This window comes from Balearica regulorum, chromosome 12 (assembly GCF_011004875.1).
Source record: "Balearica regulorum gibbericeps isolate bBalReg1 chromosome 12, bBalReg1.pri, whole genome shotgun sequence".
In the NCBI taxonomy this organism is placed as follows: domain Eukaryota; kingdom Metazoa; phylum Chordata; class Aves; order Gruiformes; family Gruidae; genus Balearica; species Balearica regulorum.
The window spans coordinates 5,080,510-5,224,688 of record NC_046195.1 but is presented as its reverse complement, the minus strand read 5'-3'; the positions used below and the strand labels follow the sequence as shown (position 1 = coordinate 5,224,688).

General features: G+C 37.2%; 1 protein-coding gene across 5 annotated transcripts; it reads right to left on the bottom strand.

Moving 5' to 3' along the window:
* Positions 1–43,354: 43,354 nt before the first annotated feature.
* On the bottom strand, positions 43,355–141,534 carry VPS13C (vacuolar protein sorting 13 homolog C). Of its 5 annotated transcripts, XM_075765045.1 has the most exons (85): positions 141,306–141,527; positions 139,540–139,583; positions 135,898–135,940; positions 135,040–135,135; positions 134,163–134,264; positions 131,680–131,742; positions 129,483–129,548; positions 127,182–127,291; positions 126,262–126,321; positions 125,591–125,650; positions 124,776–124,856; positions 121,760–121,817; positions 121,302–121,429; positions 120,322–120,428; positions 119,493–119,664; positions 118,980–119,042; positions 117,667–117,802; positions 116,982–117,076; positions 114,931–115,073; positions 113,315–113,507; positions 113,042–113,156; positions 112,578–112,714; positions 111,737–111,863; positions 110,980–111,097; positions 110,475–110,604; positions 110,011–110,089; positions 108,898–109,037; positions 108,134–108,287; positions 107,636–107,712; positions 107,422–107,481; positions 105,884–106,037; positions 104,505–104,621; positions 103,016–103,119; positions 102,539–102,706; positions 101,453–101,757; positions 100,987–101,134; positions 100,004–100,112; positions 99,433–99,566; positions 97,271–97,427; positions 96,456–96,535; positions 95,522–95,581; positions 94,161–94,326; positions 92,876–92,989; positions 92,211–92,314; positions 91,584–91,751; positions 90,807–91,111; positions 90,289–90,433; positions 88,982–89,138; positions 87,970–88,100; positions 86,755–86,924; positions 84,912–85,150; positions 83,555–83,784; positions 82,697–82,789; positions 81,920–82,285; positions 80,576–80,665; positions 79,997–80,152; positions 78,664–78,928; positions 77,657–77,817; positions 77,029–77,150; positions 76,496–76,790; positions 74,747–75,136; positions 73,619–73,723; positions 72,885–73,049; positions 72,394–72,522; positions 70,698–70,831; positions 70,186–70,312; positions 68,519–68,754; positions 68,029–68,179; positions 67,419–67,559; positions 66,248–66,329; positions 66,071–66,140; positions 65,045–65,156; positions 63,914–64,027; positions 62,264–62,400; positions 61,929–62,010; positions 61,369–61,482; positions 61,039–61,114; positions 60,215–60,378; positions 58,889–58,934; positions 57,732–57,855; positions 56,904–57,018; positions 49,744–49,835; positions 48,407–48,530; positions 48,071–48,154; positions 43,874–45,072 (listed from the first exon to the last, which is right to left on the bottom strand). In XM_075765045.1, the coding sequence occupies exons 1-85, from the start codon at positions 141,403–141,405 to the stop codon at positions 44,968–44,970; spliced, it is 11,289 nt and encodes a 3,762-aa protein (XP_075621160.1). In that variant the 5' UTR covers positions 141,406–141,527; the 3' UTR covers positions 43,874–44,967. The 5 variants fall into 5 exon arrangements, 4 of the variants coding, with proteins under 4 accessions (XP_075621157.1, XP_075621158.1, XP_075621159.1 ...); XM_075765042.1 differs by lacking the exon at positions 129,483–129,548 and having other exon boundaries at positions 43,355–45,072; XM_075765043.1 differs by lacking the exons at positions 129,483–129,548; positions 131,680–131,742 and having other exon boundaries at positions 43,355–45,072; positions 141,306–141,534.
* Positions 141,535–144,179: the final 2,645 nt, after the last annotated feature.

Here is a 144,179-nt window from a genome sequence, read left to right as displayed (position 1 = left end):
CCTGTGATTCTCCCTTCTGCAAAATAGAAAGAAGGGCTGGGTCAGGGGGAACTCTATGAAAACCAGTTGTTGAGTTGTGTTTTTTTTAAAAAACTCAGAGTTCTTCAGCTATTAGTGGCTGATCACTTGAAGGAAGTATGCAGCTATTTTCAATAATGATTGACTTTTAAATATTTATGATGGATGAAGTATGTATCTGGAAATGGTTGGGGGGACTGCTGTTTGTCATGTGCTTCTCACCAGGACTCTACTGAAAATGAGATATTATCACAACAGGTTTTAATTCCAAGATAAAATATTGTAAGAAATTGTAGAGACAGAAACACTGGAGGTGGGGGGGGAATCTAAGTAGTTAAAAGCTGATTCAAGACTATTGTCAGAATATTTTGAAATGAGTCTTTCCCCCCCGCCCCAAAACCAATTTTCTGATGACTTGGTATTTAAAGTACTCTTGACTCTTGAATCACAACTTTTCAAATGCATTTTAGCATTCAGTAGGAATTTGCATCAACTGGGTTCTACCTGAAGTGTTTCAGGCAAGGGTAAACAAAAACTGGGTGATATTAGTAACTGCTATGATACCTGCAATGAAACAATGGCCAGATCGCCTCTGATTAAATTGTTCAAGCTAGTCATTGCCTATCCAGACTGATACCATTGGTATGGACCTTGCTAGAGAGCAGGGTTTGGGGATCTGGAATTTTCGGTCTTCCTTCTTCAGCAAGGAGGATAGGGGAGGGGAAGATCCCAAGCAGACCAACTCCACGTTCTTCCTCTCCATTCCCTTTTCCCCCAAGGTAGGATGGTAGCAGAGGTAAAAATAGTCTCCTTATCTTCTCTACTTCTGAGCTACCATAAGGAAAAATATGCACTGAAATTCTTTGGTCTTCCATCCAGCATTTTAGAGAAGTTTATACCGCCACAACATTGTGGGGTTTTTGGCGGGTTTTTTTTTTAGGATAGTTGGTGGCTTAAAAAAGGATGCCCTGGGAAGATCCTGTCACCTGGTAGATTTGGGCATGGGAAGAGGTCATAGCTTCCCCAAGGGACCATACTGTAAAATGAGATAGGCCCTCATAGTTACCACAGTTCAGAGCTCGGTGTGTGCCTCCTGCTGGCAGAGAGGCATAGTGTGTCTGGTTCTAAACAGCAGCACTAGACAAATTAAAAAAACAAACCAAAACAGAACAACAAACCCAAACCCCACCAAAAAAACAACAAAACACACACACACACACACACACCCTCCCCAAACACCCCAAAAAATAGAAAAAGCCGACTGCTCACCGAGACCTAGACATTTAAACCTGAAGATGAGAATTAACAGTGATGCATCAGCAATGGAAAACACTGTTGGGTGCTATGGCATTGTATCCCTGCTAGGTAAAGCACTTGAAATATGCTGCAGTCTTTACATCAAATGATACTGTGGTGGACAAGTATATTGCAGATATTATAGTAACGTACATTATTGATCCATAGCAAAAACTTTGTGAGTGGAATTTAAATTCCAAGATGGTGTGACCATATCTTTTTTATTTTAGGCATCTTCACCAGAGCTGAAATTGTTTATCATATACTTCAGCTTAAGGCAAAATTTTAGACCTGAGCTAGGATCCATTAAAACACGTTCCTAAGGCAGGTCTGGACACAACAAGGAATAATACGCCACTGCAATCAGAGTATTTCTCCATTCACAATGACAACTACTAAAATCCCTCAGACATTCATCAGCTCCTGGTGCTTACTTTTTGAAAAGTCTCGATAATTACTTCCTGCACTTGGCAACATTCAGAAATTATTTTCAGCTGCCACAAGAAATATTTAGGATGAAAATATTCTCCCATCGGTACCTTTCTGTGTGGTATTGAGACTGGGAATGTATTTATATTTAGGTTTCACCCAAGAGAAAAAGATTCTTGTATTATTCAGTACTACACTTAGAGAGGAAAAAACCTCTAGGCCACAATATGTAGTTAATATTCAGAATTAAGTCAGTTTATTATGCATCAACTGGTAGGTCAAACTTAGCTTTGTGTGCTGTAATTTATAATACAGCTTTATGCCCAAAGCAATATGGAAGCCCTGAAGCAACGCTGTGAATTATTACAACTGAATCTGAACACTACCTACCAAAATGTATATGATTTCTTATATATCTATTGCACGCAGGCTACAAACATGATGTCAGATAGCTCTATGTTGCAAGGACATCTAAATAAAATATCAGTTTCATGACCAGTGTCAGCATTTGGCAGTCTACTTCCTGCAGTCTTAGTCTAGCTGCTTCAGCTGATTTAACTAATTCAGTAAAAGTAATATAAGGAGCTTTATAACTTTCTAAGAAGTAAGAGATTTTTCTCCCCTAACAGCATAGCAATAAAACTACACAGCAATTTGGTAACATTACAGTTCTGCCCAGGCTCAGACTTTATATTTCCATTTTATATTTAGGGATCTGCATGGGCAAGGCACGAAGCTATATGGTCCTGGAAATCCTCAGGAGCTAAAGCTGAGCTACCCTACTCCCTTCTGCTTTCACACTTTGGCTCCCTCCTGCTCCAGAGTGAAGGGACATCCCACTGTCCACCGGCAAAGCCAGGCTGCCTTTGCAGTGCCATCACTTTATCATTCAGGAGCAAATCCTCCAAAGGAGGGCACTGGAAATGGACATCACTGAAGCAGTCAAACGAGTTACAGTCTTCAAATGCTGGGGAAATGAACTCCTTCCCTCATGTTTATCCAGGCAATAATCTAGAGACAGGATAAGACAACTCTGTAAAACATACAGCACCTTTGCCACCCCTGAAAACTGAACATGTTTTTATCTCGATCATTTTAAAAGATAAGTGAGCTTAAGATCTGGGATCATTAGGCCAAACGTGTGTCAAACGTATCCCTCTGAAGGGTATTTTCAGCCATGATGAGTGGCATGAGAGGAGATAGAACAAGTTTTCTACGTTAAAACCAGTAGCGTTACTCTTCCTAACTCTCCTTCTGTCACTCAGATATCTACACACAACAGGCGCATTAGCAGTAAGTTTGCAGCTCAGGCTTGGTAGCCACTTTTGTACACTCCCGCTAATAGTCTTCAAGTAACATGCGGCCCTGTGAAGAAATCAATTTTAAAAATAACAAAACTCTGTAATCAAACCCCATCGACACTGGCTAATTAATTCTGAGTATTTTGATGCTGCTTCTCACCATAGCGTAGCACATCTCTCTGAACTCACAAGGAGCCTTATTTATACATTCCTTGGAGCAGTTTTTCACTGGTGTATCCCTATCACTACATTATAATGGATTTATACATCCTCCTGATTTACACCTCTTTGAGAGATCAGAACTAGTCCCAAGAGGTTTAAGCCTCACCTAAATTAGTTCCCAACGTGAAAGAATCTGCAAACAAACTAATTAGAGATTAATTGGCTAATACATATAGATAAGTTAATTAGGGATTAATTAGTGTTTATATAGCATGGTCCTTAGAAGATGTAAATTGCTCTTAAAGTACTAAGTATGATATGTCAATTTCTCTGGCTGGCTGGCAGTTCTTAGTTGCTGTACATACAAGTGTACTTGCTGTAGTATCTACCAGCTTAGACATCTCCACACAATTCCTTCTGTATAGTATGTCACTATGAATTTGACCTTCTCATCTGGCAAAAGAATTAACTGGAGAAAACAACAACAACAAAAATCAAATCATGGTGCACTATTGAAATGCATACACCTCCAGAGAGGAAAAGAAATGTCCTCTTCTGTCATGCAGAAATGGTGATGGAAACCTGGGAAGCCATGCTGAGCTCTACGTTGGGTTGTTTCACAAATCCCCATGTGACCCTGGCAAACAAGGTCTCTCCAGAATTTGGACCCAGATGCTTCTTCATATGCTCTTCTCCTTTAACCTTCCTGAGATATAGGCAGGATTCACAGGAGCATACATAAGCAAGAATGTGCCAGTACTACCTAGGAACATGAACTGCCTTCCTATTCTACCTATCTGTAACTTCCCACCTGGTTTCAACTGAAAAGAATTTTATTTTCCTGGATCAACCTAACTCCATCCAAGAGCTGCTGTAAATCCTCAAAGACTGTATTCTATGGGCTATGGAAAATGTCAACTTCAAACGTCCTGTATGCTAATTTGCACTGTAAACTTGGTACTTGTTACATATATTAACAATACAGGCTGAGCACAAAGCTAGTGAAAGTTAACGAACTAATGCAAGATTCATACACAATTGAAATTTAGGATAACTGCTCAATTTTACAGAGTACTCTGCTGATATACACATGGGTAGGGCCTCAGCGACAGAACAAAGCCCCAAGTTACAGGTCAGTAAAACTCGGCAGACTCCAGACACACAAACCCTGTAGAAACATTCATCAAAGTTGATATTTGAAGACCACAGAGGATAGAATCGGGACTAATCTGCTGAGAAAAAGGAAGAAACTTGTGGTAAATTTGTGCCCTGGGAAGAAAAACTTCAGCATCTTAGCTTTAATCGGTATTGGCAGAGTCAGTAACCCCAAAATGAACAGGACTTCAAAGTGAATATTTGAGCGGAAAGACAATTATTGCAGGACTAAACATTAGCCAGGAAAGGCTTTTCTTGCACAAGAATCCACATAGCACCAGCTGAATGAGATGTATACAAAATCCCCTGTTGTTTCCAGCTACATGCACACATCCCACATACTAGCAAAGTAATCAGAAAAAACCTTTCATATAACTCACGTAAATCGAGCTCCTCAGTCACGCATCTGAACCTTCTTCTGGCTATAATGCAGAGCTTCTGCCACAGCGTGCTGCTTGTAAGCACCTCTGGGAATGATGAATTGGACCAATAATTCTTTTCAGGTGGTTTCAGCTTAGCAGATTTAAATGGCATTTTATTCTCTTGGCAAATAATGGGACTTGTTATGATACTACCCACAAGACAACCTGGACAACTACAACAATGACGCCCCCCCCCTTTTTTTTTTCCCTTAAGGTTTGACTGCACAACCCAAACACTATTGTTAGCAGGCATATCCACAAACTATGAAGAGGGTTTTTTTTAATGCAATATGCAAAATTCTCTATTTATCTCTGTCTTTGGTCTTTATAAGAAGTGTTCTACCTTATATTGCCATACTGGGACAGATAACAGACACTTGAAAACAAAACCTCCATAATAAAAATATTTAAAGGCATATTCAGCTAACAAACTTCTTCAAGACAGCACAATAAAACTATTTAGCTCAAGTGTGTTGAATCTTCAAAGATGTACTAACAAAAATAAAAGAATTGAGAACAGTCCTGCACTCTTTTGGTTAACACCTCACATGTGATTTAAACCACACAGGATTTCAAATGCAGAAAGTAACACAAATGAATACCAGGACAGTAACATCATCTCTAATACCACTTACATACATACTGCATAACTGCACTTACCAGCTGCTTAACACTAAGCCTCAGTTGTTCTCTGCTGATATGCAGAATACATCATTCACATGAGTTTTAATTCAGTTTCAATTTACCTCCGACAATTTTTTTTTTAAACTTACAAACATCTGACCTGCTTAATCATGAAACTGATCCAGTAGAAAATTGGATGTAGAATTGAAACTTCACTCCATTTACAAATTTCTTGCTATGTAGTTTGCAAGCTTTATACTTTCTCTGCTGTGGTGTATCTGCCACATTTAAAAAGCAGTTGACATATATTTCAGAGCAACAGCATTTGTTCATCTGTCTACAAAGCCTCTACTCATCTTGTCATTCATCACCCATAAGTCGTCGTCTTCTTTTTCCACCTGTACTACTGTCCCTACACTTTGCTGACAAAAGATATCAGCAACAAGGGGCTGCCTGACTACGGAACATGATTAGCTTCAAACATAGGTAATGACAAATCGTGCTCAGCGCTATTTCTGTAACTGGGGTTAGTATTCAGCCCCATAATCGCATTAATTGTGAGTTCAAGACAACTTGCATTTGCCTATATGCACGAAAGAGAACCATGGTTATGAACTAGGCACATCTGTGGAACAGTAAGAATGTTGGGAGGTGTGCAAGATGGTGTGGTATGTGCAGGACAGAGAGGGTCAGAGTGTACCAGTGTAGAGACTGCTGGAGTTGACCATTACTACTTTTGCTTGTACAATCAGAGCAGGTCTAACTTCAGGCAGAAGGTGACAGAGTCTCAGAAGAGGAGGCAAAAGACTCACTGCTCAGGCACTGAGATTTAACCATTTTGCAAAGGTTAACTAAAAGGCAGTAGCTGAATACAAAGTTTTCAGAGTGCATACTTTAAAGGGCCTGATTTCCTCCTAGCCTCCCTTTCCTCCCTTCCCCCTTTCTCTTTCCACATAGAAAGCACTGTAGTTACATACAATAAAAAGCCTGTGCTATTTCTAGTCAAGGTCAGTAAAACCGTTTTTGTATTTTTGCCTTGAAAGAAAAATAAAAAATCATTATTACCCTAACTTGGATGGTCTTTTTCAACACAAAGCCATGACTGTTAATCACCTTCCCATTCATAGGTGCAACTCCATCAGCCGAGACATAAAATCTTCCTTATGAAAGAATGTATTGCCCTGGCAAGGCTGTGGTTGGTGTATGTGCATTACTGTTACCTTGGCACATGCAAAAAGTATTCCTAGATCATCCTGATTTTTTTTTTTTTTTAAAATTTCATTTGATTGTAAAATTCTTCAAATCATGTTCCCCATCTGGACTCTTCCAGGCTTTTCCAGGACATTTGTAAATGTTTTCATTTCCCTTCAGTAAGTACAGCCATCTTTTCAAGTGTAGCCTTTTCCCTGCAAGCAGGCACCACTTGCAGAGCTTTCATATCCAGAGAATGTAACATGCAGTAGAAAATGTGCAAAGCTAGTGCAGGATGAGCAAAAGCTCTTAAGTGTATGTTGCTCATTAATTAGTCAACAGAGTCTCCAGCTGCCTCTCATTCAAGGCTGTTTTCCTTTGCTTTTCTTTTTTTTTTTTTTTTTTTTCCCCCTTCCCTCCTCCCTGCCACCCCCGGGGAAACCAGCTCCATACATGCAGCTTGCTTTAAAGAAATTTCTGCTGTGTCTCTGATATCACCTATATTAAGTGCTCCAAATAAAACCAGGGAGCACATTTTAGTAACATTATGCTGACTCCTTTTCCTTGGAATCCTTTATAATGTTTTTACCCTTTCTTTTTTTACTGTTAAATTTACTGGTATTGCACAGGGGTGTACTTTAGTATGGACAAAACATTATAAATCTCCTAACATCTACCTGTGTAAGAAAGACTATGTGACGCACATGAGCAGAAAACAGAATCCAGGCGCTATATATAATAAAATCATATTATCCAACTAGAAACATGGGGAATCAGTATTGTCAATTGTTTTACAAGAGAGTTCAAAGGCATCAGTGCTAATGTGATCAGCTCTAGCAGTCCTAGATGGTATGCAAAAAATCTTAACAGCTTCTGACCCCCAAACCTCACCAGAGGTGCTAGTGTATAGATAAAGTGCACACATGTGGAAAGAGAGTTTTTCCAGAGCCAGGAAATTATTTGTGATGCTGCCTGGAAAAGGAACTTGTATCCCCTGGAATATAGTCTAGGGCTGTAACTTCAGTTTACATCAGTGATGTGTAACAATTGCTAACACTTCCCAAAAGCAAGCAAGACCTGAAAGAATGCCATTCTCCGAGCATAAAGGCTTGTGTATTCACGTGCATACATCCAGATGTAGAAATATACATTGCACAGTAAAAGCTTTCCTCCTTGTTTTAAGTAAAAGCTAAGGTTACTTTAACGGTAGCTGAAGGTTGACATCTTTACAGATTATTCCATTTACCTTGTGTCTCAGTTTATACAACATAGCAGTTAGAAAATAATTTGAAAGTTCACATAGAACATTCTGCTGGGATGTCAGATGTTACAACGTGAGGGAAGTTTAATCACGCTGCTTTAAAACCTAGCTCTGATAAAGGCCTAGCCAGCCTGTAAGTGTCCCATTCAGAAATGCTATTGGATTGTTTATGTCTTCTTTCACCAAATTTGTATGAAGGACAATCTTGAGCCATCTGGTGCCTATTTAATTTTTAACCACCTCTCACTTGGAATATTTCTTTCTTTATACTTATTTTGTCTTAACAAATTGGCCATAAGCTAAACTGCACCATCTGTGACTTCCAGTAAATACAACTGTTGCTAATGAAATTACCCAGCTTCATCATTTTGATTTAAATGCATTGCCTGCTTTTTCTATGACCTTTCATTGCTTGCCATCAAATCACAGCTTTCACACATTTAGATACACACTCATGTAGGTCAGGCTTCAGGAATAAATCTTATCTGTGAATCTGAAGAAGCCTGGCCAAACTTGCTCAGCAGGCTGGCATGAGCTACCACAGCCAGGGCCATGCTAAGAAATCATTATGGCATTTGTGACCATCCAGCTCAGGGGCTGAACTCAGCATGTTCCGTGCTTCAGGGCAGATCCCCCGCCATGTGACCAATTGGTCACTGTTTCTTGTTCTCTTGCCTCCCATTTGTTTGACTGACTGAATTAATGATTCTGGATGCACTAGCCCAGTCTTTTGGCTACCCTGTCTCTTATTCAATCACAGGACAAATCTGACCAGATTGAACTGGAAGAAGGGACCGGGACTCTTCTGTAAAGAAAAGTAGCAGGAAACTAAGGGACTCGATGGAAGAGTAGAGGTGGAGGCAAGGTATATCATCACACCAATTACTGATATAGTATTTTATGTATAAAAGTAACCTGGTATCATTAATTTGACTCTAGAGGACTCCATTCCCTTGCCCTCCTGTTAAGCGGGTAGGTGCCAGGCATTTAGTAGCATGCAAAAAACTGCACCTCAATTTACATCAGAAGGAAAAGACACAGGTGCAATTTCTTTCATCAGAATGTGATTTACTCAAGTAGGTATTCATCCAGTAAACATAGGTGATTTCAGTCGCCATTTACAAGGCCTCTGCAATATTTTTACTTGGAGCATGGCATGTCTGATACCAACAAAATCTCAAGCAGAGAGATGTAGCCCTAGTGAGCTGGAAAAATGAGAAGCATCTATTTCACAGGTACAAGCACCTATTTCGGAGGTCCCTTAGGTACTCTGCTAGGGCTTTGGTACAATATGGATTCCAAAGTACCATGTCCTGGTGAGGCATGGCTGAAGACAGACTTCCCAACCTCACATCCAGAGATGCCAACAATATTATGAAATTAGTTACTGAAAACACCAGCAGGTCAAGTGTAAGAACAGATTTGAGTACAGCATACACCCAATGTACCCTTTTTCCTTATAAAAACAGTAACATGTACCGCACAAGTAATGTTCCATTATTTTAGTGTGGCAAGACCACAAACAGGTGAAACACGAATGCTGGAAGGAGTAAGGAATGAGCAGCCAGGTTCCTAGGTCACATAAATTGGCTTGCTGTCTAGCCACATATTTGCACCGGTTTGTTTCCCTCCATCACAGATGAGGAACCCATAACCCAGGTGCATTCTGCATTCTGAAATAAATCCTTATTTCCAGTTACTCAGAACTGTGGTGAAGAATAAATCAATTTAACAATTAAAAATCAAAATATGAAACTGAATAGCTCAGATTAACTTCCTTTAAATAAGAAAGGGGAAAAGCCAACAGAAACTTGCAAGGCTCAAAACAGAGTTCATATGTAATCGTTTCTCAGAAATCTAACAACTAGTCAGCATTAGAAACATGATGTGATAAAGACACCAATCTCCTCTGTACATTTATGCTCCCCATAGCAGATGCTACTCAGGATTATAACAACGGGCCAATGCAGGCATGGAGACAGCTTTCGATATACAAATCCCTTTCCCCAAACCGTCCACTGCATCCTTTCTAAATGGACAAACTTCTGTTTGATTCCTATGCGATGCCTACTCAGCATGTCCTTCTAGCTGGAGTCATTAATTTAGCGAGGTCACAATCCACTCTTGATCAAGCTGATGACAGGTTACATCACCATGTAAGTGCTACAATTGATGAGGCAGGCTAGAGAACTGATGAGTTAGTAGGTGGGTTATGTTTATACAGAGATATGTTCGTATCCAGATGGAAAAGGCAAACAGAATAAGAGCAGATGGCAGTTACACTGGCATTTTTGATAAAATTTCGGAAGTCGGTACATTTTGTCAGAAAAAGGCAAGGCTTTTGTAAATATACTCGACACTTTCTTCCTGTCAAGGAAGGGGAATCGCCTTTGCAAATACGCTTAATAGTTTTATTTAAACTTCCCAGAGGCCTGGCAGTGTCAGCCAGTCTTTGCTGCTCCTTTTTCCTATTTTCAGCACAAAATACATTGTTCTATTGCTCCCAGAACTGCTGTCAGTGCAAACTACAGGTGAACACACTGTTTATTTGCTTACTCCACTAGCACAATCCCAGTAGATGCTCATAAAAAGTGAAAAAGCTTAATAATTCATTAACCAAAAAGCACTTTTTAGTGTAGATTTGATACAGTACATTACGGAGACCAATGAAGGGAAGGCATTCATACTTTTGGAACTTGGGCCTTGGATGACTATCAGTAACACTGGAAAGAAATGGTAATTTTTAAGTATACTGTGAAGAAAACGTACGTCTGGAATTAGGGATTTTGGCAGTGCAATAATCTTCATGATGTCTGGCAACATGAAAGTTTCTGTAGTATCAAGCTGATACACAGAAACAAGACTATAAAAGGAAGTAGTATGAACAGCATTGTTCATTCCAGAAGCGGGCAGAAACTTTAGAGTACAGCCCACAGAGACTGTTAAAGTCTCCAAAATACAAGATGCTATATGGCTACCCGTAGATAAGCTGACTTCCTACATATTTAAAGCAAGTAAGAACTAAGCTAAAACCCCCATGTGTAAACTCCAGCCAAAGCCCCATACAAATCAAATGTACTCAGCTTTAACAAGAGATAAGATATTAAAAAAAAACCAAACCAACAAAAAAACCCCAAAACCAAAAAACCCTCACAAACAAGACACCCGCCCCCCCCCGCCCAGACACTACACATCCCCAAAATGGTACCAGCGCCCAATGCTTAGCGCAAACATCAAGAAAAGTAGTTCCTCAAGCTTCCTTCCACAACTCTTCTACATATAATCACAAAAAGCCAAGCCAGAATTATGCACAAGACTTTATAAAGGGAAATGATACATTTTTAGATGGGAAGAAATACAGCAAAAGGAATGTACTGCCTCAATCGACTTGCTACGGACAGACACAAAGACAACTTAAACCCTTAACAGTTTCGGTTACACATGTTCTAATCTATGTCAGTATGTCAACAACTGATAACAGAAAATCACAATCCATTTTGGTATTTTCCTGTTTGATGGGACTGGGCTTAATGTAAGAGACAAGGTTCTGCAAAGCCCTTCCCAGAGTCAAGGCATACACGCAGATAAACCTGCCTGATACCAATTACCCTGCCGTCAGGTATGTTTCACAACATACTCGTGTTGTATGGCTAGAACAGGATGACATTCGAACTCACACAGCTCATGGGTATTACAGCTAAACAGATTTCTTCAGAACTATGGGGTTTTTTTAATATTAAAAAAAATACCCATCTTGTTCAGTAACTCCCTAAGAGATTCAAAGCTGTCTTATTCTGCAGCCACAAGAGTGATATGCATCCAGCTGAACAATCAAATACTGTGTAATCAATTGTATTTTATCTGCACATTTAAGTCTCGAAGGGTTTATCATCATGCCCAAAGGAAAAAAAAAACCTCTCCAAAAACTACCTCCAGTAAATTAGAATGATCCAAGAAGAATCAGAAACTCAAATATCCCAAAAGCAATAAGAAACAGCTATTTTTATGGCAAAAGTTACTTGATGAAAATCATTATGCAACTGTTATCACAGTTTATCAACCTCTGATGTTGTGTATGCCTTTGTATGTTCAGACAAGGAAAGACGACAGGCAGGCTAATTGGAGAGAACTGGATCTAGAAGAATAATCTCGGATAGGAAACGTTTTGTGTGCTTTGTAACACACACTTCTCCGTTGTCAACAGTATCATTTCACATATATCAGGATAACAGGGTGACTGGGCTATCTAGCCAGCCAGCACAGCTTCTCAGAGAAATATTAACTCGTTCTACAGGTGCAGTCAAGATAGAGCTATGCACATGTTTTACTGCAAGTAGGAGAAGGCAAGGTTGAATCTTGGTTGAATTCAGATCCAGGGAAAGTTCTGTGTAATATTTCTCAGTGAAAAACAAGCTTAAGAAAAAAGTTTAGGGGAGGATTAAACTTCTGTTTTGTTATTTGAGGTATTCCTTGGGGGGGGGGGGGGGGGGGGGGGAAGAAAGCAAAACAACTAAAGGTAGTTGAAGTCTGCCACACAGAGGTTTCTATGGAAGACAAGTTCATTTCTGGTTTTCATAGCGCACAGAAGACCAAATATTGGTTTGGCATTACTAAGATGACAGTTTTTAAACAGATGTTGTATTACATCTCCTGTCCTTTTCTATAACCTCCACCCTGATAATAACATGATAATAACATGTGTAGATTACCTCTAGAAACATACTTGTTCAAGGCAACACAGACTCCAGGTCTAAGTTTAAGAAGTAGCTTTGCTAGTACCTTTCCCCTTTAACTTTCACTCCTGCTAAAAGTACTTAATTAGAGAAACTGAAATCTTCCTAACAGCCATTGTCACTACTTAATGAAAGCTTAAAATGGTACAACAGTGCCAGAGCTGGCATTTAAAAGGGCAAGCTCTCTGACCTTCAATTCAGAAGGAAAATCTTTCTCTCAAAAAACTCAGAACATGCTTTGTTCCATTAACATCAATTATTTTTAATAATTCACAACACAAATTTTAAAAGTTTGGTACCCTGGTTTTATTAGCCTCCTTCTAATTCCCATTTATATTTATAAGCATTTTACATCTTACGTTCCTTCTAATGTTGAAGGTTTTCTTCTTCATTCTTACTGCACAATCTTATGTCAGTGTATTCCTACAGTATAGATGCAATACAAAAGAGGTTTAAATTCACACCGCAAAGTTAAACTACTAAAACAAATCCATTTTGATTCAAATGTCAACTCAGCATTTTGCAATTAACTCAGTCCTCTATACTCTGGTTTTTAGCTGCACCCTCAAAAGACAAAGTTGGCTCAGTTTGTCATTGCAGATCTCCCAAATATATTGTTATGATTATGTGTTAACTCCAGATAGTTCATGATACTTTTAACATAAGTTAGCAAAATCCTGGGAGAACAGGCAATTTCATGGACATCAAGTTGAGAAGCATCAGATTAGCTTAGTTGCAATAAACCTAGGTGCATCTCAAGGGGGAGTTCCACGTGTAAGCCTTAATTATGAGTTTCTCTTTATCCTAACTGCTGTCCATAACAATGTGGTTTCTGAAATAAAGCTGTATTAAACAACTGTGTCAACAAAAAGGGTAGGCTTTCTTCTTCTGGGAGGCACAAATATCTGATTGGCAATTTAGCTCAGCAGATGAGCAGAAAACCCCCACACTTTTTCTGTTCTGCCCATGAACCTGATCTTACGAAGAATGTGAATGAATTCCAAACCAATTTTATTTAGGATAATCACTTTTTCACACTATGAAACCATTCCAGTTCTTTTGCTGCACGAAGAACGCATGACAAACTCATCACATGCTCTTCACAAGGTATATGGATGCATCCACCCCCTTTGTGAAGGGTTACAAGTGAGATTTCCCAATGTACTTTCCTATGGAACAGGTGATCTCAAGAAGGAAGGGTTGCTCCACAGCACAGGGTGTTCTGAAGAGGAACTCTACCTCTGGCAACATACACATAGACAAGATTATGACACGCCTAAACTTTTAGTTATTCTCTCTAGGCTAGGAATTTCTTGCTAGAAATCCTTTCTACGCTAATCGCTTCCTTTACAAATAAGATTGCAAATTAACTGCATACCCTTAAACTCCCACCTTCAAAGAATGAATTGAAAAGAGCAAGAAGAGGGAGCACATGCCTGCTAAAAAAAGGAAGAGAAATGAAAGATGGAACAACTGTCATCTTACACACAAGGTTCTACAAATGAATAAGAGCAGTGTGGAAAGTAAAATAGAAGGGGAACACTCCTGATCGGATTTCTATCGCTGTATCTACTCTCCACAGTGAAATGCCTGTATTTCACTGTGAAATAAAGAGAAGCATCAAAGCAAATAACCTCCAACCCTTCCCAGAAAACAGCCTTTCCAAATCTTGCCTGGATATTTTTGTTACCACTGCCACTGCTTCTAGCGGCTTAGGAAGTGACCACCAGTGCCACAGAAACTTGAATCAACCCTCAGCTTTCAAAACTAGTTACAAGAAATCATATTTTGTTTCATTAGGAGACACCCTTTCAAGCCAAGTGATAAAGCTCCACTGAAGAATTGCTGAGTGTCTCAGTGCATTCTGTCTGTACAAGTGATTTAGTAAATAAAAATCATTTCATCCCTTTCCGAGTCATCAGCTCTGTACTTCATCTAACTTTTCTTTATCTGGGCATTCACAGTTATATCAAAGAAGTTCTATTATCTGCTTTGTTCCCTGAGACTGGGCATTTCTTTGAGCTCAGAAAAGTCCCAACAAATGCAAAACCAGTAGCTTTGAAGACGCTTAGCAAATCCACTGCCCATGTTGTCTATGTCCTCCATTTCTGCCAGCTAAAATGCAGAACGAGCATTATCAGTCCCTCTTTGTTTCAAACATTATTATATAAGTCATAGCTCTTCACAACAACAACAACAACAACAACAAAACAACTAAGGGATACTTACGAAGAATATCTTCTCCTTTTGTCAGTATTTACAGACGCTGCAAGAAATGAGACTCACTATCTGAAGTGTATCATAAAGAATATACACATACATACATCTTGCCACCAGCTTTCAAATGAAGCTCGCTGTTGATATACATTTGACTATTAGAAATACCAGTGATAACAAATTTTACTAAATAAATAGCCCTATTATCTGTTGAAATGTTTAACTTCAGAAATATTAAGGGATAGTATTAAGGAATATCCTTAATGCTAAGGAAATCTCAAGTTCTGTAGTGGTCTAAGGACAGTTACCTCAAAATCTAAGATATCCATGATATGTTAAAGGAAGGAATCAGGCCCTCAGAATTTGATGTCCTGATATTTTAACTTCCTGAGAAAAGCAAAAGCTATTTTTGAGCTGTGGTCCTAAAAAGAAAACAAACTATGGGCTGGATGAAATTTAATGTGGAAATTAATTGATAGTGCTTGCTGAGTAAGAGAAATGTTTTAAATGTTGTTCTAACTCTCACTTTCAGTGGTTTTGCAACCTTTCCATAAGTTGATTCTACAAGTAAAAACCATACTGCCCAAAGGGCACAAAGTTCAGGGAGAGTGCTAAAAAATGACATGGCTTTTTCAGCCACCTTTGTCCTTCCTAGGAAAAAATTCTGTGTTTATGTTTAAAAAATTATTTCTAATTGTAAATTATTTCAAATGAGCATATTAAAAACCTCTGTTGAATTAAATGACAGGCACTTGCATTTCAACAGCTGAGCCTGAAAACACAACTTTGTACATGCAGTGGAAACATTTAAACATTTACTTCAGTTTTCCTTACTCAGTTATTTCTAAAACATCAAGATTTTTTAATTATTATTTTAATACCTAGTCATCATTTATGACTCCTCCATTTATGATTCTGCAGTATAACAGTACAGAGAAAATGAACTTTGTCTTCCTAGAAAAAGTAGCAGAGCTCAAATAACATGCAAGATGTTCTCTTATGAACAGCTGCCTTTCACATTTAAGTAATCGGTAGAAGTGTACAGGTGCTTGCATACGTAAGACAAGCATATTACTACAAGGAAATTAAATCCAGGTCATTACTGGAAACATAACAGACTTATTTCAATAGAGCTTCAGAAAGAGGGAAGGAGTACACCATGTCACCTAACAGTATCAACTAAAACGTCTACCGCTCTTGTGTATTATCTTTGACTCTGCAATTTAACATGTTTATCAAATATAAGCAAATTTGTTCCTCCTGTCATGTACATATGTGTAATTAATCCTCTTTACTTTGTGTCTTCCAAGGATTAACAGATATGGAATGATTTCCAGATCTTTTGCTTAGAACCTAAAGGCAAATTCACCTTTTCTTGCCCAGTTTTCTCTGCAAAAGATGGGGTTTTTTTTCCTCCAGAGAAATTAATAAACAACCTGCAGTTATATCCCAAATATATTTGCATAACCCCTCTCAGTTTTAAAACTGTTTCACATTCCTGGTAAATATTTCTGCCTTCAAAGAGGAGCAGATCTGCAGGTAGAATATACTTACAACTATCTATCTATTAGTTTAAGGTGGCTGATCTACAGATACTTCTTCAGGAACAATTTTTCCTTTTCTAAAGTTACTGTCTTTTAGGTCTTCAAATTGCACACGATACTCCTATGTTGGGAATACATATTTTTACTTGTGATAGAGCATTAGATCTAGTAAAACACTGTTCCTACGTAGAAAAAAAAAATCCCATAACAAAATCAGAAATGTGTCTGGTGATGTTTTAGAGCATAATTTACTCATTATTTTGCGTAGAACATGCTGGAAGACAGTTTGATGTTTAAGTGGGACTTGACTCAGCTTTAAGAAAAATAAGCTTACAGCACTTCATCAAGTCCTTTTCGGGATTAGTTTGTATCAAATATATCCTTATTTGCATTTCAAGTTACCTAAAAGGAACTGCTCTCAGTGTTTCAAAGTGGATAAAGCCAGACATTTGGTTCTGAATCGAGGCATGTGATTGAGAGGGGGGAAAAATTCCATGTAAAAAAAGAAAGACACGGAGTCACAACAACAACAGAAATTTGCTGTGCTACAAGTTACTCTTTTATACCATGGCATGATTCTGAACTGAAGGAGGTGATAACATGGGAAGACAGGGAAGTCTCCATGGGACTTAAACCTAAAAATGAGATCAAAAGAGCATCAGGTCCACAAAACTAAGTGCTTGTAGTCGAGGAATGATAAAAATTAAAACGCCTGTGCAACTTCAGCAAGTGTGCATATCATCTGACTGTCTCTAAATTGTATCACAGGAGCCCTGTTTCACACAAGGGAGTGAAAGGACAGTGCCCAGGAAATATGCTGAATAGCCAGAAGAAGAAAGCTAGTGCCTGTGGTGTCCCCTTGCCCTGTCTTCCTTTCTGAGGGAATCTGGAAAGCTTGAGGAGAAAGCTATCATAAGCAAAAGAACAGACTTCACGTCATGCTTTCTAATCTGGATTCTTCTGCTGGCTCTGTCCCCAGGAATCCGTGATGCTGTGCAAATTACATAAGGCAGCAGCTCTGTGGTTTCTGTTTATTCTTCATTTATGGGGGTCCAGCTTCAGTCATTTGATAGCAGAATTTGAGCACTGTTAATCACTATTGGAGTTGTTGCTAAGGTTAAAAAATTGCAACATCGGTAAATGAGGTTCTAGAAACGTCATCATTTAGTAGAGTGTGTATCAGACTTTCATCTGCCCCAGCTGTCCATTTGTAAACTGGAAGGAACACTTCTACCTTGTCTACAAGTGGCATTCCAAAAATAAATTCTTAAACGTGAATGATGAGTGTCCTTACGGAAATCAGTATTTCCATATTCAGCACAGTGTGAAGTACTGCACAGTAAATAGGACATGAGCCATAGCCCATGCAACAAGGATAAAATGAAACACTGAAAACCTGCTCATTTGTTGAGTACTGAGTATCCTGCATAACGAATGAAATGAGGTCCTGCAGAAAAGGTATGGAATTACAGAATTAAAAATCACCTCATAAGTGCATCTGCACATAAGACGACCAACCTGAGGTTGCCTGGGAACATCTTAATTTGGACACTTTCTAATTTTTTTTTTTTCTAATTTGCCTTTGCAATATTAGAGATGGAATTAACTCCACTGGTTTACAGGAAGTGCAACACACCGCTGAAAATCTGCAGTTTGCAGAATGTGTGCCCACTCACTGGTTAACTCCGATAGCCTGATACCACTCCATAAATGAGCTGAGTCCACGGAACCAGAGCAAGCTGACCAGATCCACACCCACCGAGCACTCAAAAAGTGAGTATCCAAGAAGTGAATGGACCGTTTCTATCTATTCAGCACTGCTGCACAAAAAGTTTAGTTTCAAAAGAATTTATCTAGAAAAAGGGAAGTGGATCTGGCAAGAGTTTGACATTGCTTAAGGCATGCACAGGTGGATGGAACTGCAGGCCAGGTCAAAGGAAAGAAGAGATTTATGTTATGTGCAAAGAAAAGGGCAGAAGAAAAATAGCCGATCAGGCCGGGCTGCACTGAAGTGAATGAAACAGCTGTTCATACAGGGAAGGAATGGTCAGGTAAGACAGGTTGGAAATAATAATCATAGGGCCATCTGCTGCCCTGGGACTTTGCACCCTCAAGGTATGAAACAAATTTTGTCTTCTAGGAGCTCAAGCAGTGTAGCTGTTACAAGCCTGTCAAGTAAACAACGTCTGAACAGGGCATCAAAGCTATGAGAGTTTCATGCAAAAGTTGTTCAACTAGTTTAACTTGCAACATTAAGTCAAAAGAAAACAGTGTCCCTTTAACGAGATTTTCTATTTTAACCAAATGCTCTGTGAACACAAAAGAAATACACTATATGAAGTGCCACTACCATTTCCAGCTAACACAGAAGAATTAACAGCCATTTATTTTGTCATTTCTGAAAAAAGATCATTTCCCATATTGACTCTAACTTTCATTTTTACCAGGACTTTTTTTTTTTGAATGATTTTGACAAAACGTTTGAAATAGCTGGAAACTGTGGTGCAGGTATTTCCTTGACCTCTGTCAGTTTGTTACAGGCTTCAGAATGCAGTACAGAAGCTATGCCATAAGATAAAACCATTTTCTGGATAAATTATTGCTTCTATCCAAATTATACAAATGTTTGCTACTGTCTTGAGAAGAAGGAGAATGCATCCTTCCATCTGTGGAAAATTCTGTAGCTCTGTAAGCTGTTCTTGAGACTGCTGTGCATACCCACTTCACCGGTAAGTAGGCCACTGCAGGAAACATACAGGAGAGACTCCAGACCTGTCTTGATATCTTGGATGGGTTGTAACCTGGCCAACTGGTCTTCTGCAATAAAGCCTCTCCCAGGCTGGATGCCACAGAAGCCAATTGTAGCCCCCTCTCTTGCTTAAGTGGTATACCAAAGCATCAGGAGGCTGAGTGACAGCTGACAGCCCGAGTGTCTACAATTCCTAGTTTTACCTCTTTCTCATACTCTAATCAACTGGAGAGGTAAAGAACATATCCTGCATCAGACTGAAATAGTAAATGGAAGAGAAAGATAGAGACGTAACTTGGTACCAACTTGGAGAGACAACAACCAAATGTATTGTCAGGGAAACGTCTCGCTTGCATACCATTACTTTCAAATCTGGATATAGTGCTATTTTTTGGCTTTTGGATGCTATTACTACCATTATTAAAATAAGCCTGCTTTTGTCTGTTATTCCTCAAAACAAGCTGGGAGGGTATTTTAACATGGTACACAGGTGATCATATTAGTTCAGACGCCTTGCAGGTTAACGTATGTGACCAGTATGCCATGCCTTGCACCTTTTAACTACAACGCAAAGGTGCATTATACGTTATTGTTGAAATTTTAAAGCAGAAGTTCTTTGTGCCACTGCTACCCTGATGACTGCCAACTTGCTCAGACAGCACTGACCCAGGTAGCGACCCAACATTTTCTGCCAAGGAGATATCTAATTTGTAACCCAGAAAGGTATTTAAGGAGTCTAACTTCAGCCAAGGGTGGCTCATCTACACACCACCACTTTTGTAATTGGTCCAGTTTCCTTCTGAGGCCAGTGGGTTACAATAGATACAGTTGGTCCAATTCAGTAGGACCAAGAAGCTGAAATCATACCTAGTTCTTCCCTGACTATCAACATCCACCTGCAAAGAGCCTGCTCCTCTTCACAGCCGCTCCTTCTGCCCCAAGCCCATCAGTAGGCTGTGGGTCACTAGGCAGTCCTACCTCCCCAGGCTCAGAGCCTGTAGAACACACCACGCTCCAGCTCCAAAGCCCTCCTGCAAGGATCCCATAGGTCCTGCCCAAGTTGGTTGGTACTGAAGGACAACACATCCTTGAGGAACAGCTGCTTTCCTTCTTTGCATCACTATCAGCTGGATCTCTTCATCAGCTATAAAAGAAACCTAAGGAGACAGCTTCTTGAGCCTAAACAGACTTTGTGAATACCTCTGTAAATATCTTTGCATTGGCTCAATCAAAACCATATTTGTTAGCCTGCAGAACACACTGCGACACGCGCACCCATCCTCCAACTTCCCTGGAAAGAAGCTGTTAACTGGTATGCTTTAAGAGAATAGACTCCAGCGTGGGGGCTTTTAAAAGAAACACAGGCAGAGATGACCTTGCATTCGGATTCCCTGCTGTTTGCAGCCATCACTTAGAAATGGCACTTCTAAAGTTATGTAGCATCGTGGCACATTAAGTGCAGCTGAAGAGGAAAGATCATTTAATTTAGTTTATTTACTTAAGTTGACCTGCTGAGGGATGCAGTGGGAAAAATGAAAGAAGGAAATGGCAATGACCTTGCATTAATGAAGATCACACTCTACTGGAAAAACAGCCAACATTAGTAGGGGCTTTGCTCTAAGGAAACCTGCAGCTGCTGAGTCTCACCAAAACAAATGACTATCACTATGCCCATTTGTGAAAATAAGCCAAATTTTAGACAAAAGAATGAAAGCAGTTGGGACAGAGAGATTTATGATAATAGTCATATATGCCCAAGTTAAGACGACATGTCACCTCAGTATCTCACTTAGCAACCACCACTAAAATAGTGCGAAACACAGCCCAGAGGAAAAATTCCGCAGTTATTGTGATTAAGAGGTGGATGTCATATGACTCAACATAGCAGAATCCAACACAACAGCCCAGGTTAGGAAGTCAGTGTTCGTTTGGGTATTTTTGGGGAGGGGGAGTTGAGTTTTGGTCTGGGTTTTTCTGGTCAACGCCACTGGACAACACCTGCTCATTGAGCTTTCCAGATAAGAAACTCTCACTCAGATGATCTATGCCAGTCAGCTGACGTAGGGGTAGATAAAATATCCCAAGTCAGAACTAACTATGCAAATGACACTCCAATGAGGCCGTGCATTCCTTATGTAAGTGTGCAGTCTCATTGACTGGGAAATCCATTTCAGGGTCACTAGGAAAATTCCCTGTTTCGGATAGTCACAAACAATTAAAGTTTATAATAAGCCCAAACACAATGTATATAAATGTTTTAGCATTAACATGGCAAAACCCTTGGAAACCATGCTCCTTGAGTAACATCAAATTTTGGACAGCCTTCAAGCTAGAGGCTAAGCCAAAGGCCAATAAATTTGCTGTGGGCATTATTTAATACAGATTTACAGCTTTTCTTAAAAACAGTATAGCAGATGTTTAATTTATTGCATCTGAAAATTCAGAATATATCTGGGAGAAAATTGTACCGTAAGGATTACAAAATAGCGACTGAAGTCACCAAGAGTATTTTTACCTAAGATTCTCAATCATGAAGCATAAAGCTTGGATAAGCTGTTTCCCTTTTCTATGCAATTTAATATACTGTCATCATACAGTAATGAAAAGGCTTCTGGGTATTCTACATGAAGAGACAACTGGTGAGATGAGAAATTAAAAGTTTTAAAACTCCTCATAAATCCTGTATATTTCCACTTGCTAACAGTATTTCTGGAGACAAACCAATGATAACTCTTGCTCAGAAAGTTAGGCTGCTTCCAAGTTAAAAATTCAAAGCCACATAAGTCAATTTTTTTTCCATTTTAGTCCATTTTTACACCACTGGTCTCTCACATTAAAGAACAGCATTTAAGATATGAATCCACTTCGAATCTGAGCCAAATTAATACTTTTAGGAACTGTAATTATTAGAATTGTTAAAATAACTGGTCAAACGTGGACTGAAACTTCTTCGGTTTTGATATCTGACCATATTTCCATTCACTTTTAAAATATAAATACAGATTTATATAGAGAACTGTTGGTTTAACAAACACCACAGAAATCCAAGTAATACATTGCTAGATGGTAACAATATTCATGTATCAGAGTGAGCTTTAGATGTCAGTCTCAGATCTTTTCATAATAAAACATCCTACAGGCAGTTTGCCCATGAAGAGATTCCTGTAGTCAGGCCACAAGAATTTTTATTGAAATTAATTGTAAAAGAAAGAAGTAACAATATGGAGGGTTGATTCATCTCAGCTCTGAATTTCTATTCTGGACTAGTTACCTTCCCCAAGAGTGGTGATGTTTGAGGACTTGTTAAAAATTACTTTCTTGGTTATTTCTCATTCGTATCTTTTGCAACTACAATAGTGACAACAGTTGACACACCTTACAAATACTTCTGAACTCACAGGCTCAGGCCACCTCCTGTATCTTGTCATTTCAGTATACCAGACAAATACACCCTCTCCATGTGTTCGCATGACCCAAGTACACAGTAACTTCTACTTGGGACAGTGTTTCTGTCAGTAGGAAAAGAGAACCCTCCCCAGGGCTCCTAGCAACACCTCCTGGATCAGTGGTATTACTGCAGCAAATGCATCCTTGCAGCTGTCTGCCATATGGCAGGAAATAGTAAGGAGCAACTATGACAGTTTAGAGAAAAAGTACATCTCTAAATTCAAAACAGCAAAGGATAAGACTTTCATATGACACGCTTTACTTGTGACATGCAATTTCATGGTGCAGGTTAATTCTAATGTCCATGAGAAAGCAGCAAGTGGCATCACCTCATTCTTTGGCTTTTAGTTTAATTAAATCACTGGTTCATCCGTGTTTGAATTGTAACATCCCTCATGGAGGGCCAAGTCCACTTCAATATCCTTACCAGGCTAGCGCAGTTCCTCAGGAACTTTGCTGCTTGGCTTTTAAGATTGGCACAACTATGAGAAAAATTAGGCTTTAGGACACAGTGCTCTCTTCCCTCATCCACCTCCAGAAACCATTTTTTCTCCCTCCAGTTGTGCAATCGAAGGAAGAGATGGCTTTCAAGTGGTGTTTGGAAGAACACGGTATTAACAGTCACTAATAAATACTTCATTTACCCTATCTTATTGTCTTCAAACATTATCTCGCTGGTCATAATAATTCATTGAACATATTTTAATGTAAAAAGAGTATACAGGGCCATAGCACCACTATTTGTACCTGTTGAAAGTGCATGCAGTCCTTACCGAACTGGACCCCTTTGCTCAAGGAAGTAGGATGGTATACCTTATTTATAAACAAAAGAGATCATATCAATGAAATGTCTGACAGCATTGCTAATTTCTCTTGCTCATCGACAACACAGAGACCACATTTTACTTCAGTCCTCACCTGGGGAGAGAAAAAAAGGGAAAGCCTCACGACACATACATCAGATCTGCGCAAAGTGGCCTTCCCCTTGTGTTCTACGTCCCTGATTCTTTTCAGAAACGGGAACATTTTGTAAAGCTGCATGGAGCGTGAATGCAAGGACATGTCTATTCCTTCCACTGACCTCTCTGTATCCAAGTCTGCTTCCTTCATATACGTGCAGAGAGATAGAATTGAGTTTAGCCTCCAAACTAGGTTTAAAAGATTAGCTTGTGTGTGAGCACCAAGACACCAGGACAATGATTTTTCCCAGCCTTTCTTGATTTTTCATGTAACTCCTATCAGCAGTAATTGAGAGCGCATGCATGCACGCTGACAAGATGCTAAACCACTATGTGGCTAGTTAAAATTTAATCTTGGTGTTGCCTGGTACATAAGATGGTATCATTTATTCCCAGTAAGACCACAAATAGATTATCAGCTCTCCGCCGCAGTAACATATTTGCTCTCACATTTTTAATACCTATCTTTATGAAGTTATTCTCATAAGTGTCCTCACCAAGGAGCTTTGCATAAAGTTTTGCATCACCTAATTTATGGGATATTGGCTGTGAAATACGTCAATCCCTTCAATATCTTTTGGTAGGGGATGGGCGTTTCTTGTTCTTGTTTTTAACTGTCTCTAGTCATCATGACAAATCCATACCATTCAGTACCCCTGTGGGGTAATGACTTCCACTGGGGCTGGATTAAAGTGGGGTGACTGGAACAGTATCTTTGCCACAGGTTCTTGTCACAGCAACAGTAAATTAAAAAAAAAAAAAAAAAAATCAATTCTCATTTAGTAAAGGAGCGGTCACCAACGTCTCCCTGCTAGACTCTGAAAACACATAGCATCAGGTTGCTCGCTTTCTCACTAGCATCTAAACTACAGCATAACCAGGACAGCTGAAAACAGCCCTTGTCAGCATAACAGATACTTAGCATCTGACATATTACTATAAAACTCTATTAATGAAATCACTTTTAAACAGAAGAGGTAGAAGCATGTTTACACTACATCTTCAGCAGCCTTCTTGGTGTGTATAGTAACAAGCAGAAAAGGAGCAGAGAGGACAACTGATGACAGTAACTGCTACAGCCATCTGAGTTTGATTTGCTGCTGAAAAAAAACCCCAAACTTCAGCCTTGTTTTTTCAGTAGGTGGCCAAACATGAATTACGGCAGCTACGACCACATGGCAAGTCAGCAGGGCTCAGAGTCATTGGGGTCATAGGATTGCATAACACCTTCACTACGTGCATCAATTCTGCATACACACAAATAGCTTCTCAAGAGGCTGGAATATGAGTTAAGTAATAGATTATCACAAGTACAAATCATACTGTTTCCAAGTTATTCACCTCCGTCATCCTATCAATCTAATTTAAATATATATTTCAAATATGTATTTTTGTTTTAATCAGAAATCAGACATGTCTCTTGCCACTTCCCATGTCAGAGTGTGCAAACTACTCCTAAAAATCATCTATGGCAAGTTTCCTGCAAGAAACTGTGTGCTGGACAGGCAATCGGGTGTGTTGTGACTGCAGCTGATTAGTCTTCACCCTACTGCCATCTTGCATTCCTCCATCCAGTCAACAATTATCTTTTGTCTTACCTTACAGATCAGTTAACAGACATTTAGCATTGGTGTTCTTCAGGCTTGGTTTACAGCGACTTTGAACTTATTGGAATTGTCAATGCTGTTGAATATGATATTTATGGCAAGCTTATGCAAAAAAATAACAACTCATGGCAAGTTCTGCCTGTCTTATTATTTACACTAATGCATATTCATCTCAACTTATACAGGAATGCATCAATTTGCAGGGGCAAAATTTGTATTTCTTTCCACAAAAGGTGTAACATATTGCAAATTTTCACACTGCAAAATGCAGTATTTTTGGGGGGGTAGAAACCTCATGGTTTGGCTTCCCTGGTGTGTTTGTATCTACTAAAATACTTTCAGTTCATTGACTAGATACTTAAGTTTCCAGACATAAATTTTTGGCTCTTTTCTTGAGCTTATTGCTTTAATTAATTTTGAGGGTCTTACAGTCTGTTCCCATTAGGAGAGAACAAGAGCAAATCTGCTACTTCTCTAATATGTGACATCACTTACAAATAATATATATACAGTTCCCCTGGTCCTAATCATGGCTGATTAGGAAAACAGTTCATCACATACCAGAGAGTACCTTTGTTCACAAACCAAAACATTTTAACTGGTCTCACTTAGGGTATGCTTCCAGATACCACCTTCATAGCCATACCATCTTAAGGGGTTCCAGCTGGCTGCTTGCTTCTGCCCTCAGGCTGCCCATTTGGTTGTGCTGATACAACGGTCTGCAAGACCAGACTGTGAATCAGGTAAGAAAACTGATCCAGGTTAAAAAGCACTTATTTCTTTCTAATATCTACTTACTTCCTTCACAAGCATAGCTGCATGAACAGTGGTGCTCCCATGACCAAACAAATTAACGTGGGAAAACATTCAGCTAGCATCAGCAGCAGGATGATTACTTACTGAAGCATCACAGTGTTAACTCACGCAGCCCTTCACATAGTGACTGGCACATTTGGTAATTGCCAGGTATCTGCTATCAATTCAAACTTTACTACAATGGTACCAGGAGGTTTTTTTAGTGTATTACTGCTTCTGACAACTAGCAAAATAGCTAGTGGATATTGGTGAATCTGAGAATGAAACAATGTCCAAGGAGGACAGTAGGAAGTAGAGAAGTGGCAAAAACTATGAATAGAAAGCAGAAGAAATGTGCAGCAGAAGCAGCCTGTGAGGACCAACAAGAAAGAGGTTTCTTTATAGTTGAAGTACAAAGCACATGCTGACCCAACTCATAATGATCTACTACTGACACTAATGCTGCTGTGAATTTTGAAATTCAGGTTCTGGAAGGCCTCAGCTGTAATACCACAATCAGAATCCAGTTTAAACAAAACTTACGACTTCTCTCTCTACCATGAAAACAACACTATTAAGTGCAGTTTCAGATTTCAGACTTGGATCAGCTTACGGTAGCTAAAATGCCAGGGGACAGCATGGTGAAAAAAGGTGTTTCCATTTAGTTCAACAACCTTCAAGGGCTTCAGCAGCATTGGGAGATGTTCAAGCTTAGTCAGCCATTGAGCATACAGGTACATAATTAATGAGATCGTTTCAGAAACTGCATTGAATCTAGAGTACCCCTTTTCACTTTTATCCAAACCCAAGACTATTTTTCACATCAAGCTGTAAATATATTGAGTCGAAGCCCAACATGTCACAAACGTGGAACCTGACATTTTAATGGCTCCCATACAGGTAGTTTGGAGGTACTCAAACCCAGTGAAAATTCTGACCATTTGCTTTTCTCAGCTCCAATATAGCAGAAAATTCAAAAGTTCTTTCTGAAACAGTTTAAGAAACCTTCTATGAAATTTAAGTTTTGCATTTGCTTTACTGTTTAGCTAAACACTTCAGCAATGTTTCCGAGGTGACTTGTAATGATTTGTACAGTGATGAATGTATACTCAGACCTAACCTGCTGCAGCATCACCGTTCTGATGTGCTTGGTGTACATGCAGGACTTGCTGTCTTCCTGGAAAGATTTCTCTCTCTTTTTTTTTTTTTTAAACTATCAGTATATCTTGATCACCACAAACAAAGCAATTACTCACAAAGAACAGTGCTTTTAAAGTTCACCTCCACTTTAATGAAATCTCCAGGCCACTGCAGTACTCCTATTATACAAAATTCGGCTGCCACCACCATAACAAAGAATTGTTTATAAGCCATTCTCACAGAACTGGCTCTTGGGAATTCTTTATGGTTTTCAAAAGCTCAAATTCACGAGTCCAGTCAGTATGTAGTCCTGCTTTCACAGATTTGCTATAAAATTAACTATTCATTTCACCAAGATCAAATTGTTACAGTCTACTAATTGGGCTTCATGAAATAAACATGAATATTCAAAAAAAAACCCAAACCAAAACCAGAACTTAATTCCTTAATCCTTGTAAATGGCACTTTATTGCTAGCTCCCCTCTCCTGAGGCTAACGCAGGATCCAGCCTGGAAGATATTTTCTACAAACAGATTGCTCCACAGAGAACATTGTCTCCCTAAGACAGCTTGTACTCTTACTGTTTATACTCAACGCAAATGTGGACCTTTACCAAATAGGACTGTATTTCACATCACTTCACATTAAATTACCACAAATATTTCTTAAACGAGCTTTGTAGTGCTTTGCCTGAATTCAAAGTATCAGCTAACTGCACCATACTCATAGAATAATGGAGGATAAGGGATTTTACTGTAGCAAATTCAGTACAAACCAATCTCCTCTAAAGGTCCATGTAAGGCACACAGCATCTCAAGGTTTTCAGCAAGTGAGCTTGCATGAAGCTATTGTTTCTGCTGTAGCACGATGAAGGATGAATTAAGTATGCTTTGATATGAAGAGGGTCTATTAGCCATCTTCTCCAGATAAACTCCAGAACAGCCAAGCTAAAATATTTTTTCTAGAGAATTTTGCTATGAATTCACTAATGGAAAAAGTAAAAGGAGAAAAAGTAGCGCTCAACTTAAAAAACAAAAACCAAACCCAAAAACCAACCAACCAACCCCCAACAGCCTCTTCAATAAAGTTAAATTTATATAAGAAGCTTAGTTGTGTTCCTCAGCTTGAAAGCTACTGGGTGTCCCTCTCTCTGACATTACTACTGGACAACAAACTGCAGAAATTATTTACTGGGCTAATAAGCAGTAAGAAAACAGGCCTCAGAGTCAAAAAGAGGGACATTTAAATATGGTCTACTTTGTATTTGCCAAGAAAAGAAATGCAGAATGGCCATGTAAATATAAATAGAGTACACCAATAATACAGCAGTCCTAAAGAGTTTCTAGGAATTAATTCTCTAGAATTAAGATGGGAGCATTTACTGAATCTTAATTTAAAAACACAGCAGGTGGCAGTGGCACCGACAGGTAGTATTGAGAAAATTAGTATTAGCAAGAAAGCCGGAAAACTCTCCTTCAATCCAACATTTACCTAACCAGAATGTGGGCTATAAAGTTATATATCTGTTCTTTGTTAGTGAGAATTCAAGTAAGGGCATTTAAATAAAGAAGTTCACTGACAAAAAAAAAGGTGTTGTTCATTTTAAAGTGGATACTTGTTAGGAAACAGATGGTCTTCAAAAAAGGTCACAAACTATATATATGTTGCTCGATGACCAAATGGAAGGTCTTGATGATCAAATTGATTTTTTTTTTTTAATAGATACATACAGTTACAGTAACATCCCAGACATATGCACACAAAAACCTTTTGTTGGACCTTTTTCAGGTGTTCCATGACCATTCACTGATTTAACCAGCGTGTTCACCCACACACTTGAAATATCACAAGCGTCACCTAGCAATGCTCCGTTCCACCCCTGAAGGTCCTATCATCGAATCAGTACAACGTTTGATAAGGCCGGCAGCCTCTACACAGATCAGTACAGCATTATCGATGACAAATGCCTCCTGCAGCATTCATTAATGCAATGGACACAAATAGGCCTCAACATAAGAAAGCAAGATGTCCTCTCCAAACAATTGTCAATTCCTATATCTGGTTTTCACATGTTTTTTGGCCAGTGGGCTCCGGAGCAGTTCCTAAACTCCATCTTCGACAGCTATGCCTTTGCATTTACCCTGTTAGCTCTATGAAATTATACAGACTCAACTATTTTCATATGCATTGTATTACTATCAGCTCTGTACGCTATAAAATGCGTGTCATGCCCTTTGAAACTTCAGCATGCAATCTCTTCCCCCCGAGACTCTGACTTCCTATGCACTAAAACTGGTCACTGGATTTAGCCAGCGTATGACTTGAGGTCCCATATTAAAACAACTGACATAAGTCACTTGCAGAGGAGGACAATCTTAACTTTTCAAAATATTCATTTAGACTGGCAGGCCAAAACTATAAAATCACACAACTGTGTGTTAACATCCTCTCATAGTCACAGAAATCTTTAGTATATCAACTAGATGTTTGGAGAATAGTGCGGGAAATGACAGGTTATAACAGCCTTTAACTAAAGTCTGTACGCATTGTCATAACAATGCCAGTAGAAGTTCTACTTCATCTTTCCAGACTGTCCGCTAGCAGAGGAAGAGTTCCTGTAATGGCAGATAAGCAAGAGAGGAATGAAGGAGAAGCAGCTGAAATGGGACCACTGCAAACAACCTTAAGGAACAGTCTCCATTTTTCATTACAGTCTGTAAACAATGTTTTCCATGAAAAGAAACAGCTGTATGTTAAGCACAATCATTATCCATCTCTTACTGCTTCAAGGCTAGGTGGTTGATGGGGGTTTCTTGTTTCGGTTTGGGGTTGGTTTTTTTGTTAGCATGCGTGTGCGTGTTTCAGAAAAAAACCCTACAAAACTGACATATTATATTGGTACCAGTGATCTTGATCTAATTATTAGGCAGGAAAAGGAAAAAAAGCAAGATGAACAACCTTTTCAGATGAGAAATGGAAGCTTCCAGGTATTGGCACACCTCTTATTTAGTTCTATAAACTTAGAAACCCGGGTTTTAGAAATTCTAGAGAACACCTAATCTCAAACATCAATGTAAAACTACCTATGTGCTTGTTCCTCTGCATAGTTGCTTCCTTCAAATACACAGAATTTACATTCTAAGGAACTTCTTATCAGAATCACTGTGGCAAAAATAACTACTCAGCAGTTGCTTCGCTATGGTACTTAAATTTTAAATAAAGATAGACCAGAAGGAAAGACAACTGTGTGCTTTCTCGATGTTGCTGGATCTCCTTAAACAAGCCACTGCCAAGATATTGTGGTCTGGAGTAGACTACGAATAGAATACAAGGATCTTGGGGGGGGGTGTGTGTGTGTGTGTGTGTGTGTGTGGAATTTAACACCAAACCAAGGAAAACTTGTTTTTAAAGTAATTGTATCATCAGGTATCACTAATAGTATCAGCCCCTCCATAGGCTCATTTGGGGTGAGAAAGTTTTCATTTCTTGCAAGGCAGTTAGAATTTTGTATCACAATTTCTTTCTTAGAACTGCCAGTGCTGATACTTCCTAGATTCTAAACCACTGAAAAACACCTTTCTATGTGGTCAACAAGAAAAATAAACACTGTGTACAAAATTAGCTTCGGCCCAAAGGAGAACTGAACCCAGGACTAATTGTTCAGACTTTGCTGCACACATAACCTGTTCGGACAAACAAACAATGGCAACTGTCAGCTACCATCGATCATTTACGTTATGTTTAGAGTGAATCTTAAATCATTGTCTCTTTGGAAAGAGAGAGAAAATTGAGATGAATACTGAACTGTCAAAAGCAGAAAGCTTTGTAATTGAGGGTCTTTCATGAAAACTTCTGAACTTAAGTCAACCAGTGACTATGCAAGCTATTGAGCTTTTAAACTTTTAAACTTCATGACAACTCACTAATGAGCACGTATCTGTAGAAACCCTACACAAGACAAATGCTAAGCTTCATCACCAACTAGAAATAAAAGTCAGAGCAAAAGTCAATTTTCTTGCAGCATATATGAAATAAATGCCTAAGAAAGTGAATTTCAGCAAGTACAATCAGAGATATTATAAACGGCACTCACTGTTTCAGAACTGACAATAGTGAAAATAGAAAGAAGTAAAAAACACAGATTGGCTAATTTTTCTTTTTAAAAGTTTAAGGCTTTTTAAAGCTTTGTGGAAAAATCTTTGAGGAGTTCACTTATTATCATTGAGCTACGATTTTAACTAACTCAGTGTAGACTTCAGAATGCACAAAGTAAATACTTCTGAATTTAAATATAATCTAAAAATATTCACCACTTTTATTTACAATCCTTCTAAAGTTCTTAGGAAAATTCTCTAGATAAGCATTACATCTTTTGTAAAAAGGAATGGCTAGCCATCTGAATTTCTTCTGTAGATTAGAACTCTGGTTTAATTCTCAGACTGTTATAGAAATATCTCACAAAGAAGAAAACAAGGTTTAAGGAGTTTGCTGTCCCTACAGATGGCCAATTCAAATGCTCAAACACCCACACAGGAGAAATATAGCTGCAGCCTCTCTAGAATACTGATATCTTGAAGAGAAGTCAGCATTGCCTTGTGTTCTCCATTCCACAGTATCATGAGAAGACTGATGTACTCAGCAGACACTTTTCTCCTAAGGCTTAATAGGACAATGTAACAGGACCAAGTGGAATTTAAAATCCAGCTTAGATTCACTGCTGTGAGAATATCTGATTTCCTGTTCCACTAATATTTTTTTCACTTTTTCCTTCATCACCCATTAGGACAAAACCACTATGTTTTAAAGGTTTCATGATACAATCAAAGAAAGAAAAAAGCTTCAGCAGCATATGGTTACCTGGAATTTGGGAGACTGGTGCTCTAAGCACCATGTTGTTATTCTTAGCTCAGGAGAGAAGAGGGAGAGAGCAGTCTCTTGTTTAGATTTCAGTTTTTAACTCAATCTAAGCAATCCTCCTTCAAGTCAGGATGCTTTTAATTGATCTCGTTCCCTCCCATTAACAAAATATTCCATTTATGAAATAACTCTTTCCTAAACTTTTTCGCATGACATTATTCAGAAGGCTAACAAGCCAATGCGTTTGTGTGCTCTATCAGAGAGTTTTGGCTCAATGCATTCACTCAATTTTGCAAGAAATTCTTAAGTCTTAAACACGTGATTTCACTAGGATTGAAAGCACTAACGTTGCAAAAAATGGTATTTCCAAGATGTGTGTGCTGCTGTAATAGGGAACTAGATCTCATCAAGCAATGAGTAGATCTGGATAGCAAAGAATCTGTCTTTAAACCAATTTCTTGTAAAAAAAATAATAATGACATCATAAGTGATTTTTAAGATTTCACTGAATCCATATATTTTGATTAAAATATTGTTCAGCAATTATTATTTTCCAGCACCCCCCAAGAACTCTCCAAGTAATTGTTACGCAAGTGAAAGGCAAGGCGTAGAAAGAGATAGAGTTTATTTGGCATGCTTCAGATTACAAGCATCAGCCAAAATGAATGTGTGTAAAGGGATTAATATTTTCTGATGTTTATAAAACATCAAAGGGCCGCCAAATAACTATCATACTTTGTTATTGACATACTTGCACTGTCAGTGTACAGAATCACTTGAACAGAGATTTAACTTCAGTTAAAGGTATTTGCATAATTACATTTGATTACTTGACAATTTTAAACATCAAATATCAGTCAGTTACAAAAACGCTGCAATCCTATTTGCCAGATGGGAAACCGGAGTGTTTAAGGGTGAAGCTTTAAAAAACACGTAAGACCTCTGCTGCAAGACACACCAGAAGTCTGGGACAGTGGTAGTAACCACAACAATACCAAACTAGCATTGCAATTCCCAGCTCATCCTTTCTCAGTGAAAAGCAAATGCCTCTCAACCAGTTGTGAAAGGAAATTTTAAATTATTTTGATCAGTGGCTACAGTATTGCTTATAAAGTGGCTAAGATACCTTTAAATGACCATCACATCCATACATTTTGTTGCAGAAGTCTGCTACCCTTGCAGCATTCCCATCTTCCAAATGGCAAGTGGTTTTTATGCTCCACAACAGACAATTGTTGTCAGCGCTTCTCCGGAGATCTCAGCTAACTCATCTTGTATGTCACTTAGCTTGTACAAGCTGATAGGATTGTAAAAGAGATAAAACTCTCTTAATTTCATATTCTAACACTATCACTATATTCTAATACAGACCATATAAACAAAGTAGTATTCATTAGCATATAGCACCTTCATCACTCACACAAATGATCTTTTAACATTTAAAAGTTTTGACATACAAGTAATTTCCCCTACGATCCGCACTTGCAACACTGACTGTAACTGTATTGAAGAAATGCAAGACTATATTGGGCTTTAGTATTTTGCTCTGCCGCCCCCCCCCCGCCCCCCCCCCCCAAAGAGTGAATGCTAAAAGCAGGGTTTGTAATCATCTTAATTATACAGGTTTTTCCCAAATGGAAATGCATTCCCCCTGAAGACTCTATTTCCAAGCCCTTGTCACCTGTAATAGAACAGGCCTGGTGGAACAGTTGAATAATATATTACACATGCATTTACTTATGCTATGATCTCCACCTGGATACTTAAAAAGCAGCCTGTTTTCTTAAGAAATACTGATAGTAGAAACATTCATTTGTGTTGAAAGGGCAACACTGCTATTCTGCCCTGTATTGTTTTGTAACTCATGAACTGAATCTATTTCAGGTTCCAGTGAAAATGCACAATAAGTCTCTTGACTGAACTGCTAGAAATTCAGGTGGCCCCAGTTCAGGCACATGCTATACTCTCACACCATTTTCCTTGTATACTTATAAACTTGAAACATTAAGAGGTCTTTCTTCCCAGAAGTCCTTCGAAAGCGCTATTATCTCGTGGCAAGTGGATAGCTGCCCTGATCCCAAACGTGTAGGTATGCTCACACCTTTGATGGACTTCATCCTGCAAAGCTTTTATTTCAATTTATCTTCACTAGGTACGCTGGTGACTGGATCCTAAATCATGCCCTATTTATTGCACACTGGTATTTGTTTGACTAATGTCATTGGAAGCATTTGGAGGTTTAACTGCCTACTTGTTGCTCATCTGGCATAGGCCTTTGAGAATGTCACACTTGTGTATCTGTTGGTGGACTAACCAACTACCCGCCTGCAAACGGCCACTCTGCTAGAGTTTCACACTCCTTTCTTCGCTTCTTGCCTCTGGTTTTGGGGCATTTTGTTGACTCCACTCTGCTGATGGGAGCATTATTCATCTGCCCCAGAAACAGGTCACAGACCTCAGCACATAGAAAAGAACAGAGGCAATGAGGCCAGCTGAACAGGAACACCTCACATCAGAAAACACTGTAACACTTCAAACCCAGAGTATTTCAGCTTCCAGCTGGAATATTTTTTTAAAATTTCTTTTCTAGTACTCAATTCTTCAATGACAACAAAAATGGAAACACTGTGGACAGCTGTCATTTTTCAATGAAAAGCTTAGTTCAAATGAAACTCCACATCTTTAGCATGCAGCTTCAACTGAAAAATTTCAACTGATTCTTCAGCACTGCTAACTTTTGGGATGAAGCTGAGCCAACCTAGCAGCTTGCCATCATCCAAAGGGAACATTTACTCGTCTCCTTTCCCTTTCCTTCCCCTCTCTAGGCACTCAACTGACTGCTAACATGGCAGAAAATTAGTCCAGCATAGGAAGAGTGAAATATGTTTACACTAAACTAATCCACTCTGGATAATTTTGTTGATTGTATTTAGGTGTTGGTATCACAGTACTTAAAATAAAGGCAGGGAGTAATATTTAACACGTTTATTTCTCACCCTTCCATTGTTTGTTTGATCTTAAATTTATTAAGGCAATTGGTAGTGCTTTAGTTTCTTCCCAACACTAAATGGCGCCGCTCATTTGAATTTACAAGCAGTCTGTATTTGAACAAACATCATCTACGTTTCCTACAGGTTAAGAGAAGCTGAAGAACAGCTAAAGCACAAAAGTCTTCTATAGCTGTCCTCTGATTAATCAAATATAGGCTGTGTCAAGCATACTAATGTCTACTGGACTGTAACCATGCAGTGGTATACACTATACACATATACCGTGTAATGATACCTGAATTTTGATGCAACTTTTGCCAAGGTGAGAAATCATAGAATGGTTTGGGTTGGAAGGGACCTCAAAGATCATCTAGTTCCAACCCCCTTGCTGCGGGCAGGGACACCCTCCACTAGACCACATTGCCCAAAGCCTCATCCAGCCTGGTCTTAAACACTTCCAGGGATGGGGCCTCCACAACCTCTCTGGGCAACCTGATCCAGTACCTCACCACCCTCACAGTAAAGAATTTCTTTCTAACATCTAACCTAAATCGACCCTCCTTCAGCTTGAACCCATTACCCCTTGTCCTGTCCCTACACTCCCTGATAAACAGTCCCTCACCATCTTTCCTGTCGCCCCCCTTCAGATACCGGTAAGCTGCAATTAGATCTCCCCAGAGCCCCCTTTTCTCCAGGCTGAACAACCCCAACTCTCACAGCCTGTCCTCATAGGAGAGGTGCTCCAGCCCTCTGATCAGCTTCGTGGCCCTCCTCTGGACTCGCTCCGACAGCTCCATGTCTCTCCTGTACTGGGGCCCCCAGAGCTGGACGCAGTACTCCAGGTGGGGTCTGACAAGAGCGGAGTAGAGGGGCAGGATCACCTCCCTCGACCTGCTGGTCACACTCTTCTTTTGATGCAGCCCAGGACACGGTTGGCTTTCTGGGCTGCAAGCGCGCACTGCCGGCTCATGTTGAGCTTCTCATCAATCCATACCCCCAAGACCTTCTCCTCGGGGCTGCTTTCAATCCATTCCTCGCCCAGCCTATAGCTGTGCTTGGGATTGTGCCGACCCACGTGCAGGACCTTGCACTTGGCCTTGTTGAACTTCACGTGGTTCGCACGGGCCCACCTCTCCAGCCTGTCAAGGTCCCTCTGGATGGCATCCCTTCCCTCCAGCGTGTCAACCACACCACACAGCTTGGTGTCGTCGGCAAACTTGCTGAGGGTGCGCTCGATCCCACTGTCCATGTCGCTGACCAAGATGTTTAACAGTGCTGGTCCCAGTACCGACCCCTGAGGGATGCCACAATGTAAGGCTGCCTTTATTCTGCTGAACCAAAACAGAGGAAAGCAATCATTTGGTGCATAAATGCTTTGGTTGCTGTGAATGATCACAAGAGGAAGAATGTTGTCAATGTGTTGTTTGCGGTAACCAAAATCCTGAAGTATATGGATAATTGATCAGTTTCCCTAAATGATGTAGCAGGATAGATAAATTGGGTATACTTTGTGCTTAAGAACAGAAATAACCTTTAAAAACGACAAGTTCTCATTCTGATGTATATAAGCATGACATGTCAGAAAAGGAAGCACAAAGCCAAGAGCTACTTAGGCTAAGTGTGATTTGCTGCTACAAATTATTTGGTGGCAATCTTACTACTACTTCCAACCGCTCAGTCCCACCACTGACAGGTTTCATTGGTGTTAAGCCACATGAGTTTCCTGATCTGATTTAGAGTTTGGTTTGATGGAAAGTCAGATTTACTCAACTGAGGGCATGAAACAGAAACAGGACTGAGTGGCTTGGACTGCCTTTGAACTGCACAAACCGATATGGTTGCTAAATGCTTCATATTGTCACACAACAGCCTGTTCCATGTGCCACGGCCCACAGAAGGACCGGAAGAAAGAGTAAGGCAGACCCATGATGAGTATCAGTGCCTCCTTATCAGAATTGCAGCACTGATAAGACTGCCTGCCTAACTGGCTTTAATACACTTTAGCTACATTGTTTAATGCTTACTATTTGCAAACATGGCCCAGAACGTGCTTTCAGCTAAGTTATGTATTTCCCAGGTCTACAAGTTAGCTTAAGTCCTGAAATTAGGGAGGGCTCCTACATATGCCTCCATGTAGGAAGGCATACAAGAGAATAGATGGTTAGCTCTGAAAATCAAGTTTTGTACTCACAAAAAAACCCCAAACCCAATCATCTTAGTAGCCCCTGTGAGTACTTCCCCATTCTCAAAGACACGCGCATGGAATTCTGAAGACTTGAAACACATAACCTGCAACATCAAGAATGCATGCCCTGTGTACGGAGACAATTTATATTTAAAATTGCAAATGTGCAAACAGAAAAGAAACAACTATTAGAGGCAGAACATGTTGTGAGACATCTACAGAGGAAACTTGATGAAATCCTCCATGTAGTCTTATCTAAGACAAAAATTAGTGTCATCTCAGTCTAAGAAAACTTCTAAATAACTTCTTAAAAGTCAAATATAAATGTTATGACACTTAAGTTTTATTAGGGTTTTAAACCTTGTGACTACAGACCACAGGGAGCAAGTACTAGAATCAGAACATGATTCTTGAGTTTCCTGGCCTATCCATTCCACTTTTTATTCCCTATTATTCCTTTGTTCTAAGCTCCTAAATCCTTCAAATACCACTAGGTTAGTCAGGCAGGTGACACAGAAGTGACTAGAGAGCAGTGAGAGGCCATTCAGAATCTGTTCCTCAGCATATGTAAAGTGTGTGTCAGTGCCATCACAGCCAGCTCAGTTTGCCCTTTGTGCCAATGGAAGCCATGAAATTTCGCCTGAAAAAGGCTAAGACACAATGTCTAGCAGAATTCCAAGAATAAAAAAGCCAAATTTAGGAATTAAAAAGCAATCCATCTGTTACTTGCTGGCTACCCAGGATATACTATCAGGGACACAAAGTCACAAGGTCTTGTCTTCTGGATATGATGAGATTAGCTAGGCAGAGACTAGAAAAGGAGCAAGGCAATAATCTTGTTGCAAGTGGTGGCAATAAGCAAGCACATTCTCTCCCCTCTTCCCTTTCTTCTCCTCAATTCTCAACCTCTGCCTGCAAGCCTGAGACGCTACAGGGTTAGGAAACTGTGAGGGATGGCAGGAGGAACTGAGCAATCCTCAGAAGCTAGCACAGAGAGCACTCTATGCCTGAGAATACTAGAGGTAACCTGGTTTAAAACGTTTAAAAGAAGATTGTCTTTTCTCCCATATGCTCTCTCAGTAAGATTTTCTCCCATTAAATATTTTTTTCCCAGTAAAAATATATGGCCAAATTATTATTTTTTAAGCATTTACATAGCCTTACCTACTTCCTGGTTTAGGTATTTCTTTCCATAGAAGTGGCAAGAGAATCTTTAGAAAGTAGGAACTGGAAAGGATCCTAAAAGCAGAGAAAGAAAAGGACACTTGCAACTAACAATACAGACACAAAAGGAGCAAATGGGCTAACAGATCTTCAATTCTTGCATGTTGCAAAGGAACGTATGTGATATTCTGCACAGTCCTGGAACCTCACAAGTGTAAGAATGGCTCCTACAACTGAACTATAGAAGGTGAGTGAAGACGAGTTCTCTTTAGCAGCAACTCATAGTGGCAGGCTCTGAAGTACAATGTGGCAATCACAACCCAAATACAGAATAGTATTGCTTATTTTTAAATTTTTGCTTTGTTTGCAAGTATTAGTCTTAGGTAGTTTTTAATTACTATTTGAAATAGGTGTAATATCTACCATAATCTCACCTGTTTAGAAAAATTAGATTTTTTTATTAACTTTAGCTAAACAGTGCAAAGAAAAAGTATGCAATCCTGTTAAATAGTCCTGAGGTGGCTTCTTGGGCTGCCTTAGATCTCTCTGAATTTACTAGATACATAGAAGAAAAACAGGACATACCTTATATGACACTGTCTGTTACACAGCCATGTTCAGATCAACTTCTGCAATTCAATAATAGCATTAGCAGAATGAGCACTTGAGTAAAAACCACATGGAAAGGCTTCTACTCTAAAACATTACCTGCTAAAGAAATTTGTACACACAGAAATCTGCATCAATTCCTATAACACTATGTGCAAGTAAGAAATAACATGCAGTATATTTTTTCAACACTTCTAGAACTCCAGACTTGGATCTACAGTTTGTAAAGCTTCTGACAGCCTCTGATTTATAGCTCTATGCTCTGCATTGACTGTGTCAACTAGATGATTTTAACAGTATGGTATCCAGGCAGGACGAGGGTGGGCAGGAAAGCTGTAAGACAACAGCAGTAAACTATAAAGATTCATTCCCCCACCTTGTGGGTAACTACTGAAACAACAATTTATAGTGGCATTTCATCATTTGTAACCTAGACACACGTTCATCTATCACATTTCACACACAGATTTTTGCTATACCACAGTGAGTCAAACTTAAAAAAATCTTGGCAATTAACTCAAAACTGATTTAAGTAATATGCTCTATTTTATTTTTAATATTCCACAAAAACTTAGAGAATATCTACTCTTTTGATGCTTATCAGCATCAGTAATCAATTATTCAAGGTTGGTGTGCTTTGTTAAAGCGTGAAGAATGTCTTAAGTGTACAGAAAAAAAAAGTTAGCTAACTGGGATTTAAATTTAAAAGAAAAGTTTCTCCAGGACTGTTCCTGTGACAAGCCTACTGATACTATTCTAATTTAAAAACAATTGTACAATTGCTCCCCAATATCTTTGTCAGAATGTCATTATAGTAAACTTTCATTTTCTCTTGTTATTTGATTATATACCTTTCAAGACAGGATGAGGTCTAAAGCTGGGTTGCTTAAGTATAAGTTACTGATCTAAGCACTGATGGTGCTTTTACTGGTAATCAACCTGCAACAATCCTACGGGATCAGTTGCATAAGTCTTTGGACTCCTGAAGAACATCTTAGCCCAATATCATAGCTCTTTAAAAGCTAACAGTAAATTTCTTTCCAGCAGGGAAATGGAAAGCACGGTCAGAGGTGAAGACAACAATAAACACAAGAGGAAGCTTTATAAGCACAATATAGTCCTCATACATCACCTAAGTCAAGGGCAGATTCAGGGCCACATTTATCAGAGCAGAGACTAGGACCTGCACAGCTCAGTGATTTACCTATAAAGCTTTGATAATATATGAGAAGAATTTATGGCATACTTGATGGGGAAATGTTTCAAACCCCTAGAAGTACACTACATTATACAGTGAAAAAGCAGCTTCCCTATTTTTTAAGTCTCTGTTTTGGACAAGCATTTTTCAGAATTATACATCCTTACTGTGCTTACCTTTGATAAACAGCAGAGTCTAGAAACAATGTGGACACACACACAAGATGAACACTGGAATTTGAGTGTTGTCATATTACCAGTAACAAGGATGTTCAGAGTTACATCTGCTGACTCCAGTAAGTGTCTGCGAATTGCTCTCGGCCTCCCTAACAAAATCCAAACAAAAATTTCTTTTCCTTGTTAAAATTCAACACAGTTATTGTTTTCAAGTAGCACGGTTTGTCTTCATAACTAGATGAGGTACTTTTCCAGTTACTGATGCAAAAGGCATTTGTAGCAGGATTTCAATGTATCAGATTAGCTTTTTTACCAATTTTTTTACCTCTAACGAGTTAGCCATTTCACAGATTTATCACCATCCTGCCTTCACTTTCCTTCGCTCCCAACCTACCATGCCAATATTACAGGGTTCCTCCCACCTCCCTCACCTCTCAGCTCCTATACAATCTGAAGACTAGATCAGGACAGACAATGAACATTCTTATGCTAAAATAACTAACAAATAATAAAAAATAATTTCAATGTAGAAGTTTACTTGCTGAGCTGAAGGAAAAGTGAGGATACAATGAACTGAGTCAAGTTTTAAATTCACACGTTCCTTTTGACAGGTCAACTCTTTCCTTTTTATAGCTATTTCTCCTTTCATACTTAAGCTTTTCTCTTTTGGACAAGTCAGGTGACTAGATTAAGCTACCGTCTTAGTTGCTGACAAACATCTTGAAAACTCCAAAACAGGAGCAAATTGCAACACAGAAATAATAAATGCTAGTCTGGAGATCTGTGTATTTGCATCATTGTTACTTAGTGATTATGCAAATGAGATCCATAATCCAAGGAAGGGAATTGCATTAGGATCAGTAGTAAGCTGAACAATATTCATATATTTGGAACAAATTTTATTTTACATTGAGATGTCTAATGATTTTTTTCCTTCAATCTGCCCTTCATGTACTGTGTGGCATCATCTGTTTAACCGATAACTGCCCTCTCCCTCAAAAGCATACCTTTGTCCAGGAAGTTTTAATAGAAAGACTAAAGCTTTGATTTTTCCAGTCGAACCTGAAGTTGTATATGTTGATTCTCAAATCCCTCCACTGTTTCTTATATTAAGATTTCTCTTGAAGTGGTCAGTCCACTGGCATCTACTTCAAATTAAGTCTTCACACTCACGTTTGAACAAATGTGACTTTATAAGCTGTTGAAAGAATTATTTTGTCAAACAGATGCTAGCTACTTTGAAAAGGTTTCACAAGTCAGTTTTCACTTTTGAAATTAAATGCTTTTTATTTTTAAATATTCTGATTGACCCAAGATCCCCTTACATAAGTAATCCTTGTTGTCAACCAAAGACCAAGATTAGGATATACCTAGTGTAATTGCTGTGTTACTCAACTACAACAAAAGCATATTTACTGCCAGGAATGAAATAAAAATACTGATGCCTGGGTCATTAGGCTGAATTACTTATTTTTTCCCCTCCTTCAACTTCACAATTAATCTCCTCTGAAACTACTGAATCTCTTACTACCAAAACACTCCCTATTCAGCATCTATAATAAACAAAAAATTCTGCCAGACTCTGCAAGCGTTGAGAAAATGGTTAAACATGATGGTGAATAGTATAAAGTTGCAAGGACCAAACACCCATCCAGGCCTTGTTTTTTTTTTAAAAAAAAAAAAAAAAAAAAAAAAATTGCTTCTGAAGTGCAAGAGAAACCTGTGATGAGCCAGAAAGCAATGGAATAACTGAAGCAAAGCAAAGACCCAGGCCCAACCTAAATGCTTGGAGTTCTAATTAACAAGCTAGTATTTCATGTCTTTTATTCAGTAAAACTTGGCTTTTGAGACAGCAAAAACTTCTGGGAGGTCATTGTAAGGAAAGGTCTAGGAAGATCTCAACAATTCAGCCAACTTGTACGCTCAGCAATACTGAGGCTCTAGAGCTTCATAGAAACATAAAATCTTAAGGGTATGGGGAAATCAATTCGTTGCCAGACAGTTTAAAAAAAAAAAAAAAGCAGCACCTGTGTGAAATTCATCACTAAAGATTGTCTGAAAACGCACCCTACCCCAACAACGCCTCATTCCTACAGATCACCTAAACAGGATTTAGTTCTGCAGTTGTTCTTATGCTGGACATACTTAGGGACTAGACAAGAGACCTTCCTTGTCTCTTAACTCCCTCAGCCAGCACTTCAAGAAGATGCACTAGCTTAAGGAAAAGGGCAGAAAGGGAACAGGAAAAGAAGGTTGTCAAAGCCAGAGAGCAAAGCCTAGGTACAGCCAATGGCATTTGCAGCTGGAGAGAGTGCAGCGATGAAAAAGGCTGAATAAAAACAAATCAGAAGACAGAAGAACTCATGGTAAAACGGCATGGAACACCTGACGAAAGCACAGGACAAACATCGGAAACCTACTGGTCCTGAACACCTATCTTCATTTAAGCAAGAAATAGAACTCCTTCGCAAATGATCTCTCCCACATCCTCTTGAGAGCTTGATCCAAGTGGTAAAGAAGGTCATTCATTACTTCTTCAGCGCGAAGTTTTAGTGCCATCTACCAGTTCTAATTCAGCTAGCAACCCAAACTGCAAAGACATGCATTTCAAAAGAAAAAAATTGTTCTGTAGAAATCTACTGCCTCTTCAGACTATTTTAAATAGGAAGCTATTTCATTATACCTAATCACATATAAAGTGAGAACATAAAATATCTACCATTTACAATTCAAGCCAGAAAGTTTACAAATAAGAATGAGGAAGTACAGAACTGAATCAAGCAGAAGACTGGAGTCAGAAATGTGCTGTCAGAACTGTTTTAAGCTCCAACTCTCCACCTCAAAAAAAGGCCCATGATAGCATCTAAACATGCACTGAGAGTGCACTGAAGTGAAATCTATTTCCAACCATGAATTTAGAGGCAGCACACACACAACTATCCGCACACACACAACTATCCCTTACATGCCAGACACAAAGCTGAAGGAACGCTGGGCTGTAGAAAGCGCTTCTGCAGTATGCTAGTACTCCAATAATTTTTTCCATATAATGCCACTGACATGTGGCAAACCAACAGCATATAAAGTATCTTAGAAGCAACAACATTTAAAAATCATAGCACAAATAATTGCATATAAAAATTTATTTTTTTTTTAAACATGGGCTTGAAATACATACAACTTAGCTAATTTAGTTGATGCTTGAGCAGAGCTTTCTAGAAAACAGGTGATATCACAGAATTATTGCTTCCATCATAGCAAACCAGATTAATAGCCATGAGCATACAATAGCAATAAAATCACATCTGCAGATGCTGTCTGAAAGTTCTGTGCTCGGCAGCTTACTTTCAAATATCTTAAGCTTTGTAATTTTGGTGAGATCATAGGTACAGGTTAAGAGTACATTTATAGAATCCACCACTTCTTAAGTATAAAGAGAGTTTAAAAATCCAGGCCCAGTTCTCACGGTTGCTCCACTTACTCAACAGATCTATGCAAAAATATTCCATTTTTATTCATTAAGTTTGTATCTATAGCTATTATCTAGTAGATAAAATAAAAAAACAGAAATCATTTTTTCCAGGTGAAATAAGTTGGAAAGAGCAAATTTTCACAAGTAAGTATTTGCAAGGACACTTTACATCTTATTTGAGAGCCAAAGACTGAGAGCAAGAGCTCTTAGTTTACTAATCACTAAACTAAAATCTGTTTGCTCATATAGTCCAAAACCCAGACAGTTACTTATGTGTAAGCCTAGTGTTAAGAATGGAACTTGTCTCAATGAAGTTTGTGGGATTATTCATACCATTAAGAACCAGCCATATACTTTAAATGTGCTTAAACATCTTTCTAATCGGAATGCTAACCATCTTCAGGAAGAGAAATTGCAACAAAAATACTATATCATAAGTGACATTTGGCTTAATGAGATGGCACTCTTCCAGTGGAGTAACTACACACTGAAATATGGAAAGCTAATTACTGTGATTTAAACTTTTGACGTACAATGCTGTCTAAAACCAGAGTGCTGTTCCTCCTGGAGAAGTCTTTAAGCTACAGCGATATAACTAAAACCACATACATACGCATGGCAGGTGAATATTTTCCATTTTTCAAGTGCAGATTTTCATTTACAGTCTAAGTGACAACATTTCAAAGTAAGCATTTCTAGACAACAATAGCCTATTTCTTCTGTACCTATTCATTCTTTTGTTGCTCCAGTGCGGTATTTGCTAATACTAAAAAGACAGGGATGAAATTATAGTAGCTAAATTGTGTACACTTCTTTCTTAATTTAAAGAGAATGTTGCCTAAAATAGAAGGAGCTTTTAATTAGTTTCAATAAGTAACATAAGTACTTTATTTTGCAAAACACTGGAACCTCAACTACTACAACCTGTATGTAAACCATAAGCTTAGAGTGCAAATTGGATAACCACTTTATTTTAGAATCCATTTACAGGAACTCTTGACATGAAAAAGGGCAGAAAACTTCAGAGTGGGAAAACATTGTAGCAAAGGTGGTCATTTTTAAACTTAAATGCATATTTTAGAATAACGAAATCCATATTTTTAGAAAGAGACATAGCTTCTTAACATAAAGTGTTCATGGCTTCTAACTTTGAAGGAAGACTTGAGATATTTTATCTTTACTTTCTGCACAATGTTTCCATGTTGCTTCTAATCAATTTTAGGGATAAAATTGCATACCAAAGGTCAAACCCGACAAATCCTGCCATTATCGAGATAGCATTTGTGGTTTCTTCAACTGCAACGATGCTTGCTTCACCAACTTTTGTTGTTTTCTTGTTGCCTGGGCTTCCTGAATGGCACAACAAATCCTCTGTAAAGTAACATATTTAAAACAAGAAAATTAAAGCATGCAATCTGCAATTTTCTTCTGTAAGATGCTACTAAAAATAGCTAAGTCAACAAACATTAAAACCTACATATGCACTGGCTAGTTTATGAGCCTTAAGTTAGATACATAGCTTCTGATTCACATGCATAATATTCTATGCAGAAAAAGCTTCAGTGATATTGTCAATCTACACCAATTTTTCAAGCAGTAACATTAATGATGTTATTCACACTTAACTAGATAAACCTTCCTCAGGCAGCACCCCAATACAAATGATCTAATTTTAAACAGATAAGCAAGTGGCATTTCCAATACTATACACTCTGGAAGCTTTCAAAGTCAGGCCATTTAAGGATCCAGCATTAAACTCATGTCCAGTCAGCCTACACAACTGGGAACTACAGCCTGTACAATTAACACATACACTGTAAAACTGCAGTTAGCATTTAAATAGCCATTTCACATAAGTAATATTCACTAACACATATGTAAGGATGCATTCCTTCTGTCTTTGCTGAGCTTTCAATATTATGAGATCAAAGGTCTCTTAAAGAATACTGATCAAGTACTGCAACATACTAGATCCATTAATCGGTACCTGTCAGCTCTTGACATCCTCTGTTCCTGCTGCTACATGTTATTTTTAGCAAAAGTTTCAATGCCATAAGAATAAGATCTTTTGAGGAAAATTTAGTACCAGATCAAATTAAGCATTTTTTTCCCCCTCTTCTAAACTGGATAGAAAAGTATTGAGAGCCTATAACTACTAGATTCAGTCTGAGGTAAAGAGCCTCAGAAGAGGACTATGTTCAGGCCAAACAACCAAGAGGTTTGCATTATCATTATCTGGAAGGATAAGAGAATCATTCACAATTAATAAAAGAAGATATAAGTGACAGCAGGCACTTTTGAAAATATTTACAATGAAAAGCACTCTCAAATTTGGATAGTTAGTTGAAATCCACAAGAGGATAAATTAAAATAGAACCTAACAATAATTCTAAAGTTAGAAACAACTTAACTGAACAAAGCCGTGCACTAAACTAGCCATTTTTATTTAAGTCCTGAACCCAAACAATCTAATAGTTAAAAAAACCCCATGTCTCAACTGTCTTACATTAAACATATTGTACGCTATGCATAGAATGTGTATACATAACATTAACATAGTGATATATCTCTAGTCTGAGAAAATTAATGTCAACGTAATTGCCCAGGGAAAAAACAAAACAAAACGTACGGGGGTAGCTTGGATGGTCAGTCTGATTTTACCCAAGTCATTCCAGCATTCAGTGAAAACTCAAGTGTTTGAAATGCTTGTGAGGGCTTTTTTATCCATTATTTCAGTAAATGTAAAACTCGCTTATACAGCAACGAATATTAAGATAAAGAATAAGTTAAGCTACATGGGCAAAAACCCTCGCATCAGGTATTCTTGAAGTATTTCACACATTTATGGATTTCTGATAACTCATGGAGGCTGGGGAAAGATTCAGAGGACTAAAGGAGGACAAACCTAAAACACTTGTTTGTTTTTTAGGGGAGACAGAAAGAACAAGCAAGTTACGGATAACCTTAACCTGATCTTAAAGACATTTGTTTCATGCACATGCAAAGGGCACCACAGAAGTCTTTAGAGAAGTTACAATTACTTGTGAAGCATAGTTTTTTTGTGTCTTCCTATCAAATTGGTATATTTTTACAAGTGCGATCTATACAGAGAAGGGAGAGGCAAAATGAAGAGTAATACTAATAAACTCAAGAAACAGACATCCACGGAAGGTAAATGGGTAGTGTTGCACTTCCGAACAAAGAAACATATTTTCAATGCATATATACCAACATAAACACCAGTAAAGGAACACATATAGTTAGGCAACAACAGAAAAAAGAATCAAACACAAAGAAATATTCTTCTAGCATGGCCTGTATGTTTTGTACAATGTTCCAGCTTCAGTCATGACACTAAAATACAGATGAACTAAAAGGATTTAAATTAGTCAACCAAAAATGCAATTTGGAAGACATGCTGTAAGAAAAAGCTGAAGGAACTTTTTCTTTAGACAAGAGACAGTAAAGAAATAATACAGATTCTTCCAGTAGATAAAAAAAGTGCCTCAAAATTATACCAATTTTTTTTTCCTTCCCAGTCTAAGCCATTCTTTTAGAAAGCTTGATCGATTTAATAGAAGCAATTTGGCCTCTGATTCTAGCTGCTGACTTGCCATTTACTGGAGCTACAATTTCAAGTGTGCTTCCAAGATGCTGTGGATCTAATTGGTTTCACTTTTGCTATCAGTGAGAACTCCTCCTCTCATCTTCTGATACAAAACTACAGTAAGATGCATGGTTTCCTAGGTAAATTTTTCTATTCTTGAAGTACTCTGGAATTCATACAAAATTGTTAGTTCAGCTTATATGAGTTAGCTATGAGACCCGACCAGGCACAGAACAAAAGCTCCCAAAATAGATCAGCCTCTCCAGCATCAATGTGAACAAACATTAAGAGATAAATGGATGAAAACCCAGGTGCAGCGAGGATGAGAGGGGAGAGGAATCTAAGGAAACCTTTTCACACAAGTACTCTTACTGGGTTAGTACAGTGATCTCGAGATAATGAAGAGGTAGCAGAATTCAGAGGTATGTTGAATCCTGGAGACTATAATGAACTTAATTCAAATACCTGAAGTACTAGGTTATTTTCCTTTAATGAGTTTTAATACACAAAACATAAGTCTATGCAACTTCAACCTTAAATTATTGTTGCATATGCTCTCTTGAATGCTTTAGACTCTCTTGTCTCATTGTTCTCCTGGTTAAACTCATTTTTCATCATGAAAGTATGGTAAACTGTGCTCAGGCACAGCAGTCTATTCTATAACGGGTCTCTGAACATTACCATCTTTTTTTACATCCTGAGTTTCAACAACTGTTTTACAATATCATAAGGAAAGATGATGAAAGAAAAAAAAATATATACCCTTGCTGTAGTTTCATCCTGAAGCTGAACTGTCTTTACACATTCATGACCTGTACTGTCCTTCCTTTGGAACATCCTTTGATCCTGTTGCAGAGAGGAACAAAAATGTACTTCAGGTGACTCACAAAACAAGAATACAGAATCTGATACTTAAATGGCCTGAATGTCAACTTCAGATTAGATTTCCATGTGGCCTCTGTCCAACCCAATTCATACTTTCAAGAAATCTTAAGTAAATCCTGTCTCACAGTCCCACAGTTAGAACCACAAATAAGTTAAGAACATGTTAGGACCTCTAAACAGGGTCAATAAAAATTTTTTTCATGCTTTTCTTACCAAAACGGATATTTTTAAAATATTTGCTTCGCAGGAGGGACAGCATTTAAAGTCTTCAAATAAGTAATCCCATTCTGTTGTTAAATGGCCTAAGATTTCCACTTCTTTTACATATATCACTCTCCTGTTGAGAGGAAAAAAAGTTAATACTCAATTTCTCCCTAGGACTAGAACTTTGCCAGAAAAACAAAACAAAATGAAGAAAAGATATTTGTTTGAGAAGGCATTTTCTGTGTGGATTAAAAGTATTCACTCAGTCACAGTGGAACCACTTAATGTATACTCCGAGATAATCACTTTGTTCTTAAGACTCATAGAAGATCTTTGATATCGCATAATATATGTGGGTCAACTTAATTGAAACCCACCCAGCCCTACAAATACAAACATTTTACTGGAACTGCATACTAGCGGGTCATCAGTTAATTCAAACCAGTTCCTCAGAGCCAGCCTCTGCCAGACAATTACAGACAAATAGTCAAACAATTACTACTAGACTGACAGATGATCAGTTGCTACTGTTTGCAGTTGCTAGCTAGCACACTAAGAAAAAACAGGTAGTAGTTTTGAATGGAGTTAAACTATAACTTTTATGCATGTGGAGAGAATTGGGATCAGGAGAGAAGCACACATTTATCTGAACCTGCAAACAACTAAATCACCTAACTATCATTAAAGGACTCTGTCAGTATCTTGAAAAAGCTTGTTCAGCTGCAGCACGGATTTTGAGCTGTGCTAGTTGTTATAAAACAAACACTGAGGGATGCCTCCCACAGTCTCATTACGGATGAGCCTCACACATTCAGGCAAGGTGGAAACTGGTGACATTTGGGATGTGGAGATCGTAATACATGGGTTCCTTTTCATTATCTTAATGTATTTAGAAATTTTTCAGTTCCTAAACCGTGTATCCAAGACTAGTAACATCTTGCATTCTAAGAATTGTCTGATGAGTTTAATATCAATTTTCATATTCGTACAAAGCCTTAAGACTCCATTTAAAGTAGTCTTTAGTTAACGACATTGTAAACATGTGCATTATCAAAATGTTGGTTTGTCTGCGAACACTTATCACAAGCTAATTTGAAAAATTCAAAACAAAGAGGTAAAAAAGAATATTCCCCTCCAGTGTGATGAAAGGGCCACTGACCTCAGACTAAACCGTCTTCCTACATTAGTATTTAGAATTGACATCATTACCATATCCATTTTCTTCTTGATTTTTTTTTTATAATTGATTTTGTTTCCTTTATGGAAAATGTAATAAGGAAAGTATGTATGCAGAGAATAGCAATCAGTTCTGAAACCCAGACAAGCCCTTAGCAAGCCTTCAATACCTATTGGTAACAAGAAGGTTTGCTCTTCTGCCTCTTGGAAGTGCACAGTGGTATCGATATCTCTCATTTTCCAGCTTTCTGATGTGCAATTTCTGAAACAGAAATAGAAAATAATTTGGGGACTGTAAAAAGAAAACTCAAAGTGGTGTTTACAATTCAAAAGCCTTTTAAAAAGTTACCTCATTGAACTGGTTCTTTAAAGGCAGGGTCTCTCAGTGTTCTCACTCCTGAAGCTGAGTCACTGAAAGGTCTGACCCGTTCCACTCAAAAGGTGGAACACTGATGCTGCAGAATCAGACTATCTCTTCAGCTTTAATTTCCTTTCTGTGCTAACCATTGTTTAGTAATGTTCATTCTGTTACACCCCATGCTGCACACTTGAGTCAAGAGTGAAAATCCTGCAACAGTACCTTTAAAGGCAGCAGCACATGACCCAGACCCTTAGAAATTAACCATCAAGTTACAGATACTCAATGCAGCTCAAGGTCAGGCTTCTGAAGCATTGAACAGATATGCCTTTTCAACATCCAAAATAAGAAGCTATATGAAAGTGTAGATCAAATTACTTATCACGTTTCTCTTAGACAACTACAATTCAAGTGATAAACTATGAATACAGAGATTAAAAAAAGTTTTGAAATAAAGTCCTGAAGTGCTTCCTATCTTTTTTTTCAGTTCTTAATTCATTTTTTTTAATACATATTTTTCAGATTTCCGATTCTGTACATGCCGTTGAACTGAAGTACAACATTTTCTACAGCATATCACCAGGTTTACAATATTCCATCAACTCCAAAGAGCAGCACAGAAGACAGTCTCACAGTCATCCCTAGATCAAGCTCACAGTAACACTGGCTTAAAGGCAACAAGATTCCCAGAGCGACACATCACCGCTTTTGTGGGAAATGGATACACATCAAAACATCAAGTACAAAAAGATAGAATTGTGAAGTCAATAATGTACTACCAATGGGAACCCAACCTCAAACTGGATATGAGAATGAATCTGTGCCAACTACGGGTTCTCCAGCTATAAATTTGTCAGAAAGCAGTTTCTGTCCACCCTACTCTGCCACCTGCTTGATGAACTAATATAAGACATTAACTATGTGTTACAGTAAATGTACTGGGGTTACTAGGTTGAATGAATTTTATTTTTCAGGACAGAAGTGGTCTGCTAAATTAAATTCATGTTTTCTGTTATAAATCCTGTACATATTTAATAGCTGTTAGGTTGATCGAATTTACATTCCAACTGCAATTGTCATGTACGTGGTAAATATGTAATTGTTACTAAAAACCTTATCTGTACACAGGTTGTATTAAACCAGAAATCATGAGTTCTCTGGGTAGCAAACCTACCATAGTAACAGTGCCATAACACACACTTCTTACCTAAAACCAGAAGAACACTGCAATGGGAAGCCCCTAAAATACCCATGCCTGCCATTCTCTTCGGGGAAGCCGTACATTGTTAAAGATGAAAACTCTTAGCATGAAAAAACTGGAACAAGGAACACATACATCAAGTTTAAAACTAGCTCTGCATTTATCTTGGACTGCAAAGCTAAGTATAGTTGTAATATACAATACATAGGTTCTTATACTTCAATCATCTCATGTTTCTGAACCTGCAAATCAAAGTCTCACTGGTGTTGGAATTCTGCCAAGTTATTTATAAGCAACTAGACCAGGTTTAGAAGCCAGCAATACTGGTAATAGTAGAGCAGTTGGATTAGATAGTCTCAAGCCGGGAAACAAGTATTGGAAAGAGGATGTGCATACCCAGGACTTTGCCCTAAGACTCACTCACATCAGTGAAAGCATCTGGATTCTTTTTAGACTCAAGAAGCTTCCAAAACACAGTGCTCCAGCACAGTAGTCACAAAAGCCTGGCCAGACCACTTAACCTAGTTACGTTCTCCGACAACCACGAGCTCTTTAAATCTACAAGTTGCGCTCATCATCATTAGAGGATTTTACAGAAACTCCAATTACTACAGTCTTCCTAGGTCACAAAATAAAACTTACCATTTATTGCTAAGATCAAGAGCTTTCAACTACCACCACAGAGAAGTCAACTGAGATGCTGAAATTTACCCTATGGTACATGCCTCTCAAACATTTACTCTACCCTTTACCACTAAGAAAGATAAATCAGTGCAAAACGTCTTTACAAAATACACATTCCACTTGTAAATAATGTTTACTTAGTAAAAACGAAGACAGTTACATAGGCATAATGTCAATGCATGTTAGCTTTGTGCTCTCTAAGCCAGTACGACTGCCTTCTTTCATCATACAGTCTGTCTTAATGGAAAATGTGCAGCTCCTGTGTAGGAATACAAGGAAACATAAGGAAGGACAAAGGCCACACATGCTCTGCCTGGATGCAGAATGCATGCACCTCAGATCAATGTTTAGCAAGTACCTGAAACTGGATGTCCCAAAATTGGTTTGATGCTCTTCATAGCAAAATAACATGACCTTCATTTTACAGTTAATTTTACAGCTGCTACTGTGGAATTCAGCCTCTGTATAACAGTAAATTTCTCAAGTTGTTTCTGACAAACTAGTGAGAACAAATTAAGGAGAGAAGACTAAAAATTCAGTAAGTTTTGAGTTATTCCTTGTAAAGATACATTTCCTTCTGTATTTCCATAGCTGGATCTATAAAACTGGTAAGATGACAACAGAAGCTAAACTTGACTCCACATTTATCTGTCTATGGCTAACCATGCAGGCTAAGAATTCTACCTAGTTTAAGCAACCACAATGGAAAGATCTTTTGTCAACTCAGAATCAATTAACAGATGCTCCAACATTTATTTATATTTGCATTTTATTTTCATATATTTAAAAGTTCAACAAATGTCTTAAAGCATCATCATGCATTGCAACTGACCCCAAAAAAACCTTTAAGCTCTGAAGTGGATTAATATTCAAGAGTTTAAATCAACAGCATAATGTTTTCCTGGATTTGATCCCTAGTGATGTGACATTTTGGAAAAAGTTTTAATTCAGCATTTTCCAGCAACCAAAAATATAGAGTTCACATCTTCTATAAAAAAATATCACTTTTTCACCATCTTCGAAATTTCTGAAACTGTAAAACATGCATGAAAGGAAGAAAAATGCCAGAAAGACTGCTTATCTCAAAGTCTCTTCCAAACATCAGAAGAAAGATGGCAGCACAGGACTAAAATCAAAATATGAACTCACATATTATACCTGAACCATAGCTATTTTAAAAACAAGTAAAAATTAAAGAAATACAAAACCCAGAACCATTTAAGAATGCAATTCAATGGCTGCAATCCATATTCTGAATCCTTTTGTTGGCTATACAGAAATGAGACATGCCACATATTTAAAACCGATTTACGCATAAACCTGTTTCGCTATTTAAACTCAAAGCTTTGGAGAGAAAGCCTGTTACTCATAACTTCAGAAGCAATCCCAATAGTATTTTTAGATTTTACATGCAATATGTTACTAACACAAGAGTTCCCACTGAGCTCTGTGCTCAAGAGAGAGAATATTTCTCAGAGCTATTCTCAATATACCCGATGATAGACGTCAGCACAATGGTGGTGGCATTATGTAAAAAGGGGGTTGCACTTGATGCAAATTACTCCATGATCTGCACGCTCTGAAAATTCAGGTATCTTTATCAACGGCTTTTATTTTTATGAGAATACTAGAGCACTTAAAAGAACTTCAACTCATTCTTATTTTACATGGAAATTAAAGAATCAGTGCAAATTTACACAGCAGAACGGTGACTCAACCAGAAATAAAATCTGCACTTTCTTGAAACCTAGCATAGTATTCTCTCTGCCACACACTGTCTCACCACCATCTCAATTATTCATAAAGTGTTTTGCATTCTTTATAAAGCTCCACACTTTAACTGGGAAATGAAACAAAGTAACACCATAGACAATGAATAATGTATGGATGGCATCATGTCAAACCCTAAGTGCTGGGGTTAGAAGACAGTCTCCTCACCAGAGCAGGCAGCAATACCTGCATATGAAAAGGCAAAGACTAACAGAGCCAAAGGCATTCATTGGTGGTGCTAGTAAATCTCATCAACTACAAACACTCCTCATACAAAGATTAAAAGTCACAAGAACTTATTCCTTAGAAAACCATTCTCCTAGAGTTGCCCTATTTGTTCTTTGATTTCTCCAGCTATACATACTGTGCATTTATGTCCGACAAAACTCGTTCTGTACTACTAAGCCTCACTGCATGAGCTAGAGACATCACCTGCAAGATGTCAAATCTGACTTCCCAGGTTTTGAATTGACTGAGCAGATACCTATATAACCCGTATACATTAAATCCAGCACTTCTGGGAAAATGCACCATGTAAACAAAGTTCACACAAGTGAACTTATCTACTCCATGTGGCTACTGACCTCGTTCTGCACAAAAACAAGTTTTGAATGGAAAAAGGTAACTTGGCTTTTTAGACCTACATATATGCTCCTCCTAAGCTGATCTCCAATGTCTACTAATGTCTGTATTTCACCATGCAAGTGAGTATTTACGTGAAACATTTTACTTGTCAAACCACTGGATAGTATGGTGGTATCCATTCCTTAAGGTAACCTTACAAAGTTTCGACTTTGTAAGCCTACATTTATTTTAAAGGTACATACACATTAAAGTTAGTTAAAACAGATAAGGGGGGGGGATTCTGGTTAAACTACTTGTAACATTGGGTCAAAACTGGATCAAAAAATAAACAGCACTAATAAGTATAAATTGAGTTATTTGCAATTAAATTTGTAAAGACATATAAAATGGACTTTTTGACCTATCTTCCTTGTTAAATATCCTATATCCTGTACAGACACTGCTTATAATTTACATTAGAAAACAAAATCTTCCCAACACTAACCTCTAACATAATAATCAAAACCAATTCATTAAAAACAAACGAAAAAAACCCCACCCAACCCCCCCAAAAAACTGTACTCAATTATCTGACTTCTGAAAGGGAGAAATTGTATTTAGTGAACTATACAGAGGATTCATTCTTGGTTAGTGTACAATTCCAATCTATAACATTTAGATCGAAGAAAAATACAAATATTAGATGTGCAGCAACTGCATAGTATCCAGTTTTCTGTTAATTGTGCTACCTTTTCCTTTTTGATAGATGGAAAAAAAACTACAAAAAATAAAATTTAAAAAATCTCCCTACATGAAGAAATTTGGTTTGCTTAGTATATCACAATGACTTAATGCCACTTATTTAGTAAAATAAAAATTCACTAGATATTTTTAAACAATTTTAAATTAAATAAGCTGACTATTGACCACTAAATAATCAAAAGGCATTAGCAGCAGAGAGATGTGCCTGCTCAACATTTTTCTCATGTATGATAGGCAAACAATTTGCTCTGAGAACAGCCTGTTAATTTACAAGATGTATTAGAAATTAAATTTATGGCATCACTTAATTTAGAAATATTTTTTTTTAATATATATATATATGTATGTAAATTCATTTTAACAGCTGAAAGTTTACATGTAAGTATGTTGAACAGCAAAGCCCCAGAAGATTCTGTGAATGAAACTAGAGCCAGAGCTGGCTATATTCTTTAATTGATAAAATTTCATAAAGAAGTAGTAATAGTAGTAACTTGAAGTGATGGTGGTTCATCAGATGTATAAATGACGGGCCTATGGCGTATTACAGAAATAACAAATACAAGTTTTCTTAACATTTATATGGAAACAGTATTTCTATATCATCAAATTATAAGCTTTTTCACAGAAGAAAATTCCATTCGATATAACTATTTTAACTTTTGCACAAGTATCAAAATGTTGCTTTCTCCCTTCATCCATAGCCCTAGCTCTAAGAAAATGCTAATAAATTAATGAACTCAGTGTCTACCCTACCATGATTTTTTTTTTTTGACAATGTCTTCTGTTGTTGTCATTCATAAGGAGCTAATAAGCATTGTAAGAAAAACAAATGTACAGGAAATAAACCCTCCCTGTCTCTCTCATTTTACTCACTCATCTCATCTTCAATAAAGATGGTTATTCAAGTTTGTTTGTTTTCTTAGCCTGGACAACATGAAACACTGTTTTATTCAATTGCTACACAGAAAAGATATGAATGAAGGGGAGAGGCCATGTTAAATGTAATCATGCCCCTAATCTAAATACTTAAGGCAGATAAAAGACCATGACAGAAATAGAGAAGAAATATGGAAAATGTTTACTCCGTTATTCCAGTTCTTGCTGCGTATGCCAGGAGAGAAAGAGAAAGAGAAACATTAGAAATAGAATAGGAAATAAGAATTAAAAGAACATCTAGAAGGAAGTAGCAAATATGCAAGTTTTGGTCTTAAAATGTTAATGTAGGCAGTTATTCTACTCTAACTTTATAGTAACAAACCAAGTATTTTAAAGTAGGTTTTAAGAATGTGAAGGCTGAAATACAAATTAGCTGGATTCTGATCATCTAGGGCTTGAGAACAACTGCTATTCATCCTCCATATGTTACGCACATCCAGATGTGGAAGCAGGCTAAATGTCCTCACAATGCCTGTAGCTAGGACATATTGCTATTAAGAACAACATAAGGAAATACCAAAAGGTGGTATTTTGAGAATTCATGCAGGTTTTTTTCAAATGCTGATACCACCAAAAAGAAAACAAAAAAAAGAAAAAAGAAAAAAAGGAATTTCAGTAGTTGTATTCTATGTCAAACAATTCAAGCTCTATTCAACCTATTTAAAAATCGCTTACTTTGTAAACCAGCCTCAGCTTTGTTATTAAGCGAAACATTAGAACTGAGTATCAAAATGTTTTTCTTTTTTCCACATATTCAAATCTTAATCTTACTAATTCTTAGTCCTATTACCTCTTTCCAGAGCATGAGATAAGCAATTACAGAACATAACAAGCAGAACATCATTTAACAGTAATGCTGCAGTTTTCTTGTCACGTTCAACTCACTACAAGCACTGAGTCCTCTTTGCTCTACAGGCTTGCCTCATGAAATAGGCTGGGACAAATTATTACTACAGATAACCGCCACAGATCCCTGACAGGTTTTTTGTAACATAGTTCTTTATGGAACCCTGTAGGTTAGAGAATTTAAACTGTATTTACAATGCAAGTCATACCTCAAATAAATCATAACCCTCAGCTTCCACCCTATCGTATGGCCGGATGATGCCATCTTCGCGAATGAAACGTGGAGGACGGAGATTAGATACTTCTTCAGTGGATTCTGCCACCCTGCCATAGACAGTGGAACAGTATTCTGGTAAGATTACCACAGTACTGAGTTTCACTAATAGATCTTTAAAAAGTCACCCTTTCACTTGCCACATATCCCACTTAGACTTCCGGGGCATCCTACAGATGTAAATAGAAAAGGCACACTGCTAGTAATAAATCCAAAGTAACATTAGCCAACTAGACAGCTCCAGAATAACTTGGACAAGTTTACTCCCAAACGTGGATAATTTACTAAAGGTTTATTAACACGCTTTCCAAAGGTCCCCTTAAAACACAAGAAGCCTCTGATGTGCACTGCTAACTGAATTTCACAGTGGCAAGTTTTTCTCTGAAAATTTCAATGGTTTATTTTTTACAGTAAGTTCAAATAACATTTAGATGTTTGCATTCAGCAGTACACAAAGCTACCTCAAAAGTAAAATTTACACGTGATCTTTTAATTACTTTCTGATCAGGGTAGGGAATGAAAGAAGAAAATGGACTAGTTATCATCTGCCTGAAATACAACACTGCAAGATGTGTTCTGAAGCAGCAATTTCCAGAGATCATCAGAAAAACCATTCATTACGGGCTACTGGCCATCTCTCCAGCCCATATATCCTACTGCATATTGTATTTAACACAAGTAATTGTGTGTCACTACTGGACTACTTTACCACCTGGTATCTAATACACGGAGAGTACTTCAAAACTTCCTCTTGACATTTTACCTTTGAATTCCCTGGAAGGTACTGCTTGCCATATCTACGATGCCACCTGTTGGGCGGGCTACCACTCCTACAAGCCCCTTTCCAATTCCTTTAAAGAATCCAGCTGCACCTTCTTTTTTAGCCCCTTTAAAAGAAAAGGAACAGAAGAAGAAATAGTTTTAATGACCTACTTGAAGACATTAACCACAGAATTAAATCAGTACTGCTTCAGGCTGCACTAGAACTGTTTAGTATTGGAAAAGGCTCACAGCAACTGATTAGATACAATCCACTTATAAAAAGGTTCTCTGTGAAAAGTCACACATTGCTTCCTTGTCTGTTCAGACATGTTGCTGTTCACTTAACACCTAACCAGCCTCCAAAGCCAGCATAACCGAGACGTTAACTAGATTCTCCTTCTCACACTTTGTCTGGACTGTAGGCCAATGTATCAGTTTTTATAGGTTGACAGTAATAACAGCATAATCTGGAGACTCAAAGATGCACAGATATAATGCAAGTTAACTATTTCTATCTCAAAATTTTATGTTTCTGGTGATATACAACTATGGAAGAGCCAAGCACATGTGTTCATCCACCAGTGCGAGAAGGACTACACCTCAGAGTATCTAACTTATATATAACCTATCAAATACAACAAAATAACAGTAACTCCCAACATTTAAATCACTTTGACATTTAAATCATTTTGACAGTAATTTTAATAAGAAGCACTTTATCTTTGATTTTTTCATCATCTAGCATACTGATAAAGTGACAGTCTTCACAAAAACAAATACTGATGTCAGGCATAAAAGCAAATTTGCTTATTAAGATTTCACCAACCTCTGGAGTCTCAAAACCGATTTCAATTGGTGCTTTTTAATTTATTATTTTTAGTATCTTTATTCTGGCTTTAAACAGTAAAGTGAGTTCTACAGCAGGCCTAATAAATATGTCACGAAGACAACTGTACCTTAACTCATTCAAAGGCTCAAAAGGTGGTAAGCCACTAACAGCTATAAATATATTTGAGTAAATCATCATATAATATCACATTCGATTTAGAAATATAATCTTGCTACACTTCAGCATCATCACGCTTAATTTCTAAAAATTACAAAATAAATTGTAAAGTATTGGGAAACGATTTAAGCAAGTACAATCTTAGTGCTTACCTTCTACAGGTTTAGTGATTATGCCCGTCACACCTCCAACAACACCCTAAAACGAAGAAGAGAATTAAGGTCCTACTTAGAAACAGGAACTGGGCTACCAGTTGTCTCTCATTCTTCATTTTAAAATGTTACAATGGGGTTCAATATCAGAAACATTGTTTGGCTGGGGACTTTGGGGGTTTTGGTGGGGTTTTTGTTTGTTTGTTTTAGGTTTTTTACTTTAAATTTTTAAGAAAATTACGACTGAGAAAAAGAGAGTGAAACTAAAGTGGCTGAAGAAATATTTATGCTAGCAAGAAAGACTAACAAATCTTTTGTACAGTCATCAGTCTTGTAACAATTAAAGTCGCTATTTCACTTTCAATACTAACAGAAAGCTGCCAGAATTCCCCATCATGAGTGAGTGATACCAAACATTCAAGATAAATTAACATCACATAACTCTCTGGAAGGCTTTAAAGGGTAAGTAGTTTAATGACAGTAAGGCAGAAGAATAAAAATCCACTGTGGGAACTTCCAAATTTTCAGCAAACGGTATGAGAAACAATTCCACAGTGTTTATTATTTATGGTTACTTAGAAGTACGTTGACTTTTTATGTTGAATAGAAAGTGATGGAATTTATTAGAAGACTTTATTTGCATTCAGGTAATACAGAATGCTCTGTAGTTGTTTACATGAGGTTTGTCTCGTATTTAACATTTTAACTAGAAACAGACGTGCTCTTTCAGCAATCAGAAAAGGTTCCCAATTTTAGCTTATAAAAAAATACAGTGGCTGCACAGCTTCTGTTTCAGAAAAATCCCTCCAATCTAACGTAGGTACTTACTCTTACACACATTCGACTTGTCTTGTTCACATTCTTTTAAGTCAAGAAGACCTAGCAGTTTTTAATAAGACCTCAGCACATAGAAAGCCATTTCTACTATGCAGCACATGCCCAGAGCTCATAATTCACAGCCAACTGACTTTAATGACAGAATTGACTGAAAGGTAAAATAAGGGCGCAGTTACTTTAATTAGATAACACATTTGTTGAACACTAGTAACTATTCGTTTATTTATATAACTCACAGGAGAAATTGGTGTTACTTCCTACACTTTTCCTTTCCGAAATCCTACCTTCAATTCCTCAAGTTGGCAGAAACCACAACCTCAAACACTAAAGCTGATACCCTACACTGAGATTCCTATAAACCAACTGCCTGTTTGTCTCTTCTGTTTAGTTCACAAACTGATAAAGACGACATTATCAAACTTTCTTGCATGTAATTTTCAAGCATGGATTAAGAGTTGACACATCATACCCTCAACTTCAAATTCATACCCGTAACAAGCCCTTTCCACCTTTGGCCAGGCTGTCACTAAAGTCTCTTGGCTGCCGACCCATTTCCTCTCTCCTTTTCTGCTGAAATTCTTTATCCATAGTAATAGCAGCCAAGCCTTTTCCAACAGAACCAGTGATCCTAGACACCACCCCTGCTGCACCACCTGATGGAACAGGGCAGAAAGCAAAAGTTACTGTTCTTTCACAATTTAACAGCAGACAACACACAAGCAGACACAAAGTTCCTAGCAATTTCCCTTTGCATTCAGTTTAGATGTTACAAATTTACAGAGAGTGACTACCACATATTGTCCATGAGAAGACTCCAGAATCTGGCCTGAAATCCATAAACAGAGCAAAAGCTAACTCTTAAATTACTTCAGTACATGTTATGTAGCATATTGGATGGAATCACATTTTCTCCATTAACCATAACACATAGGTAAATAAAAATCTAAGGTAACTGTAACAGTAGCAGGTCCTAAGAACACTTCTCAGGCTTCTCCAAACATTTTAGGGCCATTAGAATTATTTTCCTTATTCATCCGCAAGATGTTCAAAGGCAGTTATATATGCAATGTTTCTCAGTTTGCCTGCTCAGTCTAGAAAACAGACATTTAAATGCTGTTAAGTAAGTTAAGTGTGAATGATCTGTATCACGAATACTGGCAATACTATCTGACAAACTTAGACACTCGTCAAAAAATTACCATGTAGATATTTTTAAAATGTAACTTTCCCTTCAAAATAAGAAAAAAAAAAAAATCTAAAAGCAATCCATGAATTAACCTAATTATTCAAAACAATAACAATATGATACATACCCACCGTGTGTCCAAGAAGACTCTTAACACCAATTACAAAGCCTTCAGCAAATTCTTCAGGTCCCTGAACGGCACCCTAAAAATGAAGCTTAGCATGAATAGCAGAAACCTACAAATTTATATGTCTGTTTCAAGAAAAAACAGCAATTCCTTTACACTGATGAAAGTAAGTCTATTTGAATATGTTATTTCTTTAAAGTTAAAACAAAAAAATTACTGCTTTAACTGTTCAGCATGTAGAATAAATATAGTGACAACAAAACTACGGCCCTACTAGTATATTCCATCAGCCTACTATTCACATACACTTGAAGAATCAGGAAGTCATACCTGGAATGGCTCATAGAAGAAAGCTTCAACTCCCTCAGACAAGCCTCTGATTAAGCCGAATGGATTTCCAAGAACATCTAACCCAAGTACAAGAACATACATCTGCTTCAGGAGCTAAATAATGAGGGGAGAAAAAAAGGCAAAAACAAGAGTAGTGTTACTAGCTGTTGTTACACATAGCTCCATGTTAGAACCCAAGGCGGGTCAATTTTTTCATTCACTACCTAAGTAAGGTGTTGGAGTACTCAACTAAGTATTTCTACTGGAATGAAGACAGGCTTAGGCAAAAGATACAGTATATGTATGGATAACTATTAGAATACTTTGGTGAAGAAAAAAATAAATAAAAACAACAGAAGCAATCACTTAAATTGCTTAAACACATTTTCAGGACACTTTTGTATTTACATGTTCGTAATGTGCCACCAGATTCCTGCTTCAATATCATGAAGTAAAAAATTAGTTGCTTTTAGAGGTATTCACCTTTCCTTTCCTATTTTCTGCATTCTTTAAGATACTTACTCAAAATTTTACACATAAAGTTGACTAAACAAGCTTACTTGTTCACTGTAATGTCTAACAACTCTCTTCATCAGTTGGTCTCTCTTGTAGAACTGGTATTTAATTTCAAAGAAAGCAAGTCTGAAAGACAAGTAATCACACGTTAGATATAGATACTCCTCCTCCTCCTAATTAGTTGCCTTTTTTTCCTTCAGATAATCCTGAAGCCCTATTCTCTTAAAACAGAGCCCAAACCCCATCTTTCCTCCATTTCTCCCTTTCCTCAAAGGCTGTACACATTTATACTAGTCAAAGTTTATCATGGAACCAATTATTAAATGTATAGTAGCTTCATTTAAAAATATATATAAAAAAAAAATCTTTATTAACTTACTTGAAAATGAGATCATCCACATCTGTTAGTGTAGCTCCAATACTTTTCAACAGCAAATTCAGAGAATGGATGGCTATCATATCTTCCCCCTTATCTGATGCTTCTCCACCAGAAGCCAGAGACAAACTCAAATGCAACTGTCAAGAAAGAATTAATAAAATAAGACAAATCAAGATAAAAAAGACACACACAACAGACAGGTTGTGTGGTGCACATGTAAACAAACCAGTGGTGAAACAGCGGTAAGTGTATTTTTACTCATATTTTGAGGAAACGTACAATTTCAACAAATGTGCTTGAACCCACAATGGTATTACTTTGATAACAGATGTATTTATCTATATTTCCATACAGCGAAGTGTCAAACTGCCCTAGAAGTTTAACTTTTGTTATGTTTACATCTGTAAACTTCTTTGCAAACAATGAGAGAAATAACTTGTTAAATAGGTGGATCTTAATTCCTAGCACAAGTGAAATTTTAGGAATTCTGATTTACTTAACTAACTTGCATATATTTTTGCATGTAGTTACTCTTTTGGGGAAACACATGAACTTTAGAGAACTGTCTTTAGCACTGTAAAATGGGACTGTTTATCGTGTCGATAAGACACTTTTAGAAAAAGTGGGCAACAGAAAATTTTTTTCCTTTTCCCTTGCTCCTCACCATAACAGATTTTGTTCCCTTCTACTCCCTTAAAATAGGGCATAGCACTTAACTTGTATGATTTAACTTTTTCAAGACTCCCCATTTTAATTTTTTGCAAAAGGCTACCCAGCCATTTTTACAGTCTAGAATACTGGGACGGATCACTGAAGTAAGGGGCAAAAAACAGGAGGAGAGAAAAAGAAGTCCCTCCCTGTACTTACAGGCAGCACATCATCGTTTCAAATAAAGATGCAAAAAAGACTTAAAATTAGAACTGTTTTGTCAACAAGTTTAACCAGACTAGCTAGAGGATAATGTTGAAATATCACAATATTGTCTTCTTCCTCTAGTGTTTTCCCTGGCTTCACATTCATATAAGTTTATAAGTTCAATCATATTAGAAAAAGAAAATAATCCAAGAATCTAAGTGTACCCTAACAGATATCTAGTGAAATAAGTAAGAAGTTGGAAAAAAGTGCCAGAATTTAATCAACTCTATTAGAGTTTATGTCTGTCTTTTATACCTTCAGTCAAAAGAAAAAGTATTTTTTTTTCCTTTCAATTCAAGCCTTAGGGGAGCATTCTGTAGATTCAGAATAATGTATAATTACTGATAATCTTTCTTCCCTTTGAAGAAAAATCTCAGCAAAAAAGAGAGCCATGAAGACAAGCCTATGAAATTGTATTCTATTACAATTTATCATACGTTACTTTGATACCTTCAGGCCAGCATTTTATCTAGCTTTCCTCATTACTTTACCCATTGACTCTTCCCACTTAGCAATGGTTAAGGGTCTGTTTGTACTCATGGGGCAACTAAGAAAGTTTTCCAAAGTGTTAAGTTCTAGAGAACATTAAAAAACAAAAAACAAAAAAAACATTAGGAAGACAAAATAAAGACCTTGATTACCCAGAAGGTTGACTTCAGGGTGTATTTACTATAAGGAATTAAGAGACCATAGATATCAAGTGTTTGATTAACCAAAAGTATCTCTATTACATACCTTAATTGGAGAAATATGGAAATGCTCAAAGAAGCTGAGCATTGACAGGTCTGTTAGGGAAGACTCCATTAGCTCAGTGTGAAGTGCATCTACATCTTGCTGAATTAATTTAGACTGTTTTATTAAAAAAATAAATAAAGACAAAATAGAACAGAAGTTTATCTCATCAATATAAAAAATAGTATAATTATATATATGTAATATAATTAATAATATTCTAAATATATGTAAAAATATACATACATATAAACAAACAGCAAAAAATAATCATAACCAGATGTAATGAAACAGTTAACTAATTCAATAGCCAACACCTCCAAAACTAGAAATAGACTAATTACTTTTGTATATCAGATTATAACTGTACAAATACCTTTCTTTAAACCAGGATTTTTAAAAACAACAACAACAACAAAACCAACAACATAACCAGCAAAAGAAACCCCATAAACAAACAAAAAAAAAATACCCAACAATTTGAGTGACTTTTCCAATTTATGCTGTATCTCTTGATATCCCCTTAATTTCCTCAATCACTTAAGGTATCACTTCTAAATTAATTTAGAAATATTAGTAAAATAACTAACTTCCTGAAGTTCTTTGCATTTTTGTTTTTCCTTACAAAGTTAGAATTTTTATACAGTGCATCTGACGATATAATTTCTAAGGAAAAAAATTGCAAGAACAATTCTCCTACGCACACTAGAACCAAATAAGACAATTTAGAGCCATGAAAATCTGTTCCTTCTGCTCTCTAAAGAAAAAAGACACTGTGGACTAACTAACAATTAGAAGCCCATTCTATAAACCCTAACCTTATTTCATCTACTAACCTTAACACTTTGTAGGCACAGTTGAAAAAACTGTGTCATCAATTAATGAAACATTCAAAGAGCAGAGAACCGTTACACGTACCCAAGTATCAGTTACTCAAACTTGTCAATTAGTAATGCTCACAGCCAATGTTTAACAGAAATCCCAATGGTTCACTAAAAATTATCCTACCGTGTCCCTTTATTCACTGTTGTCAAATGCAATATTCACTCATTTAAACTGAAATACTCAGAAAATCACAACACTGCTACCATAAAGGCCCTGTTCTGGCAAAAATCAGTTTCTCTGGTACATTACCCTTTGTCTTTCAGCTTCTGGGTCTGTAGATGGAGTGAAAAGTTCACTAAGTGCTCCTAAAAATCCTTGATCGATTTTCAGTGCCATTTCCTGGATAAGAACCATGAAGTATCTAAAATGGGGAAAACAAAAAGGGTATACTCGCTAAAGTTTATCTGAAATATTACATGTTTATACTAAGTAATTGAAGGTTTGTTATACAACGTTGCATATTAAGACTTACAATGTACAATATCAACTACCTATTTATAGTTAGAAGGGCTTACTAGCCTCACAAAGCTATACCTTACCGTATATTATTCATATCTTAACACTTTCAAAGTTTACCTAAAAACATTAACCATCACCAAACACTAATATTAATACCAACTATTAACCATACCAAATATATTCAAACATTATGACTCTATGTGCTCACCTAAACACCATATTTCCTTCTCTTATGCAACCGCCTCTCTCCAAAAGTCATATTACTAAACATTTATCTTAGTAAAATACAACATCCTCAAATATTGCATCCACACTAGTTGGGTACAGACTTGCAGAAGAAACCATCAGTATAACATTTATGTCTCATTTTTACTTAATATGTCTGTGTCTTGAGTTTTTGTACATATTTTGAATATACATGCACATGTTTTGAACATACATTTCACACTGTATTGGGCTACATTAGACTGTATGAGCTATGTGCTGTTAGAACACCAAATAAACCTGGCACTGTGCAGCAAACAGGCAGACATGCAAGTGATACTGTAGTACAAGAGGGAAACAATTCTGATTACTAAAGAATTTGCATACCAGTCCCTTCATGTGGTCAGTCCTTACTTTCTAAAAGTAAGTTTCTTTTAGAATGATGTTTTCTCACTGGAGATGTTTAAAAACTCATTCCAAAGTCAAGAGCTGTTTAAAAACTCAATCCAAAGTCAAGAGCTGTTTGGATAGGAGAACGTGAACTTTAAAACAAGGTTCACTTCTAAAATGCATTACATCTCTAAAATTATATTACAACACTGTTAAACTCACTTGAATTGCAGTACTTTGCTGTATTCATTGAATCTAGTGATGATGCTGATGTCAATGAAGGGTTTTGGTTCTAAACAGAAAAAAAAATAATCTAAGTATATATACATAAAAAATAAATTGCCAAATTACTACTTTCAAGGCTGACTAAATCTGATATTACTAAAGGCTTTCTCTTACCTGAATCCAAAGCAATTGACTTGGGCGGGGCTACAGGGTGAAATACAACGGGAAACATTGATCCTGGTAATTGATTATCAACCTGAAAAATTATTGCATTATTACAGGGATATTTTAATGACACAATAATCAAAGACCATTTCCATTTTAGAAGGTTTGAGAAATCGTTTATAGATTGTGTTCAAGAAGAATGTCATTCTTATATTGGAGAAGGAAAAAAGAGGAAAAGAATTACTCTGATATTCTTTTGGAATGTTACCTATTTAGTTATAAAAGGTCAGATGGTTGGAAATGTTGCACAAGGAATGCTTACATAGGTTCACGTTCACAAAGATTCATTTAGAGGGTCTACAGCTGATGGCATACATGGACTGTAATAATGAAAACTACCTTCAGGCAAAAATAAAAACAAAAGGCAAAAGATAAATGGAAAGAGAGCTCTTCCCTGCCAGCTGGTCAGAAAAAGCATCAACAAGGTCCTCAGTGAGTGACCTCCCCGGACTGCCGGGGAACTCCAAAGTGCACCAAGTGGAGATGAAGACGTTTTCTCACCATTATTTTCCTGTAATACTAAACACCTCTCTCTAATACCTACTCAAGCATTGTACTGGTTAATTTAGCAATACTATTTGTACTGACTGCAGTATGCTAATCAGGTGCAAGTGTTGCACATCAATTCACTGTTAAGCTTACGTGCAGATTTATTATTGCATACTATTTCTGAGTATTTAAATGTCCATTACTACCTTCCATTAGACAGGTAGTCTTTGTACTAAAGATGTCTGAACCTCTAGATAACATTCTTTGGAATAATATGTTACATGACTATATACAAACTACAGTAAACAAATTTTGAAAAAGATTGAGGTTTTTGTTTGTTTGTTTTAAAACACCAAAACACCGCTCTCTAGAAATAAACTTTCCATCTTAGCACCCTGCTTTACATTAACCCACAGTTTTGCAGAATTTTTCCCATCCTACTTGCAAAATCCTGGTATGGCAGTTCTGCAGTACTTTCCTATCAATGCAGCATTCATAGCGCTTCCGCTACTCTGATATAGTGAGCAGAGCACCACATATGTAAGATTTGGAGATACTTCTTCATATAAATGAATAATATAAAAGCCTTAAAGTGTCCATTTAGTTTATAGAACATGATGAAAGATGGTACCTGCAGCCAATACAATTGAGCCCGTAAGCTTCTTTGGTGAGGCGACTGTTTGAATTCAACCTGAATTCCTGATAGGAAGTTGCGTCGGATGCTGCACCTGACTGGGAGACGCATTTCCATTGGAACCTTACTAAAATTCACCTGGAAATATAAGAAAGCAGACCTAACATACAGTTTAATTACAGAAATAATACAATGTTATGTTACTAGTAAACAGATTAGCAAGTAAAACCTGCATCAAGTCACGGGAACTGCAGCTTACTAAGAAGCTAAAACCAAGATTTCTGCAAAGAATTTAAGTTACAGCAATGAGAATACAGGTTCATAACTAACATGCAGATACCAAGCAATCTTTTCCACCACACAAAAGCAAAAGTCCTTGAGATTCTTACTTCATAATACAAGTCTGGAAAATACCTCAATACTGCCTCAATATTACCTCAATACAAAGATATTCTACAGTATAAAATGTGATGCTATTTCAAAATAGCTTGCTTTTTGTTTGTGTTTCTCTTAACAAAGCATCTATCCTTATTTAGCAAAACAGAAGTCTGTATTAACTGTTGCACATGTTCTGCAATCATTTAAACACTGAAACCTCAAAACACACCTCAGTATTGCTGTCAAGTTTATGCCAACCTGGATCTTGGAAAGCACTCTTACAAAGATACTTTTGATAGGATTGTTCCAACAGGTTTATTTGCTTTTGATTAAAGGGTTTCCATTTTTGCCTTGGTTTCAGTTCCCAAACAACACCAGAACTGCAAGACAAATAACAAGGTTCACAATTTAAAAGTACCTAAACCTTTCTAATGCATGCAAACCACCTAAAAAGATACTATCCTAATTTTTCAGGCTCAAATAAACTATTTACTTTTTTTTTTTTTTTAAATAGAAGGTAAGAAAGGAAGCAGTTAAATCCTATTTATTCAAATTGCACAATAGGAATAATGGAAGAACTTAATTTTACTTTAAAAAGTTTCATCTATATTAATCTCATTTGAAAGATGTTCCCTTCAACTCAACTGTATTGCTAAAATTATAATATGCTGTCAAATTTTGATTATTCAAAGGAATATTTAGGCTTCCATGTGCAATACCTAGTAATTCCTATATAAGAAATTTCCTTTTTATTTTCATTGTTAACAAGAGAAAGTCCAAGACTATGGATTGACAAATTGATTTCTTGATCAGGTTGCTCCAGCTCCTCTGCTTGTCGTGCTTTAGAAACTAATGCAACATCATCTGTGAAAAGTAGCACTCGTTGGCGTCCATCCAGGAAAGACACCCAGTGTATCTGAGTATTTGCATTGTAAGGGAATTGGCCACATTCATCCTGTATTGGAAAGAAAAAATGTATATAAGTATATTACAGGAGTAAATCCATGATGTCACTGTATGTTTATAAGCAAGCAAGTTTACTGGCACACATACAAACCAGAACTCAGAATTTTTCTTGTTCAGTTTACTGCATCATGTCAATTTGGTGGCACCTTGTATCCCAACACTGGAAAGAAGTTGGGGGTTGGGATTTTTTTTCCCCCCCTTTTGAAAAGTAGGTGTTCCAGCAATATTTGTGGATGAGAATAATATTGGAAATTATTAGGAAACAATGGCCTTCACAGCAAAGGAAAAGACTTAGAATCGTAGGTGATGGGGGAAGAAGGCATTAAATCATACACCACAAAACAGTAAAACCAGACAATCATTACGATCTCTGCTCTTCAAATGCAGATATTCCTTATTTGCTAATTCGTGAGGCAAAACTGAGATAGTTAAAGCCCTTCTCAAAAGCCCAACATAATCATGACTGTAACCATAACGATTATACTAAGAAAATTGGTTACAAACTAAAAACATTTTTAAATGTAAGAAATTTGACCCAAGAAAGTGCTTATACAGTAAAGCACACTGTAACTGGTTAACTGTCAGAGTTTAGCTGTGAGAAACTAAATCTATTCCCAGTGTAACTGAAACACAAACTTGCTTTCCTGTCCCTACTTTTAGCTGCTAATATTTTCAGTTTTCTTAACTCTGTGCCTAGTCAACAGAAGAACCAAGCCATCTCTGAAGAATTTGGAATTTAGTAAAAGGTGCAAGAGGGCTGCTGTTTAGAGACAGACGCATAGGACTTCATGTAGCATACATTCCAGTTAAGTGAGAAAAGCTTTCCTCCATCAGCGCATGCTTCCTCATTCTTTAACAAAATACTTGCCCAGTCTTATCCTAGATATACCTCTGCTTCTAGTTAGTTTCCCTCTTTCCCCCACTCATGTCCCATTTTGATCATTGTTGTTTTGCCCCCACTTTACACATTTTTCTATTTTAATATTGCATGAGTTACAAACACTGAAATAGCTCTTAGTGAGCAGCAACTCAGAATTTTCTGCTCCGTGCAAGCATTTCCCATAGGAAGCAAGAGTCACAACAGTCAAGGGGTTTTCTCCACCTTTAGGGAGATACGTCAGCCAAATGCAGCACTACTAGAAAATTGGTGAATTATTCATCCTCTGTACTACTTAGATACATCCACAGCTCATCCACTTCATCCTCCTTCTTTCATACCCAAGACAGACATGGAGGTTGGAGTTTGTGTCCAGTCCTCCAATTATATTCAACGAAACAGCTAAAATCTTGCTACTTGAGATTAGGCTCAAAAGTCTCTTACAGGACAAGACAGATGCAAAGTTACTGAAGCAGCAGATAATTTTATTCTTGTTATAGTCCTAGACTGCTCAACATTTACTTCTCCCCTTCCAAAATTTACCTTAAGTAGATCATGTTCACCAAAATTTTGGGAGTAGCCCCAAGTCAATTTTCTTGTTTTAGTTGGATCTGTCCATGCAAACAGGCATACTTCCTTTGGTTTCAACTCCATTTCCTCTTGTAATCCACTGCAGGTTAAAAGAAAAGGAGTAAAATTACAGCATTCACTGGTTAAGATCACTGACTGAAGTGGTGCAAGCAGATCATGGTGCTATATACTCCATCCCTGCAGCCTCCTGGGGTGAGGCACGAAGGGCCTAGGCTATCGACAACAAACAAGTCCAGCTGTAGCTAGGCTCTTGACTCACTGAAATCTATACTACCACTTTATTTTCTCCACTTTCTCAAACCTTGACTGCTTAAAAGCAGACAAAATACTTCGTTAAAAGAATATGATAAAGGAAAGGTTTTTTTCTATTTCTCAAGGTACCACAATGGTAGAAGAGAACTACTTTCTTCACAAAGGATACTCCCTGGTTAAACCACCAATGGTGAATTATTTCTTTCACATACCTCTGTTTATATCTGAGAGAGTCCCATGAAGTATGGTTAACAATAAGAGCTGGAGCAGCTCCCTCGTGGTAATCCGAGAAGCTTATAAGAGTAGAATACTCAGAAACATTCACATCTACCAGTAAGCCCCCATTCTGGAGAGAAAGTTAACAGAAAATTCCATATTTGTTCTACACATAAATTCAAGTTAGACCAGACTAAATTGTTATTTTTAGGTGAGTCTTTCACCGGCCTCTTACAAATGAAAAAAGGAAATGTACTCTACGTTATCTAGTAACAGTAAGCTCAAACACATTGGTCATTGGCTTAAGACAGACATCAGTAGCATTCACAATCTATTTGTTGATTTAACTTAATTAAAAAGTTATATTCAATTTATAACATTTTTAAGAATTACTTTATTTGGCTAAGTTCAGTAAAAAGTATAGGCAAGCATTCCCTCCACTTTCTGTTAAAAAACTTAAAGTTATATTTAAAACTTGCAATTTCCTGCATACTCCTTAAAAATCTGAAAGGCTACTCTAAATAAACATACTAAAGTTTTTAAAGGTATGACAAATACAACAATAGCATACTAACAAACTGATCGCTAAGCAGAAAAGTTCTGTTGATTAAACCTCTAAACAAATCATCGTTAAATCTTTCTTCTCATGGCTTTCAAGATTCTGCCTTCTTTGCAATGTATTTCTGAAATACGTACAGTGTAATTTTTCTCATTTGCTTATACAAAGGAGGTACTTTACGCTTTCCCTTTTGCATAATCTCTTCGGATAGCTTTCTCGAATGCTTGTCTAGCAAGAAAAATTGACGGGTTTGCTATGCTGTAAGGTCTGGAGGAGAGGTGGAAGGAGACACATCTACCTTTGAAAAAGATAATCTTACAGATTCTCCAACTCCCATCAGAGGGATGTGAGAAATTATGTTTAGCACTCTATACAGGAGTAGTAAAACTTCACTACATACAAGACTAGAAAGGATTCTCTTGGAAAGCTGAGCCATCTACTATCTTAGAACAGTGAAGGAAAAAACCCACTATTCTAAATAAGTGCATCAACAGAACACCAGATCATTGATGATATCTTGTTCCAAAAACATTTTTTCAAGCTGCTTCAGCAAACTTGGAGAGCTAGATTATCCTCACAGTCACTTGTATTATTATGATAAGTGTTATCTCCAAAGACTTGTCTGAACATGCTACATTTATATACATATTCCCATATGCTAGGCCAGGGTGAGCTCCAAAATAACTAAGATTCTACTAATTGAATCATAAATTATTTTAGCCATGAACTGTGTGTCTCCAACACGTATTAGCTTATCAAGAAAACAAGAGATACATCCTGCTTCAGGTTAACTATTTAAACAAACTGAAGGCACTTAAACACCCTTTGCAAAGGAACAAATGTTAAAGGTGTGGTATACCATTTTTAATTTAATAGCCATAGAGCTGTTCAGCTTCCCATAAGCTTGTCAGAACTAAATCAACTTGATCACTTCACACAGCTATGAAAACATTAGCAACATTGCAAACTTGGTTCACAACCTTTTTTATGCAACAGAACCAAAGTGCAGTGCACCAACGCCTTAAGGCACAAGGTCTCAATCTTGATGATCTTGGGGAGTCAAGCTTTACGAAGTTTAATACCATAAGGCTAAAATTGAGTATTAAGAACAGACCACACAAAGTCAGTCTTACCAATTCTTCCAGTCTCAACAGAGTACCATTATCCTGGGCTTTAAACGGGAATGGTTTGGATGAGTTTTCATAGCCAACTACTCTTACACAAAGTTCACCAGATGAGTTTTCAGGCCAAAATGGAAGACACTGTAAAACAAGAAATACACATGACTTTAACAGTTCATATATGTTCAATATAGTAAGCCAGCAGTAAACCAGTCTTAATGTGGCTAAAACTATTTCAAATGCCTTAGTTCTTACGCCAGTAACTACTGATGAACATCTCATCTACATTTAGTAAATTATCTAAACTGAAGGACTTGATTAATTGACCAACATTTGCAACCTGTGCTGTTCAAGTTGCCCTGAGATGTGAAGTATCCACATCATGCCATCACAAGTGACAGAGCTTCTGTAAGAGAACGGCTTATTCCTTAAGTGACAGTTAGAGACCAGTTGCTTGTCTACAACAGATAACATCCAAAGGGAAAAAACCACTGAAACATTACCTCTGAAGTCGAGATATAATTCCATTTATTAGTTGGAAAAGAGCCATTAGGACCAATTTCTCCAACTTCGAGTTCCAGAGAAGATTTGTTTGCTATTGTGTAGAATGGAGTGAAGGTAACTATCCTGGTAAGGTTAAAACTGCTCATTTTGATGCTAACTCCGACCTGTTGAACAAAGACAATTTGAGCAAACAATCAACAACAAGCTTAAGACCAAAGTCAGGATGGAAGAAAAGAAAAGCCAACATTACTGTAATTACAAAGGCTACCACACAACACTCCTGTTCGAAACACCTATAATAAAAGAACCAAACAGCATGCAGTAAAATCAGTGAACTATGCAACATAATTAACACGATGGTAAAGAGACAGTTTTAGCCGTAGCATTTTGTAGCTGTAGGACTTATGGGGAAAATCCAACAGGAATCCCTCTACAGCAAATCAAGACAACCTAAAATGACCGTATCATCAGAGATCAGTTAAAGAGTATACGGAAACACAACTCCCCACATATCTGCATATTATTACAAAGTATATTCGTGATTCTGCTTAGTTGTGGAAATGTAGTCTTAGACAAGGCTGTTGAGTGAAGATCTAAACATTTGTAAACAATTACACATTTTGAATGTGACCTCTTATCTCCACGATGTGAGTTCACCATTGTATTTTCAAACAGCCTAGTACTACACATTTGTTATAGAAACCACATGTTTATGAATTACCTAAAACCTTACCAGGTAGTCCATGTTATTAGCTGAACACCTGACACATCCATAGCTTCCTACGGTATCAAGGGAAAAGCTACTGGACCAAGCGCTAGTTGAAATACATAACTGGATCTACACACAAAAAAGAACAACATGGAAAGTACTTCAATAAAATTATTTTAACTTCATAGTTCATGCATTATGGAGTGCTATTATATCACATGTAGCAGCATAAAGATGAAACCTAAGTGCTTTTAAAATCTTCTATAAGTTAAAATAAGCTTATGCCTGTAGTATCATCATTCATATTCTGACGTATTAGTCTGTGCCTGAGTTCTGGGAAAGATGTTACAGTAAAAGGCAGCAAAATAGAGGAGTCCTCACTGACTTTTAGGTTCATGACAGCACACACATAGATGGGAAAAAAGCTACAATTTTGTGGCACTTTCACAAACATGATGAGGGGGGGAGGAAACAAAAGAACACCTTGTCAAAACTTTTTCTTCAACCATTTTTTCAAGTATTGTTGGGTGAAAAAAGATATTTAAAAGGAAAGAAGGGCCACTTCAGAAAAAAATCCTCTACTACAATACTCTTCATGCAAATATCACATCAAAACAAAAGAGATATGTTTAACATAGGACAGAATATTTACATAGTGCATTTTAAATGTCAAAGTACCTAGTTGAGTAAAACACAGGACTGTGAGTCCTCTTTATTCAGTGGAAAATACCTCCAAAGGAAGATTCAGAGGAGCCTTCCTTTTGGCTATAAAGGGAATCCACACTTTAAATTTTCTTATCTACATCAAATTCCTTTCTCCAAGGAAACAGTTTTCTGGGAGGGTACCCATTAAGTTTTCAGGACCTAACCACTCTATACCATCTGCCAGCTTCTGACCAGGACGAAAACCAGTGAGATGCAGCGCAAGATCTGGAAAAAGTTGCGATAAGACTTTTTGTCTACCTGCCTTCCCCCTTTTACTTAGTCCAAAAGGTATAATTAACAAGAAGAAAGCTGCAGCCAAATGAAAGCCTATAGGTTAAAATACTACCAAAAAAATCCTTAGACAAAATATATGTGTGAGTGTGTGCGCGTTTTCCCCTTCAGAGCAGGATTTTAAACCACCACAACCACTGCCTAAAATAAGCATACCTTATTTTTACTAAAAATATTTTTCTTTTTAAAGGAGAACAAAACAATATCTCTGTAGTCTGCTGGATGCTTCACATGAGTGTCTTCAGCTCGATACTGGAGAATACGGGAAGTCTTGTTGATTATCCAATAAGGACTGAACACAGATAAGATCATACGGCTTCCAACTCGCCTAGTATGTATATAAATATCCACTGTCATCACTGTCACAGAATGGGATGTGAAACACACAGAAAAAAATTCAGGCATTCCATCACAAATCTTAAGATGCCCATTCCAGTCTTTGCCTTGATATTTTATCAACACAAGCTCCATTATTTCTCCATTGATTCTTGAATGAAAAACATCTGCAGCACTCCCTTCCGTCAATTCACGGGCTTCTGCTGTTCCCTGTGGCAAAATTAAAAGGGGAAAATTAAGTATTTAATATATAAATTTAGGTATTCAAAAAACCAGCATTTTGTTCTTCTCTTGCAGGATGCACACGTTTCAGATGTCTCAGTACCACACGTCCCAATCTCCAACCACTTTTCATTTGAGCCCGACTCTATGCATAATTTAAGATCAATTGCAGGTTTCTTGCAGGACAGTAAAGACTACTTAATTCTGGATTTCAGAAAGGCAAACTACTTCCTAGGTATCTCCTGTCTCTGTTCCTTCCCTCCTCCATTATTCCCAGTGAATTTCGGCAATGAGTTCTTATTCTTACAATACAGGGTGCAACACTGAATTGGACTGTGCTGCAGATGTGCAGCCAGGACTTTTCACATTAAAGAACACCCAAGGCAGAAAGCTGGCAGCTGTGCCATACTTTTTGGAGCACAGCTTTCCTCTGGCACTAGCATCCCACAACAGCAACTTTCCTAATTTCACTGAGAAACTGTATATTTTACTGTACTGAAGAGTGGCCAGGCTTCATTAGTCAAGGGATGTGAAGACAACAAGCGCATACCCATCTACAGGTACATTGACTTCAGAAATAGATTCAAATTACTAGTTTCTAGCTACTCAGTCAAGGTAATGGCACTCTGTTCTACGTTCTGTGACTCTGCATACTGACGTACAGTGAAGTTAAGGAAAACTGGAAATAGTGCCATTAGGATATTGGACAGAAGTGAAAAAAAGATCTAAATGAATGCCACAGGCTAGCTATACGAGTAAGACAAAACAAAACAAACTAGGACGATAAATTCTAAATCCTCACACCTTTTCTATTTACCAAAATCAGTCAGCTTTCATGAAGAAATACTAGATACTGAAAATACTGAAAGAAGAGGGGGAAAAAAGTCTGCGCAGCAGCCCACAAAGCAATCGGTTTGTGCAAGGGAGACCTCACAATAGCCCTCAGTAAAGAATCAGTGTCAGAATGGAAAGGGGTTATGCTTTCTACATAGAAGAAAATCTCCAGAAATTTCAGATGCTTTTTCTTACGCTTCTCCCTGTGAAACAAAAGACATTGAGTGAAACACAAACAGGATCTCAGAAGAATGTAAAAGAGAAAGACCAGCCCAGTACAGGATATGAAATTTAAGGAGCAAGGGAGAACTGGCCAGGTATACCAAAATTAGAAACAGTTAGTCTCCAAAATTCCCTGAATCAATCCATCTGTTGACTCACTCATTTTCACTAGAAAATACAGAAGACAACATTCAGTATCTTCCACATTACATTCACCTCCAATTCTAGGGAAATATAGTCTTACTTAAAATCAAGTAAAGCGTTTACAAATAAAACCATAAAATAACTTACCTCAAGTAAATATCTCAAGGAGTATGGTAAAAGATTCCTCACAGTCAATGTAGGGTAAAGGTGGATAATGTAGGCAGGATCCCACTCCTCTCCATAGGTGGAAATAAAATTCAGTTCATCAGGTACAGCTGTTGAGCTGATTATTAGAGGCAAGAAATTTGTCTCTATGGCTGGGCACTGTAACAAGCACTTTACTTCATTGCTTCTATGTAGCTCTTCCCTCCAGGCAATATACGTCGTGGACTCTTTAAACTGACCCTCTAACGTTCCTGTTGGTCGAACGTATAGATGACACCTACAGGAAGAACACAAGTAACGGTACACAATCACTTTCCATTGACAGCTGACTTGACCCATTTTAAAGTAATTGCTAACATTCTGAAGGGCTTTTGCAGCATACTAACTACCTACTAAAGGTGGCATTTTTGGGTTTTAGCCCAGACAGAAAGAGTTTCAAGTGCATTATTTAAGCTTCCACACTAATGCTTATTTGTGCACCAGTCTCACAAAGATACAGAACAGAAAAAGTGTACCTGTATGAATGTAAAGGAACGTGAAATTCCTCTTCTGGCTTGGATATGCCAATTGGCTCCAGTGACTTGGAGTCTCTAGCCAGTTTATAGATTATAAACGGGATTGAGAAATGGTTCTTAATCTAGGATCAAAATGCATACTTTGCATTACATTTCTACAAATCTCTAAAGGAAAACTTACGAATAGCAACAAGGAAAAACAACATTAGTAGATTTAAACAAATTCCTCTGGAAAACAGACTTCTATACATCTTAGTAAGAAACAAAATTCTGAAGGAGAATAATATGCAAGCATACCAGAAAACTATGCTACTCTTAAGTTCCATGAATTGAAAAACATGCTTAAAATGCTAAGTCACATTAAAAGTATATATTCCAACCTCAACACTGAGGATATTAGAAAGCCAAAAGTAAAACCCAGATTTTTCGTTTATCTGGAAGACACACACATACAGAATACAGCTCAATATTCATGTAATAAATAGAGTAAAATACTTAGTAATTTGCCTTTAAGTAACTTTTTGGAAAAGTATGATCTCAAAAAAATGCATTAAGGAAGAAAAGCAAAAGTCACTCAGAGAGGAGCACTGCTTTCAGGCTTTTGGTTTGTTCGGTTGGATTTTTTTACCTGCAGAGGAGATCGTACAGTAATAACCTTATTTCCTTCTGTAGCATCTATCTGTACAATGATCGAGTCTGAACGATCAACAAGAAGGTTTCTTATGTTGTACAGTCGTCGACCTGCTTTGGCTACAGGAATGGTTACTGCTTCTTTATATCCTTGAAGTTCTAATCCATAAAAATATACAAAGTCTTAATTAGGCAAAACAAATCACATCATAGTTATTTTCTCTTTGAACAATACTGTAGCTTCTCTAAACTCAGCAACAACCAGGATCAAAGCACTCTATGGCAAAAGCACTTTGAAATGGTATTTGAGCACCACTGAAAGAAAACTTTAAAGTGAGAATACTCTCGAAGACCGTAACTTTAGATCATGATTTATACATAGCACGATAAATACACCAAACAGTAGACCAATATAGTTGTTGGCTGAGTTCACAAAATGCAACACAGAACACGATCTTTGTATCATGGCCAAGTACTTTCATGTTGGATGGGATGGAAAGGAAAAAAAACCCAGAAGATTATGTATTAGTAGTTATTATATCCTATTCTCCTGGGAGTATCTTCTGGCAAAGCTAAAAACACAGAAAAATCATAACTGTTCTCAGGTAACTGGTTAACTACAGAAAGCTGAAGGGTAGTAGGGATATGAGAAATGAAGACCCTGTTTAACAGGAGTTGGAACCCAGAGGACTATGTCCCAGAGGTCTGTAAGATGGTCTATCAGTGACTCCACTAGACTGTCTTCCATTTTTTCCAAAGAGGGAGAAAAAAAAAGAATATTGTACTTTTCACTCTCTGGAAAACTGGAAAGAAGGAATTTTACATCTTTTTAAGAAGTCCAGCAGATTGTTTAATTATTTTTTTTAATTGCTATCTGTATTCAAAACTAGTTTCAACAAAATGTACTTCACTTGAATTTTGATCACATTGAATTTAACCATGTTGACTCTCCCATTTTGCCCACTCTCAATATGTCATGACACACAGTATTCCCTAGTGTAATACCTAAATTTAAAGAGAAGACAGAGCTTTCTTGTCGGTACAACGCAGACAACTTTCCTCGTTGGGGCGCTTCAAAAACAGTGTATTCCAGTTCCATGTTCTGACCAATTTCTACATTGTTCATGTTTTCTTTTTCAACTGAACCAACTATCCGAAAGTTGGAGCTAGGAAGCACTTTGAGAGGAACACCTAGGGCATTTTTCACTATGAAAGGTGCTGTCTCTTTAAAGGAATAGTCAAACGTGGATGCAGTCCCTTCTGAAAATGCCTGTAATTAACAACATAAGTCATACACAAATAGCCACAAAAACATTATATATAAAGTCTTTAAAAGACAGTTCCCATCAACTACCATTTTAAAGAAATAAAGAAAAAAAAAAAAGCTATACCTATGATTTGTACAGTACTATTTCAGGGAAGCAGTATTTCAGGAAGTAAAGGTTACTTGCAGAAAATTTTGTTATTATTCTGTAACTTGCAGCAAATGTTGATACTACAGTAATCATTCATGCTCCTCATAGGGAATTTTTTTACAGTTGTTGGGTTGTTAAGAGAAAAATCCCAAGTACATTCACGATGTACGTACTTTGTATTCAACCACAACTTAAGCTTACAAACATTTGTTTCATTAAACAAAAACCATGGTAACTGACTGCCAACACAGACTTACAGTATAAGCAAGTACTAACTTAGAGAATGTTGCTCGTTTAGAATTAAAAAATAAATAGGCATAAGTCACATTCGGTAAAAATAGCTAGATTTAGTAACCAAAATTTCTTTTCTCCATAAAAAAGGGGGAAAAAAGCCTAGGACATTCATAAGCACACCTACTATCACAAGAAAAATAGGGAAAAGATATTTTTAACACACTGGACATTCTACTTCCACAGTTTGAAGGCCAATCCTAAAATGCACACTTTTCTTTGTATTCTATTAAGGAGAAAAGATGGAAGGGAAGTAAATTTCCCTTTTAGCGTTTCAGGAAAACGATTGTAGGAAATAGTTGTTTTTCTTGCAGGGTTTTATTTCGATTCAGCCTGCTTGTAGGACTGTTCCCTAAGTCCTGCATAAACACATTTGTTGTTCTAACACAGAAACATCTTCTTTCAAAAGCTAGCACCACCCTTTTGTTAACCCTAAAGGACTAATCAAAGTAAAACTCCTCAGTCCTGCTAGATAACATTTGTCAGGGCTGCAGAACAGTCATTGGCTTGTGACTGGCAGGACAGAAAGTTCTTTAAAAAAGAAAAAAAAACAAACAACCTCACACCACCTAAACCCCCCCAAATTTCCCACGGAACCACATAATGCACCACCTTCTGCCTGCTAGGACTACCTTGGCTAAATTACTGAAAACAGCAAGACAGCATTTGGATATTGTTATATTCATTGTGTCCTTCGAAGAGATGTTAACTGCAGTTTGTGGCTCAGGAAGAACAATGAAATCATCCCCCGGCATCAAACTTCTCTCTTGGACAGGGTTAGTCTTCATCTAAAATGAAAATTTCATTAGGCAATTATGAACACATAGATTACTTGCTCCTATGTTAAAACAGGAAAAAACTTGACCTACACTTGATAATTTCACCAAGCAAAGGAAAACCTACTTTACCTTGTAAATCTCGGACACCTTATGCAAGCACAGAAATTTTATACCAACATTGAAGGCAAGCAAGTTATTTTCTTTCCTCTCTGTATGTGTGGTTACATGCTACATTTTGCTCGTGCACTGGACAACTAACACTATTCAGAAAAACCTTAAGATGTCTAAAGACTGATATTTTTTTTTTCATGTGAAATTGCGTATTTCCCCCAAAGCAACAGCATTCAAAAGGTCAACGTTCTGTCACGTAAAGCTTTTAAAGAAATAGCTGTCCATTCAAACTATTCCACAGTTTCAAGTACGTTCACATACTTCCAGATTTAAACTCCATTGCTTCTTTCCTCCTTCAATTCGTTCAATAAGTGGCTCCCACACTGCATAGGTTTCATTGTAATAATGAATCTAAAGAAAGAATCAAAATTAAATAAGGCATCTAAAAATAAAGCACTGGGTTCCTTCCAGTAGCATTTAGGATGAAAAACATTAATAAGAAAACAATCAATCTTTATTTCACATTTTGGGAAATCTAGCATTAACTTTTAATGGCTTCAAAAATTAATACACAGAAGTGTAATATCTCATACATTTTTCATTAAGTGACATCATTTTTGAAGAGTTGACTTTTAGAGCAACCAGACAGCTTGGTAACTCCGTATCTTTTTAACATCTTCACTTAACACAAGGCAGTTTCTATCCTCTTCTACACTGTTTGAAAGAATGACTTTGAGATCAAAATCTTAAACACCGCAAATACTTCATTGTACTGTGAAATAACAATTAGTCTGAGCAAATTTCGGTCTGAATCTGGCCCGCCAGAACAGTTCATCTAACTCATAGCCTACACCAAGTTATTACATGCCCTTCAGCCACTGCAAATCTGAATAGAGGTTGTGGACCAAATAGTTCTGGATGCTCCCCTTCGGCTATATTCCTCATCCCTTCTCCCTTCTGGAACTACAGTGCCTTCCCCCAGTTGTATATTATTAGATATGCATCTTCCATACTCTAGTATGATGCACACATCTAGCAATGAAAGAAGGCTACTTGTATATTCAGTACAGAATGGAGTATGATGCACACTTGGTAAACTGACAGAATATAACTAAAGATGTAGTTAACTTATTGCACTTCTGGTTGTATGCAATTTTAACATGCTGCCTCCATAAGAGACTTACACCTCCTCGTAATTTACTATATTTTGGGGAAAAGACTTGCAATAGCTGGCAAAACAAATATGGCGTGATTACAATCCAAGATGCAAAGAGCATTTTGAGAAAAGAGTGTAACTACTTCTATCTTACCAATAAACACAACACTAGAGAAACAGTAAAAGGTAGGCAATAAGAGTTAAATATGAATATTCAACTAAACCAAGCTCATCGTTCATACAGCAAGAAGTGAATATGCAAAAATAATAGAGAAACAGAGATTAGATTACTCCACAGTAGCAACTGCCATTAAAATCTATTGATTGCAAAGTTTCTATAAAACCCACATTATGCTTAGTCATACTTCCCTGACCACTAAAGAACTCCTAAGAGCATTACAGTCTAAACTTATTATTAATTTAGCCCATAGAGAATGTACTAAAAAGTTACTTGAACATTATGAAATCTGCAGAAGCGTTTCAAACTGCAACAATTTGATTCTACATACCTCCAGTGACATATCAGCAGTGATCTCCATCAGTGAGGACCAGTTTTTAAGGACACCTGAAAACACAGACTCTACTAGCAATGAAGGGACAGTACGATGTCCCAGACCACATTCCAAGGTGATCTGAAGCGATTTCACTACAATGTCAAATTTCTCTTGTTTCACAGTATGTTCACGGTCCTTAAAAGTTTCTGTTGCTTCTGTGGCTACATCAACACCAAGAAACCAAGCGCTGCACTCATCTATAGGCCTCACTTGCCACAAATTCTCAGAAACTTCAGTTGCTCCTCTAGAATCCTCCTCTGTTGATTTGGGTTTGATGGCAGCCATAATGGTCATCACAGTATTCAGAATTATTGGTGAGATCTTGAACAAAGAGGGGAGGGGGGGAATCCTTTATAGCTCAAAACGTTTTAGACCTGATTAGCATACAAAACATATGATAAATGGAAATAGCAAATATTCAAAAAATGTTCAAAAAAGCACGTTTGCAGAGTTATGTGCGCCACCATTTCAATTAGCAGCAGAGTACATGCATCAAAAGCTTTATGCTTTAGGAATAATGTACTATTGCTCATAGTTTAGCCCTTTACTATAGACACAATTATTAATTTATGTATTAAAAACAAGGTATTTCACATTGTATATCATTCTAGAAATCATGTTAAAAGTCCTAAATTTCCATGCGCTTGTGTGGTCATAATTCTCACTGAAAAACCCCAAGCTACAGCTTGAGAAACACACCTGTTCTTCCAAAGACAGCTTTAATAATCTTACCTTTATAGTAAGTTCTTCTATTGTCACTACCACAGTTTGTAACCCTGAGACATGCATCATATTTTCCATGACCAAAGAACATGGCCGTAACACCTGAGTGAAAAATGTAATTTGATTATTAAGGTAACTCCCTTGAATCTAACCTTTTCAAATAGTCTTGTACCTTTCAATCCCATAGGATTGAAACAACACGTTTCAGAGTAACTGCACTCTTTCCCTAACATTATTGTGCTTCATTCCAGCATTCAAATTTGCACAAGAGCAATTTCGTACTGGAAGGTTAAAAGTTAGTGAAATAAAAGCTTTTGATATAAGGCTTAAAAAACTGAGAAAACAAGAACTCAACACACAGATAGACTTCATGGCATAGCCAAAAAACCCCTGAATCCTTAAGAAAAAAGAAAACTAAATGCATAAGGAAAGATAACAAGTGCAAGATGAACCACACAGGCCACCTTTGTGGTTTAATGCTCCCAGCCAAGAATGAGTACATGAAGTTCAGACACGCTGATCAGCATACTCTACTGCAACAAGTAAACTGACAGACAATAAACAAAGCTGCAGAGAGGTATTCTTAGTCTTCAAAGCCCCTCACACAATTTCTTCACTAAGAAACTTTTAATTTAATTTGCACATGCACTACACAGGTTTTAGACAGAGCTCTGCATGATGAAGTCTCGCACTGATAAAAGATTCACCTTTAAGTGGCATACCACAGATGCCCAGTCCCTTCCTCTCTTCATAATAATCAATGATACGAAAACAGAGTTTTCTGAGAGCTATGGATATGCCAACTAAAGGACACACCTGCCAACAGTTCTCATCACTTTTTTCATTATGAAAAACAAGTTTTCTTACCGTAGTAACACTCTTGTCTTGTTTTTCCTTGAGAAAGGCACAGGCCAACACTTTGAAGCCCTTCACTTGAGCAGTCATCCTTTGTGCAAGCTTTCCAGATGCCAAAGAAAAGTCACATTGGAAGGAAACTTTTAAGGCAGGGGCATCAGCACTGGTCAAGTTAGCAACAAATACAATTTCTGGATCCATGATCAATGCTTTTACTGTCATATTTGGCCATACAGGTATTTCTGTGAAAATATGTAAAACAAAACAAAACAAAACAAACCCTTGAACATAAAAGTTCTGAACGCATTATTATGTACATAATATCTAGACCTGAAACTGAAACCTGGTGGTAGATCAAGTCATTTTGGTTCGCAGTGATAGGTAGCATAGTGGTGTATGGCCCTCCTCCACACTAGGACTCATTACATGGGTTAGTCATGCACAACAGGTGCTGGAAAGGTCAGAATATCACACCTATGCAATGGAACAGGTGCCAAATTGAGGCTCGGTGTACTACATGAAAAACAAAGCAAGCTACGCATCATGGGTTGCAACCAGAAAAACATTTGGCTAACCCTGAGCAGCCCCTGCAAGCGCCATTTTTCTGGAGCGTGTACTCTCCCTCCCTCGCCACAGGACTTGTGTGTATCCAACAAGGGAAGAGTAGAGGAAGTGAACTGCTGACATCACTAGGACAATTCATAAAACCTAAGGCTCACTCCTAGCACTCTGCCAAGTTCCCCAAAAGAAAGGCAGGGCTGTTGGGAACCAGCTAGACAACATAACCCATAGATTAGGTCCAACCACAACTCAGGCAAGCCTAGCAATTGCTTAAAACCAAACAAAACCAACTCAGAAGTGGTCTTTCTCGCCCTTGTTTCATCATGCTTTACCTTCAGTCTACAACCAAAAAGAGGAAAGCTGTTCATCAAAAACTTAGTTTTCCACAACTGAACTGAAATAGCCTAGTTTCAAAATACACAACTTGCAGAAGTAAGGGTAAGACATTCTTTGCCACTCACCTTTAAAAAAAGTAAGTTGTTCTTTTTACTTGTTAACTACTATCTGCATGGCAATTTTTACCCTAAGGATGCTTCCTTTGCAATATTACATGGGTAAAAATCCTGTTCAGCAGGAGTGATTTTCAATATTTAGCTCTCCTGGAGAGCACAACTCCACTACTTAACACAGCAGGTTTGGAACTACTACAGCTTACAACAGTATGTGGTATCAGTGGCCAATTTACACATCGTGAAGAATAAACTCATTTCTTAAGTCTGACAGCAGGATAGCATCTTTACAACTTTTGGATGATTTATTTTTAGTATGAAGTCTGTAAAGGAGGGGAGTGGGGATCAGTTTTACAGACCTGTTTCTGGCTTGGATTTCCCAGAAGCAACATGCTTTAATTGGAACTGTGCAGATCTTTCACTTGAGGATGCCGGCAATGAGTGAATGAAAAAATCTGCTACTGTCAACAAAAACTCCATGCTGGCACATATGTACAACTTGTCAAGGACAGCAACGACTTCAGTTCCATTCTTATCCTGTTTGTAGCTTATATCTATCATAGAACTGTCATTTGTGTCCTCTTTCTTGCCTATCATTCTGGAAAAAAGTTTAATAAGAAATATTTCATAACACATAGATCTAGAAAAACGAGGATGCATAAGTAGTGCCATTTTTTCCTCACAGAGCCATTTATAAATAAGAATTACAACATACGCAATCAATGTTTCCTCCAGAAATAAGAGGATATAGACTTCTCTAACAGAAGAGCATTTTCAATTTAAGATTTGCATGCTACACTTTTGGAACTACATAGACAGCATGTAACAATCAGACTAAAGTTTCATAGAATCATCATAGAATGGTTTGGGTTGGAAGGGACCTCAAAGATCATCTAGTTCCAACCCCCCTGCTGCGGGCAGTGACACCCTCCACTAGACCACGTTGCCCAAAGCCTCATCCAACCTGGCCTTGAACACTCCAGGGAAGGGGCCTCCACAGCCTCTCTGGGCAACCTGATCCAGTGCCTCACCACCCTCACAGTAAAGAATTTCTTTCCAACATCTAACCTAAATCGACCCTCCTTCAGCTTGAACCCATTACCCCTTGTCCTGTCACTACACTCCCTGATACACAGTCCCTCTCCATCTTTCCTGTAGGCCCCCTTCAGGTACTGGAAGGCCGCAATTAGATCTCCCTGGAGCCTTCTTTTTTCCAGGCTGAACAACCCCAACGCTCTCAGCCTGTCCTCATAGGAGAGGTGCCCCAGCCCTCTGATCAGCTTTGCAGCCCTCCTCTGGACTCGCTCCGACAGCTCCATGTCTCTCCTGTACTGGGGCCCCCAGAGCTGGATGCAGTACTCCAGGTGGGGTCTGACAAGAGCGGAGTAGAGGGGCAGGATCACCTCCCTCGACCTGCTGGTCACACTCTTCTTTTGATGCAGCCCAGGACACGGTTGGCTTTCTGGGCTGCAAGCGCGCACTGCCGGCTCATGTTGAGCTTCTCATCAATCCATACCCCCAAGACCTTCTCCTCGGGGCTGCTTTCAATCCATTCCTCGCCCAGCCTATAGCTGTGCTTGGGATTGCGCCGACCCACGTGCAGGACCTTGCACTTGGCCTTGTTGAACTTAATGAGGTTTGGACCGGCCCACCTCTCCAGCCTGTCAAGGTCCCTCTGGGTGGCATCCCTTCCCTCCAGCATGTCAACCACACCACACAGCTTGGTGTCATCGGCAAACTTGCTGAGGGTGCGCTTGATCCCACTGTCCATGTCGCTGACAAAGACGTTAAACAGTGCCGACCCCCGAGGGACACCACTCGTCACCGTTCTCCGCTTGGACATTGAGCCGTTGACCACAATTCTTTGAGTGCGACCATCCAGCCAATTCAGTGCATAGAATTCTCTAGCTGAGGCTGTTAGCTCTCTGCTCAGCTGTTCTACAGTTTACTGTAAAACTCAAGCCTCCTAGGTGTTTTTTTGTTTTGTTTTGGATTTCCTGGGAAATCAACATATAAAACAAGCAACTTGCTTAATATTACTGGAATTACGTCATTCACTGCTTTAGTGCATGGTATGACAGGCAACAGCTGACAGCCCTACCAAGTTTTAACAATCCCATGTGAAGCAAAGTATAAAACAAGGAAACAGTCTTCCTCACAAGTTCCACGGAGTTTTTTCATTTCTGATGCAGTCAAACTTACCTTGCAGTCACATTCTGAATTCCTTCTCTGAGATCATCCAGGGTACATGCCTTGAGTTTAACATTAATGTCCATTGAGCCATCTGAAAACATCTTCCCCGATGATGCCATGAGGTGCAGCCGGAGTTCACCAAGGCGTAATTTGTCACTATGCAGCGAAAGCAGAGACTTCTACATAATGAGAGATAGTAGGACTAGTTATCACAGAGCAAAGTAATAAACACATTTCCCTTGCTGCTAGCCACATGTGTTTTGATCCATGAACTGAAGGATCTGATTAGCCTGTTGCTGCCATCAGTCCTCCAATCATAAAAATTAGTCTGAGAAACTCACTGAGAAAACAGAAAAAAGTTGGGTTGTCAAAGTCGTTTCTTCACCGCATTTCTAGCGGTTGTTGGGAATGCATGACTGAAGGATAATCCATCTGAACTCTGAACCTCCTATCAAAGGATCTCTCTGCTCCCATCACACTAACTCATTTACAACCAGGATTTCAGCAATAAGCAGAAAGGATATGAAGAAATTAAAATCCCGTTATGTTGTGTTTCTTCCCATGATGGTCATTTCATAAGAACTTTTTAATACTATACACCCGTCACACAAAAAGCACCACAAATTCCTGCATTATAGTTATCCTAAAAGATACCACAAGTTCACTATATACCAAGACTTACAAAGCAAGCACCTTCACATCTGGACAAAACATATTAAGTCATAAAAACAAGGCAACATTGCACATCTTTGTCTTCTGTTTTCAGCACAGGAAGGATGTTCATATTGCTCACACTCAGGGATATGCAAAAGGGAAGTATGCGCCATATGGACCTTGGATCTGCTTACTAAATATATGGGTACCACACACAGAACTACCATCACCTAGGCTAGCAATTCCTGCCTTTGAAAATTTCATTTTTATTTTGGATAACTGGAATCAAGGCTTGAATGACCAAATTAGACAGTGGGTGGTTTTGTTTGGTTCATTTATTTATTTATTTTAAGCGTGATTCTTAGAAATGCACTTAGGTCCTTCAAATTAAGGACATTCTCTGCCCATAAAACCTCAAAGTTCCAGGATAAATTGCATAAGCTCCATAAGGCAGGCATTACAAAGCCAACACAACCAACAAAACTCTTTGTTTTATTATCCTGAGTTCTGTCCATGCGAGAAGCTTAAAGTTCCCCACCCCATCTATACGGTAAAAGCTTTGTCACAAACCTGATTCATATCACTATTGTAGAGAGTTACTGAAAGTGACTCAAAATTAAATTCAAATTCAAGTGTTGTATAACATTCTGCAGAAGACTGAACTGTAGAAACTTCTTTTTGTCCAAACGCAAGAAGAGGACCTGTCAGTGAAAAGAACATATTTTTACATTTCTTTAGAACACTGGGCTTGGGGGTGGTTTTCTGGGTTTGGGGTTGGTTTTGTGTTGGTTTTTTTGGTTTGCTTTAAAATTGAGATCAGAAAGTCACAAAAAGAGAAAAAGCTCTAAATCCAGAAGACTATTCAGAACAATAGTCTGTACTTTTATTTACTCAATATCACTTTGTTCTATTCAATGCACGCTAAAATTACCTAGCATAAAGTGGTTTAAGAACCTTAAACAAAAGCTGTCATTAATTTACTGCATTTCTTCATTTGTTCTAATGAAGAACTACAGGAAGTACCAAGACTGCTCAAAGAGTTTGCGCTACTCTTCCTTCCTGTTTCTTCTCATACTATACCAATTCAACTATTGGTTGAACAGTAGGTTTTTTGACATTGAGAATGTTAAGTTTTGGACAAAAGATACTTTGGCAAAGTGTTAACAATATTTCATCCGGAGACATACACTGTTTACGTTAACACACTATTTGAATACTATTAATATCCTCAATCTTTATAATTGTGCATTAACATTCCAGGGTAGTTGGTTCTGCTTTTCTCTCTTTTTTTAAACCACCTGCAACTTATAAGAGTCACTGATACAGACTGAAGAACACCATCCTATAAAAGATGAATCGCAAAGAACATGCTACAAAAACTTTTGACTATCAACAGCTCACACTCCATGTGAGAATATATGTGCATATATTCTTATTTATAACTTTTCACGTACACAATACATATGTAACAATTAAGCAAAAGAATTTATTTACACACATTAAAGTGCTTCAGATAAGCATAATGTTTGAATTCGCAGATAGCCCTCTGCCTAAACATATTCAGCTTTTGAGTTGAACATACCCTCACAGAAATCAGATTCATTCGGAACTTTCCCTTCTTTATACATCTGCATCTCTTCAGTGTTCTCTTGCACAGTATTTGGCTGAGAAGAAGCCCCTCCAAGGTTTTCAAGTAAAATTTTCATGACAACGCTTAGATCTTCTTCACTGAGTGCAATCTGTAAAGTGATAAACCCGGAGTTTCTTTTTCCATGACAGTATTTCTTTCCAGCACAGAACCCTATCTTTATCAATAGCAAGCAAATGCTGACAGGAAACAACATGCTGCTTCCACCATAAACAAGCTGTCTAATCAGAATTATCCTGGCCAAAACAGCCTAAATAATATGCCTATTTTTCCTAAATTATCCTTTGTTACTTGTTACAAACAGGAGTTACAACAAGAACTAACACTCTGCGTGACAACGCTTTCTAGTCTCGTAAAGGCTGTTGGCCTGCTAAAAATATGAGTAATTGATGACCATAAACACGTCTCAACAATTCGGGAATCCAGAAACATAAACAGATAAAATTAAAGCCACGATTTGCATTGTATACACTAAAGCACCTGTCATTCAGTAGGCCTTTAAGGAGTTAATGAATCTGAATCCAATTATAAAATAACATGATTGTGAAAAAAATCAGCAGTAGTAAGTGACAAAATACAGTCACTTAGCCCATAATATATTGCGTTAGAATTTTATTTATTTATTTTTTTAATTGGTACTTCTTCAATATCTTATTCCTCTGTGCTTCACCAGTACTGCATTTGGCCACAGCACAGACACAGGAATGAAACCGGTCTCATGAACAACTAAACGGCCCCGCAGTCCACTTTTAGCCATTTAAATCCGTGTAGTTAACGTACTAAAAGAGAAAGCTAAGCCCTCCATCTGCAAAGACATCAACCATAATTTTGAACTGTTGTATATTCGAGATCCAGATCTACCCTTTTAATTTCTAATAAATCTACTAAACACTCAAATAACTTGAATATTACAAATCAAACAACTTAAAATCTTAAATCTAGATTCTAAATGCTAACTCAACAGATAACCTCAATGACTTTACTGACTGTTGAGTCAAATGATAGCTCCAACAGACCCCCAGAAAAATAAAAATAGGTTTCATTCCATTTGTGCGCAGCTACACTAAAACTATTCATTATAAGATATCAAAACTCTAACAAATCTATCAACTGGAGAGTCAAGCTGGAAGTCTCCTAACATTCTTTACAGAATACATATTGCAACAAGTTTACAAGCTCCTTAACTAGGCTAAGTACTATTCTGAGAATATATGTAACTGTTGATATAGCTCTGGTATTACCTGCATTGGTTTTAGGTCTCCTTTGATACCAATTGTTGGGGTTTTATGATACCAAGTTGCTGCTAAATTCCTCTGGACCAGTAAAGTCAAACTCACAGGATGCAGAATTTCAGAATCTGGTTGAGAATCTGCAGATATAACGCACCTACAAAAGACAGCGGAAACAGCAGATGAAAAATATTTAGTAGTTGCAGAATCCCAAATAACGCCACACTAATCTAACAGAACTATGGATATACTTATTTTTAAATTAATAACAACGGGTGCTTACACGCACTTATACCCAGGTATGCATTTAAGATTAAAACTTCTTGGAAAGAAAGGAATGATAGGACAGTAACTAAGTTAGAGATTGTGGGTATGTGTGTCTAAAAGCACTCCTAAACTTGTGTGTGTGTTTGGTTTTAGTATGTTTCCATCACCTATCATATTTAAATAATAGAACAATGCTGCATACAGAACATGAACTCGTTTTCTTTACAAACACTTTTCAACTCAGAAGAAAACTCCATGTATACCTTGATAATTTCAAATGAGTTAGCTGCACATCCATGTTGTCAATGACCGGAGGAAGAGAAGATTCATCTGAAGACACCAGCTTGAATTCATTCTGAACTTTGATTAAGCCAAGATCAGCTACCAAAGCATTGCGTGAAGTTGAAGATTCAGGAACAACTATAACTGGAGCTTTCAAGTTGACATCCATTAAGAGGCGGAAGCTCTTTTTAGCGAAGTCTTTCATGCTGGAAGCAGCCATTTCTGCCGCCTGGACAGTGACTGCGGTCAAGGCTTCTTGTGCCGTTTGGAAACTGTTTAGGAAGTTCTATTGATAGGTAGTAAAAAACATAGGAGTTCTATGAGAGCAAATAAGCCTCACAAAAAAAGGCAAAATGTAAATTTAAGAAAAATAGTAAGGCTGTGGTAGAAATATGAAACTTCTAAATCAACCATGCAAGTTTCAAAAGAGAAAAAGATTAAAATCATGCACAAGCTAAGACATTGCTTACCTATTTATTTTTTAGGATATTATTAAAGCTATCAATTCAATTCATTATCTGTTTTGTCATCTTTCTCCATATTTGTCATTCTTCTATAAAGCAGTGCAACCTAAGTGACACTTCAGCACTTATTCAGCAAAATACTTCTATATGCTTGTACATCAGCTCACCGCAAGGTACAGATCACAAAGAGCTGACTTCATTTAAAAAAAAACCAAAAAAAAAAAACCAAAAAAAAAACCAAAAATAAACCCCACACTTTTAACGTCAAGAAAAGAACCGAAACTAATGTCTTACCAGGAGAGACATAAAGAATTTATGTAGGTAAATTATTTGGATGCAGCCCACTTTCAGAGACATTTTACCATCCACCCTTGACATATCAGTGTAGGCTTCTCCTGCAGTAGCATCTGGATAAAGCGACATGTGAAATCTAAACACTTCATCCCCCATTATGGAGACAGCCTAGAAGATTAAGTCCGTATAGTTAATACCTCCCAGCAATAATCATTGATAGAATTATTACTTATCAAACAAGAAATATTTCCACAAAAAGATCAGCTGCAGCTTATCAGCAATAGTTGGACACACATATGCTAGGCACAAAAGGAAGTCGAATCAGGTATTTTACGGTACGTCTCTTCTTACTTGGTTATCTATAGTCCATTTCATATTTAACTCATGCTACTCAGAATTAAGCATATGAATGCAAACATTATTAAAAAGAATTCAATATTGAATGGAAGCATGGTTTGCTTCCCTGAGATAAAGGAAATTAACCAATTAAATTTTGTTTACTATTTGGTACATTACTTTGTACTTAGTACTATATAAAACACAGCAAATCAACTACAGTGTTGTCATTAAATAACTTAAAAAAACCCTAGGTCTTTTTGTTTGTTTACAATCTGCACAACACATCACCTTTTTATGGATTGTTTTTGGATCAACATTTGTAATTACAATGTCCTCAAGTCTGGAGAACGCTGTAATCTTTTTAGTTTTCATAGCTACAGATGCATCCATTCCTGTTTTGAGACAAAAGGAAGAAGATGGTAATTTGTTGAAGTGCATTTATTAAGTAAACACTTTTTTAAAAAGAACTATTATTTATTACTGAATATAAATAAGAACAGCTTAGAATCCAGCATTCTACTACATAACAACCAATGCTAAGCCCAAGGCAGAAGTTGTTACCTTACTATACACGACAAATTTGCCAACATAAATTGACTCGGAATAGAGTAAAAATTCCCAACTCCACCATTAGGATCTAGCTATTAAAAAATGGAAGGTTGTGTTATTTATCATATAGTGCCTTCATTTCTTTTAATTTCACTCCACTTAAAAATTAATTGCCTTCTTTTTCCGAGTCATTTTCTTCCCTCACTCTGAAAATGCCAAAATAGGCATTTTGGCTATTAAAATACTTAAGCACAATCATATCATACAATCAAAATATTTTCAAACATATGTTACAGAAACGTCTGCAGTGCACACACTAGCCTTTCAGAAGTGAATGAACAAAGGGGAATAACATATTTCTTGTTAGCACCAACTAACCTAATATTTAAATAAAAACCCCTTACCTTGTATTCTAATGTCTGCAATTCTGATCTGATCACACACTGTAATACTGAATGCATTTAGCTTTGCAGTGAGTTTTAATTCACAGGTATCATTATGGTCTGCATTACTAGACACTGAACAGGAAACACAAGAGATACAAGAACTTCATTATAAGTCAATTTTTTAAAACAAACATTAGATTATTTGGTTTGTACATATATGAACTATTCAAAAAGCAACCTGCACTTATTCCCTAAAAGTTACTGCTAATTGTTAGTCAAGACTTGAAATAAGTCTCTTATTATCACAGCTTTCTTCTGGCACAAGAACAGTCACTGTCGAACACAGGCAAACAGCAATCAAGATGATGTTTTTTCTCTTCATTAATACCTAGTTTTCACACAACAGTATGCTCAATACAGTGTACATTTAATTATTTGGAACACAGTCACATAAGAAATGTTCCTTTCTGTACAGAGTAGTGTCCTTGTGAAATTAACTCTATCCTTGCCAGAACCAGGACAAGTAGCAAGGCCAATTCAGGCATGTTAGGTGAAAAAAGTTTCTGCAGCAGAATTGAAGGTGTCTGCAGAACACAAAATGTAACAGCCAGCCACTGTAAAATCCCAATTGATTAAAGATTAGAAAATCTTCAATTTCACAAACAACACTACAAAAACGAGAATCAACCACACAGGACCTGACGAAACATTCTTAAGGAGCTTCCATACAAAAACTCCTACTATTTCAAGGTTATAGACAGCAATTATTAAAATAAGCACAACATCCTTCAGTTCAGAACTTCTACTTGCTTTCCCAGGGCTGAAGAATCTTTATCTTCAGCAATGTAAACACTCTTTAGAACCTTCAGATTGGAAAGCAACAGAAGTTGTGACACTAATGCTTTGGAAATAATCACAGAATGGTCTGGGTTGGAAGGGACCTTAAGGATCATCTAGTTCCAATCCCTCTGCTGTGGGCAGAGACACCTTCCACTAGACCAGGTTGCTCAGACTTTGGTACTGTTCACTGCAACATCATTTATTTGACTTTTTATAATAAAAGTTAGACCACTACCTAAGAAAAAAAGCTATATTGAGTAATGAGAATTTGTAAAATTAAGCAACAGCAAAAAATATCTGGCTTTTTCTTTAAATGAGATTATTTTCTCCCCACGTACAGTTGTGCATGCCTTGTTTTTCCACCAAATAGACTGCAACACTGTCACCTGAAATGGTATCCTTTGAAACAAAAGGCTAGATGCTGTCAAGCAACAAAAGTACAGCCTTTCTAATACCGTGTTACCTGGTCTAAGAGTACTCCCTTTTTCTTGTTCTTTTATTTGAGGCTTGTGGTCTGATGCTTTGTCAGTACTGGGAAGACCACCTGATGGAACACTGAATGTGAGAAAACTCATGACAGAAAGCAAAGCCTCTGTGTGAAGTACTATATCCAAACATGAAAAGATGACCTAAAATGAGGGCAAGGAGACAAAATAACATGGTTATTTAGTAGCAGTCTATTGCATAACTACTCAGAGTTACTGTGACAGAACTGAGAAAAAAAGTGTCTTGCTCAATTTCACAACTATCTCACCCTACTATCTCTTTCAACTTAACAAAACACAAGCCATGAACAGATGAGGGAGCTATGGAAGGGAAGCTTAAGACAGCTACAGAGGAACTGTGCCAGTCTAAAAATTGATGCTTCATGTTATTATGCTTTTTCACAGTAAGGTCTCTTAGTTCTGTTGCCTTTCATCATGGACTACTAAGCATTTTGGTTGACATCTTCAGAATCATGTATAGAGATATTTTAGTAGGTATGATACAACAAAACAAGATTCAAAAATTGCCATCAGAACAGAAAGTACGTGAGTATCAACTACTCTAGCCAATATTACTTAGCGAAACCTAGCATCAGCTAGCTAACTCTGCCTAGGCCAAAGCAACTCTTGGTAAATGCTGATACATTTTACTGATACATTAAGGGATGTCAGCTTTCTTGACTCTCAAGTAGTCCAGTCACTTCAAATTCCACGTGTGGCTGTCAAGAAGCAAGCTCCACCCACCACTACTACTTTAAAGGGAACATTTTAGGAGAAAAATTACCTGCTTACTTCAAATGTCACTGAGGCCATGCAAAACTAGACATGAATAGTTGCTTTCAGAAGTAAAAAAAAAAAAAAAAAAAAAAAAGAACTGATTGAACACAAGACCTCTGAGAATGCTTGTTTGAAAATTCACCTCACATCTCAATTTCACTGTTATGAAATGCCAAGCTCTGAAACACAAGGGCTTTGTTTCACATACTGCTAAGAATACCACTCCAGAAATAAAACACATCCTACAGGCCTCAGTTAGAAATATGTCCTTATAAATTTTAACTAGCTAACATTATACAGTTTCAAGTTAATTAATACACTAAATACTTCTGGAAAAAAAAAAAAATCTTTTTCCTCCTGGATTTCTCTTTGAAGTAGTTAAATGTAAAGCAGTAAGCTTTAATGATGACAGAGTCAGGGGTTTGGGTTCTGGTGGGGCTTTTTTTTTTTTTAATTTTTTGTTTGTTTGTTTCCAGAAGAGAAGAAGCAGGCAACTAACAAGTTAACACAGCTGTTACTATTTGAGAAGCTTAAAAATAAATGAAATACATCCAGTATTTACATTGATGTTTTGCTTGGTGCTTCTGTAAGTAGTAACAAAATCTGGTCCATCGGGATCAGCCTAAAGGAAGAAAAAAAGAAAAAAAAAAAACTAAAGCACACAGTCAGTTGCTATTGAATTAAATGAATTCATTAACCGAATTAACTGAGTTTACCACACACACACACGGATTATTCCCATCGCTAAAGAAAACAATGGAAAGTGATGAAGCCTGAAAAAAACAAGTTCTCTAAATAAAGCACACAATCAAGGCAACCAGAATGCTCTGCTCTGGCATTTTATAGCATGTATTTTGTGAAAATTCAACTGGCCAGTTACAAAATTTTCTCTTCCCTAGGATCTATTTAAACCAGATAAATTTATGCTTAGTACTTTGTCAGAACAAGTTAACTTGGTTTTCCTCTATAAAAATTATGTCATTATAGATAAGAGTACAAGTAGTCCGCTGGTTCTATAACCTATCAGATTCCCAAATAGTCATGCAGTTTTTGAAAAGCTTTTTTTTTTTTTTTTTTTTTTTTTTTAAATAAACACTCAATAACTGTAGCTACCAACAAATAACTCCTGAAATGCTGGTTTTACCCCCCATAGAGAGGCATCTATCACTTACATAGGCAAAGACTCTCTCATCTATTAAGCTTCACAAAAAAGTACTAATAGGTATTATTCAGAGAAGAATGCACACAAACACTTGGCTTCACCAGTGATTTCAGTAATTATGTTGACTTATGCAGCAAGCACTTTATAGAAGCAGTGGAGAATGAAATGAAAAGGTAAGTTGAAAAACAGGTATTTGGGAGAAGATCTGGGTAAGTTTTAGATACAAATCCTACAGGTTTTAAAAAAAAAGAAAAGAAAAAAATCTAACACAGGCTAGTGCATATGGAAGCCTTATTTTACTGCCCATATAATCTTAGTTAAAAGGTATTGAAACCTTAATGTATTCCATTTTCAGAAGATGTTCATCTGTCTCACTTGAAGAATTAATAATGCAAAGAGGATCTCCTTTTGAGTCTGCAAATAAGGAAACAGAAAACTGTAAAGTATTTCTACACACAAGCTTTGCTCCACCTATAGAGTATACTAATTATATGCTATTCTTGCTGAAATAGTGAGGGTTAACATCTCTTTTCACAGAGAAGCTGCAGGTTAAGAATTACCTTGTAAAATGCTGTATTTACTTTTTTTAATTAAACTAATCAAAATTAACTTATCTTGGTCCTGAAAGAAGATTCAAAATTGGAAAGCTATTTGCATTCCTATAATTTTGCATTCCTATCTTTAAGTCTTAATATTCAAACTCATTTTTTTCTATTTTGAATACATGGCTATTTCAGGTATTCCCTCAATATCACTTTGAACTGTTACCTGACCAATCAAGGAAGCACGCTGGATTTCCAGTGCTGCCAGAACTGGACGTAAAGCACAGGCTCAGAAGCTCATCAAAACTCTCTGAACAGATAGAATACTTCTCAGGAATGACCATTCCTACTCAAAGTAGGCAACTAACTCAAATAAATTAACTCAGGCTAACTCTAGCAACAGAAGTAAAACTTGGTATCAGGTAAAACAGATGAATTAAATCTAAATTACACAGGACGGCATCATTAAGTGAATTTGGCATGTAACTTCCTGCCCTCCCCCCCACCACGCACTAATTATTGTTATTTTTGACCATGTTATCCTCTTGCTACAAAAGCTGACTGCACACACTGTACTGACTGCGTACCAGTTTTCTAGAAGACTTACCATTTATTTCAATGCATCTCATAATAATTTTTTTCAAGTATGCTGCTGCAGTCAATTCGTGATTTCTAATTTTAGTTTCGGTTCCAAGCTGTAGCACAGTTAGAGTATGTAATGGATATCTCTCCTTCTGAACCTGCTTCATCAAGGTTATTACAACCTTGAATATGGAAAGGGAAATAAGTTCACTATTTCAGTCAAGCTGTCCAGATATTATGGGATGCAATTATAACTGGGCATTATCTCCACAGCAAAGCTTCAAATGTACTATTAATCTAGATATTTTGCCTTTTTTACAAAAAGAACTTGCAACACCAGTTTGCTAAAGATTTTTTTACCCCCTCTATTCCTCTTGGCCAAGCAAACAATCACTTCTTAAATCCTTCAATAACAAAACAAAAATCCCAAGTCTATTAATTTGGCTAGGACTTAATTTTGTTGGCCTAGTAGTGTATTTTTACCTTGTCAAGCTATGTTTTAATTTTGTAATCGGACACTACACAGTGCTACATACAGAGTTTGAATATGGAAAAAAAGTTACTGAAATCATACTGGCCTGCAAGGAAGGGCAGCAGAGAAGAGACCGTAATGTCAATCAACCTTTGAATATCAGATGCTATGCAAATAATAATTTAAGACACAGAAATGTTTCAACATTACAATGCTTTGTTCATAGAGTATTTTAAGCATTACACGGATTAGAAAGTTGAAAATGAGAAAAAAAACCCTTTTGTTTCTAAATGTAGCTGAAAATTAAAGTAGAAGAACTAGATATAGTTATTCATGAACAATGTTAATGCAATTATTTCATGAGGCAGTTATCTTCCATTCTTGGGAACTAAAAATGGTGCCTTAACCTAACAATTTACCACACAAGAAATTTAAAGAATTCAAGTCTGTCAATACTTTCTCTGCATCATTATGTGGCATACTCTTTGTACATTAACAAACTAGCATTTTATCATTAATCACCCAACATATACAGTCCACAATGTGAACACTACCTTAGTAAAAATTTCCATGTGACATGCATGTAAAACCGTATAAAACAAGACAGAATTGTTTGTAAGATGTACTAAATAAGACAACATGGCGCACTACAAGCTAGCCTGTAATGTGCCTCAGTCATACCTTTAAAAAAATTCTTTGCAGCCAAGACAGTACATCTGAAAGTTAGAAGCTGCCAAAGGTACTAGCGATACGTGTTGAATAACTACATGCTGTTTGTGGACAGATACTTCATCAGCCAATTTCAATTGTAATTCTGTAAAAACCAAGAAAACCCAAAACCTGGGATGGATTCAACTTGCTGCCTGTCTACACTTCAGCTGTGGGACAAATATTTCTGATGCCCTTAAAACTACGTTTTCTTCTATGATTTGATATCACTCACAGAAAATATGTTTCCCTGGTGGATGGGAATAGGAAGAAGTTTCTAGTCTCACTCAGCAAGAGAATAGTTTTCTGTTTGAAGGTGGGTTTTTTCCTATCTAAAAAACAGGAACCCAGATTTTGTATTGGACAAAGACACCTACAAAGATTTAGCGAAACAAAAATTATACACAAAAAACCCCCACCCACAAACCCAGCAAACTCTACAGTTATTTAAAATAACCTGCATACCTAAGCTGTTTGGTCTGACTCTTGAAAAAATGAAAGGTCATGCTGAGCTCTTCACATTTAAGTATCACAGACCTCTCCAGAAAAAAAACATGCTTGGACGATTTCTTATGAATAGGTATCTTTGTTAAAAGATTGTTTGTCATTTTCCCAATACTTGACCTACAGCCTAACCTTCAGATTTAGTATCTTTAAGGGAAAATACTAGTTCTAGCTTAACTATTTCAGGTGGTTTGTTACTAAGAGAATCATATGCAGCATTATCAAGGATATAGGCTAGGCGAGTGCAGAACATCTAAAAGAAGTCTGGTTTTCCCTGTTAGATGTATTTTGTATATTTAATATTCTAGAAATACAATCTCACATAATATAGACAAAAGAAAACAGCTAAAGAAACAGCTAAATAATGTGGGTTCTGGGGGTTTTTTTGTTGATATGTACCACATTCTTTAAATATTTAAAATGGACTTTATAGCCCACTACTTCTAATAGACAGACTTGAGTATTGGATTCAGTAACAATAAGTCTTACAGATGCATACATACCTCTTTGATTTCAAAATTAAGTAGCATATTGATTACATCTTCGTTTAATGGTTTTTTCCTCTTTTCAGACAGCATTTCTTCTGGAACACTCTTATCCTGCATCAAAACTGATTTCTCCATTTCTTTGGTTTTACCTGAAGCATTCAATAAATTGGTTAACTTTTGAAATTGCCACCATTTGTTTAGCTCAAGAAACACATCCAATTCTTTTATTCATTTAGATAGCTTACATTCACCCAATATAACCTAGCAACATTTCCACAAGCAGAGCCTTTAACTTCAGAGCAGGCAAAGAAAATAGAAGCATGTTCCGGCAACAAGACTCCTCTGACATCTCAATACCTCGCTAGTTCTGTGACAATTTAGCTAACATGATTACCAAAGTTTGTCTTGTAATGTTTCCACTTTTTTGAAGTATTAGAGTATGAACACTGTTCTTGCAAAATAAAAGAAGAGTTTATCACGCATCATATTCTCAGATCTAAGCTTGCTTTCCAGATAATAAATACTTTTCATTATTCCTGAAAGCTAACACACTTAATATTCACAACAAACAAATTCCATCTCTGACCTTCCTTTTGCAGCACTGATTTTGCATGAGTTTGTTTCCCTTCTGCTTCACCAAGGTTTTCCATCAACACTTTGAGAAAGACATTCAAATCCTCTTGACTTAACACAACCTACAAAATTACAGAACACAGCTCTGAGGAAAAAAACTTAAACTTATCACTAGTTAACAAAGCAGAATGACATTTCCTGGCAACAAGAGTGCTTATTTACAGGTATTTTGTCAGCAGCATTTTCCTAAAATGACACAATGAAATTTTTTAACTGCTTATTGTTAAAGGGTTAGGAGATTAAAGAAGTTTGTGACTTCTAAAGCTGTATCAAAATATATATCTACATATTAAAAGCAATGATAGGTTAAATCAAGGCTGCAATACTTTCCTGTAAACGACCTGTTACTTCATATTTTAATTCCAGTTTCACCCAAGATGTACCTGGTATTTTCTTTCACAGTATATAAATTGCCACAAAAACCAACTATCTTGAGGTCATTCATGGGAGACAGTAACTCCAGCTTCATAACTTCCTAAAGCAAGTATGTGCATAAATTTAAATTCCTCTCAAGAAGATTCTGTTTTTCTTTAAAAAAACCAAAAACAACAAACCCAAAACAAAAACCCCCATATCAAACAAAAAAAAGCACACTGAAAAAAGACTCACTAGGAGAACTGGTCCTGCCTGAAAAAAATTCTATTTAAGTTGGTCCTGCCTCATGGCAGGGAATAAACAAAACTCTTTGACATCCCTTCTGGTTTTCTCTTTTCTTTCTCTCAGTTTAATAAACCTACACAGCAGTTTGGATGTTTGATATAATGCTTTCAAACCTCTACATTCACACAGGTAGGTTGTTGACATCGCTGAAACTCACTCCACAGCTACTTAAAATTCACAGCTCTTTGCACCTTTGTGTCCAGAAATAACATAAAGCTTAGTTTTACATTAAGTATTATCACAAGCTTCTCACCACCTTCTTTTCACAAGACTTACATTCATTGTATCCAGATACCCTGTGATCTCCAATACTGGTAATTTGTGAAACCAAGCTGCAGATAGATTTCGTTTCACAGACAGGCTTAAATTAATAGGGTGAAGTATTTGAATGTCTGGATGTGACAGACCTGTCTCCACAGTGATCCTTAAAACAAAAGGAGCGGGGAAAAAAACAAACAACAAAACACATGATGGGGAAGTCAGAATTTAAGTCATATGTTACATTTCCGAAGTAATATCTTAATCTCAAATTTAGTATCTCTTTAGACTTAAACGGCTTCCTGAGCAGAAGAGTATTTTATTTTACCACTGATTTATTTGTCCTTAAGATAACAGGTCAGTATTTTAATACCAAGTATTTGACACTGTCACCAACCATGGTTTCTAAGCAAGTACATTGATATCCTATAGAGTATTAACATTACTAATTAGCTAAGGCATTACTTAGTAAAGTGCACTTTACCTTGACAGTTTCAGCTTTGTTAGCTGCACAGCCATTTTGTCAATGACTGGAGGGAGCAAACTGCCTTCTGGAGACACCAAGCTAAACTGGTTCTGAACCTTAATCAAGCCAAGATCTATGACTATAGCATTGGGGGAAACTGAGGACTGAGGAATGACTATAACTGGTGCTTTCAAGTGAATGTCCATTGCAAGTCGAAAACTCCTTTGAGCCAGGTCTTTTACACTGGTAGCAGCCTTTTCTGCAGCTTGGACTGTAGCAGCGCTAAGTGTCTCCTTAGCTGTCTGAAAGTTGTTCAAGAAGGTCTACAAGAAAAGGTTGAAGAGAAAGGAGAAATGTCTGTAAACAGGTTTTTACTATCTCATTTTACATCGTCAACCAGCACCACCCACCAATTATGCTGCCTACTATATTAAATTTTCTCTGAGGAAAGACAACTGAGTGCCTTCTGTCATGACCTCTAATAGAGGGGCAAAAACGTATTGACCAGTACAATCCACTCATGTTAAACCCACCTCTACTTTTTCTTCCTTTGTTAGCTTCCTTTACCTCATTAGCTTTTGAGGACATGTATTATTTTTAGAGTCCCTCTCTGCCCCCAGTGAATACTAATTCCTATTAAAGCCTGTACTGAATGACAAAAAGCCCACTAATGCTTTATTGAAAAAGCCAACATTAGGATACTTGACAAAGGTATTTGTCAGTGATTAATTTTCAGTCCTCATAGCATCTAACCTCACGGAAAGTTTGGCCTCTAATGTTAGCTCAGATATGTTTGCAATGAACTTGGGTTTTTGCCAGGGGGAGAGGGCAGCAAATACAAAACCCTCAAAATATCTTAATAGCACCAAGGTTTTCTCTATTTCCAAAGCAGAGGGTGGGAAGTCACCCACTTGCACCATGTTAGTTTTTTGAAATTCAAACCAGTTAAAGCTTACTTATCAAAAGTTTTTTAATAGTACACATGAAAAATTAAGCCTATCTTTTCTCTTTCAGAAACTTAAGTTACCACTTGTACTGGGGACACAAACAAGGAAGACCCATTTCAGAATGCAGCAGAAACATACAAAGGAAAAAAAGACTTACCAGAAGAGACATGAGAAATTTGTGAAGGTATACTATTTGAATACAGCCTACTTTCAAAGATACAGTACCATCCACTTTTGACATGTCAGTGTAGGCTTCTCCCTCAGTAGCATATGGATCTAATGTCAGATTGAAACTGAAAACTTCATCTCCTACTATAGACACAGCCTAAGAAGAGAAACAGTACCCACTAGCCATCAGCAGCTTCTATAAAGGTACTTAACACAAAAAAGAACTAAATATGTTGTGAGCCTATCAGATGTACATGTTAGATTTATTTATTACTTTTTTTAAAATCTTTTTGGACATCTATTCTTCCAATATGAAAACTATGCTTTACCATTTATCTTATTTGAAAAAAGGTACTCATCACAAATCAAACATTTTAAAAAGGATAGAATATGTATTACATTTTACTTGTATACACACAAAACTAACCAAGAATCAAGTAAAACTTAAAATCTTGTAATTGAGTACTTGTTTATGAAGGGTCCTTGAATCAACATCTATGACAACTATGTCTTTAAGCCGGGCAAAGAATACAGTGTGACTTGGTTGAAGGAGAAGAGATGAGTCAAGACCTGTAAAGTATAAAGAGAGAAACAGTAGTACTGCGTGACAGAAATAACACCCATTTTCAGGGTGAGGACAAACAACACCAGGAGGGGAGGTGAGAAAAGTTACAGAAATTATACATTGCAACAAACAATTATTCTGTTAATAGTTTGCTATATTCAATAAAGATTTTTCAGAAACCCACAAAAAAAGTACCTAAGCATACTTGATTCTCTCCTCTGTTTCCAAATGAAATGTCAGTTAACACATCCCTTGTTGAAGAGATTGTAAATAAAAGAGCTCTATTCAATCCAAGGCATTTTAGTCTCCCTGTATCCAAATCAGAATAATTACAAGTAATTCCCCAACTACCATAACTTCTCCAGAACAAAAAAAGTACTGCAAGTTCTGGAAATAGAGACTGTTTGCATTTTATCAGTCAAACACACAAGATAAGTATCTTGTCTAGAGTTCAAACCCAAGCCCATACACTGTGCTGCCTGTTGTTAAACTCTAAGAATGTGACCATAACTACAGCTTTGAACAAAACAGGAAAATTTCTAATGCAGGTATCATGTCAATATCAATCATCTCTGGCAAGAAATGAGCTACTATTCATAGAAAAGTATTCAAACAATAGTTATAAAACTATAAATCTGAGTAAGCTAACTCAATAGCTTAGTTATAAAAAGATATAACTAAGCTATTGAGTTAGCTTACTCAGATTTTTCTATCAAAAAAGATGCTGTCATACTGTATTTGAATACACTTTTGTGTACAAAATCTTGTGTGAATACATCAAATGATTTAGAGATGGGCACAAGCAAGAGACTTTTTATGAACTGTATTACATGTTGTTGTATACCACACATTCTTAAATATTTGTACTAAGAGAGAGTTTTGGCAACTATTAAGATGGTAGCTATAACCAAACTTGGAAGTGAAACTTCGCTCCCCCCTCAGAGAATTATTGATAGCCCCTCTGAGGGGTGAAAAAAGCATCAAGAAAACAAAACCAAAGCAAGAAACCCAAACAAACCCTAAGAGTTCAAAACCAAAGAAAACAGTCTTATGGGGTTTTTTTTATCCTAAATAATTCAGGTATACCGGAAAAATATTCAAAGCTTAGTACAATGTGAAAAGCCACACATGACCAAACTTCTTCAAAGCATAAACCTAATTACCTGAAGAATAATATATCATGCTTTTCTAGCTGGAGGCAAAAACATTATGACAGACTAGAAGACTAACTTCAACAACAATACCACACACCATGTTTGTACAGATAACAATTTTTTAAAAAGCATCAGATGTTGAAAATTTACACCTTAGATATCTTTTAGTCCAATTATTAGCAGTTGCTTTGAAACTAAACTACTAGATCAGTCACTACTAACCAAGAATTTAATACCTTGTATCTTGATCTCTGCAATGTTCTTTTTTTCATCACAAATATTTAAACAGAAAGCATCCAGCTTGGCAAAAAGCTTCAAGTCAAAGACATCCTTATCCTTGGAAGGTCTAGCCACTAGAAATGAGAGAGAGAGAGAGAGAAGTGTGGGGATTTTCAAAGTACATATAATTTATATTTTCCCTTGAATTCCTGAGAGTATTTGAGGGCTGTTTTGGTCTAGGGAGTCTTTTTGGCATTCAGATAACTTAGTTTTGTTTCCTGTCGTTTCTTTCATCACCACTATCATGACTAAGTCTGTAACATCCCATCTCAGAGCCACAAGTCTTCCTGTGAAGGCAAGTCTAGTGATAAGAGTAAAACATGTCAGCATTTGCTTGTGATTCTATGTCTGTGTTACTCCCATCTAGTGATGGCTCTCTATTGGAACAATTTTACTTTTTTTTAAATGAAGGGTATTTGCTGTGTTAAGAGGAAACAAATTGCACAGTATACTTATTTTTAACATTAAATCAATAACTCAGTAGGTTCACAGTAGTGTTTTTTTCAGGTTATCTAATATTTCCAGGTTTTACAAGAGCAAGTGTTAAGGCTGGGAAGAACAAGGTGAAGTCACACAAAAGCATCAGAAACTATCTGTGGGGGAAGACCAGAAGCCATCAGACCTCACTGATGGTCTGCACCTTCACTAACCAAGAGTAGCAAAGTGTTTATCCAAGAGCTCAAATATTTATGGCCATAGTTAAACTGTATGCAGCAGCAGCTTCTTTTTCAGCCTGCAGATTCAAACGCGGGCCATTTAAAATTACAAGTGATTCTGAACAGTCTTCACTAGATAACTCATTTCCAACTCACCTGATGCTTGAGTTTTACATTAAGTATGAAAGACAGTGCAGCTGCTCCCCTCTAGCCTATTTTGATATGAATGTATATTTTGTTTCAGTGCTACAGGAAGAGCAAGATTTTCATTAGGCTAGCAAAGGACTCGACTACTTCCAAAGTATATTGAAATTGCCTAGATCAATAACAAGTCATATTCAAAGTACTATTAATCTCCTTTATTTTACCATGAACACTAAGATTATGCTGCTGTTTGAGTCCTTGAAGCTCGCAGAAATCTCATTTACTCATATTCAAGTCTATTTGTAAAATGGCAACAAAACAAGAATAGAAAGCTCACCTGAAAACACCATTTATGATCATAATCATAGTTTAATTTATTTTATTTTTTTTAAAGCAGTCCTCCAGCCTAGTGAGCAAAAGTCACATGACCTTTGATCTTCACCCCACACCACAAGCTAATCAGGTTTCTCTGGATTTGTTCGTTTTGCCAGCATGCAACACCTTGAGAGCCATCATTTTGACAAACACAACTGTACCTTTCTTCAATCTAGTGTCATCTTCTTGCTTTTCATGTTTAGTTGGTGTGTCTCCACTGCTTTCATTGCCTGATGGACTGACAGCTGTTAGAAAACTGACAGCAGACATAAGGGCCTCTGTATGCAGTAGAAGGTTCAATGATGAAAAAGCTACCTGTTGAAAACATGAGACTCCATATGACAAAAAAAACCCCCAAAACCTTACAGTATAAGAGTTGGACTCAAAAACACCCAATGGAATATAAAAATTTCTTAGAAACAAAAAAGTTGCATGTGTTACCAGAAAGAGATCATGAAGTAAAAAAGCTTTCTGTAAAGCAGAAACGTGGTAAACTTAGAAAATAAGCAAACCTAACAATAACCCAACAGCTGTAACTGTTATCCTAGAACCTCCTCAGTACAAAAGCAAAGTGATACAACATTAATTTAGAAGCATTAAATGAGTGAAAACCTTATTGTGAAAAACTGCATTAAACAAGTAGAAAACTTAGATGACAGAGAGATACACCTGGAATAAGTAGTCTAGGATTCAATCTCCTCGAGCAATATGCTCTGTCAAACACAGACTCACTCTTGAATGCTCCTGCAATAACGCAGTACTACACGAATGGATAAGTGGCAGGTGGCTGCTATGTAGATACTTAGTATAAATGTATTTCTCAACAAATCCATGAAGGGTGTCCAAAAGGTAAGTGTCTGCCATGTAGTTTACTAAAAGTAATCTGCCTGAATGGGCTTGAAATTGGAAAAAGAGCCCAAATGCAATTCTTCCAGACACAAAAGTCCCACTGAAGAGTTGCAAGGCAACACCTGATGATGTATAGAAAGCTGAGTTCTCTTAGTATCAGCACTGTCCTGTAGGATGAAGTCAGTCAACTCAGTATGTATATCCACCTCAGTAGCACTGGAGTAGTAAAATGTCATCCCCCGCTGCAGCTTAGGAACCTTTTCTTGGCAAAAAGATTCCAGTATTAACTAGACTTCCCTGATGAAACCTACAGATACTCTAAAACTATTAGGTGCCAAGTGAAATATTTCAGTCTTCACATCAAAAAATGGCAGGCAAAATAATGCCATAAAGTTATGGCATAGGAGGGAGGTACCTATCACAGAAAACTGACAGTCCTTTAAGGTTTATTTCCAGAATTCCTCAAGACACAGTTTTTCCTTTGATTGAAATCTCTGAATCAAAAATACACCAAACAGTACAACAGTTAGAACTTAAGAAGTTCAGTACTTGCTATCTAAAAACACTTCCCTATATTGATCCCATATGCATGAGAAGATGCATTCTTACATTACTTCAAATTTTATCCACGCGAGCCTGCTAGACAGTTTTTCGTCATAGTTAAGAAACAGACTAAACATGCTGCTCTTGTATTAAGTTGTATAAAAACTTTCAAGTACATTTTAACTGTTTAAATGCCCCTGCTGCAAAACCAAGAAGGATACAGGAAAGCCAAAAAATCCTTATTGACTCCTCCCTCCTAAGCAAGCAAACCAAAAGAAAATGAGCAATAAAATCTGCAAGCACTCACTTGAATCATCTGTTCAGTGTTGTCAAAATTTGCCTGAAAGTGTGGCCCATTTCTGTCAGCCTGAAAATAATGATTCACATGAAGGAATATTAATTGCAACCAGTCACTGTGCTCTTCAGAAGATTCAAAACAATCCAGTAGCTCTGAATAGTAGATTTAAGACTGTAATATATAAAAGTTCATTAAAAATAGATTTTAAAAGCTTTATGTATACCTTGATATATTCCACCTTCAGAAGGTCTAAGCCAGGTTTATCTGAGGAACTAATTAGATGAATGGGTGCTTTTTTACCTGTAACATATCACATGAAATACACAAGAATTAGGGTAATTTCTGTTCCAATTAATCTGTGCCTTGAAGGTAGGGATTAGCTTTCCATACCATTAGTTAAAATACATTGCATCACCAAACATGAATCACTGGTTTCTCTTTGTTAAGTCCAAAATGGCAAGTTTGTATCCCTTCTCCATCCAAAGACTGAGCACTAAGCTATTTATTTATCTACAAAGCCTTATGGTGGGAGTCCAGAGCTTCTCAACTGTCCCAATGGGACAAGCGCTGCCAATGGACAGTTGCATACTAAGTACCGTAACCAGAAAACTAGAACATTTGGATTTCAGTAAGCACAAGAGACAGGACAGCCACTGTTTCAGACCAATTGCTTTATATTTATACACACACACACTTATACTTCTCTTCCATTGCTTATTACCTCCAATTTCATAGTAATCCAAGCTTATTTTCTTTAAATAAGATACAGCTGCTAAATTATATGTTCTGACAGTAGCTTCTGTTCCAAGATGCATTACATCAAATACAAGTACCGTTTCCTCAGTTTTCTTTTGCCTGGTGAGTTCTACTAAAACCTGGATGAGCAAGAAATACACAGTTATACCATCTTCTCACATGTCATATTCTCACCATTCAAACTGGCAATAAAAACAAACACAAAATTAATGCCTTACCAGCTTTACTCGAAGTATTATTTTTGTACAGACTTCAAGTGTAAAAATAGGTTAAAAAGTGATTGTTTGATGGTGAGAGATACAAATATCACAGAAATATGTGGGATGTGCTCTTTACAAGTGACCTGCCTCAGTATTTACTTTGTTTTTCCAGGGCAAATTTGCCACCCTCCACTCTGAAATTATGGCTTGGTATTATTGTTTTCTACCAAAACTACTCCAGTAAGGGGATTTTTTCCTGATTTTTTTTTTAATATATACACACAGATGAAGTATGTATATGTATTTTATTCATATACATACCATATATTAAAAAAAACCTCATACACATACCATATATAAATAACTTATACATAGAAATATGTATGTATATACATACATGTGTATTTTTTTGTTTGGTGGCTATGTTTTTGCATCCACTAAATCTGGAGAACACTGGTAATAGAGTATTGGATTATTTTTTTTTAATATTCTTTATGTAGAAGGTAAAATTAGAATTAAAGATATATACCTCTTTAATTTCAAACTTCAACTGAAGATCTGTCAGTTCCTCTTTAGCAGGCTGCTTATTTCTTATTTCTTCTCCTTTAGTAAGTGACTTCTCAGTTGGTTCAGAACTTTCCTCAAAATCAAAATATTCTTCTTCAGAGTCTGCAGAAGAGAAAGAACTTCCTTCTTAGTAAATGTTTTGCAGAAATGGGTAAATATTCCACACTCTCTTTCCCATTCCAATGTGATTTTAAACTGTATGAGCATTTTAAACCTAATATGACAAAAGTATACTTTTTAAAGCTATGCTGCTTTCTTACCCGTTGGATGAAAAGTGAAGAAAATTAAAGCCCTATTAAGGAAAGCACTAGAGTTTAGCTGTATCATTAGACAATCAAGAATGCATATAAGGAAAACCAGTTATAAAGCAAGCTCCAGGAACAAGTTTCCCAGGTTCCACTATAGGAAAGTTCTTCTCTAGAACAGCCACAAAGTAAATGCTCAGATCAGGTATCAATGTCAATACAGTAATAAGCCATTTGTTATTCTAGTTCGGCATTTTCAGAAAAATGAGAGCTTTGCTAATGCCACTCAGGACAGTACACATGTAACAGTCTATTTTTACCACATGTTCACTGTTAATGCAAGCGTACACATCCTTTACACATGTTATTCACCTGTTTTATGTGCCCACTGCAAAGTATGTGTCCGGAAGTGACAGCAGCAGCAGATTAGTAAATCTGTTTTTAGATTTAAGTCAATTCTGAAATAACAGGTTCCTCAATATTCTCTGCTAAAAAGATATCTCATGACATCTGAATATTTAAATTGGTTTGCTAATGGCATCCTAATACAGTTGTTATTATTAGCTCACATTTGAAGAGGTTGCTTATGCTAAATATTATTTAATCCCCAAAATAAGGTTTTTTGCTTTTTTTTTAAAAAAAAAAAGTTTATTATTCTGAGGTAACATCAGCATCTTAATCAAATCTGCACTTGAAGTTAGAGATGATGAATCATACTCTTCTCTACTGTCCTTAAAACATGTTTTAAGATCAATAGCAGCCTGAAAATGTTAGCTATTCCATATGTTATAGCCTTCTACTTTTACAAAGGCATATCTGCAGCTTCTTACCTGACACTATGTCTGCTAACAACTGGTGTGTATTAAGTAACCCTTTGCTAACAACAGGAATTGTGGGAATAGCCAGTACCTAGAGGGAGGGAAAAAAGAAAAAAAAAAACCCACATTATTTTGAAGTTTGCATGTTTGGTATGTTCAGTAATATTTTCTACTGATGATCCATGTTTCACCTTGCCTCCCCCATATTACTTAGAAAGGTCAGTTTTGCCAATACTTAGATTGAAACCAGCAGGACAACGACAAAGCCTAGGACAATGACAAAGCTAGCCCTGTCTGAATAAGCCCGGCATGTTCTGGTAAGTCACAATCAAGACACTTGGCCTCACTCAGCTTGGCAACAGATCTCTTACTTCAAGTGAAGAAGACCACAGAAATTAGCAGGAATTCACATTTATAATGCTCACTTTAGTGATGTCTTTTTTTTATCTCAGTTTTTTTACTTAAAGTCAGCTTACCTTTGTGCTTGGAACTGACACAGGTGACTTCTGAGGCAATGGAATGCTATCAATCAGATCAAAAATTCCCTTGATTTTCTGGTCAGAGAGTCTGACATGCACCAAAGGAAGTCCTCCTGACACTTTAAACCTTTGTTAAAAAAAAAAAAAAAATAAAATAAAAGGTTACACTCCAAGAAAAAAAAAAAACCATACCAATTCTTGATTTAAATCTTACCAATATCTATACTCGTACATCAAGATCACATCACAGTAAAGCTAGTGATTCTGCATTAAAACTAGGTCTTGGACTCCGTTTAAACAGTATAGGTAGTAACCAGTGAAGGTGACCAGGGAACTACTAGCCAAAGAAGGTTTCATAAAAAGTAGTAGTAAGCTGCTTCTATTTCTTAAGTTAATACCTTGAAATTATAAAGTGTAACTGAACCTTTGGGGAAAATACAGTTTTCTTTTCTCTAAGTACACAGTAATTAAAAAAGAAGTCCTTTCAACATTAATATATTACTTTGCCATCCTGGTATCTCTTTCCACCATCGATTTTGCCAACTGCACATGAATATCCATAGGTTGTAATATGTGCAAAGTTGATGGATGTTGAAAACGAGCCTTCTTCCAGTCTTCACCTGCGAATGTTCAGTAAATTTAGATTAAAGACCATTGCTTGCTAATTGCTTTAATTAAGGTATCATTAAAGTAATCAAATGGCATCACCAGGAAAGGTTAAAGAACTCAGAAACTAGACAAACCTAAAACAGTTTGGGTAAAGTATTTTAAGAGCTTTTGAATCCATTTTCACTAGTTCTTAATAGTATATTGCCTTAGCAACTGTAAGCCAAATTCTACACTAAAAGATGCATCTGAATATAGAACCCTAAAAAAAAAAATAGATACATGGATAGATAAATATAAAACAGTAACCTAGCATTCTGTTGACTGCACAAACTTAAGTCCAAATGAAGTATTAAGGCAGATTTTAGCTGTGTTTTCCTGCATATGACAGAAAACATAATAGTTGTATGCACTTAAGTTGCTTGCTGGCATCAAAGTAAAGAGGTGATACACAAGACCAAATGAAAAAGCAAGCAGCTGTTTGAAGAGAAACAAACAAATTTTTTCTACAGTTCAATACCAGACATGTATTATAATCTATCCTACAGTTAACTACTAGTTTTGGTTTTTTCTTTAAAAAACATATTTCTTTATCACAGGTAGGTAGCCTTCATCAATATTTTGAGTCAACAGCAACGATGTTGTTTTGTTACCTGTTCTTCCAAAAAGAAGTTGCACATTTTTTATTTCCACTTCAAACTTGTCATAAGCTTTGTCCATAATTTCCTCTAAAGATGAAAAGCTAGAAGCTTGACTACTGCCTTGATTTATGCTGTTCAGCTAAACACATAAAGCACAAGATAAAGTTAAATCTACAACTTACATATATGTGCTACTAATTCTAGTGAATATGAAAAAGATGATAGATAAGAGTTTATGACTGACATTTGGACTCTTACAGAGAGAGATCTTCATTCATTTCACACTTAAGAAGCTGGTTTTTATTACTTCTGTCAATCTACTTAAGCTACGCAAAAAAGAATTTTGCTTAGTTTACAAGTTTACTGTTGGAGTACAACTAAAATATTTAATCAGTCAACTACAATCAAGTTAAATTATTGTAATCTTTCAATTTTATTGTAATCTTTCAATTTTATAAGAACAAGGGAATCAACTTTCAAACTCCAAGAGAAAAATTATATTCTCTTTTATTAATAAAAGGCTATCATTTTACAAAAAAAAGAAAAAAAGTTCATGTGCTTTGCTGAAGAAGTGAAAGATATTAAATTATAAGCTATTACAATCTTGATGACAAAATGAAAATGTTTCCTGGGGAGATTAACTAGTGCAAGTATGTCAAAGACAACTTAACAGCTCTGAACACTGATCAAATTGCTGACCTAAATTTATTTGGTAAGAAACATAATAAGTTAAAACACATTCACACAGATGATTATCTCTGCATTCTGAAAACAAGACAGTTTCAGATGACACCTATGTTGAGAGAAAAGAATATTTTCTTCCTCTGAGCTTTTAAGAGGGTCATTTCTATACCTGAAATGTACCAAAGTCCAAAATCAGCAAATCTGATTTTTCATGGTAGAAACCCGTCTGTGGAACCACAAGGTAGGAAGGTTTCAGATTAATCTTCAAGTCAAGGACTTTCCGCATTTCAATAATATGAACTAATCCTTAAATAAAAAGGGACATTAAAATTTAAATGCTAATCACAATTGAAACATTTGTGCTAGTCAACATATAAAGAGATGCTATCTATCTGAAAGATAATGCATCTTGAGTAAAGACTTACTTTTGTAACTTTCTACTGATTTCTCACCAAACTCAATGCTCCTCCCCACAAAACATCCACTAATCCTCTAAGACAAAAACTCAAGGAAAAAACCCAATCATACTATTTGGCCAGCAATCAAAACATAAGCGAAGTGTTTAGAAAATCATATTGAAACATTTTAGGACATTCAAGGGTTCACCTCAGGTGAGAGTTGTTATTATCCTACCTGTAGCTGTTCTTTCCTTGATTTCTTCCAGCTTCATTAATGTGGCTGATGTTAATCTTTCAAGATCCATTCCCTTGCTTGTCTGAAAGAATTCTACCATTGCATTTATTGTTCTCTTTAAAAAAAAAAAAAAACAAACCAAAAAACAAGAATTAACAATATACAGAGAAGTCATTCAGTAAAAACTCAAAACTGGATCTTGACAGAGCAAAGAGAATAACAGCAGAGAAAGGAGAAACAGAAAAAGAGGTAAGAGTTTTGGTTACTACTCACTGCATCATATTTTATTTCCACAGGCTGTGATTCAATAGTAAGACTCTGGTCAGCAGTACTATCCTCTGGGTTAACATTAAACTCTATCTTAAGCAGAGAAGACTTGCTATCCCCTATGGAAGCCACAAGAGATGGTACAATGTTTTCTTGTCTCAGGCCTGTAACATACCAGTTTTCAAGCTTTGCTTCAACCCTAAAGAAGATGAATAGTTAATAATACTTAATTAGAATACAGAACACAGTTCCACCTAGGAAAGACAAGCAAGATGAGAAAGCCTTTGATAAAGCCAAACACGACTAGCTTCATAGGACTAGCATACCACATGGTTAAGAAATTGTTACATTAATAAATTGGAAAAATAAATAGGAGGCAAGTTGTTCACAGCAACACAATGGTGATATTTTCTTTTTACCTGCTGTTATCTGCAATGTGGGCTTTCAGCTCATGTTTATTACGAAAATCAGTTGCAAGAGAAAAGAAAGGCAGAATATTTATGCTGCAGGTGAAAAGAGTAGGAACGTTAACTGCTACGTATTGATTTCAAAAATCAGTTACAGACTTGTTTTGGTGCAAAGAGGTATTCTTTACTGACAGCTTCCCTGGCAATACTGTTAAGTGGAGTCAGTAGAAAAATGCCTCTGAAAGAAAGCCATAGGAACCCCACCAAACCACACAAACTTCATTCGACCTTAGAAATACCTATTAGATACGATACCAATTTTCAGGTCCTGGATCTCCATCACTGGAATCCTTGACTTTGGGAGGCAACACGGTTTGGGCATAATCAGTGTCACAAGCCTGGCTCCACTGAAATAACCTAATTATATTTTTCCAGAAACTTAAAATCAACTAACGTATCTATGGAACTGCTTCAGTCTTGCCAACTAAATTACATGGCATGCATTCATGTAAAATATTCCCAAAGCTCTTTTTATTTTTGTACAGCATTCAGGCTGCACCTTTAACAGTCCCCAAAACAGCTTTTAGCAAAAATATTTCAAAAGTCAGCAGCTGAGCTGGTGATCTTACACAAAGTCAGAAGATGAAGGAACTGCAAATGAAAGCCTGAAAAGTGCACAGACTAGTTTTCCAGACACTGAAAATCTTATTCGTTGACTGTATAATCCAATAATTTGTGTTCAATATTTCTGGTGCGCCCTCTCTTAAAACACAGGAAGGACTTTGCTTCCTACATGCTGGTTAATCTCCTACCCACAACACACAGACACAAGTTTTTCATTTCTGTAGGAAGCAAGCAACACATTCAGTAGCCTGGCTGGAGTGTGTTAGCCAGACCATTTCACACCACTTAGGTATCATTTCCCAAAAGTAATATTCAGTACTTCAACATCTGGATTCAAGGAAGAGCTGATTATTGTTTATGAAGACTAACAAATAGTATTCCTCTCTTCATTCCATGTTATGTTATCCACCAAATTATGTGGCCGTAACTTCTCAACAGAGTGCAACTGCAGAATGCCCATAAATTTAAAAGTCAATATTCAACATAATGCACTATACAAGAAAAGATGAAAAATGTTCAGGGGTGGGGTGGGGTGGGAGGGAAGGGAGGAGAGAAGATGTGTCTACAAAAAGAAAATACCAATCCAATTACTTAATGGCTTGTGCTCCTGGGCGCTGTGATATTTTGGTACTCAGATCAATTATCTGTACTTTAAGAGTTTCTGCCACATTCTTGTCTTCTTTAATTGTAAGAGAAGTGCTTAACAGCTTCAGCGTCACAACATGGGCAACATACTAGTGAGAAGGACAGAGAAAACTACAATTAGTCATCTTGATACAAATAATTTCTCAGAACTCCTAATTTCAACAAATCTAATAAAACACGGTATTTAAAGCTATTCCAGCTGACTAAGGTAATATACATATCCCTACGTAGGAAGCAAAGTATAGAGTCTTTACCTTCCTTCAACCTTTATCAATCATTTCTTTAACATAAAACAGTGTATTACAAGAAATGCAGAGCAGATATAGTCCATATCTCTTTTCAGGATTCAGGGAAGTTTTTTTTAAAAACAGGAAAGCAAGCATAGCTAAACTACACTCAGTAGAGAGCTAGCAAGATCAACAAACAAAATCATCATAATCCCATCAAATAACTAAATTTTAGAAAACATTCATATACACCTTTGTCAGTCTTGCTACTGAATGTCATCTCTCAACCTTGTCAAGAAAGGGTTCTGGCTTCCTGACACACGTACCATTTTATGACTGTGTCAATCAGCAACCTAAGAAGAATCAAATAATACTTCTTATCTCAATTTGAAGCCTGCACCTTTCTTCAGGGTACTGAAAGAGATGAGTACCTTTACATCTGTTTTGTCTAAGTGGAATTTGGTCTAAAAATGGAAGTTCTTCTACACAGGTTAGCAAGAAAAGCATGAAACAGAAAAGAAAAAAAAAGCACCAGTACTGGGCACTGTTTGGCCTGTGTCTCTTTGCTGGTAAGAGATGCTTGCTGCTGCTCTGCTCTTTGCATTTTGACAAGAACACAAGCTCATACAATAGCACACAGGCCTCCATTTTGCCACTCAAACAATCCTGAACTTCCCTGATTTAGGCACATGTAAGCTTCTAATAATTAAATTTTAACAAATATACACAAGGTTGGAAAGTTGGAGTGTTGGGTTGGGGAGTGAAGAGGCCCATTGGGAGAAGAGACAACATCCTCCTTGAAGGAAACATTTTTAATGTACAAAATGCTTCTGTAAGTGAGGAGCAACTTAGAGCAGAACCACCCAGTCACATCAAGATTTAAAACAACAACGTAGTAGTTGTTTTAAAACAACAACGTAGTAGTTGCCCACAGAAAATAAATATACTGAAAGAAACATTACCATTTCATATTTTCTTAGCTGTCTACTTTCTAGCTTTCTTTCTATAAACCCTCTCAAAAATGCTCTACCTATAAAGTTTTATCATTTAATCCTTTGCTTAGTAAGCCAAAAAATATGTTACAAAAGTGCTTTTTTAATTTTATGCTTTCCTTTGTATAGTAGAAAAAAACCAACTGAAAACTCCTAATATTAATCACTAAGAGAAACATTTTATTAGAAGCATAACATGATCCTTCTAACAAAAGCATCCCTGAAAGTTATAAACATTGGGTCAGACAGGAAAAATCACATGCTAATGTTCACCTTTATATAAACAACTACTCAATTATCAGAATCAAACCAACTTTGAATTAAAAAAAAGACAGAAAAAACAACCAAACAAAAAAGACCATACAGACTAATTTAGTTTTCACTACAACAGGTAGCAAGAAATAGATGCAATGAAAAAGCTAATATGGAATGCTTTTACATTTACAGTTAGCATTTTTATTCTCTTCCAAGTTACAAATAAGTATCTATCATCCAGTTTCTATTACATCTATATCACTCCAGATTAGGGTTGTGCACAAGGCAGAACACCACTAAAGAAAACATTAGCCATTCTTCGTGTTTTCTGATTTTTAAAAAAAATTTTTTTTTTTAGTCTTTGTACATTCAACAGATTTGACTTGCACGGACACACATACTACTGCTTATCTTAACATGCATCATATGCATATGATGCATATGGTTAATATGCATCAGAACAGTTTTTTGCTTGGTTGGTTTTCAGGGTTTTTTTAAACCATCCCCATAAGAAGTTGCTTACCTGCTTTGGTAAGGAAAGGTGATGGGAGCTGTCACTATATCCAATAGCAGTAAAAAGCTTAGCTTTCTCTTCTGGTGACATTAATTCATCAATAGCTAAAAACCAAAAACCCAAAAAAGCTTGCAGTTGAATTAGTAATGATAAGCATTTTTCCTCCCATTTGTTTTCTACTGTACTTAAGTTTTGCTGACACATTTCTTTGATTCTTCATATTGCACGAGATTCTATATTGTAAAATAACTTACACAGAAGTAATCTTCATATATGGCATTACATAAGTAGCACAGAAATCAGTATAATTTATATTACAAGAGTACCCATAATTCCCAATGATTAAAATAGATTTGAGAAGCACTATTAGAACAAATCTCTGCATTCTGGTGTTTTGCTGTCTGGACCAGTACTCCAACTGTCGCCTATTACACTACAGCTATGAGCTTGATACTATTCTCCTTACCAAGGTTCTGAAATGCTTATGGCCATTTCAGAAGTATGCCGTATTTGTCAGCTCAATATTCATTAACAGTAAGTAATACTATAAAATGGATCAATACTACATCACGCTGTTTATGCCATACTCTTTCCTTCTGCACAGTAGGAAGCAAAACATACTATAACTTTCTTCTTAATGTATCTAAAAACTTAAAGTCTCTATAGAAGTTAGTGCATTACAGTCTACACCTACTTTCAGGAACAGGTGATTCTTCATCTTCCTTCTTCCTGGTTTCTCTTTTACCCCAGAAACCACCAAACCATCCTCCGCTTTTTTTTTCTCCTTCAGTGGTTTTCTTCTTCAGTAGTTTTTGTCCTGATCTTATTGTCTACAATCCAGATATTAAAATACATAATTAATAGAATTACTATGTATTTTATTTTTCTGTAAATAATGTATGCACATATGCATGCTGAACAGACATTTGATCGACGGACAGTAATGCCACCCCACAAAGGATTAAGATCACTTTGACCCACCAGACATAAGCAAAATAAGGATCGGGGTGGGGAGTGTCTGTATGTGTGTGCACATGTGCATGAAAATATGTTACTTTTACTTTGGACGGCCTTTTTCCTACACATTTCCCTGGCATTTAGACTACAAAAGGGCAGGAACCACATGAAAAGGCAGTATTTAAGAGGACACAAGAACCAATTTAATTCCTTAAATCTAGTACTAACAAACACGAAGACTAATCCTGTACCATTACATGTACTTAAAACTTATTTGTACTCAGGTTTTCACTTTACATTTTAAAAATCAAGGTCTGACCACAAACATCTCAAAAAATAAGAAAAGTCATTACTATTTTTTCATTTTACATATATTCCAGAGGTATAGACAAACACTGGAGCTACATTGGCATGAACAGTTAATTATATGATGCAACTAGAGATTAATTTTCATATTATGAAAATAGCTACCAGTAGCGTGCTTCTCACAAGACAACTGTTCTCAGTTTGCCAGGTGGTTTTGATCTTAACTACAAATACAACACTTTTCATAATGTTATAACATGCAACTCCTTGTTAAGTGTCACAAATTATTTCCAAAATAAAATGCAACTAGAAACTTCATCTACCTTTTAACAATTCTCTCAGAGCTGTCTTTTAATTAGATTGGCTGTCCCCTAAAAAGAGTATCTAAAGGTGTAGATAGGATGGGAACAGCTGTACATGTTTGATCTTGAACAGCTACAGAACCAGTCTGGAAATAACAGAAGCCAAAGGGAGAAAAGAAACATTAAATCATCACCCTTCTACAATTGCCTGAATGGTACAAAGTGGGTAGCAGTTAACACCGTGCACACACACTGGTAGGTTTTTGGAACTGGTTTCCAGTTCAGAAATTGATTTACTCTTGTCCTGGAGAATAGGAAACTTGCCTTCCCACCTCCCTACCCTATCACACTCACCAGCACAATTTTTTTTTGAAGATACTATCATGACAAAACCATCTTATTTGAAGTGTTACAATATTATTGAACAAAAATTATTTCTTACCTCAACTTGTGCTTGTTGTCTTGCTAAGATTATATTGAAGACATCAAGCTTTCTTTCAAGGTTCTGTAAAAACGTACGATGAAATCATTTGCCGCAAACACATTTAAGAAAGGCTCACCACTACAAATTCTCTACCCACTCCTTCGAACTTACACTCTAATTACTTTCTACACCTGCTCCTTTCTTTTAAGGGTATACCACCCCCCACAAAGTTCACTAGAAGATAAAACCTGATGTTAGGCAGTCTAATTTTTTTTTAAAATAGATTAATCTTGCACTTGATTACATGCATCCAAGTTCATTAATCTGCAGCCAAAAAGGGTTTATTTAAATGGCACTTTACTAGTATTTTCTTTCTTTCCACTAAAGTTTACACTTCAGATTAAAATGGTATTTCCACAGAACTCTTGCACTCTTGTAAAATCACCAACCTTGATCACTGTCATGTGTATTTAAAGAATTATTTACTAAAGAGACCAAAACATACTTTCTCCAAAGAGAAAAAACACATACCTGAATTTGCCTCTGTGTTTCTTCTGACAGTTTACTCTGTGTCAGCTTGTTCTTGTATATATTTTTGTAAGTCTTCAGAAGCTGCCTATGTTGTTTTATGTTACTCCATGACCACATTTGAGTATGTCTTCTGATGTGAACTTCAAGAACACTGTTACCTGCATATTTCCACCTACAATAATTCCACAGCTGTAAGCAACCTCCTATTTTGTCTGTGTATTACAACTTAAAAGTTGCAGAGGTAGTTTATTAATCTGCAAACACTTCATTTACCACTTGTCATTTGAGTTACTTTGATGTTGAAATCATTAAAAATTTTATAAAAACTTTTGAAAAGTGGACTGAGGGCTTATATTTAATGCCTTAAGAGCTATAAATCTGCATCCTCTTTGCAAATTTGGGCTGTAACAGCACTAAGTACACTGAAGCACTTTGATTATCAGCATCAGTTAGTGCTTAGAAAAAAAAATCCACAAAAATGTCTATCAACTCAAACCTTTAAAAATTACAGTTGACATACATGTTTCCCTTTGCATATTTTTTTTCTTTAATCTTTCTAAAACTATATTCTAGCCTCTGGAGGGTACATCGGCATTTTGTTCAGAGATTTTGGGGACTAGGGTTAGCTTTGCAAGTCAGATTTTCATCACGTGGTTCTTTCATGCGTTCTCTTCTGCAAGCCTTTTCTACTTGGCTAAGCAAAGTTCTGTGAAACACATAATGATCTATGTGATCTAGTTTTAAAACTGCATTTAACCCCAAAGGAGAACATAGAGCCTGGAGAGGACTCTAGCATCTCCCAAAGAATGCACGAACGTATGCAGCTTACCATTGTCTGGCATTTTTATGGAGAGATACATTTGGCCTAAATCTTCTGTATGGTGCATTGCGAACCATGTAGTCTATGGACTCCAGAAGGTCTATCATGCTGAGGTACTAAACACAGAAAACCAAGTTTCTTAGCAGAGGTTCAGATTTTGTTGCATGTAGTGCTTGAAGCACATGCATATCATGGTCTTCAGTATTCCCCAAACTATAAGTAAATTTAAGCCTATGCATTTTCATCAGTATGTAAAAGTAGACCAACTATACCCGTTGCTCTCTAAGGACACCACCATATGAACCTCTGGTTTCCATAAAAAACAAAACCAATTTGTATTTCTGTTGGCTTGCTCAGCACAGTCTCAGGTTCTCAAACCAATCATATTCTCTTCATTTGTGAATACACAGGTTCCCCAATTTTAGAACTGCCTTTGCATTAGTTAACCTTATCAGTACTGTTCTGAACTCGTATTTCACTCTGACATCAATAACAGCTAAAAAGCTATCTAGCAAGCTTACTGTAAATTACTGAATAAATGAAACCACCAACGTTGCTGGGGAGCTAAATGAGTTCCCTGGTATTTCTGCAGACTTTGTCGCCAAAGCCAGTACACTCCATTCATTCCCACCCTTGCCTGTATCTTGGCATCTCTACAGTTATAGCGTTGACTTAAAGTTTTAGAAACTTAGGACTACTCGTAAGAATGATTCCATTCTCTATGTGAAAGGAATGCTATTGGAAGGGTTGAATACAGATCAGATCCAGAGGGTCCACAGATAACAAGGTCAGAATGTCAGGATCTAGCACCAGGAAGTGACTGTTACACAAAGGGAAAATAACTATTCCCACAGTCACTGCTAAATAGTTTAGACAGTCTTCTAGCATATAAGCAGAAAATTCCCAAAGAAGAATGTCTTCCAACAAAAACATCCTACAGTTCATCACAAACTCTGAAATGGGTGATAACAGATACCAAGCCAGCTTACTTGGGGTTTAGTGAATTCAATGGCAATTCTCTGTACTTCTACATTACACTCAAGCTTGGGAGTTTTGAGTTCTACTTCTGCATAGGGGTTGATATACAGTCTTGCAGAGGCTGATACTGGTCTAAAAACTGAAAGATAAAAAAAATTGAGATCAACTTTATGTTTACAAATAAAATATGGGAAGCCATCTTACAAATACTTATTTCCACCTTCTGATATATCATCCACTTTGTGCTGATAATATGTATGCTCAAGATGCACAGAATGAGGATGCAATTCTTAACAAAAATTAAGATACCCCAGCAGTAGTCAAACAGCATACAAGCTCTCATACGTTCGGTTATCTTCAGGCTTTTGTAAAATAAAATTAGTATAGGCGTGCCTTCACGATCAGGTCAGGCTGTTGTATACTAACATGCTCAGAACAGTTTATATTCACTCATTGCTAGCTTACTTACTATACTGGTAGTCTTGAGGTTGGTTAGCGCTACAAGGAATTCCTCTTTTCAGCTGATCCTGTAAAGGAATATGAAACTGTCTAATAATTGCTGAAGAGTATTACTTGCTTACAGTTCTCTAAGCTTTGAGTAGACCAACTTACGTTCACATGTATTTTGCAAGGGCCTCCTTTCCCTAAGTGGAAAAGCTCATGTAGCACAAGCACTTAAGAGTGAAGGGTTTAAATATGCCAGATTAAAAAGAACTCTAAGTTTCTCATATGAAGTGGAAGGTTTGTACAGTTTTTATTCAACTTCTGTTTAAATCTTGCACTAACAACTAACATGTGTTAATTTAGAAGCATGTAGCTCGTGTACATTCAAACACGTAGCATAGTAGATCAAGCATTTGTTTTTAAACTCCTTGAAGGTACCAGGAATATCTATTCACATTGTACCCTTTCTCATTTTTAGCACATAAGGAGCCATGTGAGCCTTCTGGTATTCTGCAGGTATGAGAGGAATTACAGACAGACAGAAGTCAGGAAAATAACAGAACAGCCCAAGAGGCCTAAAAAATCACGCTAGAACTGAGTTTAAATTAAAAAATGAGGTCTGTCTTATGCTGTAATTCTTCAGCAATTTATTGAGAATGCTGTATTTGTGCCCAAACATTTTATCCAGTTTCAGAATTGCAACGGCACAGTTAAAGCAGGAGGTCTGCTTTTAGGAAAATGTACATATTAGCTACTGCATGAAGGCAGATGAAGTGCTTGTTCCCACTGTAATTTATAAAGACTATCATTATGAAGAGTTGTTTTTACAAGGAAAATATTTTGTTGCTACAAATTTCTTCAACCTAATCCTTTTCCCAGTTCCTCATTTTAAAGCTGGCTTGTATTTTATACAAGGTACACTTTCTCATTAAAAATACATGTATTTTGACCTCTTTCCGGTCTGCTGATCTATATTAATAAAAGCTAAATTTCAATAAGATTAAGTATAAAACAGCTAATCTCACAACCAGCCATATACTCATGTTATTTAAATATGAAGACTGTTGTACAAAAGTAACAGATTGCTACAGATTACACAGCTTATTCTTACTACAACATAGACCAATTAGCTACTACCATCAATCTGACTTCCTCATAATGCTGCTTAAAATTAAGACCAAAACAGCCTGTCTGGTTGGAAGATCTAGCTTTCTAGGAAACAAGCTACACTAAAAATTGCATACAAAATATATTCAGGTATTTAATACAGATAATGTTACTAAACAAGACATGTTATTTCCTATTTGTTCAGTTCCTGTATTGGTTTTAAGATTCTGAAGTAGAGAGGACTTAACAAGTGGGAGAGAAGGTTTACACAAGTAATTTTATGCCCATGATGAATTCCATTCTTCCCCTGTGCTTCTTCAAATCTTCTCAGATGTGTTCTGAGCTTATTCCTGCTCTCCCTCTCTTCCCCTTTTAGACACAAGGACACAAAGACAACTAATCACAATTGACAGATTTAAACTAAAAGAAGTCATCAGTCAAAAGATGCAAAAAAATCCAAATAACGGAGATGATGCCAGTATGCAAAGTAATACTAGTATGCAGCACCAAATTTACTAACGATTTCAAGAACTGGAAAAACTGCAAGTGGTGAGATACTTCAAGTTAATAGGTGGTCAGAATACTGGACACTATTTGCTACACTGGAATTGCTCTGTCTCAGCACTCAAAGAAAAGTTTACATGCAGGACATGCACCAGGCTTTGGAAACAGGCAACTCCATTTTACAGTCACAGAGAGCAAAAGTCCCAATTCTTTCAGAAAGGACCTGTTAAAAACTTGCTTGATGATGGAACAGAAAGTGGTACTTCCTGATACATAAAAAGTTCAACAAAATCACACCAGCATCTTCACTTGCAGCTTAGTAAACAGTAAGTTCAAATCTCCTTGGTAAGGACTGTTTTCACAATCCATTCTAAAATTTACTTTCAGAACTTAAGATTTCAGTAATGAACTACCCAAAAGCTCACTAGAATAACTAACTGTTTCTTATAACCTAAAAATGAGCTCTTTTAACCACATGAATGAAGTGGACATCTGAAATAAACTTCTTAACAGTAATGGTGCTTTTGCAACTCTGAAGTCCTGAGCTATCATACAGAAAGAGGATGTGTGCACGTAGCCATGATTTACGTCTATATAACTACCCTATTCATACTGTCAAAGTTCTTAGTTCCTCTTCTGGGAACATAAAACTTAGAGGGTAACACAGTAATGTAATGAAAGCAAAACAAGTACTTCACACACTTACAATATTACAAGTTGCAGTATTCCACTACTCACCTAGATAACAGCAACTCAAAAACGTGAATCAATCAGAAAAAGCTAGATATAGCCTCCAAGAAGCGTGTCCTGTCCTCTGTGTGTGTCCCTGCAAATTTGATTTTATTCTTACCCTGTAATTACTATTTTCAGATATTTTTTATTTATGTCTGACAATGGATACCTACCTACCTAAGCTTCAGTTTATTAAAAAGCAAAAAAAACCTTTTTGTTTTAACATCTTGTTCTTCTATCTGGCTTCACTCTATCGGTTCATTTCAGCCATGCATCTTAAGTAATCTGAATAACATGTGACACAAGTTCCTGTTCTGATAAAGATCTAATATTCTGAATTTTTATTAATTCTATGCTCATTTACTATCTCAACTTTGCCTTTTTCATTACAGTAGCTACGTAATAGCTCATATAGTCCAGATATTTAGTAAACAGCACTGGGTAAACAGCACAAAGTAGAAATGAATATGCCAACAGAACATGACTTTACAGACACAGCTCCTAAAACCTACAGGGGTTAATAACATATGAAGGTCACAACAAATTATTAGCTATCAATAGTGCAATGGATTAACATAGGACCGTGGTATCAGAATACAGTTGACCATAAGCGTGAGAAGCAGAGCGGAAATTAGTATGGTGTAGTTTTGAACAGCTATAGAACATAGTAGCGCTTAATGCATTTTCTTCTACATTACCAGTATTTGTTCACGGGAGCCATGATAATACATTTTGCTGTGTATGTTCCAATAAGCACTGAGGCTGTCCAGGCACAAAAGCTGCACAGGAAAGAAAACATTCAATGGATTCCATACTCAGTATTCAACCTCTTCTATGAACTTAGCTTTCCACTTGTGAAAACACAAAACAAATGAAAGCAAATCCACCATTAGCATTCAGATGTATTTAATCTTATAATAATATTTTTGAAGTGAAAATTGAATTGCTAAAAAGCAAGTTCTTCATGCAAGTTCATGCACATCTGTTAAATATGACTCTGGATTGCGGGGCAAGTGTACACAAAACCAGTATTTGGCCTAACAAAGAAGCTAGGGCTATTAAACCCTTCTTATATCATTCCTATAATTTCTAAGATCTTTGTGTACTCCTTTCAGCATAGGGTTGTGGGGCAGGGAGAACAGAGAAACTGCTTAGTTACCAGAATCCCAATTACATTAGGCAAACAAACTAGAGGAGGAAATGGCTATTTAACAACCTATTTGAAATCAGTTACCATGCAGATTTGCTGTATAATGCATTTAATGAGGGGATCAGTGTTTGTATTTAAGAGAAATTTAAACCATGAAGTTGAAAGTTATGCCTTACATAAAGCCAGTTATTTGTGCTCTAATTCTGTTTAAACACACAGCAAAATTATGAAAAATAGGAGAATTTGCAAAGCAAACTATCCAATTTTTATTGAGAACCCCCCCGATTATTTCTCTCCATGATCAGTTGCTCTCTTGTGTAGGGAAAAAAACCCAAACCACAAACCAAACAAACTACACATTACCTTGTATATTATTTTTGCAGCTTCATTCAGAATAGAAGGTGTCCAATTCTCATTTGTTGTCTACAAGTTCAAAAGTGATACAAGTCATTCTTTGCATCTTGACAGATTAGCAGTTCTATCCTATGCTTTCAAGCATAGAATGCATAATTTTGGTGCTACCTGATTACTGAAGCTAGCTCCTCTAGACTGCATACACACAAGTCAAAATCTAACATAAAATTTGTCAGTTTATTTTGATTTTCAACTCCTTCTCCTACCCATAAAATCCTTAACATCTAAGGGAAAACAAGAGTTAGCTGAAACTTTCCCCCCACCATTACTTAAAAGGCCTGGCAAAATACCAAATTCTTTGTCATCATGATGTAATGTTTGCCCTAGTTTATTTATTAAGCCTGGAAATAACCTGCCTTTTGAAAGTAAATATATTCCATTTTAAAGATCATTTGGATCCTAAGAACAAATCACTAGTATCAGAGAGTGTGATGTTCCTCAATAATTTTCCCTTCTACTTGCACAAACTTTAAGCACTATTTGCACAAATAAGATTGTCTGCGCTTCCAGCTGTATGCATACTTTCATTATACTGTCTTAATTCGTTACTTTTCCCTTCCGCTACTCCAAAGATGAGTAAATTGAAAACAGAACAACTCGCATGCACACACATACATTACCAGTAAACTAAGCTCGCCCAATGTCATTCCCAAAGAAATCGGACACTGTGGATCTGTGATCTGCAAAACCAGAAAAATAACAGCTATTTATTTCTCTTGCTGCAGACAGAGATGTATCATTTAAAGTTGATTGAAATCCTGAGCTGTTTTGAGGATCTTCCTTTGGTTAATTATTCTAGCTGAAGCATTCTTGGAACCCTTCCCTAAGTTGGGCCAAGACTAGTATGGCTGTAATGTAAAGACTTAAGACTTCAATTCAAGCTGAAAATTTCCTTTTGACTTCTAAAATCTTCATACAGGAAAGAACTAAGAACTACAAAGTACCACACCTCAATCAGTTCTATCATTTTATGACTTCCATTCCTCCCACCTTTTTAAATTTAGTGTCTCTGAAAACAGTCCCAAAATAGGTTTGAGAAATACTCTATATGCAATGCTTTTCTTTTACATTCAATTATCTCATCACAAACTGCTTTATCATTTTCCTAAAGGAAAAATGGGAGCAGGCTGGAATAATACCACTTTTGTTCATATAATCCTTCTCATTTACCAATTAAGTGTTCTCAATTATTTGCCTTCCAACTCATCTGTAACCCCACCAGTTTCTGCCATTCTGGACTTCACCCAGGACACTGAAAAATTCTGTACATCAGCTGCACACACTAACATATGATGAACAGCCACCATGCACATTTAGTGAGCGAGGCACCACTGGACAAGGCAAAAGAGAGAATATCGATTTCACATATTGAAAATATTTCTGGCTTTCAGTCATATCTGGGCTACTTGATTTGAAGAGGTGCAGAAGAAACCACAGCCACTTTTTCAAGGTGGCAGATAACAGATTGCCTATGGACTAGGCAATCAGGACTGCTCTGGAGTCCAATTTAAAATGAAAAGAAAATGCTCCAGTTACTTACATCATCTTCGTATTTAACATGAATGCCTGTGATTTTGACTTGCACATTTTTTATAACTTGAGTTGCAAGCTTTTCTAAGAAAGTATCTTTCTTCTCCTCCTTTGGTTTGTCTAAAACAGTAATTTAAAAAAAAAGTATTCAGTGTTGTAGTTGCATTTTGAGTTTAACCACACCAACAACTATACTAATGTAAATTTAATGTTTATTCTAATACGAATACCTAACATTTAAGGTTTTGCTTATTTAGATTACATATTTGCACGTTTTTCCTTTTCTGTACATCCATATTCTGAAGACGTGATGTTAGCTGTGTGTGTACAACACAACCAGAAGAAAATTTCTAAGTTTCAGCCAGAACAGTTTAGCCTACAGCAAGTTCTTGTTTAACATACTTCTCCCCACTCCTTCCAAAGTAAAAAGTACTCTCATAAGTATCCCTCAGCAATTAACTAGGGTTTTCAAAGCAAATAGGTAAGTCAGTGTAATTTAGCACAAAATACCCTTGAATAACCAGGTGAAGATGATACTTGCACAACAAGATACCAGTCTATTAGTGTCTTTCATACAACACTGCCTGAAAAAGTTAAAAAGCTGGCATATCACAAGTGAAAACGAACAGTTACTCTCAAATATTCCATTTCTTCCATACTGGACTTATACTGTGACCATTTAAGCTAGGTCCATATCAGACTTTGCCATGCAAAGTACTGATACTCAACTTACGCTGAACAAGATAGGGTAGTGGAAGTTGCATACCCACAGAATTTCAGCATTCCACCCAAGACAAACGTATGCATGCCAAGGTGGGGGGCAATATTTACAATCCCTCATTATTTAATGACATAACTCTAAAAAATTTCTCTCAAGTCTGAGCACCTTAACATTTAACCTAAAATATGGATAGATGAGCTGTTTGTTCTCTAGCTATCTTTACAGGCTTCCTTGTCTTTTTCAGTATCTACCTTACAAAGTGGCTATCCCAGCGGATGCCACTAATCAGCCTACCCAACTTGTACATTTTTGTTGGAAATGTTACAGATGGCTCAAGTTGAAGAAACAGTCATGGTTATCCAAGCAGAGAGAAAGAAGGACTACAGGTTTTGATTAAGTTTAGGGTTGCACTCCAAGTTTGACTTCTCGGCTTACTTTTACTGTTTGTAACTTTTTTAATATGCAATGCATGCTGAACACCACAGATGTATAACTTGGTTTATCTTGCTACAAAAATTAGGATTTTTTTTTTTTTCTTCCTAAGCTCTGAGAGAGGTTCAGGAGATTCCTCTAAAAATGAAAAGACTTTGCTATTGAACATGCTATAACACTATTTTAGTCAAGAGAGCATTTCAAGTAAAAAATTAAGCAGGAACTCAGAAGAAACAAAAACATTATACCACTTTTACATGCAACTGATTTCCTCCTATTAATGATTTCTTCACAACTCCCACTCCCTATTAACAGAAACCAATACAATACTGATAAAGGGGAAAAAAAAAAAAAGGCAGAAGTGCTTATTGAAGCTTCATGACCTTCAAGTGCAAGCTGGCAACCCATTAACATTTTTCCAGCCAGATGCAGCTACCAGCAGCAATAAAATTTTGATACCTCACAAAGCTTATCTAGGGTCCCCACAAAGTTTTGACTCCAATTACAAGCCTATGCTGCAGCTTCCTCCAAGATCAAATATTTAACAATACAACCCCATGGGATATGGCAACCCATTCTTAGTCACATGCTAATACTGAAGACCTGCATGGCTTGGTACTTACAAACAATGATTTATCCTCCTGGGAAAAAACATCGATTTCATTTTTGCCAAAATATCAGTCATAACACTATGCTAGCTATTTAGAATAGAAGCTAAAAGGTACTGAAAAAGACTGTTTACTGCTATATCATCAGCATAGCATCAGATTTACATAGCTGTTACTGGAATATTACAAAAATTAGACAAACAGGTATATCTTCCACATGCAGTTTTTCCAACAGTCACAGTGTAGTGCCACTAATCAGCCTACCAAATGTGTACATTTTTGTTGGAAATACTACAGATAGCTCAAGTTGAAGAAACAGTCACAGCTATCCAGGTAGAGAGAAACAAGGACTCTCTTCAGTCTCACTGGGTCCAGAGAACAGATAAACAGCAAAAAAGAGCTCTCTCCAATCTATGTCCTCTCTTTCAAACAGGAGGGGGAAAAAAAAGGCATCAGTGGATGTATATCCAAAATTAAGAAAAACTAATCGAAACAGAAAATAAAGAAAAAAAAAATCTTAAAACAGTTAAAAGCCATAACCTTTACCCACCTTTTGAGTGATCATGACCTTTAAAGGGTCTCTTAAAACGCTTTTTATACTTTTTACGCTTACGTCCTTTTTCAGTGCAAGCAATTTTTTGGGAAAAGTATAAAATTCAAGTTAGTAAAGCAGAAGTGTAAGAAAACGTAAGAAAAGACAGAAGAAAGTTTAGCTTGTCTTAAAGCAGAATGCCTGAGTAAGGTCTCATTAAAAGCTTTTAAAGAATTTCATATCTGTTAAGGAAGCAGTCAGCTACTTCTCATAGCACAGAGCCTTATTTTCATTACTTATGTATACCTAAATTCACTTTCAAGGAAGCAAGTGAAGCCTTGGTTTTGTTTTTTCTCTCCTTTTTAAGTCACTGAAGTTCAAAGCCCAAGTGAACTAAGCAGCCAGTAAAAGGTATACAAATTTCTACTGGATCAGTGGTCCTGCCAATTGTAAGGTCAAGGCATTTAATTCAACTTTCACACATTCCTTATATAACATCTCAAGAGTTTAAGGAATTACTAATGATCACCAGGCTTCTCAGCAAATATATACCCAGACTTCTTCATGAGTGCATTGCATAATACAATTCCAGATCACTTTTGTACAAAAGAGAGCTAGAAACAGAGCCATGTGTGCTTATCGGAAAGTCTGGTGAATAAGCTTTTCCGTAACCCAAGTGGATGGTTTTTATTTAATGACCTCAGGCAAAGGCATAATTGTCATAACTGAACATGTGGGGGAAAATAAAAAATAAAAAAATATGGAAGTTTAAATCCAGAAGAGGCTTTTACCATACAAGGGCATAACTTCCAAGTTATATTTGAGATGTACATGGAAACCCAAAGAGCACTTTTCAATATGATTCTCATGCTAATCAACAGTACAGTATGAAAGCCATCTGAAAGAATGATACCAGTAACTGCAAAAAAAGCATACAAAATTATGATTCTTTAAAAGCTTTATATGAAATTAGATTCTATTATTTACACACACATTATGACCCACACAATCACAACCATTTCATGAATTAAATTAATGCTCACATTTTTCTACATGTCTACAGAAAACCAGTTTGGTGAGTTGCATTGTTTGTTTCCCTTCTCTGGCCATATAGGGGAAAAGAACTGAGCAATCAGGCTGCCTGTGCTTAACTTTATGAAGTTGCAGCATGAGAAGGGTGTATGTCACTAAAGCAAGAAGGAAGCAAGTGCAATAGTGTATTTAAAAATAAGTTTTCCCCCAGAGTTATGTAATTTGCATGCCTGTTCAAACAAAGGAGGAAAAAGCACCTGCCAAGATTTCAACCTGTCTTGCAGGTAAGGTGATCACCTTACAAATAGCAGAAAGGAAAAATTATGCCAAATAGAAACAACATTTTCTTTTTGACAGTTCCTTTTAACAGTACAAGTAATCCTCTATAAATGATACTCTAAAAAAGACAGCTTCCTTCACTTACTATCGAATTTGTAGTTCTCAGGCTTTCACTCCCATGTGTGACACAATTAAGGCAACATGATTTTCTCAATTACCCGCATCCATTACTATAGAGAAACTAAACGTATGATTTTAAGCTCATTCTAAAGCTGCACACAGATAAAAACCCACTAAGTAATTTTGCATAAGAATAAATTTCTGAAAATCTGCTTCAAGAAGATAAAAATACAGCAGGTACAACGTAATAACAGTTCCTCTGAATTTCAATGGAAACTGTTTCCTTGCCTAACTTGAGAGCAATCCAGATAAACAGAACCAGGGAAAAGCATGCTAAATGCCTTCGATCTGCTATGGCTCATCTTGCATGTCCACAGTTTCAAGACAGGCTGAACTTCCAGTATCTTAAGCCCTGACACTTTAAGTAAGGGTAATTACCTTCTATTCTCAAAACACCTAAAGACAGTGTTTTAAAACTACAGTAGAACGTTGCCAGCATTTTACAACACTCTTGAGCTCAACATAGCTGATGAAAATCTCTCTAAATGGTCTCTTAGTCTTCTTGAACAGCCACTCAATTAAGACAGGACTAGTCATTGCAAGTTTCCACTTAAATCCACAGTTATTAAAGTCTTACTTCTAGAACCACCAATAGGTGGATGCTTACCAAACAAGTATTGTTTTCTCATTTCTACATTTGGCTGCTTTGGGGGGTGGGGGGGTGTCAAAAAATCTAAGCTGCATACCCATCATGCACGTGCAAAATGTAACCATGCATACCCACCAGGCTTGATGTCTTTGTAAATCAGACTCTCCAACCCATACAAGGTATCTTGTGAATGAGTGCCTTGGTCCACATGGCAGCAAATAACCAAAAAAATTCATTTTGTTTAAAAGAAGGAAATCGGCTCCTGATTTAATGTTAAGTTTATAAAACTTATATGACACATTAGTATTTCTTTTACAGTATCTGACAGCCAGAGTCACTTCAGAATATCTAGTTTCAAAGATTATCTACATAAGCAAATTATGCAATTTTCATTTTACTTATAACCAGCAAAAGACAAGAATTGCAAGATTTGGTCTCCCTATATGAGTTTCGATACTGACAGATTTTAATAGCTTAGAAAACAGAAAATAATGTTTTGTCAACTTGTTGTGTCAGCAGAGTTTGTTATCACTTCCCCACACTACACTAACCGCACAGTGACATGACCATTTTGCTCAGTATTTGAATAACATGTCTAAAGAAAACATCCCCAGGACTGTTTATGCTAAGAGACTCTTAAATAAATGCAAGTACTGAATCAAGATTCTAAATATATTAAGGAGAGTACTAATCAGAAAAACAAATGCAGCTGAGAATTCATGGACCCTGATAACTTTCTATTCAATATATTTGCCAGATCTTCATCAGCTATTGTATGCACTTTATGTAGAACTTTATGGTGCAGTAGAGCAACTTGGGCCCTAAGACTTCTGTATCTAGCAAAAGTAAGGGATCTGCTCATGCAAGAACTACACAAGTCCTCCTGAGTACAATATTCTAGTACAACACCAGAAACACCAATAGCTACCCCTGAGATATGATCACAGAATATCTCAAGTTGGAAGGGACCCATAAGGATCATGCTGCAGTATGACTGAGAGGATAACTACAGTTTAAAATAATCCAATTTGAATGTACCTCTAACTTTTCCTTCATGGGGCTGAAAGTTTAAAACTGCAAAACATGACTAAATCTAATTCAAGTTCTTTATAAAAGGAGTTGAGCTACTGAAGTATCATTTTTACACGATTTTTTTTTCCCCCAAAGCCTTACAAGTGCTGGATGTAGTAAGTTTCATTCAAAAAAAAAATATGATTCTCACAGGTGCACAGACTCACTCTTAATTATATAAAGTTCCAGAATTGAAATTCCTCAAGCAGTGCCCATTAGGTTTAACTCTTGTTGTATTATCCCTTCATCCCATTGCAACTAGTGCGAAGAATAATGGCTGAAACACTGCTGATTTAGAGTATCCAAGTCCTGCATAACCAAGGTTAAACCTCTATGAACATTACTTTGCCCCAGTATTAAGGAGTGGGTGCAAAATTCATTCACTGAAGTTGTCTTTAATATGCCAGAAAATGTATGAGAGCTAAGACAAGAAATAAAACAAGGCTCCTTTCTTCACTGTAAACAGATTGCCAGATTACTGTTTGAAGGAAAGTGCAAATGTACATCTCAAACTTGCAAATCACAAATACGGCAGTAGTGAGTCCTATAACTGGAAAATTAAATAAGCAAAGAGATTACAATCAAACTACCTTTTTCCAAGCGTTCTAAGCATCATCTCATTTTCAGTAACTTTTCCAAGGCAAATGACTTGCAGCATTACAGGTATCCTAGAGATGCATCTTAAGAACCATTATACCACCCAACAAACAGGTCTCACTTCAGACAAAAATTCCAGTAATAACTTTTTCCTCTACCATATGTAGTTACCTGTCATTGGTTCTGAGCTTGATTTCTGTCCAAACAAGCCTATTTTATACCATAATTTCATTAAAGATATTTGTTGCCATAAAAACCCAGCCAAATAAAAACACCAAAACCCACAATGAGGTTAACTGCACTGAAATTATCAATTATTTTAACCTATAATTGAAAGTTTAAAATTTTTTTATTAACCTACATCAAAAGTTTAAGTAAAGTGTCCTATGTTCATATTCAATTGTTTTCTTGTGTCATGAACTATTTCCTGCTCAAGACAGTCTCATTTCTCAAACCAGTCAAAACACAGTACACCATAAAAGGACAGCAGAAAGTGGAACCAAAGCATTATTGTTGAAGTAAAAATTTACAAATCTTACCACTCTCCTTAAAGTTCCATTTAAGCAAAGAACAACTCTAAAACATATTATTAAACATCCATTACTGAAGCTCTACAGCAAGATAACAACAGTAGCCTCATGCAATGCAGTTTCTGTCTTTGGTCCTGTTCCCCTAGAGCTTTAAGGGCGGGGGGTGAGGGAAGACATACCAGATTATCAAATTCCCATTTCCAATGGAAGCTGACTGGACAAATGAACGGTAAACAAAACAAGTAACATTTCTTTCAAGCTTTAGAGGAAAAACACTTTTCAAAGCACTGCAGTAAGATTACCTAGACACTTGAAAAAAAACCCAAAATTTATTAAGTCAATCACAAAACTGGACTTTCCTTTCATAGCACAGCCCAAGTCTTCAAATTCCAATGGAGATTTGTATTATTAACTCAGCACCTTTTTCTGCCGCTTTCTGCAAGGCTTCCTCAATTCTTGCCAGTTCCTTTTGTTTATTATCCTGCAAGTATTTTTCTTCCTTCTCTGCATCATATTTAATGCCTGCAAGCCAAGTTGGGATAAATTTAATCCTAAATTTCAGGTTATAGAAATGCATAATCAAGCAATGCACACCACACTGAACATTATGTTGCAAAGCACCTTGTTTGAGATAAAGGCTATTCTAGATTTAATTGCTGAAAGCTGCATCCAGCCTCTGAAATTGCTATTTTTACACAGTAAGGCACAAAAGGATCATACCAACATTGAAGCATTACTTCATAGGAGAGCCCTTCCACAGAAATTCAGACCCTTAAGTGTGGTCTGTGCAATATAATGCAGGTTTATAAGTTCTACTACACATATATTTGACGCTCTAGAAACTTGCAAGTTTTCTTAATATACCAGAGGTTCTGACTTCCAAGAAAACTAATCAAGTTCTTTGATCCTCTTCCCTCTCCCTAAAAACAGTTCTAATGGAATTACTACTTTTGATTTCTGTCAGTTAGAAGCAGACAAACTGTATCACACAACAGCCAAAAGATCTAAACCATGCCAGAAAAGTGGATTCAGGATAAGCACACTGCAGAGGAAACTTGGCTGCTGAGCTGAACTTGGAATAGATACAACCAAGGATTTCCCTAAAAGCAACAGGTTCTGTTTTCTCCCACTCTTCTTCCACTAACTTGCCAGCATTTGTCTAGAAATTTCCTTGAAGGAACAGAAGGTAAAAATGAGAGCTTACGTGAACTACTTGCTATTATATACTCAATTACATGGTACCCGTAGATATTTTTCTCTTCCATTATTTAATTGTGTTGTTGAAGAGTTTACGTACTTGCTCCAGGAACTATTAGAAGATACAAGCCTTCTAGAGTTGCAACAACTGCCTCACCATAGAGATTCTTCCAAGGAATCTTCAGAGTAAGTTTATCTAAATGAAGCAGATACAGTTACATCAAAACAAAAATCGACACTGTGCTTAGCCCAACCACCACCTCAGGCACCAAAGAGCATTAGACCTATATCTACATGTCCTAAACACCTTAGAAAGTAAGGAGAAATCATACGGGCCTAAACATTTTATAAAGCACTTGAAGTGATAAAATGCATTCAGAGAAAATATAAGCCATAGACTTAAGCAAGAAATCAGATCAAAACCTGAGATAATGACTGGAGTTCAATTCACTGGGATAAACATGATGTTCCCAGGGAAGTAGAAGAAGAAATACAACACACATTCGTCTCCAACAGATGTTTCATACAAAAAAGCAATGCTGACTAGCAGGGAAAGGAATTTTTAAAAAAGCATATATCTAAGAATTCCTAAACCCTTGTCATGTTTGCCAGTTTCAGGAATCTTACTTAAATTCTTCATATTCCTAATCTGTCCTTTAAAGAGCCACACACATTCTGCCTATAGCAAACAGCTCCCTTGATCACCCATGTATCTCGGAAGAACCTCTCAGACGTGTTTTTCATACCAGCCTGTAAATTTACACAAACAGGGCTTTCCAGATAACATTTTATGATTCATCCAGGGCAGTCATATTAGACTTCTATACTAGTTTCAACAGCAAGTATGATTACAGAGATCTCTAAAGAAAGCTTGATAAAAGAATTTCAGAGGCAGGACTGATCTTAAGGCTTGTACTAACATTTCCATTTCAAGACTTACACTGAAACAAACACTTACCTATCTGACCAACTTTTATTCTAAAAGGTATATCCAGTTCACTCTGTAAAGAAAAAAAAAAGTATTAACAGAACCATGTATTTTAAAGATAAGCTGGTGTATACAGCAAAATTATCTTTACTTCTGTTAAAACTATTTTCCCAGAACTGAAGTTCCAGAACAGAAACAGTTCTCTGTGTGACAGATGTAACTATTTAGCAATACTCACATGAACTCAGGAATCCATAAACATGACTAGGCTTGTAGAAAGCCTTAAAACAAAGCATTTACACGTTTCTGGCAATTCTCTCCTGCAAGTATGATAATGCCTCGCTCCAAAAGTTACTAAAAAGTAAAACTTTATCTGTATACAAGAATTTTACATTTTTATTAATTTGCCACATAGGTCTTTCCTTTTTGATACTAGCACTTAGTATTTACAAACATATAAAAAGTCTCACTAACAACACTGAGTTCTTTGCAAAATGCCTGCCAAACATCAAGAACAAGATAGGCTCATAAAGATGCGGAACATGTGACAAGTGAACAATTATTACCACCAATTAAAACCTCTCAAAGTATCTCTCCTATATAGTGTACAGCAAAAGCAGGAATATAACCACAGGAATACGAAGAATATAAGAAGAGGGACAAAGTAAAGAAGTAGGAGAAATTAAATAACTAAAAAAAGATGGAAAAAAAAGTTAAAACATCAAGATTCCAGAACTGTCTTGCCCTTCAGTATTATTTTCAAATAAATTAATCACAATTCAGAGACCTGAAGAAAAATCTTAATCTCAAAGATTATAAAAAACAAACCCATTTTCCAAAATGAGACAGATACTAACCACTTCTCTCTTCCCATGTACTAGAAAACAACCTTGACCACCACTTTTCCAACAACTTAAGAACATTTAACAGGGCTGCTCCAGAAAAGAAGGTTAATATCCAAATTCACATCTCTGCCAGTTTTCCAGTTTTTAAAAAGCATTCTGAGCTGCAATTAAGAGCCGAACATCAACTAACTTTTAATTAAAAGTGACTAAACTTCTGACAATATTTCCATGGCTTTTTCTTTTTTAGCGCCTCAAAGAAACAACTAAAAAGCAAGAGCTATGGAATATTTATTGCTTTTCTGGTTATAACTGCATAGTCCTAGAAATTTTTCCTTATGCTTTAAATTCTTCCTGATGACAACAACTCTTCAGTACCTCCCAAATATTTCTTCCTGCAGGCTACTGCACGTTAAAAATCTGGTCAGTAAGCTTAACTGGAAGCTTTCCTCTCAGTTTTTATTTTTCATTGAAATATATCAGGAGAGAAAGAGAAAACAGACTCACTTAAAATAGTTTGATCTCTAAACCTTGGTTTTAGTCGTAAGGATAGGCTTAAGAAGAGGTTGAAACAAATTGTGAGAGTAAACAAAGATCTCTACTTGATAGAGCCAGGAGCAGTCATGCAGAAGCACCTACCAGCAACCAAATACATTCCATTTAATACTGCGTTTATGACCCACAGCTGAATTCTAAGGGGCACTAGCTCAGTTTGGCCTACTGAAAGGCTAGGACCATGAGTTTGACCTTGAAAAATTAGTTTTCAGAATATTAAATTCCACGGGGTGGGGAATTAAGGAAATACTAGAAACTAAAGACAATATATTAACATAAATTAAAAACCATGAGAGCATTGAGGTTGGATGTTAACATGAAAAAAAGATGATTTACTGAAAATCCTCCAAGACTATAACTGAGAAGAAACAGCCAATATTAGCTTTGAAGGTTTTAAGAGCTATGACCAACTGGATACTAGATACAAATTCACAAGTAAAGAAGCTCAGAGTTCAAGCTTTTTGATGGTAATCTAAGATAAGAAGCATGTAACAGGTTGCTAAAGAGTATAAAGTCATAGTTTGTCATCAGTCATTTTTCATTATGATTGAAAAATAGGATAAAGCCGAAGAAATCAATTGGAAAGTATTCATTACTATCACCACTACAAGTTTTTAACACAGTAAAAAAGGAACATTAATAGCAACGGCCCCATTATACTTCTGTATTTTTATAGCTGAAGCCACACAAACCAAAACAACAGCCCCAAAGATGAAATATTCCACAGAATGACACTTCAGCACTTTGTGTCAGCAAACTCCCTCTAACATATTTTGGGGGAAAAACGGTTACATTTTCAAGGTGCCTAAGAATCCATTTGTAAAATAATTTTGTAGAATTTTATTCTAGAAATCTTAAACTCGTCTTCTTAAGTTGATTTTGCATGAGTTGAATCCTAAATTTTGACTGAGGTCTGACAAACTTCCTTTTTAATGAAATGGTCTTTTACTATGACTAAGGAAAAAAATTGACTTGGCAACCATAACACTAAAAGTAACTATTTGCTCATCTCCCTTTTTCCTAAGGACTTTTTTTTTTTCTTACATTTGAGAAGTACTGTATCTATATACAGAAATTAAAAACTGATTTATTTTCTAATGGAAAACCTTCAGAGGAAAACATAAGTAATCCAGACAGCAGCAGACAAACTAGAAGAGAAAAAGTTGGAGCATGTCACATTCCTGTCTTTCAGCCCTGGTCAGTCTGTGTTTTTGTAAATCAGAATTGCTAGAATTGTAATCAACCTTGCTGTCATCATAAGAAGGAAAGACATGTATAAACTAGATAACACATTCTTCCTTTTTTTTTATTTTAACTACCAGATTACAAAGATATTTGTATCTAGAGTTTTAAAGTACAACAAAGTTATCAGAAATTGATGAAATGGGCAGGTTAAATATGAAATTTCAGAGCAATAAAGAGAAACCAATGATTAAGTCATACAAAGATCCAAGATGTTTTCAATTCACGGAAGAGTAACAGTTCTTTCTAGAGAAGTTTGAGGCACACTAAAGATTGCAGTAAGATTCTCTCAGTAGTACAGGTATTCATTAGCTCAATTAAAGAACATAAAAATCAGCCAAGTTTTTTTTCAGATGAAAATATGGGTACTTATTTCAAGTTATTTCTTGTTTTTCCTTCACTCATCATTCCTATTTTAAAAGGAACAGAATGAAGCATCGAATAACTATATTTACTTTCAGAAAGTACACATCTTAATGCCTTTTCTACCAGGCAGCTTTCCAGCCACTCTTCCCCAAACCTGTAGCGTTGCAGGGGGTTGTTGTGACCCAAGTACAGGATCTGGCACTTGGCCTTGCTGAATCTCATACCGTTGGCCTCGGCTCATCAGACCAGCTCATATGATTATACAGGTGCAGTCACAGCAGAAATTAAATCCTTTAAGTTGTACTGGGTGACCAAAAAGGTAACAGAAATACACCAATACCTTATTTAAAGTTTTATCATTTCAAGCCTCAAAGGTTGTATATGCATGCATAAAACACTGGGAAACTCACTTCAAAACCCAACTGCTAACTTCTCAGAAGTTATTTTTCTCTTCTGAAGGAGCACACTTACCTTTTCAACCATAGCTTCTTTCCTTTCTCTGTTCCAGTAACATGAGCAAAATTAGAAGCAGTTAACCAAGGACTTACTTCCAATAGCCAATAAAGAAGGCATACTGTGTAACATTAGACTACAGTAAGTAATATTTTCTCCTGTTAATTAATCTCTAGACATATAAAAACAACTTTAAAATTATTAGAATACTTACTAATGCATTCTCCTTTATCTGTAAATTGTCAAGTGCCACATTACCTATTTAGAAGAAAAAGAGAAGTGACTTCAACTATTACGTAAGTTGGAACAAGGAACACATCTACAACTGTCCCAAGTACACGTGGATAAAATTTGAAAACCTTACTCCAGTTACAAAATAGCACAGTAAATGTCTAATTTGTAAGAGTCATTGAACACTGATTATTCAGACAAAATTTAATGGCAGAAGAGATTACAGAAATATCACCAACTTAGACATCTGCATGTTTCTACTCTACTAAATACACCTATAATCACAGGAAATCTTTCTTATTATTCGCTTTGTTGTGAATGATAATTACAGTTCTATCAACATAGCGTATACTAGGAAAATTCTATCTTGTTTTTGAAGATTTTACATAACAGGAAAATCATTAATCAGAGAGCCACAGAAACGCATGCCTACGGTCACAAACACATTAACTTTTCCTGACATAGGCAAGATAATAGGATTTCCAAAGGGAGCACTGTCAGAATTATACCTGAGGAAAGGACATATAATATATCTCAGTGTTTTAATGCCAGGTTCCTTAGAGCTATATTCCATTTTAATATAGATATTAATAATTTATAAATGTCAATACACTTACCACCATGGCAAGAGCAAAATTAAGATGACAAGAAAAGTCTCATCCTTTATATATAGAAGGCATATAAAATAGCCAGCCTTCTCTAGACAGTACTTCAACTGGGTTTTTTTCATGCCTACAGGGTAGCAAACTGAAATTGCACTGTGAAATCTTTTAATACACCTGATTTACACCAATAAATTATCAGGTGAAAAACATAACTCCCCAAGAACCTCATCAGCTGTACTGCAACCAAGCCCTCCCCTCCTCCTGAGGCCACAATGCATGAGCAACCCCACGCTCTGCCGCACCGCAGACAGACCCGACGGCACACTCGTGCTTCCACTCAGTATACTCTCGAAAATAAGAGGAAGAAAAAGAAGAAGGAAAAAAAAAACAAAAAAAAAGGAAGGGGTGTCCTTGCCGACGGATTCCTGCCTCAGAGCACTCCGAGGCCAGCGACGAGCGCCCACGCCTCGCCTCTCGGAGCGACTGCCGCAGCTCGCAAGCTACTCAGGCACCCGCCTCGTATGAAGGGAGACCCTAACTTTGCTCTTGCTCCCCCCACAACCTGCCGCCCTGTAACTGCGCGGGGACCTCGCTCCAGCTCCCCTCACAGGCAGACCTCACAGCCGGCGCCTGCGCGCGCCGCCAGAGAGAGCCCGCCACGGGGGGGCGCCACCACCGCTGGCAACCGCAGCCCCACAGACCGACCCGATGGGCCGACCGTCCTCACGAGGAGGGAGGGTCACAGGCCAGGGGCGCAGAACTACCGACTGCCCATTACGGGGAGCGAGGCGGGTTCCGAGGCCACAGACTGACTGACCGCCCTTCACGGGGGGCCGCAGCCCACAGACCGCCCGCCCCTCACGGCGGGAAAGGAGAGTGGGGTAGGTCCGCGGCCACAGACTGGCCGACAGTCCCTCGCGGAGGGCCGCAGCTCCGCAGCTCGCCCTCTCCTCACACGGGGCCACAAACCCACAGACGGTCCTCCCCTGAAAGGGAACAGTTGTCCCACAGCCCGCCAACCCCTCGCGGAGGACTGCAGCCAACGAGACCCGCTCCCCGCCGCGAGAAAGCACCCGCCCCCGGTGACAGCGGCAGCCCCACGGCACTGCGCAGACAAGGCGGGAGAGGAAAGGGGTTTCCTTACCCCCCCATATGCCCAGCTTGAGCTGAGACTTGTTCAGGTTCTCCACATAGTCGCCCAGGAAGCGGTTCAGCAGATCCGCCACCACCGACTCCAGCACCATGGCGGAGGCGGACCCCACCACACGCCGGGCGCAGCCCACCGGGAGGAGAGAGAAGAGGAGGGGGCGGCGAGGCGCGGCGTAAACCAGGGCCGGGCGCGTCGCCGGCAGTCAGGTGACGGGGCGGGGCGCGAGCCAGCGCCTGACGGGGTCGGGCGGAGCTGCGCGCCTCTTCGCGACGGGCCGGCGTAGGGCACGAGGGGCCTGTGCCGGGCCGCACCGGGCAGGGGCGGAGGGCTGAGAGCGGCTGCGCGGCAGTCCCCGGCCACGGACCGACCCGCGGGCGCGTTTCCCGAGGCAAGGGCCGGGGTAGGGGGGCCCCGGGCTGGGAGCGCTGGCGGCGCCTCAGGGCCGCGGAGGCAGATGGGCGCGTGACGGCGGTGGCGGCGGGAGAAGCCGGTGCTTCGGTGGGTGGCGCCCCCGCGCGGCGCCTCCCGTCAGGGCGCGGCCGCAGCCAGAGCTCCCCCGGCTCCTCGGGGGCGAGGCGACCGCCGTGGGCTGAGCGCAGCCACGGAAACCTTCCTGTCTCTTACCGGCACCCGTCTCGCCGCCTCACCAGCCCCGGGAAAGGCATGCGGGTTTGACACGAGGCTGGCGGGGCGGGGAAGGCGCCCGGCCTAGTGCCCCTCAGGCGATTCCCGCCGAAAGTTGTGTCTACACCTGAGGTACAGCCTGGTAGCTGTATATGCAGCCACTAGGCTTCAGTGCCGTGGTGCCATCTTTCCTGTTCAGCTCTTTAGGATATATGCGCATGCTGAATGCAGCCTCCTAGATGAACACCAGTTCGTGCTGGTTCATCTCGGATTATACGGAACCTGGCTTGTGCTACCGTTCATAGGAAAACTACCATTTCTGTTAGTCTAGCCGTTCAAGTGATGTGAAAACTCACAGGCAGGGCAACACAAGTAAGAATGTCGGTTGTAAAACCCGGATTTTTTAGAACTAATAGCACTACAGAGAAAGTCTGGAAGAGCATGCTAGTCTGTGTAGTGAACCTGCAGGTAGCGATGTCAACGCTGGAACAAGTTTTTAAATCTCAGGGGGACTAATCTCAAACCAGTTATGTAAAGTCATTCTGGACTCATAGGCGCTCCATTATTCATGGAAGAGCAGCACTCTGAAGCTGAAAATGACACATTCGTTCTAAAAATGTGTTCCAGAGAAAGGAAATTTATATTAGCAATAGGATTCAACCTCAAAAATAGATGATGAAAATTCATCAAGACCACATGAACATTGTCAGACTGTTAACAAAGTGAGACAAGTATCGATTTAAACAGCATACAAATACATTATGGAGCTTAGCGCAAGAAGATGTTACAAAACCACAAACAGTTTAAGGAGAAGATTTAATTAAACAGATACAGGAAAGGTCCATCAGCAACCCTTTACCCTCTGGTTCTGTTACAGCCTGTGTTTCAGGCTTGCAAGCTCCTTTTTGCCATAGTTGAGCTAAATCCAAAGAGCTCTTGCTTGGATCTCTTTTGAGTCTATTTGAATGGTGGACACGTACATGAGATCACCCTCATCCAAATAATGATGTCAAATGCATTTTCAGTTCGTTAAATAAGTGATAAACTACAGAGTCCAGTCCAGAGCATGCAAGCAGCGCAAGAAGATTTATTATCTAGCACCTTTTTTTCACATTGTAAGAGACAAATGGCGCACCTATACCCTGTTACTATGCATATACATACATACATATTTATGACTACCTTTCCTGCAAGCATTTTGAACATCAAAGATTCAATGGATAAGTCAGACCCTTGTGGCACAAGCCCAAAGTTAAGGCCTGCAGTGGCTGTTAAACATGATGGTCCAGATGCAGGTTTGACTGGGGAAGTCATATTATTGAACAGGGGAGAAGCACAGAAATGCGAGGGAGGTTGTTCAGTGGAAAGTCTCTCCTTGTGCTCTTAGCAGCCGCTAGTAATGGCTATGATATATCAATGCACGCTGGAAGCCTTTTCCCTCCCACCACTGTGGCAGTTCTTGCACAAGTACTGTCAGGTGCTTTATTAATAGTCACACTGTTGCTCAAAATCATCTGAGCATGGTGCATTCTAGCCCTTTGGCAAAGCTGGTCTATGCCTGAATATGGATAAATTTGTTTTATGCTGAGTTTTTGTTCTTTATGAAAACTGTGGCAACCCAGACGTGATTTCAAGGACCATTAAGTCTGTCTCTGCACCTTCACACTAAACACATTGTGATTCTGACATGATTACTTTAACAGATGAGATTACAGGTTTTTTATTTGTGGACAGCAGTAAAATAATCTAAAACTATGGAAGAATGAGGCATGCTTTAAATGATTTTAAATGAAGCTATATAAAACCCCAGCATTGACTAGAGCTTCTCTAACAAGTCATTAAGTTAGGGAAGGAAGGGGTAGAAGGGAATTGTGAAGCCAGTTACCAACCCACACAACTTCTGTGTGACTGCAGAATTCAACATACCAAGGAGTAATGCCAGGTTGTTTCCTGGAAGACAGGAGTTGTTTATTGCCAGTTGAGCACACTCAGTAAATGGGAACAATAGAATAAGAAGAGACCAGCTAGTATGAAAAGTTTTTACAGTTTTAAGTCAGACCTGAAAACCAAAATCATCAACCCGAAACTCTTATTTCTAACCTCGCGATAAGAACTGTTAGCCCCCAAAGACCACTACAATTGTGTGTATCTCTACAGCCAATGTCTCTACACATCTAACTGTATCCGATGTAAGGCCTAGCTACTGACTTAGCAGTAATGTTTGCCACAGATACAAACTTACAT

Excerpts from the sequence above, each read along its gene's own strand:
- VPS13C (XM_075765045.1), bottom strand. The coding sequence starts at position 141,405 with ATGGTGCTGGAGTCGGTGGTGGCGGATCTGCTGAACCGCTTCCTGGGC. Across the intron at positions 82,790-83,554 it reads AAGACAAGAGTGTTACTACG|GTGTTACGGCCATGTTCTTT; the intron begins GTAAGAAAACTT and ends TTTTTCACTCAG. Across the intron at positions 60,379-61,038 it reads TCTTCTTGGACACACGGTGG|GTGGTGCAGCAGGGGTGGTG; the intron begins GTATGTATCATA and ends CTGTTCCATCAG.